This window comes from Vicia villosa, linkage group LG5 (assembly GCF_029867415.1).
Source record: "Vicia villosa cultivar HV-30 ecotype Madison, WI linkage group LG5, Vvil1.0, whole genome shotgun sequence".
Classification (NCBI taxonomy): Eukaryota; Viridiplantae; Streptophyta; class Magnoliopsida; order Fabales; family Fabaceae; genus Vicia; species Vicia villosa.
Genome location: NC_081184.1, coordinates 164,179,342 through 164,303,927, shown reverse-complemented (window position 1 = coordinate 164,303,927; position 124,586 = coordinate 164,179,342). Strand labels below are relative to the sequence as shown.

At 33.7% G+C, this 124,586-nt stretch overlaps 4 protein-coding genes across 7 annotated transcripts; 2 read left to right on the top strand and 2 right to left on the bottom strand.

Moving 5' to 3' along the window:
* The first annotated feature begins 8,197 nt into the window (after positions 1-8,197).
* LOC131603675 (serine/threonine-protein phosphatase PP1) lies at positions 8,198-12,574 on the top strand. The gene is made up of 4 exons (XM_058876087.1): positions 8,198-8,638; positions 10,087-10,646; positions 11,084-11,296; positions 12,199-12,574. Exons 1-4 carry the CDS (start codon positions 8,461-8,463, stop codon positions 12,211-12,213), a joined length of 966 nt encoding a protein of 321 aa, XP_058732070.1. The 5' UTR covers positions 8,198-8,460; the 3' UTR covers positions 12,214-12,574.
* Positions 12,575-27,408: 14,834 nt separating this feature from the next.
* Positions 27,409-38,360, top strand: LOC131603673 (uncharacterized). Of its 4 annotated transcripts, XM_058876086.1 has the most exons (9): positions 27,411-27,742; positions 27,967-30,576; positions 30,658-30,761; positions 31,541-31,610; positions 32,350-33,135; positions 33,616-33,818; positions 34,394-34,520; positions 36,452-36,658; positions 37,530-38,360. In XM_058876086.1, exons 1-9 carry the CDS (start codon positions 27,563-27,565, stop codon positions 37,671-37,673), a joined length of 4,431 nt encoding a protein of 1,476 aa, XP_058732069.1. In that variant the 5' UTR covers positions 27,411-27,562; the 3' UTR covers positions 37,674-38,360. The 4 variants fall into 4 exon arrangements, 1 of the variants encoding a protein (XP_058732069.1); XR_009284475.1 differs by lacking the exons at positions 36,452-36,658; positions 37,530-38,360 and having other exon boundaries at positions 27,409-27,742; positions 33,608-33,818; XR_009284476.1 differs by lacking the exons at positions 34,394-34,520; positions 36,452-36,658; positions 37,530-38,360 and having other exon boundaries at positions 27,409-27,742; positions 32,350-32,912; positions 33,017-33,135; positions 33,616-33,755.
* Positions 38,361-44,747: 6,387 nt separating this feature from the next.
* Positions 44,748-46,266, bottom strand: LOC131608072 (probable WRKY transcription factor 29). The gene is made up of 2 exons (XM_058880011.1): positions 45,836-46,266; positions 44,748-45,431 (listed from the first exon to the last, which is right to left on the bottom strand). Exons 1-2 carry the CDS (start codon positions 46,174-46,176, stop codon positions 44,942-44,944), a joined length of 831 nt encoding a protein of 276 aa, XP_058735994.1. The 5' UTR covers positions 46,177-46,266; the 3' UTR covers positions 44,748-44,941.
* Positions 46,267-67,405: 21,139 nt separating this feature from the next.
* Positions 67,406-72,736, bottom strand: LOC131603672 (G-patch domain-containing protein 1). The gene is made up of 11 exons (XM_058876085.1): positions 72,579-72,736; positions 72,407-72,491; positions 71,126-71,202; positions 70,929-70,953; positions 70,729-70,822; positions 70,574-70,640; positions 69,472-69,565; positions 68,585-68,766; positions 68,147-68,374; positions 67,957-68,070; positions 67,406-67,753 (listed from the first exon to the last, which is right to left on the bottom strand). The coding sequence occupies exons 1-11, from the start codon at positions 72,654-72,656 to the stop codon at positions 67,688-67,690; spliced, it is 1,110 nt and encodes a 369-aa protein (XP_058732068.1). The 5' UTR covers positions 72,657-72,736; the 3' UTR covers positions 67,406-67,687.
* Between the last annotated feature and the right edge of the window lie 51,850 nt (positions 72,737-124,586).

Sequence of the window (124,586 nt, the reverse complement as noted above, 5' to 3'; positions counted from 1 at the left end):
CTGAGTTCCAGATGTTGGACCATATGGCCCAACAACCTGCCAAGCATGTGTATCTCTATAATGGAAAGAACAGGAATTTTAACAGAAGATGTCATCATTGTAGAAGATATGGGCACATAAGGCCCTATTGTTTTAGATTGTATGGTTATCCTCAACCCTACAATTAACCAAGACCCAAAAGAAATGGTAAGCAAACTCAAGAAAAGAAAGTGTGGGATCCTAAGGTTGAAGTTAAAGGCCTCATAGTTTAAATATCAGTTGGAGTGTCTCTTAAGAATGATTGGCTTCTAGCTAGTGGGTGCTATAATCATATGACAGGTGAAAAGTCATTCATTGAAGAGGTTAAACCATTATCACAAGGATATGTAACATTTGGAGATGGAAGAGGGATTCTCATATTTAGGGGTGTCCTAGATAAAAATTTTATTGGATAGTGTTAGTAAGAGACATTGAACAACATAGGGCTTATTGTTCCTATACGACTAAATGTACTAAACTACTAATAGTGAATTTCCTTTCTTGGGTTAGAAGTCAACCCTCCAGACGTATGTGTTGTTGCATCGAATTGGGTTATCAATTATTGAGTTATTTATTGCTTTTTTGCTCCATCATCTTGTATAAGTAGACTGTGCTAATTATGGTGATTTTGGTTTAACTTATCGAACCAGTTATCCAAGACACCGCGTTCGACATTTATCCCCTAAGGAACAAAATTTCATACCTGTTAAAATATTTGATATTGATTAGGTAAAGTATGGATGCAACTTAGCAATATTGTTGTTGTTACATTCTTATTGTTGTTGTAGTTGTTATGAATATTAAAACTTAACAAAAACTACTACTACAACATTCATGCTTTCATAACATTAAATATTTTTTACAAGCATGTATTAAAGAAAAGAATTTTAACAATTACTAGATAAAAAATTATATATGTTTCAATATTGTTACGGTCCATAGAGAATGATTTGATAGTTATGATCTCGAAGGAGTTACAACCGAGGGGGGAAATGTGGATGTTTTAGCTTAGAATTCATCTTAGTAGGAAAACTAACCTAAGGGGAAAAGGGTGAAATTTTCATTACATCTTTCATTACCTCACCCATAAAACTGAATAAAAGTCATCTTTCAACTCAGGTAAAAAACATGTTTCGTAATAGTGTGTTTCTCATTTATCTTATGAATTAAATTTTAACATATTAATCTTTTATATTCTCTCTCTCTCTCTCTCTCTCTCTCTCTCTCTCTCTCTCTATATATATATATATATATATATATATATATATATATATATATATGAGTGATGTTATTCATTGTAGGGGTGTTTGCGGTGCGGTTTGATTCGGTTTTGAGCATAAAAGTCATCCTAACCGCGAGATAAAAATGCATGCGGTTCGGTTTGGTTCGGTTGATTTTTCAAAAGTCATCCAAAATAAACCAAACCAAACCAATGCGGTTAGAATCGGTTCGGTTGACTGCGGTTTACACAATAAAATAAAAATGTACTGAAATAAAAGGAAAAAGGAAAGTAATTCAATGTCAATATAATATATAATATTATACCATACAAAAGAAATTATATTACAAGAACAATAGAGAACTAAAAATACATTATAAATGAAATACATATATTAGACAGTGGAGAATTACATATATATGTAGCTCAATAAAATACAAAAACTAAGTGGATTATGCCAAAACATAAGTTAATAAATTAATTATTAAAATTCAAAATGTGAGATGTGGTTGCGTGCAATTGAATTTGGAAAGATAATAAATTAATTATTAAAATTCAAAACTTAAGTTAAATATGCGGTTTGGTTCAGTTTGGTTCGGTTTTGTGAAATAAAAACCGCAAACCAAACCGAACCGCGCGGTTCCGTCCAAAAATCATCCAAAATCATCTAAACCAAACGCGGTTTTTTACGGTTTCGGTTTGGATTGGTTCGATTTGCGGTTTTACTTTTGGATTGGTTCGGATACGATCACCCCTGATTCATTATGAATACATGTATCACGAATGCTTCACAAATTCATAGAAGTTGTTAGATTTGAAATTTATTAAAGGGTTAAATATACAACTCCCATCTGCAATGTTAGCGAGATATGTTTAGCCCAGATTCTAATTTCCAGTACAACTGAATTTTTATTTTATTTTTTATTAAATTTTTTAAAGCCACATGGAATTCCTAAATTTTTTTATTTAGTTTTTTTTACTTTTTTATATATATTATATTTTGTTTACTTTCTTATATCATTTTGTAAACTTTTTTCTATTAATTCTTTTTTAAGTTTTTTTAACTTTATCAACAAAGTGGAGCATCTAGTGGATCACATGCAGAGTTTGCTTAATAGATGAATATGAGAATATCATCTTCCATTCTTATGTCACTCCACCAATTCCAAAATATTATAATATGACATTTGAGTGATGATATCAAAAGATTCAAAACCACTTATTTGTTCACCATTACGGAGTACTGAAACTGCAACTCATGTGTTCTTGAGTGATGATTTCAAGGCGAGAGACAATGTGAGACTTATGTGATATCATATCATCATTTTTGACATGTGAGACAATGTGATATTATTGATCTATATGGTGGAGTCTGAATCTGTCAAGAAGAGAACACTGTGATACTGTTGATCAACAGGAAGAGATTATTGTTGTCAATCTCATGTAATTTATTTTTACTTCCTTTGTTATGATAAAAATATGATTCTTAAATTTTATTTTTAGTTATAAATCTAAATTAATGTCCATGTCTAAAGCTTTTATTTTCAATGACTTCATTTCCTAATGCATTTATCAGTAAGTTATCATTTGGCATAAATTCATGTGCTCTTTGTTATACTTGATTATCATTATTTTGTCTCGATCTGAAAGATGAATGACTATAAAATGAGAGTGAGTTATCATTTGGAGTTGAAGTTGAATCTTAAATTTTACTTTGCAAATTTGAAGTTGTGTTTGCTTTATATTAAATCACGTCTATGTGCATAGAACTGATATTCAATCACATAAGTGTTTGATCCAATTTAGAGCTACTTTTTGGTCTTGCATGCATCTATTCATTTTATGATGTATATTCCTCTCCTTCTTTTGTTCTATGCGTGTATGATTATGATGGAAGGTGGGGCTGAGATGAATCACTTTACTTTTCTACTTGCTTCAATTCTACTGCAAAGAATAAAGTGGAAAAAAGATGAATCAGTCCCACATCGGTTTGTTTGAAAAACATATTAGTGTTTATAAAATAAACACACATGTGAAACATTAAATTGTAAACAGGCTGAGGGTAAATGGGCCATAAGCCCAATATGTTTCAAAATAAATTTTTGTTCAATCAATTTCTAAAATTAAAAATAAAATGAAAAATGTTAATTAATACAAATTTTAAAAAAGGAAAATATAGTAATAGAATATAGCATATAATTAAAAAAGTAAAAAAATAATATTTAAAAAATCCACGTGGGTTTAAAAAAAAACACTACATGGACTGCCACGTAGACAGTTAGAGAGAATCTTCGCTGCAATGTGGCAGTCAGGGTTGTATCTGAGGAAATCTGGAAATTGCAATGGAGATTTTAAAAAAAAACTATTACATGGGATGCTGGAATAATAACTTTGAGAAGACACACGTCAGTTGGGGGATGGAGGGATGCTGAAGCTCAGGTTCGGCCCTGTGCAAAAGCAGCAGGCTCTACAACACAAATCCTTTGAACTATTTTGGTGTGTTATCTGTTGGATCCTCAATATCCTCCAAGTTAAGTTGTATTTGCCCACACATTGAGCTATATTAACTATGATTTAGTACTTTTCTGATAAAATATATTTTCTTTTTACCTTTAATTTTTTTTGGCTTAAATGGTTGAGATACGTGTCTAAAACCCTTTTTAATCATATCATTAAAAATAGTTTTGAAAAAGAGTATTTTGTGCAAATGTTTATTGGATAAACTTTCATCAACTTGGAATGATTACAAGGCAACATTTCTAAAGAAACTTTTCTACATAATTCAATCTTGATCATCACTCAATCCTCGTGCCATAAGGAAGTTTTCCCAATCGACATCCCGCTCCTCTAAAGCATCTGAATCAAAGTATACTACTTTCGTTGGAGCCTTCTTCTTGAGCTTCTTTTTCTTTGAAGCAAAAGTCCTTTTTGGCTTCAATGAAGATGATCCCTTCAGGGGACTTGAATCCTTCTTGTCCCTGTTGAAAATGTGTCATGAAAATCGTGGTTTCCTTAAACATGATGGTCTCTGATGAGATGCTCAGCTTGGTGTTCTAAGTTGTTGAGTTCATAATGTATAAGAGGGAGTTTGATGAAGATTTATGATTTTGCTTGGTTTTGGTTATTGCTTTTACAGCGCATCTTGACTACATAATACTCTTTTTAGAAGTTTAAACATGAATGACATTTAACGCGTGATTTGCGTTAGGATTCCTCGCTCTTAATTCCTACATTAACTTTTGTTGTTTCCGAAACAAAGTTGCTGAAAGGACATTGTTTGATCATCTCGAGAAGTGTAGAAGTTATCTCAACCTGTCTAGTAAATTTTTTTAAGGGATTGAAAAATATAAGAATTTGGTTTTTATTCAAAATTACTTAAATTCCATACATAGTTTTACTCTTTAGTCTTTTTTATATTCTTTTCTATTTTTTTGTTGATGACAAAAAGGGGAAAAGAAGGATAAGTAGTTCAGTATCTGAGCCTGATTGATTTAATTTTGTTTACGTTAAATTATGAAGAAGATGTGTTTTAATGTGCTTCGATAAAAAAATTTAATTAACCTGGCTATGACTTAGGGGAGCTTACAAACCTCATACTTATGACTTTCAGATTTAGGGGGAGCTTACAAACCTCTCTCTTAGGACTATCAGACTCAGTGAAAACTTACAAACTCCAGACCCTAAATTCATAATGTTAATTAAATCAACAACCAATTTCTTAAATACTTGTGTTTGTCATAATAAAAAAATGGGGATATTATTGGAACAAAATTTATTTTTTTACCATATCCCTTGGGTTTTGATGATGACAAAGTATTTGAAAAGCAATTGGGTTGACTTATGCACGTTCAAGTGTGCAAGTACAAAGATCAATATACTAATTTAAAGTCAGTTCTGAAATTGCACTGATCATTGAAAGATAAATTTTTAAGAGGCAAATTCTGAATATTAGACTATGAAGAATCAACTTCTGTTTAAGATGATCAAAACCCGATGTCTCCAGATTCTGAACAACTAGCCTTTGAAGAGTCAAAGTCTAACGGATCAGAAGCCAAAACTCATAAGGACTTGAACCTGAACTCATTCAAATATTAGAAACTGAGGAAGTTATGACACGTCACTATCAGACTTTGAGGTCAATTTTCACTATTCTAGTCACGTAATGACTCAACAAAAAATTGCAGAAGCATGAACATTTGTAACTGATAATTCCTCTTGTACCAAAGGAAGTTCAAATGAGCTTACAACGACATTATCGATTTGAGGAAACTTTACAACATATATGTTGATGCCTTTCTACAACGTCTCTCTTGTGCTTGAAGAACTTCCAAACGAATTTTTCATAGAACTCTACAAAAGGATCTGAAGATCTGGAGATAAGCACAATATTGTATCTTGACAAGAAAAAGAGAAGTTACTATGTCAAAACAAAGGGCACGGGCTAACTTAGAAATTATCACCATTGTATATTCTTTGAAGTTCTTAAGTCTTGTAGTTTTCTATGTTGTAATTTGCTTACACTCTAATTGTGTATCAAGTGTAACTATCACTCAATCACTATCACTTATGTGTTAGATAGATTGTTAGAAGTCTCTTGCTCGAGTGCTTAAGCAGTGAAGTCTCTTGCTTGTGTGCTTGAGCATTTGTAAAAGCCTACTGCTTGTGTGCTTGAGTATTTATAATATCTCTTGATTGCATGCTTGAGCAATCATAAGTCTTTCACTTGTGTGCTGGAGCATTGAAGTCCCTTACTCGTGCGTTTGGGCATTGGAAGTCTATTGCTTATGTGATTGAGCAACTTGTAATCAAATTTGACTATAGTGTATATCCTTGGAAGTGCAAGGGGATCAAACTATTCCTGATTTGTAAGAGGAATCAAGATAAATTGCTTGTGTTTTGTCTTGTTCTATTCTTTACTTGTGTTCAATTCTATTTCGTTGCTATCAATCAAACTCTGAATTAGATTTTGAACTAGAACCTGATAGCATATCTTAAGAATAAAAAGAAGAAAAAGTCCACACAATTCAACCCTCTTCTTGTGTTTTATTCACCTTCAATTAACATCAGAGCATGATCCACATTTAACAGAGGTACATAAAAGATCTCAAGAGAAAAACACCATGCCTAAATTTGGAGTTATTAACAATGCTGAAACCAATACGTCTAAGAAGAACAAATTTCTAAACCTCCAACATTCAATGAAAATTCTACTGAGCTTGAATGATGGAAAAGCAAAATGTATACTCACATTATAAGTCTCGATGATGAGTTATGGGATATTCTTGAAGATGGTGTTGATTTTGTCGTTGATAGAGTAAGAATGGTGGCTGATAGAAAGAGCCTCACACTTGATCATAAAAAGGTATATAGAAAGCCTCATAGAGTTAGAGGAATCTTGATAGATGCTCTACCTCACTCAGAGTATCTCAAGATTATGGACAAATGTACTGCCAAAACTATCTTCAAATCTCTGTGTGCTTCCTATGAAACGAATCAACAAGTTAAAGTAGCTAAAACAAATATTTTGGTTCAACAATATGAGCTATTCAAAATAAAGGAGGATGAAGACATTGAAACCATGTTCTATAGGTTTTAAGTTCTTGTATCCGATCTTCAAGTGTTGAGAAAAAGTTATACTGTTGTTGATCATATCAAGAAGATTCTTAGGAGTTTTTCTGCCAAGTATAGACCCAAGGGGACTTCCATTCAAGAAGCTAAAGACTTAAACAACATAAGTCTAGAAATCTCGATTATTAATCTCCATAGTCATGAGATGGAGCTGATTGGAGATGAACCTGTTCAAAAGTGAAAGTCTTTAGCTTTGAAGTCGGTTGATCATAATGTTAATCCTCAGGTTGAAGACGATCATTGTAGTTTTGATCTAAGCATCAACCTTTGGGTCGAAGACAGTTTATGTCATTACTTTTGGATCCGAGCATCAACTCTCGAGTTTAAGACGATATTATTATCCTTCAATTTCACTTGTTGATCATCCTATTAGCGAAGCAGTGGGAGTAGTTGATCATTCATATCCCTTGTAGAATATTCCCTGTTAATTCTCAGAGAATTTCTCAGTGGTTGACGATATAAAAGTTATCATTAAAGGCAAAACCCTAACCTATGGATGAGTGTTAATCCCTCATATCCCCAACGAAGTTGACCTTTCGTAAATTTTTAATACCTCATTTTTTCCTTTTGAAGAACAAAATTTGGACACTTCTTACTTAATTATCTTTCACAAAGATCATATAAAACACTTTAGGCTTTCATATCCTATAAATTAAAAATAATTAAGTTGTATGTAATAAACACCAATTTTCTCCAAAATTATAACATTGTGAGTCGTGTTTCTATCTGATAAAAAATTACCTTTAGCATAAGTCGATACAAATATCTAAAAGAAATTTAAGTTAATTAACCGAAATTTGCTGATAATAAAATAAAAATGTACTTAATATAAGAAAAAAATGACCCAAATCCTATTTACTTAATATAAAAAAAATGTTATAAGGAAATTATTGTCACATAGAAACTTCAATAAACCAAATTTTACTTTACCAACTTAATTAACCAAATAAAGCTTGTAAAAATGGACCAAATCCACCTATAAAAAGAAAAGTATAAAAGCAAATAAAACAAAAAACACTTTAAATAGAATAACAATCAATAAATAATCAACCCGTTTAAATTTGAATTTGAAAACGGTGAATGAAACCCTTCCCGGTTAATCATCATTCATCATTCATCATTTTATAGTGATTGTAAATTTTGTAATTTGTGACTATACAAAAAAGAGCACGTGAGATTCGAAAATTATATCAACTCATTGCACGTGCGAGGTGTAAGGGTCCCACACCATCTAGTATCTATCAACCCTTTAAATTTTAAATTTTCAGATAATTTATTTTCCGATAAAAAACTTGACCAGAAAAATCCTTTGATTAAGGAAAAAAGAAAAAAAAGGTATAATTTTAATTTAAAATTTCTGTATTTATTAAATTTCTACAAAAACGAAGATTGTAGTTCGATTGTGTTACAACTGGGCTAGGGTTCGTTCCTATCCTTCCCAGAAACGGTGCCTCCTCAAAACACAACCACTCTTCATTTCATTCTTCTATAAAACGCTGCGTTTTACAACCGGTAAACGGCGCTTAAAATCTCGTCGTTTACTCTCTTCCATTTCGCGTTTTGAATCGTAACCGTTTCTCTCTCTGTGGTTTGTGATGGACGATACGGTGCTTGACGATATCATACGGAAGCTTGTATCGGCGAAGAACGGGAGAACGACGAAGCAGGTGCATCTTACGGAGGCGGATATTCGGCAGCTTTGTACTTCCGCGAAGGAGATTTTTCTCAGTCAACCTAATCTTCTTGAGCTTGAAGCTCCTATCAAAATTTGTGGTATATTGTTTTTCTTGTTCGTTATTGTTGATTTCAGTTATGATATTTGCTGGTGATATTGATTGATTGTGATTTTTGATGTTGGAGCTGTATGATTGAATTGAATGAAGAAAATGGAACTGTGAAATGGTGTGTGGTTTTGTTGATTGATTGTTGTAGTTGTTTAGTGGATGATTAGGTTTTGATTATGTATGTTTTGGGAGTTGTTTTGTGATTTGAGTTGAATTCTGTTTGGGATTTTAGTTAGGGTTTGTTTGGTTTTCTTGGGATAGGGGGAAGTGTGATGATGAGGGTTAAACTGGTAGAGCTGAATTATTAACTCTTCATGTTTGTGTTATTATTCTGTGGCAAGTAAAGAGTCTGTATGAATATATGAAGTTCATATTATGAACTCTTTGGACGTGCTCTTGATAGCTGTAATAGTTTTTACTTTCTTTGAACTTAAACGAACATGTAACTAGTTCCATTGGATGCTTTCAAATTAGTTTCCTGTTTAACTATCTGTGCTTAATATTGCCATTGGGGTTAGTGCTTTATGGTATTTTAATGCAAGCTCCCCTATGTCAGAAAAACACTGTCTTATGGTGTTTTTTGTTTGTTTACGCTAGCTCGTTGGCATGTTGACATTTGAATGGTATTCGGTTTAAATCAGTGTTGTCAAATCCCCATGTCAGAAACATGTTTTTTGTTTGTTTACACCACTATTTTTCAGCAGTTTACTATATAGTACAAAGTGTTGTTAAATTACAGCCACAGTGGCGCCAAAGCAATGTAGCGACAGTAGCGTAGAGAAATTTGAACAAGCCACTGTTTTTACGTGAGTTGCGATTGACGACATTGGTTTAAATAGGCAATAATCATAAACATCTTAAAAGCCCACTTATTTATCTTGGTAACTAATAAATTTTATTCTTAGGGCTGCAGTGGTAGATTCCATATTTATTTTGTTTGTAATGTTTAGTGCATGTTTGATTTTATGTTTGCTAAGTCGCAAATCATGGTTTGAAGCTTAGGCTTTGAGCATATATGGTGGTTGCCGGTTTGGGAGTTCCAAATGCCAAACCAAACACACTCTTGGACTTCAGAACCTATTGTGAACTTATCGCCGTCCTTTCTCACCCAAAATCTTTTCTGTTTTATTAAAAATATGGATGTTATGCTTGAGACCTTGAATAGTTGGTTTGGAAAATATTAATGTTAAAATTGTTAAAACATTTCCCACTAATTTGATTGCCTTGTTTCATTCAGTTGTGTGGTTTTTCCTTCTGGTCTTCTGTTGCTTTTGACCACTGTTATCTGTTCGTGCTAAATAGTATACGACCACTGTTATCTGTTAGTGCTAAATAGTATATGACCACAGTTATCTGTTAGAGCTAAATAGTATATGACCACTGTTATCTGTTAGTGCTAAATAGTATATGACCACTGTTTAAACAATTCATTTGCAGGAGACGTCCATGGCCAGTTTTCAGACCTCTTAAGACTGTTTGAATATGGGGGATACCCACCTGAAGCCAATTATTTATTTCTTGGAGATTATGTTGATCGTGGTAAGCAGAGCATAGAGACAATATGCTTACTCCTCGCATACAAAATCAAATATAAGGAGAACTTCTTTCTTCTCAGGGGTAACCACGAATGTGCCTCCATCAATCGCATATATGGTTTCTATGATGAGTGCAAAAGGAGGTTCAATGTTCGCCTCTGGAAGACATTTACTGATTGCTTCAACTGTTTACCGGTTGCTGCTCTAGTTGATGAGAAGATCCTTTGTATGCATGGTGGTCTCTCTCCCGAACTTAAAAACTTAGATCAGATACGGAATATTGCTCGCCCTATTGATGTGCCAGATCATGGCCTTCTCTGTGACCTTCTGTGGGCTGATCCTGATAAAGATCTTGAGGGATGGGGAGAAAATGATCGAGGCGTGTCATTCACATTTGGGGCTGATAAGGTTGCTGAGTTTCTTGAGCACCATGATCTTGATCTGATTTGCAGAGCTCACCAGGTAATGAAACATGTAGTTTGGTTGATTTCGATGATTTAAAGTTTCTTATGCAGATGTTGGGCATACACAATAAGTTTTCAATTTACTGATTATTACTCAAACTGTTTTTAAAAAATAAGCCTATTCTTGAGAGTTTATGATGTTTAATGCATCTCAAACATGAATGCACAATATGGTTTTCTTGTGGCTTCTCATTTCCTCACTGCACTAATTTCAACACCTCTTGAGTCATGAACATGTGGTAATTCCTATATGTGTTTAATTGACGATCCTTTGTTTAACTGCCTTTTTTTGCAGACATGCTTTTATATTGTATTATATCTCTGTCTATACTGATGTATTGGGCTTTTGCTTGGCTTGGGGTCTAAATTCTTTTTGATTAATCAGTGAATCCGATCTGATGCTTTCCTTTTAAAATATTGGGTGCTGCATCTCAGGTTGTAGAAGATGGATATGAGTTTTTTGCCAAACGTAAGCTGGTGACAATATTCTCTGCACCAAATTACTGTGGGGAGTTTGATAACGCCGGTGCTATGATGAGTGTGGATGACACATTGACATGCTCTTTCCAGATACTCAAGTCTTCCGATAAGAAGGGGAAAGGTGGGTTCGGCAACAACCCATCAAGACCTGGAACTCCACCTCATAAGGTAAAAAAATAGGGATTGTTATGCATGCACTTTTTTATTAAAGCTCACATTTTTTCTATGTAAGCGTGTATGGGGTCTATGTATTGTATGTTTAAATGCAAGTAAGTCACAAACATGAATTATAATCAAAGAAGTCAAGTTTCATAACTTCAAATAGTATCAGTAAATATGATGTTTGATGCCACTTAAATTGGTTATTGCACTTATGATGATATGCCTGATTTTGTGTCATTTAAGTACAAAAACATAGCATTAGCCATCCAAAGTGCATTGCTCTAAAATAATATCTTGGGTGAGATCCTATGTTTCAAGTTAAGATCGTGTTGAAATCCATTTATGGCGTTCCCATTAAAGTTAAGTGTCCAAAGAGATGCAGAGTATCTTTTGACATGCTTTTTCCATGGTAAAAATCCACGTTAAGCCAAAAGCTACCAAATGTAGCTTTAACTGAACGTGCATCTAGTGAATACCCAACAGGTTTTCCAAGGACACTAGACCTCCTGGGGCTATATCCATGACCCAATTAACAATTATACCTGACTCAGAAACCAAATTTTAAATATCTAAGTTTAGAGCAGCAAGTTATAATGCAGTGCCCATGTTTTTCTAGAGATGCAAGAAAGAAATGTCTATGCGTTTTGTGGCAATGCTCTTTACGATGTTTCTGCTTGCTAATCTCCATTTGTCCCCCTTAAAGTTTACTTGCGGATAGAGTCTGAGAAGTCGCCTCTTATGCATAAGTGTTTGCTCAAATTTTTAGGACTTCATTTAGTCTGTATAATTAGGGTCTTATTTGGATTGATTTATTTGAATTTATCTTCTTACATATATGTAGTTCTGAGATTGCTACATTTTTGTTTTGAAATTTAATTAGTTATGGCATGTTACCTATTTTGTTGCAGGGTGGGAAGGCTTAATTAACAGTCTCGTGCAATGTAACTATAAAGTCAGTGAGCTGGATGATGGCTTTCATTCTCAACATAGATTAAAGGCTTATCTTTCTGCTGCCTGTCATGATTTGATGATTCAAGAGATATAATTGCATTTTGCCTGCTTTCTGTGGCAACGATAACTAAAGACAGTAGTATGGCAGGGACATGGCACATTTTATTGTGCAACTCCGATTGACCCCCTTCCTTTTGTTTCTTCTTTTTATAGTTTTTTTTCTTCTTATTCTTATTATTATTCATGTACAATGGAATTTCAAACTCCATAAGGAGTAATCTTCAATATCTTGTTATGGTGTTGCTGAAATTTTATATGATTGCATCAACTTCATATACTGTGACATGGTATACCGAGAAGGAAAAAAATTGACACTAGTGTTTTTAGGTTTAGTTTTGTAAAACCTTTTTTTAATTTTTGAAATATAAAGATAATAAAATTTATTTAATTTTATGAAACTACTTTTGAAAGCTATACTTTATTAATGATTTTTCAAAATTAAAAAATAAAATAGATTTTAGAGATTTTGGTTTAGTTTTTGAAAATGTAAAGGAAAAACTAGATAAATACTAGTAAAAGAGAATACTAGAAAAATAGATTATATAGATTTTGGTTTATTTTACTGTATGTTTGAAAAACTAGATTTTATTGTATGTTTGAAAAACTCTATTTTATTGTATTTTTCGAAAAATTTGATTTTAATATTTTCAAAAAACTTGATTTTACTATATTTTAAAAAATCCGATTTTACTGTATTTTCAAAAAACTAGAGTTTATTGTATTTAGAAAAATGATTTTATTGTATTTTTGAAAAAATAAGATTTTACTGAATATTTTTGAAAACCCTGATTTTATTGTATTTAAAAAAAAAACTAAATTTTACTGTATTTTCAAAAACCTCGATTTTATTGTCTTTTCTTTAAAAACCTCAATTTTATTGTTTAAAAAAAACTAGATTTTACTGTATTTAGAAAAAACGATTTTACTAGATTTTTAGAAAAATACGATTTTACTGTATTTTCTAAAAACTTGACTTTATTGTATTTTTTGAACAATTTGATTTTATTGTATTTTCGAAAAACCTAATTTTACTATATTTTCAAAAACCTCGATTTTAATGTATTTTGTTTTAAAAACCCAATTTTACGATAATTTCAAAAAACTAAATTTTACTGTATTTAGAAAAACGATTTTACTTTATTTTTGATAATTATATAATTTTACTGTATTTTTTAAAAAAATTTGATTTTACTGTATTTTCAAAAAACTTGATTTTACTGTATTTTAATAAAACTTGATTTCACTATATTATTTTTAAAACCTTGATTTTACTGTATTTTCAAAAAACTAGATTATATTGTTTTTAGAAAAATGATCTTACGATATTTTTAGAAAAACTAGATTTTACTGTATTTTTGGAAAAACCTGATCTTACTGTATTTATAGAAAATTTGATTTTATTGTATTTAAAAAAAAAAAATCTTTTACAGTATTTTCAAAAAACCCGATTTTATTAAACATTTAAAATCTTGATTTTACTGTATTTTAGGTAATACTCGATTTTACTGTATTTTCTAAAAACCTGGTTTTATTGTATTTTAAAAAAAAATCGATCTTACTGTACTTATTAAAAAAATAAAATTTACTGTATTTTCAGGAAAACCTGATTTTATTGTAATTTTCAGAAAATGTAATTTTACAATATTATAAAAAACTTGATTTTACATTTTTTAAAAAAACCTGATTTTACTGTGATTTGATTGTTTTTTGAATTAATAATATATCTCTTTGTTTTAAAAAAAATAGATTTTACTGTATTTTGAGATAACCAATTTTTAATGTATTTTGAAAAAACTTGAATTTACTGTATTTTATAAAAATAAATTAAAATCAAGTTTTGTCGGCAATTACGATAAAATCGTGCTTTCAAAATATACAGTAAAATCATGTCTTTTTTAAATTAAAGAAAAATTAGGTTTTTTGAAAATACAATAAAATCAGGCATTTTGAAAATACAGTATGATCGAGTTTTTTGAAAATACAGTAAAATTATTATTTTTTTCAAAATTACAATAAAATCAAGTTTTTCCAAAATCATAGTAAAATTACATTTTTTTCAAAATAAAGAAAAAAAATGACTTTTTTCATAAATACAGTAAAACCAAGTTCTTTGAAAATACATTAAAATCAGGTTTTTTTAATTATACAATAAAATTGAGTTTTTCAATTAAATACAGTAAAATCGAGTTTTTCGAAAATACAGTAAAATCAACTTTTTTGAAAATACAATAAAATTAAGTTTTTTGAAAATACAGTAAAATCGAGTTTTTCAAAAATTATTGTAAAATTAGGTTTTTTAAATATAGTAAAATCAAGTTTTTCCAAAATTACAATAAAATCAAGCTTTTCCAAAATTACAGTAAAATAAAGTTTTTTGAAAATACTGAAAAATTGAGTTTTTTCAAAATTATAGTAAAATCAAGTTTTTCTAAAATTACAGTAAAATCAAGTTTTTTTGAAAATAGTAAAATCATGTTTTTCCAAAATTATTGTAAAATCAAATTTTACCAAAATGACAGTAAAATTAAGTTTTTTGGAAATACAGTAAAATCGTTTTTTTTTAAATACAATAAAATTGAGTTTTTCTAAAAATACAGTAAAATCAAGTTTTTTGAAAATACAGTAAAATTGAGTTTTTTCATAAATACAGTAAAATCGAGTTTTTTGAAAATATAGTAAGATCGAGTTTTTCCAAATTTACAGCAAAATCAAATTTTTTGAAAATACAGTTAAATTGAGTTTTCTAAAAATATATTTAAATTAGTTTTTAGATGGATTGATAGCCATGATATCCACTAAAATGATCTAAATGGATGGATTGGATGAATTTTATTCTTAATGGATGGATTGGATTGGATATTTGTAAGAAAGTTTAAGTGGATTGTTAATGATCTAATGGATTATTTTGGTCCATCCATTAACAATCCAATTCATATCCATCCAATACATCCATTTTGCCACCTCTAATTTCACATCATATGTTCTAGGTAAACATATAGATTATAGTTCTGATGCTATTAACAATTTACTTTTACTAAATTTGCGTCCCTCGTGTCTATGTGGTATTCAAAATAGAAGGGACAATAATGACATGTCTAGTGAGCAAATGTATGAAGTATTGATGAAATCTCTCTACCAGAATCAGAATGGGTTATTGTGCAAGGCGTTCCATCAAGGATTCTCACAATACAAATGTGTCCAATTCCAAAAGCATGGGCATCGTTTTTGTGAAAACTCTAGAGGCAGATTCTAATCTACCAGAGTTCATTGTGACGAGAGTTATGGGTCTAATGTCTATGCTGAATAATGAGCCGATAAATGTTGGGCATTTGATGGCTAAAAATATTAAATACATGGCTGATGCATCACAACGAGCTTGTGGATATTTTTGTATAATTAATGCATTGGGCAAGTTAGCCGATGTCCAAACTCACCAAAATGATAAAATGATTGCTTCAATGCAATCGATAAGTCGAAGCTCCGTGAGAAGGATACCAACAATTCATGTTCATATGGGTACGGAAGAAGAAGCCCAAGATGAAGGCCATGATCACTTCTATCATCTAGAGATACAACTGCAACAAGAAGATCCCCTACAACAATAACAAACCCTTGATCGTATGCAAATGATTCAAGATCACGTACTTGGTATGGACAAGTGGTCCACTAAAATTTCACCTAACTTATAAGCCAAACCTCCCAGATTTGGATTTCACTTTCACGAATATTTTAATGAGCAGCAAAATCATATGCCTATCCATAATCTAAGAGACACTTTGCAAATACAGAAGATATGAATGCATACTTTAGAGAGCACAATCAAGCTTTATCCCTTAAAAGAGATTAGACGAGGACAACTTGGTCTAGACAAAACCAATCATTTCATGAAACCATGGAGGAAATGTGAAACTACTTCAACAACAACGTGTGATTTAGGAGTTTAAAAATTTTCCCAGTCTTTATTTTAGTTATTTCCATTCTTGTACTTCAATTTAATTAAGAGTGTTAGTTAGTATGATAAGTGCGATTCCCCGTATTACTTTGCTTTACTTAATAAATGAATCGGCGACCGTTGTTTCTTTTAATTAATGATCTGCTACCTTACCAATGACAATATGAAAGGAAAAATGAAACAAGTCCCTAAGAAATAATGAACAAAGATATTTGATCATTACAAAAGATTTATTTATGCAAATTCACATTTGATGGAGAAAAGGGATAGTCAATTGAATTGTACTCAATCTCCATATATCTAAGCTAAAAAGGTTTGAACCAAAAAATTTGTTGTTTAATTTTTCTTCTTATGAGAGTATCCGTACATTTGTTATTTTCTAGAATTTGCTTAATTTCTGACTTAGTCCATTGGTCTGATAAATTACACACTAAGGCACTTGTTTGTGAAAACTCTGAGCTTTTTAAAACCAACATGTACAAAATAAACATATCAATTGTATAACCACTTTGAGCCTCAACCCTTCTTACGATGACATAACAATCTATATACATTTGACTTGAAAGATTAAATCTTTCCACACTCTTTGGAGTTGGGTAGAAATTTTAGTTTCCTTGTATGATGCAAAATAATAAGTTTGAGGTTGCTCTTGAAAGTTAGAAATGTTTAAGTTTGGGGTTGGGTATTAGAGAAAAATGGTTAATATAAGAAGAAAAAATAGAATAGAGAAAATGGAGAAGTTAAAATGGCTTCTTCAAAAAAGTTATAAGAAATAAATGAGAAACACCAATAAATTGCCTTCTCTAGTTTGAGACTTTTAATCATTTATCCCTACATGTAAAGATCATAATGAAAAGAACATGGTAACATAAGGAAAACTAGGAACTAATAAGTGGTCTTTACATCAGTTTTATCAATAGTTTTACTTTGTTATTTTATCACTTTTATCTATTTTTCTTTCATTTTACCATGTTTTATGCTTTGGTATTGCATTTCCCTTGTTTCCAGGTCATAATAGGCGTTTCAAGCGAATGAAGGACAAAAACTGGACAAAAAATAGAAAAAGGAGAAGAAACGAAATTCTCCATACAAAAGCAGAGCCTGTTATGGCCACCAGTAATGCTTATTACTGGTTGTAACAGGCATGGCCCTTCGATCTTCTATAAAGAGGCTTCCAAGTCAAAATCTAGAGGCATGTTACAGGCACGCGTAATGGCTATTACAAGTCTGATTTGTTTCCTTTTCTGGCCCAATTTCATGTATTTTGAGACTTTTGATTGTTCTGATCTGATTGTAATTGCAATTGAACCAAGGATATATTTTCCATGTTTAGAATATGATATAAAAACTCATAGGTAGTCTTGGGTTTTTATCTAGTTTTCATTCTGTTTCAATTCACGTATTTTAGTTTTCCAAGTTTTGTACTCAAGTCTCCATTGGAGCAGCTGAATCAATTTATATTGAAGCTTTTCATTTATTTAGGTTTTATTTATCATTTTATTTTATTTTTATTATTAAGTATATTTTCATCTATAAGAATTACTTTGATTGAATTTTCCCTCACCATGATTGAGTAGTTTCTTAGGGACTAAGGGTCATGAACCCTATCAATGATTATCTGTACGAATCAACTTAAGCCAATTACGAGAATTCCATCCTTTTTATTTTTAATACTGAGTTTTTTATTCAAACCTCGCCACGAATAACACTTTTTTTAATCAGTTAAGTCAGAGTCACGAAAGTGATCGGATGAGATTGTGAAAGGTTCCATTTTTAGTAATTGTGCAAAAGTAACGATCATTGACAAACGCTTCTATGTGAGCGAAAGCCGACGAGCGTCCCATTTGTCGGAGATAGGACAATACGCTGGCAAAATTAGGTATTGTCCATAATAATCTATTTTTCTATAAATTGTGTTAGAATTCTCGTAATAGAAGTGCTTAAGTCGTGTGGAGACATCTAAGATAAAAGTCATGACCCTAAGTCCTGTTTGCCTTATTATAATTTCAATTAAGCTATTTTCCAAAAGTACTTTTTAAATAAGTTATTTTGACTCTAGTGCTTTTTCACTTAAGTTTTGATTGCTCTAGCTTTACACCGATAGGATAAAATTAGGTACTTAACCACTGGTCCTTGTGGTTTAATATCTTTTTACTACTCTGACATTTTTTCGTACACTTGCGGCGTATCAGGTACCAAACTCCAAAGGTATAAGTCTACTATCCCAAAATATCTTACCTTGATATAAACTCCATTACAACCTTGAAAAACCTCAAAATTGTGTGTTTAGATATGACTTTTGTTAAAAAAATTCAAATTTACGGTGAAATGATTTTGTGCATTGATTGTGTGATTACCATGTCAATTCGAGTGAACAAAAGTGAGATGAGAAACAGGTTAAGTACAATTGATATTGGTGGAACTTTTTGGAATTATTCAGATTAAAGTAGGGAACAGACGTGATGATCAGACATAATAGAATGGTAATGCTCATTGGTAAGGGTGAACATTTTATTTTTGTTAAAATTTTCAGTTTACATGCAAGTTACTTTAGGACAAGTAACAAAGTGAGTTTGGAGTTGTGATGACACTTTATCATTGCATAATATTTATGAGAATTTTTGATAGAATTGATGTAATTTTGATGTAATTAGTTTGATAAGAAAAAGAAAGAATATATTTAAATATGTTAATTAAATTAAAAGAGATGATATTGTTTTGATCATTGTGATTTTATTCATGCTAACACATAACAAATTCTATCCTGAGAATCATGGTCTAAATAAGTTTCTTAAACAATTAAAATCTTGCCTAAGAGACTAAAAAATTAAGTCTCGCCTGAGGGACTCAACTATAAAGTCTCTCCTAAGGAACTCGACTATAAAGTCATGCCTAAGAGACTCAACTTTCATGTCTTTTCTGAGGGTGTTTATGGTGGAAATTCGTAAACAAGTGCTAGTCCTCCAAAATATTTATATTCTGGTTGCTCGCATGATCGACTAGATTGATCCTGGGACAAGGTCTATGTTTCGAGATTTTGATGTTTGTGTTGTATACATTCTTTGATTGTTTGTGGTCAATTTGGAAGTAAAAAGGAAATGTTTTAAAAGGTATAAAGTAAATGCATAAGCGATAAAGGTTTAGATTTGAAAGGCAAAGAATGTAAAAAGACTTTAATAAAGATAAAGATAAACTGGTAAAAGACTTGTAATTTGATTAAAATAGTGGTATTTCGTACGTACATTTATCCGCACTCGTTTCTCGGTACACTTTGCTACTTTGAGTATGATTGATGGTTTGTACAAATTTGAACACCCTAAAATCTACCGCTAAGATTCTAATTTATACTAATTCAATCTTAACAGCCTTTTCCTAACGGAATGCCACGTTCTTCATTTGCATGCTCCTCAATCTCTAAGGCCTCCACGCATCCTTTTTGGATAAGACAGACCATTTGAATTTGAATCTTCTTCTGTTTGAGGCGCCAAACTTAGCCAACGTGACCGTCGAAGCTTATTCTCTAAAAAGCTCCAACATACTTTAATTCTTTATCTTCGTCTTCAAGGATACCTTCTTTGATAGCACAAGATAAAAACCTATTCAAATGCTTAATACTTCGAATAACCTTCAATGAGCTAGATTATACACCTCTCTTCGAAATAACTTCCCTTCAATAAATCTTCATCTTATTTTAGCTGTCAAAATTCCCAGCTAACAGAGGGACTCAACATTAAAGTGTTTCCTGAGAGACTCGACCATAAAGTTTAGCCTAAGAGACTCAACCATAAAGTCTCGCCTAAGAGAGTCGACTATAAAGTCTCGCCTAAGAGATTCTACAATTAAGTCTCGCATGAGGGATTCAACTATAAAGTCTTATTTTAGGGTTTAGGGTTTAGGGTTTAGGGTTTAGGGTTTAGGGGTAAGGTGCTCAGTAAAGTCACCGACCGACCGAATGGTAGCCAAGAAGCCACTCGAAAATGGCCCTGGGGTTATCTGGGGTGGGTTCTCACAGTCCACTCGCCCAATAAGTATGGGTGATGATGTGGACCTACAATGACTAACCAACGAAGGGTCAGTCAAAGGGAAAACCACTCTTTCCACAATCCAAGGAGACTAAGTCCTCCCATGACCATATTCATTGGTCATGATCTAGGGTAAAAACACTAATTGGGTCTCTAACCCAAGCCCAAAAGGCATTTATAAATATCTCTCATCTAATGGGAGAAAGAGGGGAAACTAATAAGTAATACTTCCTTACTCACATTTATTCAAACATAACTCAGAGAGTATTATGCTCCGAGTAACCCTAGCAACATCACTTCAACCGCCCGCCTGCAGCATAGCAGTGTCGAACCCACGTGAAAAGGGCTAATTGCCGTTGTGAGCTACCCTCATTCATTTCGTGTAATAAACCTACTAGTGCCTCTAAGTCTCCATGCCTTTGTAGGGGGAACACACACCTGTATTTTTTTAGACAGTAGATTCACACCCACCATAGGACCCGATAAAACTAACCTGGTTCACAAGTTTGATTCACACTATCACTAACGACAACACGATGATGCCATTGACAATGCTGATATATGTACATGGCAGTGTGTTGGTCGTCGAGAACAGTAAACTAGGAATAGAGGATCCTCATAAAAGTCTTAAGAATTCTTTGAGGTTAGCCCCTATTCAATTTTCAATTTTCTATAGTACTCATTATTCGTGAGAAAACAAATCGATATTTTACGTTGACTTTGATGCGACATTAGTGACCTTGTGGTTTGTTTTATGCTTTAATACTTATTATTATATTTTACCAATTGAATCTATGAGGGCATTTATTTCGTCCGCACAGAGTGAATTTATTGCTTTTTACTTTGTTGTGTTAAATATTTGTTAGTAAAAAGAAACTGCGATATTTTTTTTTAAGTGTGGCGCCCTATGAAGTATGAAGTGCACAAAAAAGGCTAATATTAATTGTGGGCGTCATAACTAACCGCAAAGGTGTTTTCTTTCTCGTATTGAAGCTATTTGAATTCATAGTGTTAGAATTAATTTAGAGTCATGCAGCTGCATTGTTACAGTTGCTTAAGTTACGTTACTGTGTAATTTGAATTAAATAAAGATTAATTCATGATAGCATTACTTAGGTCAGGCCCTGTGTCTGTGCAAACAATGCCACAACCCAGGGCCTCACAATTTTGGTGCCTCATAATTTAAATGATACCCTTTATCTGATTTATAAATTGTTCATGCAAAATAAAATTATATTGCTTTACATTATCCAGCGGTTCGGTATTTATCTTTCCAGAAATGGTTGTACGTTGGTTCTACCCCACCACCACTTAGTTATTTTTAATTTTTTTATTTAGAAGATTACTACTTTAATCCATGGTAAAAAAATATCTTATATTAATATTTTCAATTTTAAAATATTTTAAGTGAAATATGCACAAATATAAAAATAATTTTATTTAATGTATTGTTGAATTTTATTATAACATAATATATTAAACAGTAAATCAATTTATTTTTTAATTAAATAATTGTGATTAAATTGATAATGAATTAACAAATTAAATTATTAACAACTTGTTTTAGTCTAGTTTAATGTAATATTTATAATTTTTTTTATTGATTCAATTTTTTATGTCTAACTCTTAATTAAATAATTATGTGTTTATAAAAAATTTATATTAATATATTTTTTTTGTATAAAAATTTATATTTGTAAATTGTATATATCATTTCAGAGTTTTGTTTAAGTTGGTTAATCTAAATGCAATAGTTTCTTAGCACGATGTATCTAATTCTAATAATTTCATAAATATTAAAATATTTTTAAATTTTAAATTTGTAACTGTTTAAATTTTTGTATAAATATGAATTGAAACATAATTATAATTATTTATTGTATATGAAATCTAAAAAAACTCAATAAATAACAAAGTTATACAGACAAAAAAAACATAAATCTACAAAAATATTTTTAAATAAATTTTTATATCTAATTCAAATATATGATAATTTTTTTAAAATTATTTATTTATTAAAAATCTATTTACAAAATTAGAAAAGACCTCTAAGTTATTTGGGCCGGCCCTGACATTACTTCTTCTTTATGCATATGATGGAAAAGGAAAAGGCACTTCTCATATACATCATCTATGCTAAGACATGACACACATTTTATGAAGAATGTCACCCATTGTTAAATTACATTTTCAGTCTTTCATAGTATTTTGGAAAATAAGTCATGTTGGTATTTAATGAGGGAAAGACTTCTCTTGAAACAATTGTTGGGATTATTTGAGATGGAAGCCAACAAATGAAAGCCACCATCCAAAATACTGACACGGATCTTGCAAATTCCTAGGACAAGGTTCAATTCCATTATTAAAATGAAGTTAATAAAAATAATAATTAAAGGAAGAATTATAACTACGGATGTGTTTAATTTGTAAAATATGAAGTATCGGACAGAACAGTACTAGACAGTACACAACAGTGCAAAACAATTTTTTGTATTGTACTCTATTTGATGGTTAATACACTGGACAATTTTTTTCTCGATTTTATTTGATATAAAGATATTAATATTTATGAATCAAAATATTAAATAATAAGAAGAAAAGATAAATAATAAATAAAAATATTTTTCTCTATTGTGTTTGATATGTCGATGAATCGAACAAAATAATATCATTTTTATTAAAATATTTTTATTGATATATAAAATATTAATATTATATTTCTGATTTAAAATATTAAATAATGAGAAAGAGAGTAAAAAAAAAATGGTATTTTGATATTTTTTATAATTTTTGCTTTGGACAAAAAATTGTCCCGTGGTTTAGCGGGGGACAAGAATTTGTGATTTTGTTCAGTCCCTTGCTATATTTTTTGTCAAGTACCATGATTAGTTTCTGCATCAAACACGGTACAAAAAAAGTTATCCTGTCCAGTACCTCATTTTTTAGCAAATCAAACGCACCCAACATATCATGAATACTTCCCATGAAATTAAGTGGAGAAATCAAAGCAAAATAAATAACATGCAAAGCGATTACCCAATGGCCAAAGAAAAATATAACACTCCAAGTTATAGAGTTTACCACGAGCAGGGACGGATTCAGAAATCTCAATAAGTAGGGTTAAAATTAATTATTATAAATATTTATTAAAAAAAAATATTAATGATAAACTAAAATTTTATATATATATATATATATATATATATATATATATATATATATATATATATATATATATATATATATATATATATAAACAATTATGAAGACATTTTCAGATTTAAAATTATAATTATATTTGTAGTATTTTATATTTTAAAAGTGTTGAAATTTGTTTAAATAAATTAATATAAATTTTGTTTAAATAAATTAATATAAAACATGTTTAAATAAATTTATTTGAGCTTCTCTTATAGCATAATTAATTTTGTGAAATTGTTTAACAAAAAAATATTGAAAACAACTTAATTATAATATTTTCATAAGGTTTTCTTAATTTATTTGTATAAATTTACGATAATTTATATTATATATTGAAACAATTTAAATTTATTTTATCTTTTAACTATTTATATAAGTTTATAAGGAAACACTTACTTTAAAACATTTAATGCAAAAAAACTAAATCTCTTAACTTCAATTTATCACACAAATAAGAAAATTACTATATTTTAAAATACTCAATTTACTTACCATATAATCATAGTATATATTTGTGCTATATTCAACAAAATAACGTTTTCATTATACTGTAAAAATAAAGCATATAGAGACTTGTGTGTCTCATTGGTGATGTCATGTAAAATGTGGGGGCATGACTATATTTTTAATGGGGTCAAACATTAAATTATTTGATTAATAGTTAAAATGATTTTAGGAATGTGGGGTCAGCTGCCCCCATTTTATTGTATGTAGATCCGTCCTTGACCACGACTACAAATCAAACAAAGAGGGGAGAGAACAAAATTCCCACATGCATAAAAACTAAAAGGTTTAACGGCTCTTTCCGAGTCTCAACAAAGCTAACTTGGATATAAAGGATGAATATAATGCAAGAAGATCAGAAGACAATCCCAGAGGTTACAAAAATCAAGATCAAAAGAACATCACCCATGTCAATCACATTGAAAAACACTTGAACCCCAGGCTACTCTTAAACTTGAAGTGGAAGACACCAAAAACATGATAAATTAAAGGGAACTTAGATGTTATTCTCAAAACTGAGGGATATTGGGGCGTATGGGTGTTCATGGGTTGGGTAAACCCAATAAACCCAGTAAAACCCACTCAAACCGACCCAAAAAATGAGTTGGATCGGGTTATTGAGTGAATACGGTTTTAAAAAATGAAAACCTATTCAAAATAATTTGGTTATGGGTAAATCCACACCCACCCACAAAATCCATGGGTTATTGAGTGACTACATTTTTTTTTCTCTTTTTTGTAAACCTATTCAAAATAATTTGGTTATGACTTTAATGTTTTTAATTTTGCTTGCTTCAATTTCAACCTTTTGAACATCTTTTATTTAGTAAGTAATGATTTTAACTTATTTAGGATGCCACACTTTGATTATTTTGATGCTAATTCTAGTAAGTTGCAAGTATTTTATGCAATTCTAGGTTTTACTGTAATGTAACTTTAGTTTTGACAAATATATGTTTATGATAAATTTCATTGTACATTTAGACATTTGATGTTTTAAAAAATAGCAATAATATGTTAAACTATTTATTTTAAGAAAAAATGTGGCATATCATTAATAATTATATAAGGAAGGAAAATATTGGGTAACCCACTATCCAACCCACAAATTTATGGTTTTACCCAAACCAACCTAATGATATTGTGGGTGATTATTTTACCTCACCTAAACCAGTGTACCATGTACGGGTTGGGTTATGGTTTTGGCTAAATTCAATCCAAACCGACCCATGTACACCCCTATTGGGCGTACGAATCATATTCAGAGACAAAAAAGGAGAAAAATGGCTTCGTTGACGAAGAGCATGAAGCATAAATCCTCTTATAGATGAGACAATGACTTTAAAAAACAATGATTGAACTTGCCATTGATTACGATTTGAAAAAGTGGAATTTGAAACTGATGGTTAACTATTAGTTAAAATGATGAATAATAATTTGGAAAACCGCACCTAGAAATGTTTGATATGTCAAATCATGATGAAGAAGAAGATGAAAAATGGTTTCAACGCCGCTAGAGTTCCTTATACCAACCAAAATAATAATGTAGTTGCTCATGTTTTAATTATACAAACTAACAAATCAAGTTCAAAGTTTGGATATAAGAAAATAATCACAATAGGAGAAATACTTGCATAAAAGCGATCATAAGGCTCTGTTTGGTAAACATAACGGTTTGCTGATAAGCTAGCTGATAGCTTATGACTGATGCCTAATAACTGAGAGTTTATAGCTGATTGTTGATGACTTACAACTGATAAATTAATTGAAGTGTTTGATAAAACTAGCGGTTCAATTAATTGATAAGTTAAACTGACATAAAAGACATTTAATATATAATTATTTTATTTTAATTTAAAATAAATTATAAAGGATAGTAGTGGGTTTTAGTTAAAATAATAAGGGTAAGAATGAAAGAAAAAATGATTAGCTATAAACTATATGCTAAAACACTATTTAAAATAACGTCTAGAAAATAAGTTATTAGTAAAATAAGTTATAAGCTTGTGATGAAAAAACTGTTATCAAACAGGTCTTTTATTATCATACGAACTTATAAACTATAGGTTATAAGTCGAAAAATGTCTTGCCAAACATATGCTAAATTCATTTTCTTAAAACTCTATAATGTAAGAAAAGTTGTTGTTCTAGAAATTACAAAAATACTCTTTTATTATCATAGTCTAAATTAATAATTTGGGGGAAAAAATGTCCTTTGTTGGTTTTTTCCAACTCATTTTTCATTTTTCAACTCACTTTTTCACTTTTTCACTTTATCACTTTTTCACTTTTAACTTTTTATGACTTTATTATTATTATTATTATTATTATTATTATTATTATTATTTCTAATAAATTTTTAATCAAAATATTCCAATAAATAATTTTTTAATAAAAAAGATTATTATGATCATTTAAAATGATTGTTAATTTACATTTAAAATAGTATTTAATTTTTAAAAATTTACTTTAGTAATTAAATATTAATAACGAAGAAATATAATTTGAAATATTTTTTATTTTAAAATAAAATATTTTTTATGAAAATAATAATAATTTTAGTACAAAAAATTATTTTAATTAAAATGAATTTAAAAATATACTTGAAAAAGTGTGTTATTGGATAAAATACAAACATGCGTGTCACTTATCATTAACATTAATTTATATGATTCAAAATATTATTATATTAATATATGTCATTAATGAAGTTTATACAATTATAATAATGTTTGCACAGTTAAATATTAAAAAGATTATTTTTGTAAATGATACCTAAACAAAAATAATATTTATATACGAGAAAAAAAATCTATTATTGATCTAAATATTTTTATATACGAAAAATGGTATTTATGTCCAAAAAAATTTTATTCAAGAAAGGTATACGAGAAGAAAACTATTATTGATCTAAATATTTTTATGTAAACGATACCTAAACATAAATAATATTTATATCAAAAAAATTTTTATTCAACAAATATACGGGAGAAAAAACTATTATTGATCTAAATATATTTATATACGAAAAGTTACAATTGATTCAGATATTTTTGTAAACGATACCTAAACATAAATAATATTTGTATATTAATGATCAAAATATTTTTATATATGAAATTTGATTAAAAAATGGTATACGGAAAAAAATCTATTATTAATTTAAATATTTTTATATACGAAAAATTTACTATTGACCTAGATATTTTTCTAAACGATATCTAAACATAAATAATATTATGTAAACAAATGCGCGTACCAAACTAAAACCAATAGGTATGCACGGGTTTGTTACCAGTAACTATTAAAAGAGAGAAAAATTTAAATTTAGTTAAAATTTAAATTTATTTTAATTGGAAAATAACTATGATTTTCCATTTTTTATTTTTCTTTTTCATAATTATCAAAATAATCGTTTAGTCTTTTAGCAACAGTAATTAGTAACTCGTAGTGAAATTTGAATCGGAACCTGTCGTCGTAATCCACAAACCGAATCTCATGAATCGCAAATAACAACGAAATGAAATGCAGATTCAGTTATTGAGTTGAGAAACCGTAACCGAATTCGTAACTGATTCATCAATGAAGTGCAGATCCGTTGCGTGCATATGGTCAGGCACACCCTTCCCCTCCGCTCACAAACTAACCGCCGTCGCCGCCTTCACCCAACCACCATCTCCCGCCTTCTACACCGCCGGATCCGATGGCTCCATCATCTGGTGGTCCCTTTCCAATTCCAATTCCACTTCCACTTCCGCTCCGGTATTTCCCACTCTCTTCAATTTTTCAAAATCTAGAATATGATTTCTCATTTTCCGTTCAATTAATCACTGATACCTGTGATTATGTTTAATTTCATTTATTTTTTAAAATTATTATCTGTATGGAAGTGTCAGTGTTTCCGGTGTGTGCTTCATAGGTTCATATGCTTTATTATTAAATAATTATATGAAGCTCAAGTTACTTATGCTATTTTGAATTTTCAGGAAGTTAAATCGGTTGGAGTGTTGTGTGGTCACGCATCACCGGTCACTGATCTCGCTCTTTGTAGTCCGATATCAGCTGAAGAAAACGATAGCATTTCAAGTAGAACTAATTTTAGTGCATTGATAAGTGCTTGTTGTGATGGTTTCTTGTGTGTGTGGAGTAAAAGCAGTGGACATTGTCGTTGTAGAAGGAAATTACCACCTTGGGTTGGTACTCCTCTTGTGATTCGAACACTTCCTTCGACACCGAGATATGTATGTATAGCTTGTTCTTTTGTGGATTGTTATTCTGTTAATGATGAGTTAGGAGATAGAGAGAATCACCACAGGAAGAATTATAAATCTACTATCCTTATTGTGGATACGTATTTGCTTTCGATTACTCAAACGGTTTTTCATGGATATTTATCGATTGGTCGCATCAAGTTTATGTCACTAGTTTTATCGGATGATGATGAAAAAAGGAATTTAGTGTTTGTGGCTGATTCTTATGGGAAACAACAGATGGTTACAATATTAGATGATTCTCGTGATTGTGTGGAAAGCTTGGTGACTCCGCGTAGTGATAAGTCTCCATCGGGTACTTCTTTTCCGGCCGAGGGTTTCGGTGATGTGGATCAAGTTATTTCAGTTTTGACTTTTGAGAATATTGTTGGTTTTATATTGAAAGATAGATGTATTTTTAGGTTATTGTCTAGTGATACCGTGATTGGAGAAGTTTCGTTTGTTGATAACCTTTTTTCTGATGGACATTCCATTCAAGCACATGCTATTGGCGGCGTTGTTCTTGAAAGTGATGATGTGGGGAGTACACCTAATGCCTATGAATGTGGCGATTTGATTCCAGTACATTTTGTTGTGTGGAATAATAGAGGTTATGCAATTATCTATGAAATATCGTATCAGAATGATGTTTTTCAGTGCAAACCCTATTCTGAGATTCCTGCTGGTCATTATCAACCAGAGATAAGATTGTCTATTTTTTTCCTACAAATAAATCAAAATCTTGTGTGCATCAAGTCAGTTTGCTTTCATCACGAGGAACCTTTACTATGGAGACCACATATCACAATTTGGTCATTGCATCAATTTGATGATAAACCTGGAAGATTGTGCCGTCAATGCAAAATGATCAGTGATGGCGTATCTTCCACCAACTGGTTTGAGACGTCTACTCAGCCCCACCTATATGATGATCTAGATATTAAATCAACCTTTGGGGGTTCAAGTCCAGGTTCTGAGAACATACACAACATACATGAAGAGAGCTTAAGTAATTATTATCCTTACAAGGGGAAGATAGTTTCTTCTTCCATGATTATTGCTGAGAACCTTTATACACCATATGCTGTGGTATATGGATTTTTTAGTGGAGAAATAGAGGTTGTAAGATTTGATCAGTTTCCAGGGATTTTTCTGGATGATGCAAGTTCCAATCCTGATGAAAAGCCAACTTCTTGCAAACAGAATTTCATAGGACATACAGGTGCTGTACTTTGTTTGGCAGCACATCACATGACGTGTAGTTCAAAATGCTGCACCTTTAATCGAGTTTTGATTTCTGGCAGTATGGATTGCACAATTCGTGTATGGGATCTTGACACTGGCAGTCTTATTAAGGTAATGCATCATCATGTGGCCGCAGTGCGTCAAATTATTCTTCCCCCTTCTTTGACAGGACATCCTTGGAGTGACTGCTTTCTTTCAGTTGGAGAGGATGCATGTGTTGCCCTTGTTTCTCTTGATACTCTGCAGGTGGAAAGAATGCTTCCTGGACATATGAACTATCCTTCAAAAGTTTTATGGGATGGAGCAAGAGGTTATATTGCCTGTCTCTGTCAAACACATTATGGAACTTCTGATGGTGATGTATTATACATCTGGGATGTAAAGACAGGCTCCCGTGAGCGACTCATACGGGGGACAGCTGCACATTCTATGTTTGATCATTTTTGTAAAAGTATCTGTATGAATTCTATATGTGGCTCTGTGCTGAATGGAAATACATCAGTCTCTTCATTACTTCTTCCAATAGTTGATGATGCAAAGTTCTCTAACTCTCCCTTAAGTCATACAGGGAACTTGCTTCCTTCATCGAAGTCTTCGCCAAGTATTTCAAGTACAGCCGAGCTGAGTTCTTCCAAACCAAAGGCAGGTAAAGGAAATTCAGCAAAGCCAAATTCATCTTCTTTGCTTGGTCTTTTGAGTAACAACCTTCCTATCAAATGCTCTTGCCCATTCCCTGGTATTGTGTCTATGAGTTTTGATCTTGCTTCATTGATGTTCCCTTTTCAAAAGAGTGATTCCATGGAGAATGGTGACGGTAAGCTTGTGAATATCAACTTGAAGCATAAGGGTGTTCAAGAGCAAAATCCAGCCTTCCATAATCCTGAAACTTCAGAGGGGCACGATTGGGTTGGCTTTGAAGAATACCTACTGCGATACAGTTTGTCATTTTTACATTTGTGGAACGTAAACAGTGAGCTTGATAATTTGCTGATAAGTGATATGAAACTGAGGAGACCGGGAAATTTTATAGTAGCTTCGGGTCTGCAGGGAGATAAAGGATCATTGACATTGTCATTTCCTGGTCAGAGTGCTACTCTTGAGGTGATTTTAATTGTATTTTGAGATCTATTTTGTCTTGTCTCATTTCAATCGTCCCTAAGATATTAAGAAACCAATTTTCAGCTATGGAAATCATCATCCGAGTTTTCTGCAATGAGATCATTGACTATGGTATCCCTTGCCCAACGTTTGATTAGCTTGTCTCACTCAAGTTCAGCAGCCAGCAGGTATGGTGCCAATTATATTAATAGAAGGGGGGATGCACAAACAAGTAATTTGTATATTTCTACTCTTTTTTTTTTTAACAAGTATTTCTAAAATCTTGCTGTTAGTTTTTTCAATGGAAGAAACCCCCTTTTTTTACTAGACTTGTCTGTGAAAGATTCTTTAAAATGAGATAGTTTTGAAAAACTGCAAAGTTTCAGGTCCTATTTGAGATTCTTTACACATTGGAATAACCATATTCTTTTTTCTTATGTAGTTCCAGGTATTATGAATCTTGTGCTCTGTTTCTTTTATGTTTTGTTGGTGGATTTTGGTATTCTTCAAAACCTAGTTGAACCATGAAATTTTTGTTGCAAGAAATAAACATTCTTTCATAAATATAAATAAATGTAGAAAGATTACAAAATTAAAAGATAAAAAACACGCCCTACTTAGCTTGGTCACAGCCACATATTTTGGGTCCTGCATGCACCTATTTGTCCAACTGGTTGATGAATGAATAATTAAACGATTAAGTTAGAGAAAAGTGCAATCCAAAATATAGAGTAGTTTTTCACGTTTGGTTGATTGCCATGATGCTTCCAAAGATTCTTTTATCTTGTGAACTTTCCGCCTTACTAATTTGACTTTTATTGCTTGGCAAATGGCATTTCAATGTGGTTTCCCAATGTGTATTCACCCATTATTCTTTAATTCAGAAAATTTGAACTTATAAACCAATGTGTATTCTCTTTGACTTTTACTATGCGCTAATGATTAGTAGTATCTTTATCGTATGCAGTGCATTAGCAGCATTCTATACTCGGAATTTCTTGGAAAATTTTCAAGATCTGAAACCACCTTCATTACAGGTTAAAAATGCTTTTGTTTTGTAATTTTAATCTAAATTGATTTTACACATCCTATGTTATTTGTTATTCCTGAATCCTGATATATGTTCATTAATCTTGCCTTTTTTATTCTATTCGCATTTCTTGCAAGACAAGTTTTCTTGTGTAGTGCTACACAGGTCAGGGAATGTACATCATTTTATTTCATTTCTCAAAGAGGAAAAAAGAAACTAGTCCAAATGTCCTAAAACATTTATAAATTTTTGAAAGGAAAAATGCTATTTGGCCAAAATGAGTATGGTAGTTTAATGCCAACTGCTATGAGGCATGATTATTCCAAAAGTAATGTTATATATGTAAAACCTCATAGGAAAAGGATTCAGTTGTTGTCATATATGTACCTGGCATGAATCATGTACTGGTATAGTTTTGTAGTACTTTGGTGTATACATGGGTGCATATGTGTTTATACTTTTGGGGATTAAGATTATGATGCATGTCGAATAAAATCAATGGTCAACGTTATTCATTTCTTGCTTCGTGACAAACTTAACTTTAAAGTAGCTTTGTTTGTGCTTCCTGAGAGTTTGAAATAGCTTAAAATTTTGGCAGTCTAGTCCACATACTAATTGCTTCTGCATGACATCATTAAAACATTTTTTATTTTATTTATTATTCCATTCGATGATATTATTGTTATTGTTAAACCATTTTCCAGTTGCTTGATATCAAGTGCTGAAAGCTATCCCCTTTTTTACAGCTTTTGGTTGCTTTTTGGCAAGATGAAAGTGAACATGTACGTATGGCTGCCCGTTCTATATTTCACTGTGCTGCCTCTCATGCTATTCCTCTACCTCTATGCAATTCAAAACCTAATGAGTCAAATAATACAATCTCCCAATCTGGAGGTAGAGACGAACATCTGGGAGATGTGGTAGTAGAAAACATATCTCCTAAGGCCGAAAAACAAGAAATTTCCCAGGATGAAGAATCTAAGATACTTACTTGGCTAGAGTCATACGAAGTGCTAGATTGGATTTCTTGTGTTGGTGGAACAAGTCAAGATGCAATGACATCTCACATTATTGTTGCTGCTGCACTGGCTATTTGGTATCCCAGTCTTGTAAAACCTAAACTTTCAATGTTAGTTGTTCATCCATTACTGAAGTTGGCTATGGCCATGAATGAGAAATACAGCTCCACTGCTGCTGAACTTCTTGCGGAGGGCATGGAGAGCACATGGAAAGAATGCATGGTCTCTGAGATTCCTCGTCTAATTGGGGATATCTTTTTCCAAGTGGAGTTGAGTGGCCCATCTTCCAAGTCAGTGACTGAAATTCCAGCCACATCTTTTTCTATTAAACAGACTTTGGTTGAGGTTCTCCTTCCAAGTTTAGCTATGGCTGATATACCAGGTTTTTTGACAGTGATCGAAAGCCAAATTTGGTCAACTGCATCTGATTCACCCGTCCACATGGTTTCTTTATTGACTCTCATAAGGATTATGCGTGGTTCTCCAAGATATTTGGCTCAGTACCTTGACAAGGTTTGTAAAGTCACTAGGCTGATTTTTTCCACCAAACTTCATTGTTTTCTTCAATATATACTTCAAGATGCTTATACATACTTCTTTTTCGTCTTTTTTTTTTCTTCTTTTCAATTACCATTTCTTTTTACTTTCTTGTTCTAGAACTATTAGTATTTATATCTCGCATACTGAAAATTTTCTATATTTCTATCAGATTCATTTTGCATGAAAACATGTTTTTCGATGGGTTTGTGTACTTGTATAGAGAAGTTTTCAGACTTGGGTATCTTTTTTTACCGCTTATTGCTGTTAGATTCTGTTCTTGGTGATCAGGGACTGAGTGATTCTCTATTCTGAGTGTCTATGTTGTTTTTTCCCTCAATTGTAAGACATGTGGTTTGTTAATAGTTTTCTCACCTCTTAAGTTTCAAATTACGTACTACTAATTGCTTCCAAACATGAAACATGAATTTCTGTGACGGTGGGTCAGATGTGCAGGTTGTCAACTTCATTTTACAGACTATTGATCCTAGCAACTCAGTTATGCGTAAGGCATGCTTCCAGAGTTCAATGACAACTTTCAAAGAAGTTGTGCGTGTATATCCTATGGTAGCTGTCAATGAGTCTTGGACCAGACTAGCAGTTGGAGAAGTGATCGGAGAAGTTAACAATGCAAGCATTAGGGTCTATGATATGCAAAGGTATTAGGATTAGGAAAAAAAAGGCTGTCATTTTAAATTACGATTTAGGCTGACAATATGTAAATACCCTGTCAGTGTTACTTCTGTCACACATGTGCTTGAAAGAAGTGCACTTAGCTTGACCTTGCATAGTTTATGTCATATGCAGGGTGGAAAAGCAAAAAAATGGAATGGAACTGAAATGAAAATTTGAATGGGAAAAATAAAAAATTTCAATCATTGATGAAAAATTCATTATTGATTTCATAGGCATGAATATTTACTTTTTTATTCAACTCCAGACATTTGTAAATCAGAACTTAAATTCCAATTTTCAAATCGTAAGTGACTAAAAAAACACCATGGGTTGTCCTTTGGATGATATAGATCAATTTCATTTAGAACTTCATGGTTGGATGAGAATTATTCAGAACATAACATGATAATGGCATTTATAACTCGTTAAGCTCCCTTCTCTCAAACTAATTAATCTTATATAATGCTTCAATTTTTGAAACTAATGCCTATGTTTATTCCCTCTCTGATGACTAGAGATATCATAATTTCCTATCATTGAAGCCTTTGTTTTTATGCAGTGTGACAATGGTAAAGGTTTTGGATGCAAGTGGGCCACCGGGACTTCCAAGTTTGCTCACAGCTACGGCTTCAGGAACCTTGTCAACTACTGCGATCTCAGCGCTAAGCTTTTCACCAGATGGAGAGGTACTGAGAATTTGTTGATAATTATCTTAACTTGGTGTTGCTATGATTTAGAGGGGGTAAGTTCCACGATGGTCACCTATTAATTGTTATTTACATTAAATCCTAATGAGTTGGACAAAACAGAATGATTTGATTCTGCATTGATTCTTGGACACTCCCCATCAATCTAGGTGGAAGATGTCAATCATACCCAAATTGGATCTGATATTCTCCCATGCCTTCCTTAAAAGGGCTTTTGTTAGAATGGCTGCAGTTTGCTGGCATGATGGAATATGGTCAACACTTATAATTTTATGGTCAATTTTCTCTTTGATGAAGTGTCTGTGTATCTCCACATGCTTTGTTCTATCATGTTTAATTGGGTTCTTCGCAATGGTTATAGCAGCCTTGTTATCACATAATATCTTTATGGTGTTTAGTGCAAGTTCTAACCCCTTTTCTCATAGCAATAGGAATATCAATATTTGTTGTGTAGTGTTCATACTGACAAGTTCAGGGTTACAGAGAATATAGCCTGTGGAACTTCATTTCCTAGAGCCTGGTTAGACTCATGGCTTTGCATTGGACCAATGCCTACTCTACTTCCTTCCTCCTTCTCCTTTTATAAGTCTTCGAGTTACCTTCTTGTGTTTCTGGGCCACAGTTCTGTTGAGATGTGTAGTTGAGACTTTAATTGTATCCTGTTCAGTTTCAGTTTCTGTCACTGCTTCTGCTGTCCTTTCAGCTAGATTCGGTACTGGTTCACTTGGTTGAGTGTTAGTGGTTTGGTCTGGTAAAATTTGTGCAGGTTCCGTTAGTTCAAGAAACAGAAGTTGGTATTCTGAATTTTTAATAGGATGTAAGGTTGCTCCCCTGAATATCAGTTTTGGTGTAATAGGACTGATTTTCAAATTCTCACAATCATTGACAGTTCTAACTACCATGTTATAAAAATTTTCAAATATTCTCCCTACTTCTGATTTTCCCTTCATTAGAAACACCCACGTAACTCATGTGTGATCATCAATAGATCTCCCAGGAATGTTGTGAACTTGTGATAGTCTACATACATTACTATGAATTTAAGAAAAAAGGTTTGGATTGTTTATAGGGTTGGGGTGAGTAATGGTTTCAGCCTTTCAGGTATTGTTTAGACAATTGGCAAATTTCACTTATTATTTACATTCAATCCTAATGAGCTGTACAAAACAAATTATTTGATTCTTCGTTGATTCTTCCACAATCTGTTACTAATCAAGTGATTGAGATCATACGTTACTGATTACCGTATTGTTACAGACGATGATAACATGAGAAAAAGAGATAGTTTTGGGAAATACTTCAACAACTAATAGTGTTACCAAAGTAATATTGAAATCCTCACAAGTACAACATACTCTGTCAATCCTGATAGTTTTGTGGTTATTAGCCATTCTTTTTCGCCATATTTTGTATGATCTGACTTAAGCTTTCCATATTGGTTCATCATGCTTGATTGGAGCAATTTAAACCTGATGAAAAGCTTGATTTCCTATATAATTGATTTTCAAAAAATCTTTGAGTGCTACCCTTTTCTTTTTTCTTTTTCCAGAATTATCATGTGAACAAGACGGGCTCCTGTTTCCTGTATTGTATTTCTCATTCCAATAATATCATTTTGTAAAGAAATTAGTTCAGTTTGTTGTTTGGGAAAATCAACTACTATCTCCCTCCGTATGCTACTGTTTTTCTATTTAATATTTTGGTTATCGTTTTTATTTCTGGCTGCAACTAGTAGTAATTGCATCCCAACAGAACTCCCCCACACTTACAGTTCTGTGCACATCCCCATTATGTGCCAAATATTTTGTTTCTCTTTACCGTGTATTTTTTCTCTGGGATTTATTCTTCCTACAAGTATCTCAAACTGATAATTGATTCTCTCCTACACCTTTAAATATTCTTTTCTGTAGGGGCTGGTTGCTTTTTCGGAACACGGGCTCATGATTAGATGGTGGTCACTGGGATCTTTCTGGTGGGAGAAACTGAGCCGAAATTTTGTTCCTGTCCAGTGCACAAAACTAATATTTGTCCCTCCTTGGGAGGGATTTTCACCAAATTCGTCCCGGTCAAGCATTATGGCCAGCATTTTGGATACTGAAAAGCAGCCGAATTTGCAGGTAATTTTCTCTTGTTTTTTCTCGTCTTCTTTCAGATATAAAATTAATTTGTTGCGAGTGAAACTAGAACTTGGCCTTTCAGAAAACAATGTTGCCTTAGGGAAGATGCAATGAGTTGTATGAATTAGTATTTAGAAGGAAATGTCAATTGCTAAGTTGAAAACTTTTTTTCTTATTTAAATCGGTAGCAGCACATGATGAAAGCCTAATAGAAAGTTGATTGAAAGCATGCTAAAATACTTCGAATTGGTTGAAATGCATAAGAATAATTGATAAACATCGCGTAAACAACTATTTGGATACCTAAATATGTGAAGCGTTGTCACTATAGTATTTGGATGTATCAGAACTGCAAACACATCCAGAAGTGTCTATTTTATAGAGTAATTTTAGTCTTCAAATCAATTTTTAGGTAGTCAATTTAATCCTCAAATGTGTTTTCATTGGTCGATGTAGTCCATAAAATTAATAACAAAAGGGGCACCAGTGGTGATGTCATGTTAGCAATTTCTATACATTTAGAGACTACAGTGCCAGTGTGTTACATTCATGGATTAAAATGGGTGTTTTTATCGATGAAGATCTATTAGTATGGGTGACCTATCGGGAAGTCCTTGTATTGCACCTCTTTAGATATAAACATGGTCTTCGATAGAACACTGGCGTAATTTGATCCATATTGCCGACCCCATGAGATAAGGTTTGGTTGTTGTTGTTATCGATAAAGATCTATTGCCACATCATCTAAATAGCTTGAGATGAGTGATGTACTACTTTTATCACCTTTCATTTTGGTCATTAAGTCATCTTCTATTGTTTCCTTAGATCTATTTATCCTTTTCCATAATACCCTCAATACTTCCTTTTGTAGGATAATATGAAGGATTCAAATCATGGGGACAGCTTGAAACAATTGCTTCATAATCTGGATCTCTCTTACCGATTAGTATGGGTCGCTGATCGGAAAGTACTCCTGACAAGGCATGGTAATGAATTGGGCACTTTTCAGTTGTAGTGTTTATCTAAAATTCGTGCTGGAGATTTCAGGGGTTTCACAATTTTAGTCAAGGCTTTACGGTGAAATGACTCTTCAGCGTGTATAGCAGCCAGCTCAAACCCACAACAGAAGATTTTTTTAATAAGCTCATGCTAGAATACTGTTGGAGGAGATATTCATTGGAGCACTTACAATTCAACACCGCCTTTACGAGGATTATTGAGAACAACAAAGATGGATTCAATTCCACTTAGCTACGCTCCTCAGGAAATCCTTTTAAAAGGAACGTTTTGGGCGGAACCGAAATACATGCGGAGTAAATTTGGCGATTATTTTAAGAAAAATATTGATAAAACAAGAAAGGGACCCTTACAATTTTGCAACTGTTGGCAACTTATTCGTGGTTATGGACCAAATAGTTACGAAATTGTTCTAAAGGAGTCGCCACTGTGATTGTTTATTTGGTCAATACATATAAATAAGTTAAACAATTCTTCAAGTTTCCAAAGAATTTTGGTGAAATGTTAGTCATGGTAGATAGGGAGCAGAGAGGCTTGTGCAATGTGCAGTTTTTTCTTAGAGAAAATATATATTATCAGAGCAAATTAGGTTGATCTCTTGTGTATATTATATAGAAGAAGACAGAATTCATTTGTTTTATTCATTTTTCCTCAACATTTGTACAGGCGTTCTATTTTTCTTGAAGTTTTACCGAGTATAGTTTACTGATATTGATTGAAATAAGAAATCCAATAAGAGTATGGCAATTAAACAAGCAAAGGAGGTATCGCTACTTGCAGTTGTTGTGTAGAAGTAAGAAATCTATTCTTTCTTCACAATGCAAAGTTGAATTACTACAATGACAATTCTGCCTTGGTTTTACAAAGCTGCCAAGGAAGCCTTTTCTTCCTCAATGGACGTGTGTTTTGCCTCTAAATATGTCCATGGCTCAGACACTTGCGCAACCAAGGCAGAAGGCATGTCGTGGGCATCTGTTTCCTTCTATAGACTAGATAACTTATGCATTTCTTTCTGGAGCTCATGTAGCTTCTCCTGCAGCCGCGATCGGTCATGGGAGACTACATCATACATCTCTTTCCATATGTGTCTATCTTTAAAGGGATTATTTGGAGTCAGAACATTTCCTCGACCCGTGACCGCCATGGACATTAAGGAAGCATTACAAAACATATGGTAGGTAATATCCAAAATCACCTCCATCATTTCGGCATCATGGATATGTTGGATGTAAACAAGATTCCATTTAGGTACACATGTCCTATCCTCCTATAGAGTGTGTGGTATTGGAGATTGGAGGATATCAGGGAACTTGAAAAGAATGAGCGGAGTTCCTGTGGTGAGAATAGAGAGTCTTGCATGAAAGCATTAGAGGGCTTAAGCCTTTTACTTGGAATTTCCCCTAGGAAGAGGCTGAATCTTGACCACTTTTAGCATTAATAACAGAATTACAGAAACCAGAACTTGATCATCCGATTCTTGTTTGGCCTTATAGAGGAAATTTGGCCCTGACCAAGAGAGGTCGGAGAAGATTGAACCGCAAATGAACCCCCGACGTCTTCCAAAAGATTCTTCAACTGTTCCCTTATAGGAGTATTAGTGGAAAAAGTGAAAGGGGAGGAAGGAACCGCCAGACTCTCTGACGTGATTTTTGTCTACGGAAGAGATTTCTCACCTTAGCCATAATATCTACAAAAGGGGAAATCAAAAGAACTAGTATAAACTAGTTAAAGAATCTTATAAGTTGAAACATAATAGCGACAATTTTCTCTCCTCGTTGAAAAGCTCCCTTCTCTCATTAGCATCAACAACACCTATTATAAATCGGGTGTCAATAGACCACTTGTTCTACATCAAGGGACCAACTTCAGAAATGTCATCTCGTTATTCATAACCTAGGCTCTTCCAAAAAGCCCTTAAGTCTCCTTTCACTGATACCTCTTTCAGGGTCAGGGAGTCTAGAGGAACATCATAAGTGTGTGATTCCCGATCAAAGTGGTTATAGGTCAAACTTTTGTTAATCCGATCACCACAAATAATCATTCCTACTCGAGAAGTTCCGGTACTAAAGACTTACCCTCGAGGTCAAGGGATGAACTAGGAAAAACCAATCCTTGAAATCCGATCAAGTTTTGAAAAATTCAGTTAATGGCTAATCCTCTTGCTCTAGTAAAGGGAAGTTCGTCCAATTGTAAAAAGATGAAAGAAAAGGTTCAGGGACGGCTTCCAACCCTAATACTCACACCATAATTGGAACACCTTTATAAAAGACCAAGCATTTATATGCAAATGAGAAGGTGGGATTCTCAAATGCTTCACTACCCCCCACTTCAAATTCATTAAAGGGTAATATGAACTTTAATTGAGCAAACAAACACTCGTAGAAAGGGATGGAACATGCATTAGCAATGCTATAAATCCTCTTGTCTGAATCCATGGGGACGATTGGCCATTCAAGATGCGAACCTATCTCTATGAGAGCACTATCCACTTTGGTCGCGTTATAAAAAAAAGATAGTCCTAAGCAATCCCTAGTCCACCTAGTGATACCCTAGCCACATCAATTGTCTCTCAGAGTGAAGGACCAACCGAAGTCTCAATCGACAAGCGACACCAACCTTTTGCACTTGATACTTTAAGAAATTCCATTTGAACTTAGTCTCAGCTCTACTAGGATCACAACCTTGTGTAATCCTATATGTGTTAATAAAGCGTTGAAGTATCTTCTCGTCCTAGGCGGAAATCCAAGCAGAAGACCGAAGGATAACAGATAGGACGACGTCGCAAATGATCCACGGACAGACGGAAGTGACGTTGCAAAATCGAACCTCATCAGCAGACTTCCCAACACCGCTATCAGAAAAAAGCCGCCAGAAGACCCAGTGGAAGGATTTTCTCCAAAAATGGTTTTGTTAAAAACACCATCAGATTCATAACTTTTAGAAATAATCATTATGTTCGAATCAGGGCGAGATTGCGTTTGAGAATTATTATTCAAATTATTTAGGGCTTTTACCCTATCGACGAAGGAAGGTCACACTATCAAAAGAGTCAATCCCCAAGTTAGCAGGTGGATCACGTATGTCAGCCATAACAAAGATAAAAGAGTGGAAATTATGTATAAAAGTCAGGGTTAAATATGATACAGGAAGTATAGATGAGGGCAAACAAAGGGAATAAAAGTCAAAGATAACTCAACAAGAAATGTATTTCTATGGGGAGAAAGGAGGAGGCGTTGTAACCAAAGGTTGTTAAAAACGCATAAAAGAGCAAATAAGTTCTCAAAAACCATGCATGATTCAATCAATAATGAGAGCGAAAATCCACTTATGAAATCGTGTGATCCATAGATAGGAAAACTTTCTTGGACCGACCTAAAGTCCAAGAAGGGAGACCCATGTATTGCTTCAAAGAGAATCCAAGAATAAATTGAAACCAATGATATAAAATTTATACACTATTTTTCAGTATATAAAATATCATTTTTCAGTTTTACTATTTTCCAAGAATAAAAATAATAATATTTTTCAGTTTTATTATGTAAATATCATTTTATACACTATTTCAATATATCAAATAAAAGTGTAACGTCTATATGTGTGGTAAAATTTTAAATGACAATCATTTTAAAAATTATCATTTTGAAAACATAGAGTATTATATATTCCACACATATCATAATGACTGTTACATTAATAAAAAAATTATTTAGAAAAGAGACTATTAATTTTCAATGTAGTTTTAACTTCTGTTTTTTCACCAAATGTATTATCTAGTTAATTTAATATGCATCACACTCATATTATTATTCTTACTATTATTATTATTTAGGATATTTAAAATTAGAGGAGTGTTACACTCACTTTTTTATTGGTTGAATCATGTGTGAGTCTCTCACTTTGGAAATGAATCCCACATAAAGTAGTAGGATCCACACATATTTTAACCAATAAAAAAATGAGTGTTGGAGTGAGTCTCGAAAAGAAAGTGTTGCTAGCATTTCTCTTAAAATTATTAATATTTAATAAAATATCATTAATAATTTTTTTATTATTATGTTTAGTTTGTGTAAAATAATCATATTCAATCATATTTTATTGTTATGTTATTGTCTTATTTTTAAAATGAATGCATAAGTATCTACTACTACAATATGATTGGATTCAAATGAGTGTCCTCACACATCTTAACTGACAAACGTGGAAAAAAAATGTATAGATTTTTAGTCAAATGGCGTTTTCTTTTACAGTTGTCAGTTGGGAAGGGTTGGCAGCTGAGCTGGACAGTCAGTCGGTGAGTGGATGCCCCACTTGCATGTACAACTTTCTTACACGTTACTAAAAGATTAGAAAGAAAAAGAAAACTTTATATGAAGAATGCATTTTTTTTTGAAGTGATTTTCCAACATGCTCTGTGTGGAATTGACAAGATCCCGTTTGAACTAGCTACAACAATACTAGTATCTACATAGACTAGGCGTGAGACGAGAGGATAGAAACCTGTCATAGGCGTGAGAGACGATCATATTAACGAATATGTCCCCAAAAAAATAGGTATTTTCATGACAAAGACAAGTTTTAATGTTTCCAAATTCTTTTTTAACCGATAAAAATTGTTGATATATATATATATATATTTTTTTTTGAAATCGTTGATGTTGATATTGTTAGTTTGAACGTTAACATTAGAGTTTAATTTCTGGCTCTCACGATTCTATGTGTGAGTTGATCAAGATTATATCATCACTTTGTCTAAAGATAAAAAAAATCAATTAAATAAATATTTTTCATCATAAATTCAAACGAGAATAAATAATTAAATCTAAAATGTCCTCTAAATAATTTTGGTATTCTCGTCCCCTCCTATTCACGCCTCAAAATCAATTTTTTAAAATTGAACTAGTTCATTTTTTCAAACTTATAATATATCATGAACCTATCAAACATTAAAAATTAAATAATTTAAAAAACTTTCAAACAATATTTCTAAAAATGAAGTATAAATTAATTATATCAACATATAAATCAAACAACTAATATTATAAATGATCAAAATTAAATATTCTTAATTATTAAACGTAGCGTTTGAGAACGAATTTGAGGTAGATACTAGAAATTGCAAGAAATTGTCAAACAAATTATTTTTACATAAATACATTGTTGAGACATTTTGAGTCAGCATTTGAGAAGAAATGCAAGCTATCTGAATAACTATTTAAGATTTGAAAAACACCTCTAAATTTCAAGTATTGTTCTTAAGATTTTGAGATTATATATTGCGTGATTCATATATCGTGAAAGTAAGAGATTATATTTCAAGTTGGTTAGAAAATATAAAAATATTCTTAAGATTTTGAAAAGCTAGTTTCTTGTAATTAATTTAGAATTTTTTGTTAAAAACTTTTGATTGGTAGGTAGTGCATAAAAAAAAATTGTTCTCTCCTTAGAATATATCATTTTGGGTAAAATTGGATGAACAATTTAGTGTATGCTGATTTTCATAATTTATCTTGTTTTTACTATATTTTGGTTTTGTTTTGACATTAGTTGGTATACTAATTTGTTTGATACTCCCTCCGGCCTGAATTATAAGCAAATATTCTCTTTTTAGGTTCATTGAGTAATGAATGTATCTGGTCTACATAAAAGACCAGATACATTCATTATTCAATGAACCTAAAAAGAGAATATTTGCTTATAATTATGGCCAGAGGGAGTACCATTTAGCATTTTTTCAATTGTTATGTGTCTCTTATATCTTTTTTGGTGTGTTTTAATCTTCATCGTTTTGACAGTAATTGATGCCTACGGTGGCCTAAATGGTCAAAATTTATCAGTGCGCACCATAAATTCTCAATTCAACAAAAGTATACAAAAGTATAAGTATTAAAAGGTGAGACATTTAAACCAAGCGGTTGAGCTCCATTGGCAAGGAGCCCCGTCCAAGGACGTACTTGGGGAATACCGAGTTCGATTCCCAGGCGGAACAATTTTGCTTGGCCAGTGCGCATGCCTCTCCGCACAAGCCGGATTAGTGGCCCACCTGTGGTGGGTCGACACCGGTGCGAATAGCAAAAAAAAAAAAGGTGAGACATTTATGCTAGTAAATAGTAATCCTAACACAAACGAAAAAAGAACGAGATGATGAATAAATCTATGAATGTCATTATCTTGTGCCTTAAAGATAAAGTGTCGAAGGGAATTGCAAGGAAGAACTGCGGGATTAGTGGCCCACCTGTGGTGGGTCGACACCGGTGCGAATAGCAAAAAAAAAAAAAGGTGAGACATTTATGCTAGTAAATAGTAATCCTAACACAAACGAAAAAAGAACGAGATGATGAATAAATCTATGAATGTCATTATCTTGTGCCTTAAAGATAAAGTGTCGAAGGGAATTGCAAGGAAGAACTGCAACAAAGAACAAAGTCAAGCTTGAAATATTGTATATGATCAAGTGTTTGACTCATAGGTTATGTTTGAAACAACAACTCTATTCATTAGGGACATGGAGAGAAAATCTATTGTAGCACAATTGATGGAATTTCACAAAATAATTGATGATTGGCAAAACAATGAGGTAAAACTTGATGATGATTACAAACTTTACTCCTATGGAACTTATTACAAAGATCTTTTGAGCATTTAAAAATGTCCCTTTTTTATGGTAAGGATGATATTATCACTTTGAAAAAGGTCAAATTAACTATAAGAATCAAAGAATTAACCAAAAAGAAATAGTTGAAATTTGACAATAATGAGGACGTCTTAAATGTCTTTTAAGGAGGAGTGTGAGAACGGACCAAAAATAGAAGAAAACGAGGGTGATTTATATTTTTTTTAAGTATAATTGCTAATTTTTTTAATGTGTGGTATATGATCTTTAAATAATTGGGGGTTACATCTGGCTCTTCCTAAAAAGTCTATAATTTTTTTTGAATTTTTTTTCTTTAAAAATTAAGGTTAAATAATACAAGGTTTTGCTATGATTTGAAAAAAAAAAAGAAAGACAATGCTTAAAAATGATACTACATCATTAAAAAAAAATTGTACAAAGAAAAAACTAAATGACATTAAAAAAAAAAAAGTACATATGGAAATAACATTCAAATGTTATTCCAAACTTTTATATATACAAAACATCAAAATCTAATAATATATCTTAAACTATTTAATCTCATCATTTTCTCTTAGTCCAAGCATACATATTTTAAGGATCAAAGTGTCATCAAAACCATCCTGAAACTGCAGCTATAAATCTATATATGCATGTTATTGGTAGTTATCTAGTCCAATGAAATATTCATCTAACTCTTTCTTTGGAATCCAACCATCATCACATAATTGAGCACCCTCCAACCATTCAAGAAGATGCTGATCTTCCTCATCTTTCTCCATCATCTGCACACTTGTCATCACAGTTACCTCATCTTCAATCTTCACCATTGGTGCTGCTGTTGGAGAATGTGTAACTGATAGATTGTTCTTCCTAGTGCTTCCTGCCAATGAGTTTCTTCGAGTTGGTTGAGGATGATTGTGTTCTGCAGTGTATGTAACCAAGTAAACTCTTGGATCTAAGTGATTCTTTTCAACCTGTTTCTTTGCTGAACATCCCTTGGAACTGCTGCATCTGTAGTAGCTTCGTGGATATGGTGAACCCTTGATCGGTTTTTGTCCATATTTTCTCCATGCCCATGCATCACAAAGAGTTCCATCCATTGCTGTTACTTTCTTCACTATACTCTTGTTCTTGTTTTTCTTGCTGAAAAAATCATCATCAAGACCCATATGTTATTCACTTTGCAACCATAAAATTCTCTATGTAATATTTTCTATGAAGCGCGGACACTGAAAACATAACACATCGACAATAGTCTGTCTGGATTTTGGACACGAATACTGACACATTTTTTTTCCAGAGGTGTCCATATTACAAAGATTATCTTTTTTCACAAATCAAAATATCTACGAGATAAAGATTCCTTTCCTTTCATAGAAAAAATAGGTTTGATAACATGATAACTGCTAGTGCTACTAACAAACCCTAATTAACTTTTATATTTCTATTACACAGAAAAGACAAAGGAAAAACTTCAAAAAAATTTATAAATATAATTTTAAAAAATCAATGAAATAAAACTTTAAATTTTAATGAATTATATATACCTTTTTTTACATTTGGAAACTGTAGAAACTTGGAGATCTTGAGAAGCTGCTTTCTCATCTGATGCTTTAATTTCTTTGACTTCTTCATGCTGTTTAGGGATAATCATAGAGTTTGTAACAATAGTTTGAGATGAAAGAGGGTAGAAAGGTTTGCAAAGTTCTTGAAATTCATCAATAAGAACATTAGTGGCTTCTGAGAATTCTGGAAAATTTCCAAATAACAACTCATCATGTTGTAATTCAGAAAACAATTGAGAAAAATAAGTGTTGGTGTTGGTTGTTGTTGGAGTTTCATTGATAGCTTCCAAATCCCAATCCGTCAAGAATGCAAGCTCATCCATTAGCACAAGTGGTTAATTATTATCTAAGAAATAGAACTAAGATATTTTTGTGATGAGGGTTTTGATGAAAAATGTCAACTAAGTTTGGATATATATAATAATGAGAATTAATGGACAAAAAATTGTATATGGATTGCGTGGTGAATTAAATATATATAAATTTAGTTCAAGTTGTTCAAAGTTCAAAGTGACAAGCTAGCAAATAGTATTGTGTTGACTATGGATGTAAAGTCAATTTGGGGTGCAAGTGGGAGTGGGGAAATTGATACAATTTTCAGCAGCAATTCGGTGGTGACTTTATTAGTGTACATATATATTGTCTCTTTTGTTAGGGATTGTAGGCTAGTATAAGACAGGTAATATGAGAACATTGAATCAGTCATAAGGTTAGGCAAATACTGTGACTGCTTGGAGGGTTTCATACGTAAGGTGTGTGACATTAATAGAATAAAATTATATGCTTAGATAGAAATTAATCAAATTGTGTATATTATGAAAAGATAAATTTCAATAAAAAGAGTTTTGGTCTTCATGATAGCCAAAGAGATGCAACTTGCTCACCTCATTCTTATTAGTTTCTCTCTAGGCTGTCAATAATGCAAAACTGTTACACTAACATGTTTTTTGGGTATCATCAACAAATGTGGTATTTTTTTTAGATGTTATTCATCTTTGTGTTAATAAAATTACTTAATAAAGAAGACTTAAGGAAAGATTGTTCCTCGATCAAGTATGGATTTTTTGGTTCACACAATGGAAGTGGAATATGAACTGAACGCAAACTCTATTGAAGATTTTAATGACCTTTTGCTTTATAGTTTGGGGGAGATGGAGTACCTGCAAACACTACAAACGCTCATGTCAATGACAGACATAAATGCAAGGTTGTAGAGTTAGAAAATTGTGTACATGAGTATGAGAACTTTGTTATACTTTTATAGAAGGGCTATGGAGTTTGAGTCCCTTAGAAACTCATCTTCAATATACTTTTCTTAGAGGACACATGTTCATAGATTACGAGTCTTCCAAGACCCGGCGACCTTGTTTTCTCTATAAGGTGTTTGGGCTTTTCATTCTTTTGGGGTGTCCATCTGTTAGAACTTAGCTTATTGGTCGTCGGTCCAGTCTAAAACATTATTCCCCAAGCTTGGGTTTGCAAAATTGGGGTGTGGTTCGCCACTCAAAATTGTGTTAGACGAAGACAACTTATCTTGATGGAGGTAAATAGATCCTAAGTTAAAAATGAACTAGTAAAAATTTTGTTTTAAAGATTTGTGAGTTATTGCAAGTGGAAAACACACGGGTCAACTATCGTCTAATCCGAATCATTATAAAAAATCTCGATATGCCTTAAACCAATGTTATATGCAATGATAATGATAATCAATCGAAGGGTAGCTTCTGGTTCGAAAGAGATTGTGTCGAAGACTTACATACTGTAGTCGAAGTGTGTTCTAGTATGTGGGTGCTGAAATGTTAGGGTTGTTAGTATTTTGAATTGGGCCTGTTTTTTATGTCCAATTGTTTAAGTTAGTTTGTACCCTAAGTTGGCTTATAATGGGTATTTGTGAAAAACCCATTAGTTTAGTATGTTAGGTTTTATTATAAATAGCATACTAGTATCTCATCATTGCATGCTGCAAATCCTAGTTTGGGATGAGAGGGTTATTTGTTATTCTTGTAACTTGTAATCTTGTTTAAAAAGAAAGGAAAGAATAGCAATTATAATCAATCCTTGTTGTAGCTTCAACTTTTCACAAATTGACAACACCCTTAAAGTTTTATTATGAAAAATAGATTGGTTATGCACTTTCCAAATAATTCACACCAATGCACTCTAAATGACATGCAAAGCAAGACTACAATCTTTACTTGTTATTCCCAAAGCAACAAATTGATCATGATTATCTAAGCAATGACCCTGAAAAATCGAGCAAAATCTCAACCAACCAGATATAACCTGCCAAACATTACCATAATGCTTGCATCGAACAAAAATGTAATCTCTATTTTCGATATGGAGACATTCGTTACTACATGTCTGATTCTCGATTGATAATATATTACACCTTACCAAATTATCCTTCATCGGTAATCTATTACGATACAATCGCCACAGAAAAAGAATTACCTTATGAGGCACCACTTTAGACCACCACACATGGGAAGCACCATTCATCTGAGTATTCTCCGAGTTTATGAACGAGTAATAAACATTGCTAACATTATAACAACTTGAAGAATGAAGACGTCAAACCCAAGAATCATTCACTTCCTCTCGCAACACTACAAACTCTAATAGACAAATACATTCCCCCACCAACTCTTCCACCCATGCAAACAACCTCATCCGCTAACTCCAAGCATCAACTCTCACTCCCCACCCTAATTCACACAAATATTCTACCGACGCTTCCTTATACTTCGACAAATCATAAAGCCTCTGAAATCTATCCATCAAAAGCCCTCCTTCCAGCCACGGATCCCTCCAAAATAAGGAGTTTTCCCCATTACCAACAACTCATTCAACATTATTAAGCCAACACCATGTATCACCCACTCCCACCCCTTGACGAATTCTATTCACACTCTACCACCACGCAGACCCCCCTGTTGCCCCTGTAATCAACCGACTCCGCCTCTCCCCATACCGAAACGCTAGCACCCTTTACCACAAACTTCCCCTCTCCACCAACATCCGCCAATAGAGCTTCATTAAATTCCCTTAATTTTCTCACTCCCATCCCACGATTTTTCTTACTCAAACAAACAGTATCCCAATCTAACCATGTTATCTTCCTTTTCTCCTCTGCATCTCCCTACAAGAACGCATTAAATAAAGATTCAAGAGAAGAAATAATACATGCAAGAACTTTGAAGAAGGATAGGAAATAAATTGGAATAACAGACAGAACAGACTTCAACAAAATCAAATGACCACCCAATGGTAATTTTCGATATTTCCATTTCGATAACCTTTTTTTAATGATATTCAACACTGGTTTCCAAAAACATAATTTTTTAGGATTAACACCAATCTTAAAATTCAACACCACAAATTCCTCTTTCAACCACGGGATAGATATGTTAACTCCCACCAACATACTCTTATGGAAATTTACCTTTAACCTCAAGATGGATTCAAACAATAACAAAACTACTTTAAGGGCCCTCACATTAGCCCAACTCTTCACCCCGAGATGGAATACATATAAACCAAACAAGTTACCCCCCAATTGTACTTATGAATCTGCTCCAACTCAATGAAGTATTTAAGATAGACAACATTGACATAAATTTCACTTTTCCAAATGAAATTGCATGTGCCGATCAAAATAAAAAAGTATGTCTTCAATGCACATTGTATATGATAGGCAACTTGTGCATCATCACCCACAACATTTACAGTTGTATTCAAATGGTCAATATATTTTTACGTTTGGAATGAAAATCTGGAATGACACCCTATAGTATTTTCTATCTCCTTTTGAGTTTCACCGACATCAACTTATAATTGTATCACCATTAGGTCGAGAGCCTCAAATCTAAGAATTATAAAGTGATCCAACAATCTTCTTGTAATTAAAAAATGGAGGAGACATGATACATTGTCAAGGGTGATACTCATCACACCAATGGAAAGATAAAATGGTGGTGTATTTATGTGACATCTCTCAGCAAATGTGGACAAAAGACCTTGGTCAATATGACCAGATTTTTTTGTGCAATTTTTTTTCATTTCACATAGCGCAAATACATCCTGAAATCAAGGTACGTATGGCTAGGAAATTTTTATTATCTTCCTAGAATGGTTATACACTTTAGTGCGTTACCATACTGCAAAAATATATACATCAACGTCAGACAATACAATTTGTATAAAACAAATTTTTAAAAGAGTAATAAAACATTTATGATACCCCTCTTTCCCACACGTACCTAGTAATGACATGTTATCTCGAGTTCCAAGAAAACCACTCGTTGCGACAGCAATAAGTTCGGTCGCAGGATGTGGATCCTGCGCATGTGCAACAACATTAAGAGCATGAGCAGGAGAAATGGATGCTTCTTCATGAGCCGGAGATACATGACCATGGGAAGACGATGCCTAAGTAGCCTGGGATGATTCTTCAACAACTTGCAATGATTTGGTTCTCCCTATGTATTAGAGCATATTGAAATAGCTAACCATGTATGTACCTTGATTGTTTGTAAGTCATTTTTCTATACACAAAGACAAAGCATATCATTAGAAAACATAATTAACAAACAAAATGACAAATAGAATCACAAACATAAACAAATCATATTTTGTTATTCGTGTTAGGGTCCGAATTTTGAAATATGGATTTTCAAAGGTGTGAATCTGAATTTTGAATTTTGAATTTTCTCGCATCAATGACAAACACCAACACACACCCTACAACCCATATGCAAAAAGATTCAAACCAATGATGTTACCTAATATAGCTTAACTAGTTTATATAACCTAATGGTGCTTAAGGAATTGCATTGCATGAATTGATGCATCAAAAGCGGAAAAAGTAAGAATGAAAATCTTATCAAATGTGAGAAATAAATTTGTTTGACATGGTCTGAATGAATATGGGTATATATTCAGGGACGGATCCAGAAATCTTGGTCACCGGGGGCAAAAAATATACATATTATTATTATTATTATAATTTTTTGGGTTAAATAGTTTTTTTGCCCTTCTAAATATAGCGATTTTCAACTTTAGTCCCTCTAAATATTTCGTTCAAAAAATGGTCCTCCTAAAAACTTTAATTTTAACTTTTGGTCTCTCATGGCAAAATCGTAGCTAAAATAGTCTCTAATTCCATCGCTAAATTACACGAGAGACCAAAAGTTAAAATTAAAACTTTTAGGAGAACAATTCTTTGAAAGAAATATTTAGATGGACTAAAGTTGAAAACCGCTATATTTAGAGGGAGAAAAAACATATTTAACTCTAAATTTTTATATGAAAAATATCAATGTAAAAGTAATAAATTATTGTGTAAAAAACTTTAAAATATTTTGTTATGCTTTATCCAGTAAAATCAAAGATACTTAAATATATAAAAAAAATTCCAGGATCCTTATATTTTGAAATTATTGAATAATTTTTTCTTTTGTTTTTGTTTTTAATAGGTAACAAAACTACTGTGAGATATTGGATCGAACTCTAGTATTGTCGAAGGGTAGTTTCTTGGTTCGACAGTTCGACAGAGTTAAGCATGAAGTCGAAGGATTGTTCACATGTTGGTGTCGAAGTGTGCATGCTGTAGTCGAAGATGGGTCTAGCATGCAGATGTCGAAGATGCTAGGGTTGTTAGCATGTTAAATTAGGTTTTAGTGTTTAAACCCTAATTTGTTAAGTTAGCTTGTTTATTAAGTTGGCTTGTGTAATGGGCCTTGCTGAAAAAGCCCATTAGTTAGTATGTTAGGTTTTATTATAAATAGCATACTAGTCTCTCATCATTGCTAAGCTGCAAATCCTAATTTAGGGTGAGAGAGGTTATTTGTTATTCTTGTAAACTTGTAATCTTGTTTTAAGAGAAAGTGAAAGAATAGCAGTTATAACCAATTCTTGTGTTCCTCTTCTTCCTTGTCCTTTATTCTTCCTTGTTTTATACTTTGTTCTTGGCATTGAATTCACAACAAATTGGTGCGGTGAGCGTGGAGAAGATGCCTTCAACAAAGTATGAGATTGAAAAGTTCACCGGAGTGAATGATTTCGGTCTGTGGCGCTTGAAGATGAAAGCCCTACTGGTTCAGCAGGGTTGTTTGGAAGTGTTGAAGGGAGAGGCAGCCATGAATGCAGAATTGACGGCAGCGGAGAAGACGAATATGATCGAGAAAGCACACAACGCAATTTTGTTGAGCCTTGGTGATAAGGTTCTCCGGCAGGTATCAAAGGAGACGACGACATCAGGGTTATGGGTGAAACTTGAAAGTTTGTATATGACCAAATCGCTGGTAAATCGACTCTACCTGAAGCAAGCTTTGTATTCATTCAAGATGATTGAAGACAAAGTATTGGCTGAGCAGTTGGATATGTTCAACAAGCTGATTCTTGATCTTGAAAATATTGATGTGAAGATCGATGATGAAGATCAAGTGCTGTTACTATTGTGTTCTTTGCCTCGATCACATGCTCACTTCAAAGAAACTCTCTTGTATGGAAGGGAGTCCCTGACGTTTGAAGAAGTTCAATCAGCCTTGTACTCTAAGGACTTGAATGAACGAAAGGAGCATAAACCTTCGACTGTTGGCGAAGGTTTAACCGTTAAAGGAAAACTCTTACGAAAGGATGGTAAGTTCGACAAGAAGAAAGGCAAAAGCCAGTCGAAGACTTACAGTGGCGAAACATCTGGCATTCGATGCTACCATTGTAAAAAGGAGGGTCACACAAGAAAGGTGTGCCCTGAACGCTTGAAATATCATGGAGGTAAGGATAATGGCAACGCTGCCATTGTTCAAGATGATTTCGAATCATCTGATGTTCTTGTGGTTTCAAGCAGTGACTCTAAGAAGGAGTGGATTATGGATTCAGGTTGCACTTGGCACATGACTCCAAACAAAGACTTGTTCGAGGAATTATGTGATCAAGATGGTGGATCAGTATTGCTGGGAAACAACAAGGCTTGCAAGATTGCAGGTGTTGGATCTGTGAGATTCAAGATCCATGATGAGTCAATAAGGTTGTTGACTAAAGTCAGATATGTTCCTGATTTGAAGAGAAATCTGCTTTCTCTTGGTGAATTCGACAAGAAAGGATATGTTTTCCAAGGAGAGAAAAGTATCCTAAGAGTCATGAAGGGTTCGAAGGAAGTCTTGAGAGGCGTGAAGAAACAAGGCTTGTATACCCTTGAGGCTGAAGTTGTAAGTGGTTCGACAAATGTTGCATCCACGAAACCTTTGTCGAAAACAGAAATCTGGCACATGAGATTGGGCCATGTCAGTGAAAGGGGTCTGGTCGAATTAGGGAAACAAAATCTGCTTGGTGGAGACAAAGTCGAAAAGCTGAAGTTTTGTAAACCCTGTGTACTTGGAAAATCTTGCAGAGTGAAGTTCAACAAAGGCAAACAAAGAACACATGGATCCCTTGATTACATCCATGCTGATCTTTGGGGGCCTGCTAGGTGTCCATCACATTCAGGAGCAAGGTATTTTCTATCCATAGTAGATGATTATTCCAGAAAATTATGGGTATTCATCCAGAAGACTAAGGATGAAACTTTTGAGAATTTCAAAAGTTGGAAGACTCTGGTTGAAAATCAGACTGGCAGAAAGGTCAAGAGGTTGAGAACCGACAATGGCCTTGAATTTTGCAATGAGGCATTCGACAGTTTTTGTGCTACCTCTGGTATTGCAAGGCATAGAACTACTGCAGGTACTCCACAGCAAAATGGTTTGGCTGAAAGGTTTAATCGAACTATTTTGGAGAGAGTCAGATGCATGTTGACTAGTGCGGGGTTAACAAAGGTGTTCTGGGCTGAGGCTGTTTCGACAGCAACATATCTGATAAACAGATGTCCTTCGACAGCGTTAGATATGAAGACACCTGAAGAAGTTTGGTCGGGACATCAACCAGATCTCGACAAACTGAGAGTATTTGGCTGCGTAGCCTATGCTCACATTAGGCAAGACAAGGTCGAACCTAGAGCTCTGAAATGCATGTTCATGGGATACCATGAAGGAGTCAAAGCTTATAGGCTATGGTGCCTAGAGCCAGGTCACAGGAGGTGTATCACCAGTCGAGATGTAGTTTTCAATGAAGCTGAAATGGCTTTTAAGAAAACTGATGATGTTGGTCGAAGTACAGAAACATCTGACGAAGAGCTGGAACAGGTAGAGATTCCTGTTGAGGTGGAGCATGTTGATGCTGAATTGCATATCCCAGATGAAGTCGAAGAAGAAGCAGAAGATGCTGAAGCTGAGGAAACTGACGATGACTACCTATTGTCGAGAGATAGGTCGAGAAGAGTCATCAAGCCACCTCAGAGACTTGGATATGCAGATCTTATAGCTTATGCCTTAATCTCTGCAAGTGAGGTTCTAGACGAAGAACCTAGAGACTATAAGGAAGTTATAAGGAGTCGAAATAAGACTGAATGGCTGAAGGCCATGGATGATGAGATAAAATCTCTTCATGATAATCATACCTGGGAACTGATCAAGAAACCTGCTGGGGCAAGGTTAGTCAGCTGTAAATGGATTTTCAAAGTTAAGGAAGGAATTGAAGGAGTGACGTCAAAAAGATACAAGGCAAGGTTAGTTGCAAGGGGTTTCACTCAGAAAGAAGGTGTCGACTTCAATGATGTGTTTTCTCCTGTTGTGAAGCATAGGTCCATTCGAATGTTGCTTGCCATGGTGGCACAGTTCGATCTTGAACTAGAACAGATGGATGTGAAGACTGCGTTCTTGTATGGTGATTTAGATGAAACGATTCTGATGAGGCAACCTGAAGGGTATGTCGAAAAGGGGAAGGAAGATTATGTGTGCAAGTTAAAGAGATCTTTGTATGGGCTGAAACAATCTCCTCGACAGTGGAATAGGATATTCGACAAGTTCATGGCACGCATAAGTTTCATTAGAAGTCAGTTCGACCACTGCGTTTACTTCAGATTTCGATCTGGTAATTCATTTGTTATTTTGTTGCTTTATGTGGATGATATTCTCATAGCAAGCAACAATGTTGAAGATGTGACGAGGGTGAAGGCTGAACTCAATAAGGAGTTCGATATGAAGGATCTGGGAGCCGCTTCCAGGATTCTTGGAATTTACATTCGAAGAGATAGAAAGAAGTCGAAGTTATGCTTATCTCAAAAGGCATATCTACGGAAGATTCTTGAAAAGTTTGGTATGTCGAATTCGAAGCCAGTTGTGACTCCAACAAACCCTCAATTCAAGCTGAGTATTGATCAGTGTCCCAGTACTGATGTCGAAAGAGCCTATATGAATAGCATTCCGTATGCTAATATAGTTGGTTCTTTGATGTATGCTATGGTTTGTACTAGACCCGACATAGCTTACGCAGTCAGTCTTGTAAGCAGGTACATGGCGAATCCTGGAAAGGCTCACTGGCAAGCATTGAAGTGGATTTTAAGGTACATAAATGGGTCTCTGAATAGAGTCCTAATTTATGGTGGAGCCTTGGGTGAAGATAGTAAAGCAGTAATAGAAGGATATGTCGACTCTGATTATGCAGGTTGTATGGATTCCAGAAAATCTATTTCTGGATATGTTTTCACTATGTTTGGCACTGCAATTAGTTGGAAAGCAACACTTCAGAAGGTTGTTGCTCTATCAACCACTGAAGCGGAGTATATTGCCCTAACTGAAGCTGTGAAAGAAGCATTGTGGCTTGAAGGTTTTGCGAAGGAGCTGAAACTTCAAGGTCGAGGTATCACTGTTAAATGTGATAGTCAAAGTGCAATACACCTGTCGAAGAATTCAGCCTATCATGAGCGAACTAAGCACATTGATGTGAGGCTGCATTTCGTTAGAGGAGTAATCGAGCGTGGAGAAGTCCAAGTGCTGAAGGTTTCGACTGAAGACAATGCTGCTGATATGATCACCAAGACATTGCCGAGTTGCAAGTTTTTCAACTGTATGCAGCTGATAAAGCTGCATGAAGAAAGCTAGTTTGTTCCTTGACGTTGTAGAGTTAGGTCCAAGGTGGAGATTTGTGAGATATTGGATCGAACTCTAGTATTGTCGAAGGGTAGTTTCTTGGTTCGACAGTTCGACAGAGTTAAGCATGAAGTCGAAGGATTGTTCACATGCTGGTGTCGAAGTGTGCATGCTGTAGTCGAAGATGGGTCTAGCATGCAGATGTTGAAGATGCTAGGGTTGTTAGCATGTTAAATTAGGTTTTAGTGTTTAAACCCTAATTTGTTAAGTTAGCTTGTTTATTAAGTTGGCTTGTGTAATGGGCCTTGCTGAAAAAGCCCATTAGTTAGTATGTTAGGTTTTATTATAAATAGCATACTAGTCTCTCATCATTGCTAAGCTGCAAATCCTAATTTAGGGTGAGAGAGGTTATTTGTTATTCTTGTAAACTTGTAATCTTGTTTTAAGAGAAAGTGAAAGAATAGCAGTTATAACCAATTCTTGTGTTCCTCTTCTTCCTTGTCCTTTATTCTTCCTTGTTTTATACTTTGTTCTTGGCATTGAATTCACAACAACTACCATTCAATAATTTATGTATATTTAATACTTGAAGTATAAAAATACAACTTTTTTGTGTGGGGGCATTGCTTATGTGCTATTAGGTGAAAAACAAAATTTGTTAAATACTTTATAATCATTTAAGCAACTTAGTGGGGGCAGTTGCCTCCAATGCTATACATGTGGATCCGTCCATGTATATATTGAGAGAAAATGTTAAAAAATGTTGAAATCAAATTTGTGAAAGCTCTGATTGTGTCTTGAGAGAAGTTGTTTTTTATTTCAAATATAATGGTCTGATGTGGAAAGATTGTTCGTGCCACTTAAATAGTAACGTTTGAATTTTAATATGTATTAGTTGCATTCGAATTTTGTAATATGTATTCCTACATATTTTTACTTGCACTTTGCAAGGTTCTGAGATTGAGTTTGTAGTGTTGTAATGCATTTAAATTTTAAACTTTGAACGGTGCAAAAAATGTGTTTTTAAATTTTCACTAAAAAAACTGAATAAAGGTAAGGGTGTCATGAATAATTTCCTACAAAATATATAAGTGCAAACACATGTCCGACTCAAGGATACAGCTTATTTTGGACTTAAAAACATGTTTTCAAAAGAGTTTTAGAACTTCAAATAAATAAACTTTAGCATTTTTTAAATAGTTTATCAGCTCAACTAATAAAAGAATTATATCTTAGTAAAAAGTTCTGTGTTCGAATTATGTGAAGTTAACAAGCAAATTTATTTGTTATTCCTTTTATTAGATTTAATGGCTTTTTTTTATTCTTTTTGTTTTTTATAAAAAAATTGTTTTTTTTAATAAGAAAAAAATGCTTTGTAATTTGAATATATACAGCCGGAGAAGGGATCAGAGAATGAGTCGTCAAAGGAATAGGCGCAGAAGAAGAAGTCCTAGTATTCACCATAGCCTGAATACGTCGAGCATCAACAAGGCTGTAAAACATTGTTGGTTCTCTATATTTTAAGATTGGCGTTAATTTTAGAAACAAATATTGCAGCACTATGTTATATAGGATATATTATCTTGGTAAAAAGAACAGATTAATCAAGATGTCATATGGTACAAAGAAACATGTTAAGATGAATGTTTCATCATCTGGAGCAACATGTCAGACAAGATGTCCTTTGCTGGAGTTTTTTCGACATCGTGGCTGTTATAGATTGGGCTGATTGGATAGGTTCGAATTCTGACTTATACAGAATATTCTAGGAATATTGTGGAGATCTTCAGGCGCTGATTAGTATGATTGAAAGATTCAAGTCAGAATCAAGAAGAATAGTCACTTTCTACATATGGAGATAATTTAGGAAGATTTGATTGAAGACATATTTTTATGCAGAATCTTCTGCAGATTTTTAGCAGCTAATATGTTGTGATTTTGAAGCCCAAATTCAGTTGGGAAAAAGTTATAAATAGAAGCATTATAACATAGAAAAGGAACGAGTCCAAGATGTAGGCATACTAGGGCTTTGTCGTTTGTACCACTTTCTCGGATGGTTGGTTGTTTTGTAATCCACTCGACCTGGAGTTGGAATGTGTTCCTTGAGTTGTAAGGTTATATTATCTCTCTTAAGCTGTGAAGTATAGAGTTGATTATTGCTCATTCTAAATATTTTAAGCATAGAATGGTTATTGTTCTTGGAGGAAACTTTGAAGCAACTCTAAGTATTGTTCTTAGTCAAGAGTCTTGGCTAGGTATTATGTTGGAAGTGTGTCTTCCTATTGTTTTCTAATTTCTTAGAAGTATCCAATCATTGACTGTGATTGAAGGGGAGTTGATGAGGGCATCATGCCTAGGTGAGTCTTAGGTAGAAAGGTAAATGAGTCGTGACTAAGTGAGAAGTCAGTAAACCGGAGGTTGTTTACATGTGAACTAGAGGTTGTTTACATAGTACTTTGAATTAATACTACTTTAGTTGACTTTATCCCTAGCTTGGTAGCCCCTAGAGTATATGTTGTTGTAAATCAAATTGGGTAAACAATTATGTGTGTTGTTTACTTTTTCAATTTTGATATACCTTGCCTTTATGTTGTTCAGATCAGATGCCTTAACATGTCATAAGACATCTGCAACCTGGCTTACCAGAATTTCAAACATGTTCAACCTGCCCATTTTACCCATGTTATCTGTAAAATGAAATCACACGTGTCAAAAAATGCATGAAGGCTCCGCTCTAATAAAAAATATTCCTTCTCTCCTCAAAATTAACCGCACTCAAGATAACATTAGTATCAATTCGTCTTTTCCTCACATCGATAGAAGGCGCCTCAAAAAGTTGCCATAGTCAAGAGTAAAGTGTCGAAGCAATGGTTAACCAGATAGAAGTAAATGAGCCCTTGATTGCAAGCGCTATCCTCAGAAGTATGCCTCTGATGGAATAGATCAAAGAATAAATGAAGATATGGCGTTCAGGACTTGTGCTCGACACATATTTGGAAGACCATTGCCCATGACCCTGAATGAAGTTGAAAAAGGAGCATCTTTTAAATGTTTCAAGACGACTACCTCAAATTGTAAAAAAGGCAGTCGAAGTCCTATTCTTGTATACATGAACTCATATAATGGGACCATGAAATCATCAAAAGAATTGCATATCCTCTTCTTTCATAACACCTAAAAGACTAACCACTCAGAAGGATTGTCGACCATAATGCCAGTAACGCTTATGGTGGCCTCAGTGCCTAGAGTCGAAGAAGTTAATACTATTCTTGCACCTACCTAGTCATACTCTGACACAATCGGCAGCGTTGAAGAGTTAAGTGTTCTAACACCTCATCGTCTCTAGGCTCACGACCTTTCGTTTGCAGATGAACTTGAATGAAATCTTTTGTATGATCCCTCCTTTGCAAATTGGCTCATACCTCTTATTCTGACAAGATAAGAGAGAGCATAGAGGCCTCAACACGATTTACTCTTCCACCAACATTTGAAATAAGGGTGTCTAATGACCCATAAGAACAAGTTTCTTCCTCCATGTAATTATTATATACCCTTTTTAACTCAGAATTGTGAGACAAGATTATTATTTTCGGTTTTACATGATCACTACTAGAAGAAGGGTGAGGAGCATTAGGGGATGACCCAGATAAAGTTTCCACTTTAAAATCACTCACTAAATCAACATTATTATAACTCATCTTGGCCTAAAAACAAGAAATGTTGAAGGAAAAGCTTGAGTTAGAAGGATACCAGGTTATGGGAGATTGATGAAGTAGAAGGAGAGAAAAAGAATAAAATTTTAATAGAAGCTCTAAGTCGCTTCTAGTGATATTCTCAAAGAAGAAGAAGAAGAAGAAGAAGAAGAAGATGGATGTTTTCATGGAAAGTAACTGAAAGCTTGAAAACTCAAAGGTTGCAGAAAATTTTAAATACTCAACTTATTCTATTTATAAGCAAAGTCGGCTGAAGGATCAAGACCAACTATGAACAAGAATCACAAGATCAACGACTAGATTTTCACTGGATACATGTCAAATTGAACGCACTCAAGTACTCTGTCAATTGTGTCATACCTTAGTTTGTCACGTCATTGCACATGTTAGGAATGGATAACAAAAAAGTTTCATCGATGGAATCGCATTAAATGCACATGTTACCCATTAATTCTTCAAAAAATAGATCACAAGCGATCCGTCTCTATTCCACATCAGATCACGATATGAAGGTCGGTCAATGATACTTAAGGCTTCCCCATCACCTTTAGTGCCCGTTAAATCCTTGGGGGAAACTGGTCTGGACCGACCAAAGGCCAAATGACCAAGACCCGATCCATCTCAAGCCCAGCCTACTCAACCTAAAATATAAAAATAGTTCCTAAGCAAGGAACAGTGTACAATCTCTTTTCTCCAATTTCACTATACTCATCTTAAACTGACTTTGGTGATGGATTGCTAACCATGCATGTCCACCTCGCGCCACCATAAAAGAGATTGAAGCTACCTTTCAAGATCACCAGTTATCTAACTATCTTCATTTCTGGTTCCTACGCGGAGATAGAGCATTCACTTATGATTCTCGAACGGAACACTGAGTATGACATTTTACTGCTGCAAATTTACGTTGGTGCAAGTTTGAGTTAATGATATTATATTTGGCACTACTAATATTATGTGAGGATTTTTCTCATATGATGTTGAAAGAATTTTAAATGTCTATGATGGAAAAACTTCGATAGTTTCTGATATTGCAAAGAGCTATTAAAAAGATTCCACATGCATAAAGCAAAGTCAATCTCAATTCTAGAAGAAAAAATAGACGAAGATAGCAAATATCAAGATATATTTCCTTTTTATCTTATTTCATCTTCTTTTATATTATATTGGTTGTCTGATAGTGTACTCATTTTCAAACAAACCCAAAAGAATACATACAATATTTTAACTAGACATTTGACTTCGTAAAAACATTACATTACTAAATTGTTACATTACATTAAATTATTACTAAATTGTTACATTACATTAAATTGTGACATTATCAGTAATTTTTTTTAACAACATTGTTAATTTAATTTTTTTGAAGTTATCGATCTTAAAAAGTAAATTATTTACATTCTTGTAAAGTCATGATTAGGAATGGGAATAGGTCAGGCGGACTTACAGAAGCCTATGACCTAGCCTACACAGGTTAAGGCTAAGCCAAACCTTTTTTTTTAAATAGAAAAGGCCTAGACTTTTTCATAAGCCTATTTAGTTAAAAAGATAGGCCATAGACTATATAAAAAGTCTTTTAAATCTATCAGGCCGGCCTATTTAGATAAATATGAAGAATTTTTTTTATTATACTTTTAATTAAAACATAAAAATAAATTTTAATTATCTTCAAACAATTATGGGAATAAGATGAAAAAAATCTTATGAAAAATGTGATATGTTATTTTCATAAGTTTTCTCGAACAAATAGTATCACGAAACATATGCTACTAGGTATACTCGAATAAGTCAAAGCAAATAAATATATAGCTCATTGATATTTTATTTTTTATTCCATTTAAAAATTAATTAAATTACTTATTTACAAATGTTTAAATAAAATAGGCTTTTAAGTAAGCTTGTAGGTCAATCAGACATTCAAAAAGGTCAGGTTCGGGCCTAAAAGTAAGCTTATGAGAGGCTACAGATCAGACTTAGGCTTAAAGTATTTTAGCAGACCAGACTCAAGCTTGGTAAAGCCTGGCTCGGTCCAGCCTATTCCTACCTCTAGTCACGATTAAATAATGGGTCATAGCGATGTTATGATTTTTTTTTTATTGAATAATTCATGTGTAGTTATATCATGAATGATTTGTGAGACATCTTAATATCATGTTTTACTCGTTATCTAAGCACACACGTTTTTTATTCATTATCAAAGCACACCCGTTTTTTATTGTCAAATGAAAGCACGCATTTTAAACCTCACTATCTATTATAAATTTTAGGAATGCAAAAATATCATATCTTCTCCTTAAAACTTATCTTTATGTTATTGAAAAGTTGTTTCTTTAATTAATTTTTTTTTTAATTCTTAAATTATACTATTATTTCTTAAAAAAATATATGAGATATTTATCTTTCATTATCGAGTTATATAGTTACTTAATTTGTGAGAATATTTGTGATTTCATTTATTTTTTTTTTTACGGAATCTCATTTATCTTTCTAAAACCGTCAATGGTAGTATCATTAGTATAGGAATAAAACTCTTGATCTTGACTTCCTTATCACTTTTTTTTAAATTAATTTTTTATATTTACTCTGTAATTGCATAGTTTTATTGGCAATCCATCAAATAATGATAATCTACTCCATTTCAGTATCAATAATATATTTTTCACCATCACAATCGGTAAAATGAATAAATAAAATATGTCTAGTTTAAAAGAAGTATTTGTTTTTTAAAAAAATAATATTATTATTTAAAATAAAATGGAGGAATATAATGTTTTCTTTCTAAAACTTTTTCTATTGTGAGGTATTAACTAAGTCACTCACCTTCACCGTGAAGCATATTTATCTACCATTGAATTAGACAAGTTGATAGATCTTATGCATATTTATCTACTATTGAGTTAGACAAGTTCATAGATCTTATCATAAACGGTAACACTTTTCATCTAATTCCGTTTCTTTCTTTTTTTTTTTTTAATTCTCACACTTTTTATCTTTATGCATTATTTTTCACCCATCCCATAATTGAAAATGGTCACTCTAGTTGAAAATACCAAACAACTCCTTCATCTTCTTAATTCATCACTTACTCGATCTCAAATTAAACATCACCATAAAAACTTATAAAATTTCCCAAAGACTTTCACAATCACATTTTTAACTATCCAAAACAAAAGCTATGATAGCATTTTTGTTTACTTAACATGAAATATTTTCCGCCATTAACAAACTCATTCTTTCCATCAATTTTTCATATCTAAAATATTCAACTCTATGAAAAAAATAAAAGAAAGTGAAAGAAGAGAGAAATATAAGTATTATATATTAAATGAAAAAGAAAAAAAAGTAAAAGGAGAGAAAGATAAGTGTTATATGTTAAATGATACTTCTAGTTTATATGAAGAATTCGACAAAGAATTATGAGTCTTTGTTCAAGAATAGAGTTGGCCAATGAAAACAGATAGAAAATGGACCGAATAAAATAGATGTACCTCAGCTGAGTTGATTGTTGTGTAGTTCATAGCTAGGTAAGAATCTTAAATTACATAGGAGTGGAACCTGGTTTCAAGTATGTAGATTCCATATTATGCTTAAGTCAATAATATTTTAAAATATTAATTAATTTATTAGTAATTAATATTTGTCTCTTAAAATATTGAAATTTGAATAAAACTATCCACTAACTAAAATGTGGATTTTTTTACATTGATTAATGTTGTTGAGAAATTTAAGGACAAATATAAAAAAATTATAATAAGAAGTTATAAATGTTAGAACAATTATATATATGAGGCTATAGTTAACATTCAAAACTATAACAACATTAATACATTGATTGATTGATACAAACTCTTCTCTCATCCCACTACAAAATGTTTAAGTGTTTCTTAAAGGGATGCAAATCTCGCAAAGCCACTAATATTTCTACTTCAACTCAATCTCAACCTCAACCTCAACCCCAATCCCCTAACCAGCACACCTCCAAATGGAAGCCACCACTCCCAACTATTATGGAGGAGTCTCAATACTTGCATGAACATGAGAATAAAAACAAAAACATCCCTAAAAAATTAACTATAGCACCTTCCTCTCAATTGTCGAGGTAACAAACTTCTATTTAAAATTATTACTATTTTTTTTCAAGTTTGGTATCTAATATATATTTTTTTAATATTTTTCAGTGGCAATAATAGGACAGAAAATCTTACATTTATTATATCGTTTTCATCATTTGGTATATTTTGAGATCTCTTGATTATTTGTCATTCGCCATTTTTTGAGATTTGTCAACTCAATGATGAATTTATACCTATTGTGTTGGAATTATATTTATGTCTTTAGTTAATTGAAATATCCACTTCTTTTGACACATGCCAATGTCTTATATTTTGTGAAGTAATTTAGGTAATTTGAGAGGATTGAGACTTTTGATTTTTAAAACCAAATTATTCTGAAATTTAGTATCAAAAGGGTGTAAAAGTAAAATTAAATATTAATAGCAGGGGAAAAATTAAAAAATTCGGCTCAAAATTTTTTAGGAGTAACGCGAAATGCGTCATTGCTCCTTAATCTTTTTGCTAAGTAACCGGGTAATTTCATCACAAATGTTATTATTCGCCTCAAAAGGTGATTTGATTAGTAACCGAATAATTTCATCATAAATGTTATTATTCGCGTCAAAAGGTGATTTGATTGCTATAAACAATGAGTCGTGCATACAATAATAAAATTTTCCCTTAATAAGTAACGATAGCTTTGCACTCTTAAGATAAAAAGGGAAGGATTTGTAACGGAAATTTTAAAATAAAAAGTCAAAAAAACCTTTTTCTCTGCTTTAGATTTCCAAATAGGATATGAGGCATCACACACACTATGAATTAGTGGATTGATCATTTTATTAAAGATGAAAGTATTATCCAACCATAGTATGTTCCTCATGGTAAATTTTATATATAAATAATCTTATGAGAAAATTATATTTGTTTGTGTTTTAAATTTAAAAAAATTGCATTAATATTTTTAGTTCGGAGATGTTACCACACTTAAAAATATAAGTAATTTAATGTTTTTAAACTTGAATGTTGTTAACCTAAATTTGTTACAATTTTTTAATTTATGTTTTTAATTAATTTTATGAATTTCATGTTATTATTTGTGAAAATGTACTTTTTATCTTTAAAGGTGAAATATTTTTGTAAGTTAGTGCCTCAATTTAGTGTTCATTATCATGGAATAGAAAATGTTGGACTAGATGCTTTAGAATGTTGTAACACATGTATATTGAGCAAATGAAAGTCCAAACACCCATGTTATTTTTAGTGTTTACTATGCGTTGGGAACGTGTTAATTAAATTCAAATGGTTTTTGTGAGGGCATTAATATAGTTTCGTATTAATTGGTTTTTTTATTTGATATTTTTATTTGTGAAGAAATATTTAATATTTTTTTCTCTTACTTATTTTAATATTGTGATTTACCTTTATTTTTGTTCTAACTATCTATTTATATTATTTTTATCGGTGAAATATTCTTATTTGAACCATAATATATAGTTAGATATTATTAAAATTATATTATCGATTTATTAGTTAAGAGTTTTGTCTTCATGAGATGTTTTACTAATGCTCTAAATTCAATACCACAACTTTAGATATATAAGCTTAAATTATTATCGTTTAAGGTATGCATATTTTTAACTTTCAAAATCTCATTGTCAATACTAGTTTAAATGTTGAAGTCAGTGCAAGTATTTTTGCCGGTCCTCTTTTAAAATCAAACTTAAAATTACCATTTTTTAAGTACACATTTTTAATTCTAATTGTCAATACTTATTTTAATGTTGGAATATATGTAGTTACTTCTGCAGGTCCTCCTTCATAATCAAACTTAAAGTTACCATTTTTTTAGATACACACATTTGTAATTTTAAAAACTTGATAGTCAATACTAATTTGAGCGTCGGAGTGCTTGCATGTACTTTTGCAGATCCACGTCAAAAATCAATTTCAATCAAATCTTATTGAGTTGTCATCTAATGGTTCTCCGTCAAGATTGTGAGTCTAAATTCTTAAACAAAATACCGTTGTGATATGATATTTTTTATAAATCAATACTCAATACCACAACTTCAAAAATATATAAATTTAGTAATGCCAACACTCAAGGTACACTCTCTAAGTTCAAAATTCTCTAGCCATATACTAATTAGAGCGTTGGAGTGGTTGCAGATACTTTGCATGTCTTCTTCTAGAACTGATTTCAATCAAACACTACTTTTGAAGTCTCCTATTTTGGGGAAGTTATAATCACTCTAATATATACTTTAGGGAATAAATATTTTATTAATTTTTACTAAAATTTATCATAATTTAGTATGATAGTTTAAGGAAGTTATAATGAATCTAATACAAATTTATTAAATTTAATAAAATATTGTGAAAGTAAAATTAATTTATAAATTTTAGTATTTTTTAAATCAAATTAATTAGCTTAAAATAAAATAAAGGAACATTATCACGTATTATATTTCAATTTCAACAAATTTTATGGGATTAAATTTATTGCATTTAATAAAATAAATAAAAAAATTTGTGGAAGTAAAATTAATTTATATATTTTAATAAAATTCTAGTATTTTTTAATAAAATTAAATAACTTAAAATAAAATAAATGAACATTACGAAATATAATATTTCAAATTTCAACAAATTTTATGGGAAAGTGACAATTAATTTTATTAATTAACTGTGATAGTTACAATCCTAATTGTACATTACACGTGAAGAAATGATAACAAGAAGGAAAAATATTAGTCCTTCTCAATTTAAGTATTAATTTAATGAATAAATAAATAAATAAAAGTAATTTTGCCCTCATATTTTGACTCTAAAAGTTATTAAAAGAGTTAAATATATAAGAAAGTTATAAAACTACTTTCATGTTTTGGCTCCAAAAGTTATTAAAAGACTTAACAATTTTAATATATAAGATAATTATTTTAAATTTTTTCTATTTAAAATATATTAAAAAAATAAAATTTAACTAATTGATTAATAACCAATATTTATCTCAGGTACAAATGGTAGGTTCTAGCTACTTTTGTGGTTACTTATTTTTCAAAAAATAACATGAAAATTGAAGTATGAAAAAATATTAAACAATATATTATAATTGTTCTTATGCTTAAGTCAATAATATTTTAAAATATTAATTAATTTATTAGTAATTAATATTTGTCTCCTAAAATATTGAAATTTGAATAAATCTATCCACTAACTAAAATTATAACAAGAAGTTATAAATGTTGGAACAAATATATATATATATATATATATATATATATATATATATATATATATATATATATATATATATATATATATATATATGAGGCTATAGTTAACATTTATAAGTGTTTGCGAATCCCGCAAAGCCACTAATATTTCTACTTCAATCTCAACCTCAACCCCATAACCACCACACCTCCAAATGGAAATATATATATATATATATATATATATATATATATATATATATATATATATATATATATATATATATATATATATTAATTTAAAAATTTTGTACAAGTATAATTTTAATGAAAAAAATATATATAATTTTTTTAAAAAGCAAATATTACTATATATATTAAACATCAAATCCTAACGTGACAAACCATTGAGCGGTTTTTGTCTGATTCGGCGGTTTTTTAGCCGGTTCTTAGCAAAATGGTTTTCAAGCATCTTTGAACCGATAATGGTTGTGCTAATGTCTATTCGAGTCATAAACCGCGGTTCCTGGTTCACCATTATTATGACTCGAATACACATTAGCACAACCATTATTATGTTTGACTCGAATACACATCATACACATCAGCACAACAATTATTTCAATATCTAATCCAATGAATACACACACTTGGCACATTTTTAACTAACAATTAAAAATAATTATAAACTCAAATTAACAAAAAGCTATTAAAAATTTGTAACCATTAACCTATTATTACAACACTTCTTGCGGGAGAGATAAGCAATGAAATGAAATGTGCCTATACTCTAAGAACTCCAACCAATGCAATCTAGGAACACTTAACCCTTTTTTCTCCCCAGCATGAAAAGAATAAGAAAAGCCGCCAAAAATGTATCAAAATTTCAACTTCTCTTGGATGCCAATCTCAATGTTTTCCCTTCAATACAAAAGTTCTTACTGCCTGCCAGCTGAAATCAAGAACCAAACCATGTGAGAGTGTTGAAATAAAGCACCAAATATGAAATAACTTGAGTATAGTTGTGAAGTATAGTAACAACTACAGACTTCAAATAGTTTAGGGTTTAGATTTTAGTGTGGTTTATGCAATGCAAATTAAAAAGGAGATTCATTTCAATATCTATGGTGATATATGTAGATAAAGCCGTCATACCTTTTGCTTCAAGTAAGCAATAGCCTCTTTTTTAGAATAATCAGACAAAACTGAAGATGAATGTTGTTCAACAAGAACTTTCAGCTGTTTCAGCTTCAATGATTTTCCAGGAACCTTTACATAAAGTGAGAAATGAATCATGATTTCATTATCAAGGAGAAAAAATTGTGGCGCAAGAACAAGGTCTTACCTGTTTTAAAATTTGTTTACACAACTTCTTCAGCTTCAATTTGGGTTCAACAATCTTTTTCTTTTCTTCCTCATCATCATCTGTTTCGTTTTCCAGAGAATCTTCGTCCCCAGAATCTTCATCATCACTATTACCAAATGACGTCTTTTTACCCTCGAAATAGCATCCAGCTACTTTTTTGGGCCTGTCTTTGATGCCTAATCCTTGCTTTCCTGTTGTGGCTTTATCCTGACATAGCAACAATGGTTCCATTAATATTTACAACCTTCAAGTTTGAACATGAAATGAAAATCATAATATAGCCCTAGAATTCAAGATATTAGGAGAACATCACCCGCAGCCATCCTTCATATAATTGAATGTCGCACGCAAACATACTACAGTTATCATATGATAAAATAATTTAGAGCATGTATATCATGTTTGAGAGGAACATACTTGGACTAAGTTGTAGAGGTTTTCTTGATCTTGTTCAAAAAAAGGGGTTCTCGCCATCCCGGCTTTAGCACTTTCAGATGTAGAGGACTTTCTCTTCTTTGATGCTGCACCGAGTAATCCCCCAGAGACAAACCCAAACTTTAAGCCCCACCACTCTGGATGGATATCAGGACATTTGCTTTCTGTAACAATGCCATATAGACCGATTAAGGAAACTACAGTTATGTATACCTATCGCCGCTATCGGTGATCTGTATCTATAGTATACATCTATATAAAGGGGAATACCAAGTTGTTCTATATAAAGAGAAAACCAAGTTTTGGTGTAGCTTTTTTCTTCTAATTTTATACTTCATTTAAACACTACTATTTCAAATTTAATAATTCTTTACTTAATCAAATGGTTTAATTAAATCATATTTCAAATTTGAATCGAATCAAATTTGATCTAATCCTATTTTTTTATCATGATGAAGGCTGACTATGGTCTTCATTCAAGAAAAGTGGTATGTCTGTTGGCACGCTAGTACTAAATAATACATATGCAGGAACTCTTTTTCCTTACCGCATCTTACTAAGAGAATCTGATCAGAAATTCCATGTATAAATATATTTGTTCTAACAGTATCCCTCATATGCCCCTTTTCTTTTACAACGTAAAATTAACTGTGCGATTAAGCTAAACCAAGGGAAATTAGTTAGGTGAAAAAGAGTAAAAAAGATATAACAGCTACAATTCTCCAAAAATATATATCTTTCTTTGGGGATATTTCTTGGGGGCTGAGTGACCCTACAAATATGTCAATGAAATCCAACTATCATATGTAGGTATGTACGTTCACACAATACAAACAACATAAAAACTTCACTATAATTCTAGCCTATACCTTCAACTTCAAAATCTTGAGTTTCAGATGTCTTTGACGAATCCAAGTCATCCTCAGCATTGTCAATATTCTCAGATATGTCACCTTTTTTAACCTATCATCAACAATATAGAAGTAAACAATCAGGGTCAACGTTCTATTAAAGAGAATTGAAATATAAATATACATTTAAGAAGCTTGATCATTAAAAATGCTAATTGTATTGAGATTGATATTAGCCTGGCACTCTGATTCTGACAACAAATATCCGCTTGACATACTGATTCAGATATTCACATTTTCAGTAACAGCAACTTCTTTTCAAATAAAATAATCACAAGAAAAGTGAAGCTTTGGCACAACAACTAGACTTGGTAAAGTGAGAATAGAATAGAACTTTGAGACATTGAATGAGGATCTAGTAAATGTAGGGCAAGGTTGACTACAATGGTCCCAATATAGTTCCCTTTTTCAAGGACCACGCCATGGAGGGAACTTTATAACATGCGGTCCTTTTTTAAAGGAGCAGCGGATCTTCAAGCATTCTTTAACACAATGAAATTGGAGGATATTACAATCTATGGGTATATTTTCCGATTTAGTTTAACGAAACAACGGACAAAAGGTGTGCGTTTTCTAGTATTAGACTATTCCAGCTCATCCTTAAGAACTGCAACACACATATCCCAGTGTGCAGCTATTGCAAATGATAACAAAACTCATCAAATGTGAATTTGGCTTAAATGAAATAATGACCATGTATGAATTCTTGGATGTATTCCAGATTCAGTTATCAAAACACATAAGCATATTTACTGAATACGACTCTAATAATCACATATAGAATATGACTCAAATAACTGCATATAACCACAAATTAAGAGGGATTGATGAATAGAATTATAGAATCAGAAAATTTTAGTTTGAAATTTGGTCCAGGAAAACTGTCCAGTACCGAGAAACTGATTTCAGAGGTTAATAAAAAGTCGTTCCATTTATAAAACTACATCAATCACTAGATATGATATTTATCTCAAAACAAAACTCAACATCTTTACATAGCAACATAGCGGGCTACACAGCACCGCCTTTTATGTACAAATCATACAAAGTTAGAACTTACCAGAATTCCTTCAAGATCCTTTAAGGAATATTGAGAGACGCGCTTTCCTCTCTCTCTTTTCTGGTATCTGAAAATTAGGCAAACCAAAAATCACATGTATGGTTGGTTTGGTTGAATGAACATTGAACAACACCGTGAATCCAAATCTTACAAACCTTCCTTGTGGTCTAGTAGACCTTGATACGGAAACAGGAGGGTCAACTGCAACAGCCTGATCTAGCTCGGTTTCCACCTCAGCAGTGTTACTATCTACACAGGCAACAGAAAATAGAGTACAAACCCTCATTATAATATTCATTAACATATTTAAAGAATACAAGATTTTACAGGAAATGACGATGGAGAAATGTTATACCTGCGTCATTTGCAACCGGCGCTTGCTATCAATACAAAAAAAAAAAAAAAGATTTTAGTGAACAGAAAATGAATTGTATGTACGAATGAAACAGAATTGAGATAATCATAATTAACAGAAAATGAATTGTATTTACGAATGAAATAGAATTGAGATAATAATAATAATAAGGTAGGGAATGAAAAGAGAAAACATACCACTTTCAATCGCTTGAGTATATTATCAAATTGTGTAGTGTCAAATGCCCACGGGTTTGGCTTCTCTAATCCAATACCTATTTAAAATTGAACAAACAAACTAAGCTTGAGTTTAGTTCTGCAGTGAACAAAATTGAAAATTGATTGTGTAAAATTGATTCTAACTAAAAATGAGTTGAAGGTAAAGTGATTTATACTGGATAAATTTCTAAAAAATCAGTTGAATAGTATATTTCAATGTAAAAATCATGTTTTTACTCAAAAACTACAAATTATAGCTTCAAGTAGAATCAATTATAAAAAGCATAATCAATTCTATTTGAGAACAACCAAACATGTCAAAATAAATTCTACACATCTTGAATCAAGTCTAAGTGTTCTATACTTGAAACCAAACATACACCAAGTGTGTTTGGGTCGGTGGTGACGAGAATTTATTCTTAGTGAATTGATTTTGTTTAAAGTAAGTTAGATACAAAGTGATTTATGTCTGGATACAGTTATGCAAAAATGAGTTGAGTAGTAAAATTTCAATGTAAATCACTTTAAACTCAAAAGCTATAAATTTTGGGCCTGTTTGTTTCAGCTTTAAAAAAATGGATTTTTTCTTTGTATTTTTTAAAATAGATTTTTTAAAACCGTTTTTCAAAATATTACAAGATTTTTTATATTCGATTTTTCTAAAATGAAACACTAATTTTGACATCCTAGAACATAAACATAGATTATTGAAGACAAGAACTTAGTCAAAATCGCAATTTTTTTAAAAAGTTGTATTTCAAAAATGATTTTTATGAAAATCTATTTGAAATAGCTTCAAAATTAAGTGATTTTTTGAAATTTTGATATCCAATTTTTTTTCTCATAAATAGATGAAATACCTAAAATCTCATTTTAAGAATAACTATTCAAACAAAATTTTCATTTGAAGCTTCTATAAAAAGTTTCTTTGTAAAAATTTTTTTCACAAAATTTTATAACACTATAAAAATCATTTTTAAAAAAAACCAAAACAAACGGGCCCTCTATCTTCAAAGTAAAATAAATTTAGAAGGCAGAATCAATTCTACTTCAGAAGAACCAAACACTTCAAAATCATTACAAAATCAATTCTACACTTCTAAATTTGCTTTTGCCTCTTGCAAAAGCTAAACATAGCATAACATAACATAATAGAATACAAAAATTGCTCTAATTATTCTAATACACTTTGATTGATCTATAAACTAGGTATGCTGAATAAAGAGTAAATTGATCAAAAAAGAGAAAGAAAAACCAAACCAGTAGTGTCTTGCTTGTTGGTGACACGAACATGCCCTTTGATCCCTTGCTTATCTTTACCAAGACCTTCACCTTCTTCCCATCCCTTAAACAAATGAAATTCAGTTCAATATGCAAACAATAACAACAGAAAAATTAGGGTAAAAAGTAACGAGAAAGAGAGAAGTGTGACCATTTGCTTCATGAGATTGAAAGCGGCGGATCGTCTTGAGACACCCACGTAACACAGAGGAGTTTCGGGTGCCGCCATGGCTCCTCCGATTGATTGCACTGCCGCTGGATTTGCTCGCTTCGAGTGATTTGGTTACAAATGCTGGTGCTGTTAGGGCTTTCCTCCATGGAAGTAGCTTTTGAAAATGTAACTCGGTTGTGGTGCGGGTCGAGTTGGGTTGGGCCGGTGTTAAACCCTGTCCGGCCCAGTTATAATGGGCTAACTAATTCATTTGTTGAAATGGGTTCAAATCTTGGCAAAAAGAAATTCATTTGTTTTTTAAGAAAACTTTACTTCATACCCTTACATTTATCTAAAGTCTAGATTTTGCTACAACCAGGGTTTGAACCCTTGCAAGGGAAGTTATATAGCAGTTGTGTTTTTCTTGAAATTGTTTCAAATGTATTATATTATATATAATATATAGTAATTATAGTGTATAGTAATTATATAAAAAGAAATTGTGTTTTTTAAAGATAAAATTCAATCTGAGAGAAGAAAATAGTTGTCCAAAACATAAGTTGGTTTAAATATTAAAATACTATTTAAATGCACTTTTGATTTATATATTTTGATGTTTTTTTAATTTTAGTCCTTTTATTTTAAATTTTAGTTTTTTATCTCTCAACTTTACATCTTTGAAAATTTCGGTTAGTATTCCTCTAATTTTGCATATATGATATTGGTGATTAGGATAAAAAATAATTTTAATGACATGATAATAATGATTAGAATTAAAAAAATAATTTTAATTATATAATAATGATGATTAGAATAATTTATTATTTAATATTTTTATATAATTAATTAATAATTTTAATTAAGTTTTTTAAGAAATTAATTAAGTAAAACTTTGAAAAGTACTTTGGCCTCAAGTCCATCTTATTTTAGCACTAGCCCAATATCTAAGTTTGTAAGTTATAGTACTAATGAGCTATATAAGTATAGATACTAATCACATTTGTTAAAAAATAATTGTGTGACTTCAATTAGAATCAAAATCAATGTGTAATAAAGAGTCAATTGTTGTATATATGAGCTCCAATATCAACAACCATTTAGCTTCAATATTCCAAACCATATCAGCTCCAATATTCTAAAAATAATAACGATAATGGCAGTGAAAAAGCTGCCAAGTCCTATGTTGATGCTTTGTGGACTATAATTCAAAAAGAAAAATGCAAAAAATGAAAAATTGTTACGAGACCATATTCAATATGTTACAGATATGATTCCAAACTATATTAGCTCTAATATTCCAAACCACTTATATGAGTAGAAATTAGATATGAGTCGATCCATACATTATAAGTCTGATACGATAGTGTTGGTTATAGGACAAGACTCAAGTGCAGCAAGTTGTTCTATTTAGCATTCTATTGAACTAAAAGTAATTAGGATAAAGTCACATTCACTTACTTTATACTCTGATTGTGCTTCAGTTTGATCCAAGTGGAAGGCAATGCTTGACCATGGAACAATATAGAGAAATGAAGGCGAATGATTTATGGTCTTGCGACAAGAGACACATGATGGGCGTGTTTTTATTGTGGAGAGGTGGATATCATTTAACATATTCAGTATATATTGTTTACATGCAACACTTGAAGGTGTTCTCAACCTACCACTTCCTTTGTTACAAGATCATGCTGCCTATTATCAGTTGAGGTCTACATCATGGATGCAACTGGGTTGAGAATTTGCAATTGAAAGACAATAAAATGGAGACCAGTTGGTTGATGAATTCTCAATTTTACGTGTTTATGACTGGGCATGCAGCTGGAACTTCTTAAGCCCCGCAATGATTTCACAAGAAATAATACTAGCATAGCATTTATATAACTTACAACTATCCTACATGGATTGAAAATATGTTGAACTGACTTGGGTCTAGGGCCCATATATTTTAGCTTAAATTTCTGTTAATTAATTCTAGATAATTAATTTATTATGTAAAAAAGTCAATCAATTAATTATGTCAAAAAATTTAAATAATAAATTATTCTAGCTATCTATGTGGTTAAATTAATTTTTTGATTTTAATATTAAAGAGGTCCAACGAAATTTCAAGGATGTAAAGTTTAGACATAAAAATTGAATTTTAAAATAGGAGAATTAACAATTTTTAAAAAAAATCTAAATAGAAAGACTAAACATACATTTAAGCCTACAAATTTATAGCAAAAATATGAATTAAAAGTAACAAATACTTTCTCATTTTTAATTAGTCGATGAAAGAATAATAAAAATAGTGTTAGAAAAAACTGTGAGTACTATTTATTTATTTGAGTTGCGAAGTAGGGGTGGGAATAGGCCAGGCCAGCCTACAGGGGCCTACGGCCCAGCCTACATAGGCCTAGGCCAGGCCAGGCCTATTTAATAAATAGGTCAGGCTTAGGCTTTTTTAAAAGCCTATTTCATTAAATAGGTCAGGCTTAGGCTACTAAAAAAGCCTATGAAGCCTTATAGGCCGGCCTATATATATATATATATATATATATATATATATATATATATATATATATATATATATATATATATATATATATATATATATATATATATATATATATATATATATATATATATATATATATATATATATATTTAAAGATATGTTAAATAAGTTGGTCCATGTATGCATATATGTTAGAGAGAGAAAAAGCTAACTAGACTACCTTATATATATATATATAACAAATGCTAAATAGGCCCACTTATATATGTATATATAGGTCGACCTACAAGACTTCTTAAATTATATAAATTAATTAAAAACTTTAATGAGATACAGGCTTTTTAAATAGGCTTTCAGGCCAGGCCAGGCTTTTAAAAAGGCCAGGCCAGACCAAAAAACCGAGCCTATGATAGGCCTTAAGCCAGGCTTAGGCCTTCTAAATTTATCGTAGGCCAGGCTCAGGCCTTCTAAAGCCTAGCCTAGCCTAGCCTATTTCCACCCCTATAATGAGAAGTTACAAAAAATAGAAAAAGGAAATAATATTTGTTTTGAGTGTATCTATTGAACTTCTATAAAAACTATTTAAATGTGGACGATTTATAGTAAGAAATAATTATTATAATAGTAAAATATAAATAATAAAATAATATTTTATTAAACTTTATTAAAAATAAAAGGGTTCCGGGTCTATAATATACAATCCATATTATTATAAGAGTTAAAGTATGTTTTTTATTCCTATAAATATCTCAAATTTTATTTTTAATCGCTATTAAAAAAATAACATATTTTGGTCTCTATATTTATGTCATGCAAAATTGAGGAACCAAAACTATAATTTAACCAATAATCTATAAACTCGTAATGAAAATATATATATTTTTTTTTAATCAAAGTGAAAATTTTCATTAATTCAAAAACAATTACATAGCAAGCGATCTATACGATCCAGCTTAAGCAAAAAGGACTAGGTAATGCATATTACATACAAAAGCTCATAACATGATCTCAGCTATATGATTCCTAATATTCTTATCGATCCAACTCCTATGGATTATGCAATATATGATAGTCTGAAAAGTAGAGACAGAATCTTTTCCAAAAACTGAATTGTTGTGATATGACCATATCCCATAGACCGCCTCAGTAAAAGCAAGCTTTAGCATCCTGGCCCTCCATCCCTTCTTGTTTGAATTAGCAATAACCCATCTCAACTCATCAGTCCAATTCTGTGGGGGTATGAATAATACCAATCCTATCCAGTACAGCACACCATATACTTCTGGATACCCTGCAGTCAAAGAAAACATGCTCCTTAGTTTCAATATCACTTTTGCACATGCTACAAATAGTATCCTGAATAAACCCAAATCGACACATTCTATCTTTTGTAGGCAGTCTCCCATGACATTGCATCCAGAGGCAGAAAATGGCACGAGGTCTAGCCGGATTGAAACACACTAGTTGGCTCCAATTGACTCTTTCAGCATTCAGCAGCTGAGCATACACAGTTTTCATGGGGAAATTCAGATCATGAACCAGGTTAATCCACACATTCTGAGGGATGAAACCTCGCTGCTTCATGATATTTGTGAACATCCAGGACCAGCTAGAATTATGCAACAACTCCATTAATAGATTACCTTTCAGATAGTAAGCATGGATCCAATGAACCCATAAGTTATATGCCTTTCTTTGAATATTCCATAAACACTTCAACAGGGTGGCTTGGTTTCATACAGTGAGATTCATAATATTGAGGTCTCCACATTGCTTTGGTTGGCATACAGTTTTCCATGCTATAGGGCTCTTCCTACTATTCTCATACTTCCCTGACCATAGGAAACATCTACATATAGAATCAATTTTGTGTAAAACAAATTTAGGAATTGGGACACATTGTAACCAGTTTTGGGCTATGGCACATGAGACACTCTGGATAAGTTGAATCCTCCCAGCATAGCTGAGGAGTCTAGTGGTCCAATGCCTCACCCTTTCAAGAATTCTCTCTATCAAAGGCAAGTAGTGACTGATGCTCAACTTTTTGCTAGTCAGTGGCACTCCCAAGTATTTCATAGGTAATTGTCCAAGATCAAACCCTGTGATGTCTCTAATAGCATTTTTTGTTTCATCTTGAAGCCCCCCACAAAAAAGCTTACACTTTTGAGGGTTAACAATAAGACCAGTTGTGCTGGAAAATATTCTAAATGTTTGCATCATCAAGCTCACAGACTCAACATCACCCCTGCAGAACAATAATATATCATCAGCAAAAATTAGATTTGTTAGGCCAAGTTTCTTGCATTTTGAATGGAATTGGAATTTAGGATTGCTCTGCATTTTGACAAGTAGCCTATTGAGGTATTCCATCATTAAAACAAATAATAGTGGGGATAAGGGGTCCCCCTGTCTGATCCCTCTGCAGGCCTTCATGCTATTAGTCATATGCCCATTTATATTAAATACATAGGACACTGTTGACATGATCCAGTCAATGAACCTGTTAGGGAAACCCATCTCCATCATTATGCATTTGAGAGCCCTCCAGTCAACCATGTCACAGGCCTTCTGGAGGTCCAGTTGCATCATACACCTTGGAGTTATCATCGTAATGAAAATATTGTTATCAAATATAAGTTAAAAAATATGTTGTATCAAAATTTAATATTCAATGTCATTTATTAATGTATATAAATAAATAAGAAAATAAACTATCTTAGTAATAAAAAATAAGTTTTAAAATATGTACAATAAATAAATACAATTATTTATTTCCCCGTTTCTAATTAGTAGATTAAAGAATAATAAAAGTTGTGTTAAAAAATGTGAATACCATATATTTATTGAAATTGAGATGTTATAAAAATTACTAAAATATAACAATATATTATTATTTTATTTGTATGTCTGATATAAATCTCATAAAAATGATCTAAAGTGAACTGTTTTTGAAAAAAAAATTTAAATAACCAGGTTTAATAATAAAATTACAAAAAAAAACCATGTTTTCGGAGTATTTACCAAAATGTCTAGGTTTGGGACCGAATGTAAGTGAATGCGCCAAATGGTTTGGCGCATAGGTGTATATTTTAGGTGAATACGCCAAACCATTTGGCTAACCCTAAAAATGTGGGTGTATGCGCCAAATGGAATGGCGCATTAGGCTATGCATTTTGCCCTAATAGCCATACCATTTGGCGCCTAAGTGTGCTCCCCCTTTTTTTTTTTTTCAATTTTTTTTTAAGTAATGTTACTATATTTTTTTCTTTTAAATTTTTTTTTAAATTATTTAAGTTATTTTTTTCTTCTTTTTTTTCCAAATTTTATTTTGTAAAGTTTTGTTAAATACATAGGTTTTAACCTTGTTCTAAAACTAATTTTTTAGGGTTTATAGTTTTAAAATTGCATTTTTTATAGTTATGTTAAACATACCTATATATATATATATATATATATATATATATATATATATATATATATATATATCGATGATTAAATACTGTATTATTTGTAAAAATGTAGTGCACAAAATGTAAAATGAAATTTGATAATCGAAAACAAAACATTGGTTATAATAGATTAAAGAAAGGAAACATCGATTACGACTGATTAAATAAACGATACATTGACACAATTGATTGAAGAAAACACAACTAAATCCTCAATGGCGTCCATCACCAAGATAGCCATCCGTTCCGCACCCTGGTCTTGTTATCACACGTTTGCCGCGATCGTTCATCCCGCCGCGAAGATTGGCACCACCCCTTTCCCTAGCTCGACCCATCCCCTGCCCCTTTGTGCTTCTTGTTGGGTCTGTGTCACTGGGCCTGGAATTGGGATGTCTCGTGGGTCGCTGTCTATGAATTCGTCCACGCCCCCATAATTTTCCGGTAAACGGCTGTTGTAAAGTCGGTGACCCATCCCCTCAAAAGCGTTAAGTCGTGGTTCTGGAGTGGTTTGGGAAAAGATTTCAGGTGCGTAGCATCCAGCATCACTAGAACTACCTTGAACAAATCCGAATTGGTTCGATGGTGTTGCATATCCGGAGGGGGTGCCTCGGTGAGAGGAATCACCAAAAGGACCATCGTCGGGACTTAGATGTATGCTAGAAGAACCGGGCGTAAGGTTGTGGCCGAAAGGCCTTGAGGACCCTGCAAACGCTGTAAATCCTAATGGTTGTGAATGGGTCTCATATTGGCCCGAGGAATGATGGTGGTTTCCAGATTGTTGAAAAGGCTGGGATTGGGATTGGAACATATTTGGATGTCGGTAGTTGTGTGCGGAACGGGACGGAGTGTTGATAATATTTTGTTGTTGCTGCTGCAGTTGTTGTTGTTGTTGTTGTTGTTGTTGTAGTTGTTGGCGTTGTTGTAGGCGTTGTTGTTGCCGTTGTTGTTGCCGTAGTTGTTGTCGTAGTTGTTGTTGTTCTTCTTCTTCTTCTACTTCTTCTTCCTCCTCAGGTTGTTGTTGTGGTAAGATGTAATTGTGAGCACGTGGATCAATCAAATAGAACGGAGCTGCAAGAAACAGGTTAGGGGATGTAGCTGTACGATACCAACTCATGTACTCGGCGGTCGGTTTCATCTCATGGTCACTGACGGGGAAGTTGAGGACATATTGGCGACGGTCCTTCCACATCCGGCGGTGTTCGGGTGCAAAATCCTTCCAGTTTTGGTGTGTCCATTGATGATTGACTCGTTTGAGGTGCCACCGTCCCACGTCAATTGGAGGGTCTGGTATACGTTGGCGCATTCCGAACTGTAGCATAACACGGTCACTATGATGCATTTCAATGATGTTGTACCGGATTATGCAACACTTTGTGGTCCAAATTTCTGCATCCTGAGCTCTAGGCACATGCTCACATTCGAGATACGGTCTCCATATAAACTGCATGCATAAGAGTTATACATTATCTCGGGAAATTATTTATAAAAAATAAACATATAAAAGAGAAAAAGGTTAGAGATAATACTTGTTGAGGTCCTAGGTGATCAATCAGCGTGCGGTACATTGTTATATTTGACCGCGGATTTAGTTGGAAGTCCATACCTTTCACGCAAAATCTACAACATAAATGTAGTGGATTAGTTAGTCTGGAGTAGATCATAATCCACCAACTGTGTATTAAAATTTATGGTATACTAATAAGTTACCTCAACGCATACGGAAAGCCCCAATCGCCATTGTAACAAGGGCCAGTATGGGCATCCTCCACCACCCCCACACCTGCACCAACAGGGCGCATCCATAGAATGTGCAAGTATCAGCTTTGGAGGTCTTGCATAGGGATTGGTAGACCGTAGCCAACACTGCAGACCCCCAGCTATACAGACCAACTCTAGTAAAATCCATTAACAAACGAAGATACATAAAATTAACCGTGTTACCAGTGCTATCTGGGAACAAAACGTTTCCAATTAGCAGGAGTATGTAACACCTAGTTTTCTGAAGTATGGTCTCTTGGGGAGACGCATCATCCAAATGAAACCGATCATAATAAAGCTTTAACCTCTTAAGGTTAATGCCCTGTCCCCTTGCACCAACCTGTCCCTCTACCAAGTCTATGCCAAGAGCCTGAAAGCATAAGGAGTTAGCCTGCATAACACAGCCATTAATTGCCTTACCGTCAACTGGAAGGCCTAGTAACATGTGTACATCTTCCAGGGTTATGGTGCACTCCCCTGTTGGAAGGTGGAACGTGTGTGTCTCGGGCCTCCAGCGTTCTAGCAACGCAAGAACAAATTTGTGGTCAATAGATGACTCGGCTATGGTACTAATCGGTCCGAAACCCGCCACTTCCAAGTATGGTTTTATGCGGTCGTCCGGAGAGATAGTAGAGTGACTACGAGTCCGGAAACGTCCAACGTCCTGGAGATAATAATGTATGCAAAAAAAATCAGTTACATATTCTCAGGCAGATGCATGTTATCAATGTTATACTAAAATACTTACATAGGTAGCGATGTTCTCTGGTGTTCCTCGGTGTGTATCGCCCATTGTTAAAAGAGACATGGTTGAAGTATGAAATCTGGAAGTTGTAGGCAGAAGGTTTAGTGTGGGAGTAGATGAGTGAAAGTGGTGAGGAGTCTGTCTGCAGAGCTAAGTGGTTTATATACCCATCACACAAAAACGGTAACATTATGCATGTTGGACAACTCAACACTTCCATAGTTGATAGGTGTTGCGTGTGCAGAAAATGTTAGCATGCATGCTGACTAATATTTTCTAAGGCATACCAATATTATAAGGCATACCAATATTTTCTAAACATTACAGCCCACACCAACAATTTTACCCAATCTGACTTGAGCTTACAACACCCAAACACTTTCCCCGTCAAAATGACTTCATCAACCCAGTACCTTGTGCATGCCCATCTGAACGGGGAGACCTACTCTCATGAAATAGCCGGTTTTGTGATGAGAAACACTCAGGTTGTACCATTGTTGTTAAGCAAAAGAGCAACATTTTCGTACTTCATTCAGCGACTATACTCCAAGATTGCAATGGGTCCTATTGCAAGTGTTTTTTACCAATGTCCCCATTTCAATGAAGACAACACCGTCAAGTTTTACGAGATGGAGATTGCCACTAACGAAGACCTCCAAGATATGTTTACCACCCACGAATACTCTGGGTTGGAATCCATCGAGCTGTACGTTACTCTACAGGTTGAGACACAAGAAACTAATGTTGTCCAGTCACAAGTTATTGACCCACCAGTCAACGAGCAAGACGAGGTTGACGTCATAGACGAGGAAGAAGACGATCTGGAAACTGAATTTGACGACATGGTCAACGAGGAATCCGACGACGATCAGCAAACGTTGGTGCCTCCAGCTCATGCGTACGCACCTCCAGCACATATGAGTAACTTGAACCTGCAAGGTGACGAACCATCATCTGACATCTTCTTCACACCCTACATCCAAAATGACGAAGAATTAAAGGAAGGAGACAAGTTTCCTTCTAAGGAGGCTTGTCTGAGAAGAATAAAAAAATGGCACATGGCGAACAATGTTGATTTTGACGTAGATCGTTCAAACCTGGAACGGTATGTAATTACTTGTAAAAATCCAGAGTGTGGGTTTAGACTTTTGGCTTCTTATAGGAAGAGAAGTAATGCATGGAAAATAGGGTCGATTACGCAGAAACACACGTGTGTCAACCCTAACAATTCCCAGGATCATACAAAACTCAGTGCCGATCTCATATGTCAGGAGATCTTGCCTCTCATAAGCTCTGATCCGTCTCTGAAGGTTAAAAATATAATATCACACATTGTTACAACCTTCAACTACACTCCATCTTACAGAAAGGCGTGGGTTGCAAAAACAAAGGCAATTGAGACAGTCTACGGCAACTGGGAGGAGTCATACAAAATACTCCCCCGATACCTCAATGCGCTACATAGTTACGCACCTGGCACTGTTACTATTCTAGAGACATTGCCCGCGCATGCCCCGGATGGAAACCCTGTCCAAGGAAACGGAATATTCCATCGGCTTTTTTGGGCGTTCAAACCTTGTGTACGAGGGTTTGAACACTGTAAACCCATACTTCAAATTGATGGGACTTGGTTATACGGCAAATACAAAGGCACCATGCTCATGGAGGTTGCACAAGACGGGAACAGCAACATATTTCCAGTGGCGTTTGCAATCGTTGAAGGTGAAACTGCAGCGGCTTGGAGTTTCTTTCTAAGGAACCTCCGAGAACATGTTGCTCCTCAGCCTGACATATGTTTAATCTCTGATAGGCACGCTTCCATAGAGAGTGCTTATAATAATCCAGCAAACGGATGGCATGACCCCCCCTTCAAAACACGTCTATTGTATTCGCCACATCGCCCAGAACTTCATGCGGGAGATCAAGGACAGACATCTAAGAAAGGCCCTGGTCAATGCTGGTTATGCATTGACCCAACCCACATTCCAGCATTATCGGAGTGAGATTGTAATGACAAATCCAGAGGCAGGTAGTTGGGTAGATAATCTTTCCAGGGAGAAATGGACAAGGGCTTACGACAAAGGCGTGCGATGGGGCCATATGACAACCAATCTCGTGGAATCCATGAATGGCGTTTTCAAAGGCATTCGTAACCTTCCAATCACAGCACTGGTGGAGGCCACATACTTTAGGATGGCTTCACTGTTCTCAACAAGAGGCAGGAGATGGGGTGATGTTAGGCAATCTGGCCAACTTTTAAGTGATAGCTGCATGAAATTTATGCAACAACAATCGGCAAAAGCAAACACTCACCAAGTAACTTCTTTCGACCGATTCAGTCGCACGTTCAGTGTGCGCGAGACAATTGACCACAATGAGGGATTGCCAAGATGTAACACCCCCAATTCTATACTAAACAAATAAGGCATATATTTGCATAAATCAGAGTAAAGAAGCATGCATCTCACGAGGGCGTTACACACATTTCATAATAGAACAAATATTTTATCTTTAAACATGCAATGGTCATTTCCAAATAACACGGGATTTAAAACAACATGCAAAACGACAGCGGAATAATCATCTCATTGAATAAATGGTAAAATCGGATGATTCCCATACATCATCCACCATGTCTCAACATCTCGGCTCAAGGCCAATCATCAACAAAATAACGTATTCAAATACGAAATACAATATGAGTAAACAATTATCTCATAACAACGAGTTATAAAATATAAAACCCAACTCCCATGTGTTACATATGACCAGAGCACAAGTGACTACTTAGTCACGACATCCTACTAGAGATCTAAATCTCGACGCTAAGACTCCTTCGAAGCACCACTATCCACGAAACCTGCACGTTACCAACAAAGGATAACATTCAAACAGAAGGGTGAGAATTCAACTTCTAAATAGAAAACATGATATGGTAAATGTAGAACACAACAAGAATACATTTCAAGAATTCATCACTCTTCACATAAACATGCATCATATGCAGTTAATCAAGATTCACATATTCATGTCGTACAACTTAGCTCATTCAATTCCACATAATCAAACATGATTTCTAAAACAATGTATATAATCATGTTTCACCAACATGTAGATTCTAAGTACATATCCCTTTTCGACAACATTCACGAAGTAACAATTGTATTCAAACATAATCATATTCTAAATATACAAGTTATCATCACATAATCACATATACATGTTTTTCCAAATATATAGACATGTATAAGATTCACCGATGTATCACAAGTATGAACATATATTACCAAATGCACATATTCATTTCTATCCCATTTTACAAAACATTATAGAATATATTTACATCATTGGAATCATGTCATTAATATCACAAGTATACATGTAGTCACCTCTCTTACCCCATGTATCATCATTAATCAAACATGATTCACATATCCTCACATATATATACATATATCATTGGTACATATAAATTCACATCTACATCACATATGTTTCAACCACATATATCACATTCATAACATAACAATTATTCATATCAAATGAATCACAAATACACATATATGCATATCCACCAACATCATTCCACACAATTCATATCACATAAATTGCACCAACAACAATATTTCACACCGACATGTGCGACTCAAGTGTGACTCAATGCAAGATATGTGACGCTATGCATGTGGTACCGAATTGTGAACCCAAGGTTTCACCGCTTTCCGATTCAATATCTAGAATCCAAGCCACGCTTCCGATCCGGACAAGACCAAAGCCCACCAAACGTAAACATATAGTTTACCGCTTCTGATTCACTTTAGAATCTAAGCCTCGCTTTTGTTTCAAAGCAAACCACCTTTGTTTCAAGGCATCCATGATATGAATGTATGTACAATGTTAATCAAACCTATGCAATTAAGATCATCTCTACCATCTTAATATTTAGCATATCCCAATAATTCAACTCTATGAATTATCCACCAATTGTACACAACATTCACAACACACACATATAATTACATTTTATTCCCAATTATCATCATAATTAATCAAACAAACTTCAATCCATTCTATTCTATCATATGGAAAATTATTTAAGCTTCAATATGCTTCAAACGGCACCTAAAAAGGAGTTACGGATCAAAAGTTATGACATTTTAAAGTTTGGAAAATTCTGCCTACAGCAGGGTCCGCTCAGCGGCCAGAGTCCCCGCTTAGCGGCTGTGCGATTATGCAGAAAAACTCAGCAACATACAGAACTGCGAAATCACACACCCACCACTCCAAATCACTTCCAAACATCAATAAACATCAAATACAACCAGTATTCATCATTATTGAACAACATACATCATCAAAATCATGTTTAATAATGTAAATCCATAGAAATAGCATAGAAATTAGGGTTCATACATTTCTCATGAAATAGCAAAGAATAAAGAGATTCACACAACACAAACATTACCCAATTATAGATTCTACAAGAACTTGTATTCAAACCCTTACCTCTACTCTTAAATCCACCCTCTTCAAGAAATCTACAATTCCTCTTCTCTTGTTCTTTCTCCTCTCTTCTCTTCTCTTCTTTTCCCCAAATTGTGTTATCTCTAAAACCCTAGTTTTCCTCTTCTTACTATATTTTTCTTAATGGGCTTAGTTATGTTATTACCCACCCATCCAATTATTAATTAGGCCCAATACATAGTATACTACTAATATCCTAACTATATCCTAATTATATCATAAAACACAAGTATGCATATAATTAGATATTTCAATTAATTAGTAATTCCACATAATAATTAAATAAACAAATAATTAATAAAATACACAAATAAGCTAATAAATAAAATATCTAATAAAATCGGGCTGTTACACCAAGACAACAATATAGGGTTCTTCTTGACGAAGATTGGTGCGACTGTGGAAGGTTTCAAGCTTTTCGTATGCCTTGCTCGCACGTCATAGCTGCATGTGCGTATGCCCACCGCGACGCTATATCACTACTGTCTCCGATTTACAAGACTCAGACATTGCTTAGAGTTTACAGTGTTGCGTTTCCTGTGGTGGCCAAGGAGGATTACTGGCCTGACTATGAAGGAGAGGTAGTTTGGCACAACGACGCAATGCGGCGAAAGAAAAAAGGGCGTCCCAATAGTACACGGATTAGAACCGAAATGGACGTCCACGACAAAATGGAACGAAAATGCAGCATTTGTCGTCAGGTGGGGCACAATATAAAAAGATGCCCTAATCGTGGCTCGGGCTCGTCGCAAGTTTAGTATAATCTGTATTTTTTTTTAAAGCATTGTATCAGTTTCGCTTACCACCTCTTGTAACCTTGCCTCCGTCTTTCATCAATAAATTGTGCTTTAGTGAATAACCGAAATTGCCAAGGCAAACATTATTCAAACATATTCTTCTGTTTTTCCAAAATCGATTTATCAGACATTTTCCGGAATCGATTTATCAGACATATACCCGAACCGGTGCGCGAAAATACCCGAAACAGGTAAAATTTAAAAAAAAAATAGGCACAACACATAGGAGCCAAATGAAATGGCGCCTATGTGTTGTTTTTGGAGTGCATGCGCCAATTGGATTGGCTACTTCCCTTTGCCCTAATTTTTTTAGGGTTTACGCCAAATGGATTGGCTAGTTAGGTATATATGCGCCAAATGGTTTGGCGCATTCACTTCCAGTCGGTCCCAAACCTAGACAGTTTGGTAAATAACCCGAAAACATGGTTTTTCTTGTATATTTTTTATTAAACATGGTTATTTTAATTTTTTTTCACTGTTTTTAATAAAATAATGAATTTTATAATAACAAAAAATAAAGAATAAAATTTACTAAAATAGAAGGATCCATGGTTGGACCGAATACATAAAACGGTCTCTATTATTATAATATATAATATATTTAAATTAACCTTTGGCAAAAAAAAAAAAAGGGTTTTCATTTTCAAATTTGTAAATATAAATATAAAAAAATTGTTTATAGACTATATTATGTTTTTGAATAAAATTATAAATAAATATACTAATGTTAATTATATATATAAACCTTGTTGATAAATTATTTTGTCTTAATACATAAAGAAAGGATATTTAGTGCGTGTGAGTTTCATCACTAATTTCTTTAGAAAAAGAATAGTTTAAATATTATTTTATTTTATTTTGCATAAATTCTCTCCGAGTGCATCTCACAAAGGAAATTCAAATATTAGTTTGTGGTTTTATAAAAGTTTAATTCATTCCGTTAGACCAAACTTCGGTTGGTTAGTTTAATTTTTCTTGTATTAACAAGCGATTAGAAAGAATGAAAAAAACAGGTCGTCATTTGCTAACTTTGAATCTAAAGTAAAGTCTTCAATAAGCGAGGTTCAATATTAGTGTGTGATGCGATTCATGAAAAACAACCTACATGCATATAAATATACCCTAGCTAGATTTAAATAAACATTTGTTTGGATTGAATATCTTTATCTTACCCATTCAATTCTTGGATTTTATGTTGACTTTGAATCGCATTGCATTGCACTCGAGGAGAGGCTGTGACCACTTCCAAAAAGTTAAAGTGGTCAAATAATCTGACTAGTTTCAGAGAGTATAATTAACTTAAAATATACTGTTAATATATATACAATATAATTGAATTACCTACATTTAGAGAATACTTAAATTATTTCTTATAAATAGTTTAATTAAAAATAATTAAACTGTTATAAATATTAATTAATTATACTTGATAAACAAATTTAACCAGTTTTTTTTTTTCTTTTTAATTCATCATTGATTTAGAAGATCCAATAGCTATGGTAAGAGAGTATTCTGATCCACCGTGTTACTCGTAGAGCAGAGCAAGTATGTTATCTTGCTCTAAAGTGTAGGTTATCTAAATGCTAGATCCATCATAAGGATTTATGCATTCAACACCCAACCTAAAGATTAGCTAGTTGTTATAATTGCCATAGTATAAAAAAGTGAATTGTGTCATCATAAGGATTTATTCATTTATCTTGCTTGCATACTCCCTCCCTCCGTATCATATTATAAGTAAAAATTATTTTTTCAGATTTATTGAATAATTAATGTATTTGGACTATATAGTCCAGATACATTAATTATTCAATGAATATGAAAAGGTAATTTTTGCTTATAATATGGAATGCAAGGAGTATTGACTTGGACATTTGAGTGATAACCATGCAGATCTGCCCTGCGCCACAGTAAAGGAGGTCGAAACCATTATTCAAGATCAACAATTATCCAACTACCTTCATTTTTTGTTCCTAAGCGGACCTAGAGCATTCATTTCTGGTTACCGAACGGAACAATTGCACCGTTTGTAAGAATCAACTTTTGATTCATGCAATTTCCACGATTTTAGGTCTAGTCTCTGATTGGCAAGTTTGTAACATCCCCAGGTTACCGAATCAATGATAAATCTACTTCTGATTTCTATGTTTTCGCCAAATCCTCATTTGTTTTTCATTTTCATCGCTCATAACTCCCTTAGGTTTCAAAATCGAGAACATTCAAAGTGTACACGGAGATTTGTCCTAGTCAATTCGGTTAATCACCGTTTTTGCCTCAATCCCCCTCCATCTAGATCTCTGATTTCCTCGAAAACTCCGTAGATTAGTGTCATACCCCAATTTTTGACCTAAGATACCATCTCATATCATTTGCATATGCATCATTTGCATCTCTAACAAACTGCATAGCTTGTGTTTGTTACTTGTGACTCAGCAGGATTTGGTCAGGAAATCACTCATCAATACAAGTAATGATCAACTAGGGTTTTGTTCTCCCTTCATCTCAAAAGAATTATCTTCATCAACAACCAACATTTGGTCCCCAGAGATTCACTTCAACAAACTCAACAGCTTTGAATCGACTGAATTAGGGTTTTGACTGAAGATAGCATACTCTTGACTTTTGCTCAGAATTTGACCTAATGACTTGGGACGTGACCTCAAGACCCCAAGTGCATCATTTTGACCTAATCCATTGGCTCAGAACATCTCTTACACAAAGATTGATCAGACAAATCCTCAGATCAGGGTTTTTGAACTATCAGGGACTGAAATCAGGGATCACATTTGGGAAACCCTAAAAATCCCCAGGAAGTCAATCAAAGGTTTCAATCATCTTCAAATAATCCCTATGACAATATACAATGGAAATTGTACCTCAATTCAAGATCCACAGGCATCAATTTCATCAGGTCGACAATTAGGGTTTTTGACCTAATTCACTGAACAACTGACTTTTTAATCAGGACATGGTGCCATAACTCAAATCATGATTCAATATCCTCAAATGCCTCAATATGATCCATTCATACCATTCATTTGATGAGGACAGCCTGTTTCATTTGAAATCTCCAGAAACGCGATTCGTCTGAAAAAGTCAACTGTACAAGATCACCATTGACTTTTGGGGAATTTTGGTCAACCATGACTTTTGAAGTTTTGAATCATCAATATATGATATGAGAAGTCATTTGATCAAGAAAAATCAAGAAAATCAACCAAGAATCAAAAAGTCAAAAGTTTGACTTTCATACTTAGAAAATTTTCTAAGTGTTTTTCAATGGTTTTTTCCAAACTTTGGAAGGGAATTTCTCAAAATTTCACCTACAAACTGAAAAAAACTCCCAACATGAAAGTTGTAGATTTTGATCCAATAAACAACTTTGACACATATAAATTTTTTCCATAAGATCAACCATTTAAGAGATATGGTGCTTCAAAGTTGGTACATTTTGAAAACTTCACTTGAAACTTCATTTTCTTCAAAGTTCATGGACCTTTTTCACCCACTTCCTTAAAGATCTTGAAGAAACTTTCAACTAGGGTTTTGAAGTGTGTCATATGAGCTTTCCAAAATGTCCAAGAGCATGAAAAAATTTGAAGTGTAGCTATGGTTTTGAATTTTGCCATTAGTGAACTTTTCACTTGAAATTTCAAGCCATTTTCACTAAGTTATGAGCCAATTTGCCAAATGGACCAAGTAATGATGCATAGAGGCAATAATTGGAGATATTTTTCTGATTTGAGATCAGAATAGAAGAGGATAAGAAGCTTGAGTTTTAACCATGGTTTAGTCACTTTTAACCATTTGCATTTAATGTGAAAGATTCCATTTTATCTCTTAAGCCAAATCATCACTTCTTTGATCAACTTGAAAAGCTCTTCATTCAGAATCCTTGGCCTATAAATAGAGGTCATTTCCACTCTTCAATTCACACCAAAACCTCATAAACATAGGTTTTCTCTTCCTTTCTTAGAATGCAAGTTTCATGGTTTTTAAAGAGGTAGAAAACTCAACCTCTAAACCTTGCAAGTTCTGAACCAAATGATGCTTCCCACAACTCATAAACATCATATGGGATGTGTCTGATCCATCCATACACCCCAAAAACACATAAAACTCAGAATCACTACCTCACTTTCCAAATATGCATAACACTAGCCTTATCATGCCAAAATCAAATCCAGGCCATTTCTGTCCAAACTATCACTTCTAACACCTTCCATATACTTCATATGAATGATCCAAACACTCACATATGACCTGTAACATCTCCATCTTCAAATTCGATTCATACTTGAAGCAACTGCAGTTCAGGTTCCATAGCTTAGCTCAGGTGAATTCAAACTGTTCCAAGCATTCAAACATGTTCCATAAGGTCCATTGATGCTGTCCAGATCAAGAAACAACATCTGTAACACCTCCAGGCACGATTTCAATATCCAGTTTGGCCGTTTTTGAAGGTAAGCTACTTGAACTTCAAACTCTATCATTCATGCATCATAAATGAAAAACTGGTTTACCATCATGTTTCTGCATACATATGGAACATTAACCCTCAATCAATTGCATCATAACTTGCACATACACGATTTCAGATTGAATCATAGAATTAGGGTTCTTCACGATTTCCAGAAAATCAATGGCCTTAGAGTGAAAATAAATGAAATTAAATGGTACCATCATGATCCTTATGAAAAAACGAGTGAGTTAGACCCTTCACTTGATCAATTTGGTTCAGTTTTCAGAATTTTCAAATTCAATTGGGGATGGTGTTCTTGGCGCCATTTTCTGTTCAGAATTTTCAAATTGTTAGTTTTAAATATAATCAAATGAGTGTGTATCATTAACAAGCTGCGCGCGCAGCTCAGTTGGTTGTTGTTTTGGCTGGTAAGTATAAGGGCGTGGGTTCAAACCCTTGTGAAGACAAAACCCAATTTTTTACCACTTATTTTCTTCATTTTTTTAACAACTTCACTTAATTAATTAGCCATTCAAATTAATTTATTTTCCCTTCATTTTTTACACACCTCTTATTTAATATACATATTTTGACAATATCAAAAAAAATCACAAAAAAATATTTATTTAATGTGTTTTTAATTAGGTTTAAAATGATACATTTTTAAGTGTTTTTAAATACTTTAAATATTGTTTTTTCATTTAATTTTCAAACCTAATCACTTGTAAATACTTTTGTGATCAAACCCTAATCACTTAGGTCTTAATTAAGCATTAAAACTTGTTTTAAACTTAATTAAGTTGATTTCTTTCAAATTCAAATCGTTTAAAACAAGCGATCGCGATTCTTTTCAAAACGATAAACCATTTCTTTTTGAACTATTGATTAAACCTTTTTAATTGATCAATTGATTTTCAAAACGAAGTGGGGCCTCTCGAATATTAGAGAGTATAAGACCCACTCTTTTTTTCCTTTTACAATTTTTCTTTGTACAGAAAACTTTTTCAAAACAATACTTTTCAAACTGTTTTTAAAACAATAAATCTCACACTTTTTTTTCAAAAAAACCGTCTACCCTGTTTTATGAAAATAAAACAGGGGCCTCTCGAATATTAGAGAGTGTAAGTCCCATTTCTTTTCTCTTTTATACAGTCTTCAAAACAAATAAACTTTTCAAACAAATCTTCAAACAGTTTTTCAAAAGCGAAACCTCGCGTCTGTAAATAAACAGTCAACCATGTTTTGTAAATAAAACACGGGCCTCCACGTAGGTATAAGTCCCAAGCCCTTTTGTACATACCCATTCATGTACATGAAATTAGGTATTTCATTGTACACACACCGTTTTATACATATCTCAATCAGTTTGATTTTTTAACTTTGAATAACAAACCAAAAATGAAGGTTTCTTTAAATCTTCCCAAAAATATACCATGGGCCTCCATGTAGGTATAAGTCCCAAGCCCTTTTGTGAATACCTGTTTACATAGCTTTGAATAAACTCAAGCGGACCTCTTCCCGAGTGTAAGTCCCGAACCCCTGTGTATACAAATGGATCATGCTTACAGGTATATTTCCTTCATAAACTCCATTATATACACACACTTTGTCATATATATAATTGTTCATACCTGTTCATGTTTGTTCATACTTGTTCATGTTTGTTCATATGTGTGATATGTGTGCTTGTTTAACTTAGTACAACACTAGGTTCCCCATAGCCTCCTATTGGGCTTCGTGCAAAGAATCTCCACTAGTTTAGGTTAGGACATAGAGTATGGTTTCCCGGTGAAATCGCTCTAAGAGCTCAGACCAACTATACCATGCCTCCCCTTGGGCTTTGTACAAACGAGTGACCCTCCCATAGCCTCCTCTTGGGCTTACAATGCAAGGACCCTGGATTGTCCCTCCCATAGCCTCCTCTTGGGCTTACAATGCAAGGACCCTCGGATAGCCTCCTCTTGGGCTTCGTACAAGGACCCACGGGCTTCTTATAAGCATCCCCAATATCCAAATCAAATACCCTAGGAGATTAGACATTTATCATCTCTATGATAGGAGTATCTCTTCTATATCATCACAAACAATCAATCAATCAATCAAACTTTTTTGCCACAAGGCTGGCTAATCAATCAAACTTTTTGCCACAAGGCTGGCTAATCAATCAAACCGTTTTGCCACCGTACTGGCTGATTAATCAAAGTTTTTTGTCACAAGGCTGACTTCATTGAAACTTTTGCCACGAGGCTGGCTGATTAATTAAAACTTTTTGTCACAAGGCTGACTTCATTAAAAGTTTTTGCCACAAGGCTGGTTAAACAACAAAAACATCTTTATCATTCTAAGCACCCTAAGTGGCATGGCCCCGGGCTTATAATGAAAAGATTTTCAAACAAAATCAAACAGATGTATGTGATGATATAGATTAGATACATCGAACATTTAGATGACATTTGTCTCTTATCCTTTGCTTCCACTAGCATAAGTGGGAACTACGATTGCTCTGACTTTCTCAACATCCCTTTGAGAATACGTAGGCACAAGGTCGATCCTTGGCGAGCAAAATAAAACAAAAAAAAACCACTCAAACCTTAGCACCCGTAGACCCCGAGCTACAGATGCTCTGATTCCCTCTAAGGGATATGTATGCAGAGGATCGCGATGATCTTTGCGAGCATAATCAAACAAACACCTTAGGTCCCACCTATTTCACAAGAACCTCCACCCTAACAAGAATGGAATAAATAAAGCAAAGAAACCTATAGAGTACTATAGATACGTTGGGTGCTAATACCTTCCCTTCGTATAACCAACCCTCTTACCCAAGATCTCTCCCCCACTTTTAAGGTTATTGCAACTTTTTTCCTTTTCCTCTTTTGGAAACAATAAAAAGTTTGGTCCGTACAAAAGAAAAATCATTTTTTGAGCACTCGAGCCCAAAGAAGGCATCAGGTGTCTCATCCCGAAAAAAGACAACGATTTTTCCCCGCGACAGAAAAAATGGCGACTTCACTGGGGACCATCTTTTTATTGTTTCCAAAGAAAGGGTTATTTCTATTTGTTTTATTTTTATTATGTTCTTGTTTGGTTCTTTGGTTCTGTTACTTGTGTGGTTCTGTCACAAGAGATACATTATGGACAAATCCTAACCCGGATTAAGTACACATAAGAATTAGGTGGAGGGTATAGTCATGTGCAGGCGCACGTGAGAATCCTTCCGCTCAGTGGAGGTTCCTTGTTTGTAATATATGTTTAGCGAGTTAATTGCGAAGACATTATTGCTTTCATTGAACTGTAGAAGCTGAGTTGGCCGTAGAACCCCAACCCATCCTGGCCTTATTAGGTTGTGGTGCAGAAACTATTCAGGTGAAGACTTGGATTAGTTGTCATGCGGAGAACCACACTCAGACGAGTTTTTCTTGAGAATATTGCTGGCTCATGAGTTTAATTGTGGAAAGCCGGTAATATCCGAAAGAAAAATGTAGACTCTGACGTATCAGTAGAACATGTTTTGCAGGTGATTAACTAGAACTATCCCATGTTTGGTTCTCTGACCTCATGCTCGTGACGCTGGACCTTTGAACCTGTGTGTACCATGTTTGTGTTGCCATGTCTGTATTACCATGTATGTGTTACCATGTTTGAACTACCATGTTTGCTTTACCATGTTTGAATATGTGGCATCCATGCATCCATACATTCATTAGAAAACCCATCTTTTTCCATAAAAACATGATTTTTCCAAAAAATTAGAGAATTTTCTTTGCAAACATTATAGGGTTAAGTTATGGAAAAAAGGTATACCAAGAGATACGGTTTCAAAGAGCCTAATGTGGAAAGACTGAAAGAGTTAGCATCTTTTGTACAAGATCCCTCTGATTTTAGGAAAAGCCATGGAAAGCTTTTGCCTATTTTGAACACTCATGTTGATGAAGGACTTCTCAAAACTCTGGTTCAGTTTTATGATCCCGTCTACCGGTGTTTTACTTTTCCAGACTACCAGTTGGTACCGACCTTGGAAGAATATGCCAATCTTTTAGGTATTCCTGTGTCTGACAAGATACCCTTCAATGGTTTGGAAGCCATTCCTAAGTCACACGTCATTGCAGCAAGTATCCACATGAAAAAGTCTGAAATAGAGAGTAATTGGACTACCAAAGGAAACTTCCCGGGTTTAACTTCACACTTCCTGGTAAAGAAAGCCTTTGATTTCATCGAAACTGGTAGCATGATAGCTTTTGAAGCTGTACTAGCCTTGCTCATCTATGGGTTGGTTCTGTTTCCCAATATCGACGACTTTGTTGATATCAATGCCATAAAGGTCTTTTTGAATGGAAATCCCGTTCCGACTCTGCTTGGTGACATGTATTTCTCCGTCCATCATAGGAATCACCAAGGTGGTGGAATTATTGTATGTTGTGCACCTCTGTTGTTTAAATGGATTGTTTCACACTTACCTAAGTCTCCCATTTTCACAGAAAACCGGGAAGGTTTACGTTGGTCTCAAAGACTTATGTCTCTTACTAATAATGATATTCAGTGGTATACCTTGGCTCGCTGCGGTACAGAAACCATTGAAGGTTGTGGAGAATTCGCCAACGTACCCCTCATTGGTACACAAGGAGGAATTAACTACAATCCGGTCCTAGCCCGACGACAACTCGGGTATGCAAATTCAACTAAACCCATTGGCCCTACAGTGGAAAGTTACTTTTATCAGGAAGGAAATGATCCTCAGGGGTTGAAAACAAAAATGGTGAAAGCCTGGTACGACATCCGATGGAAAGAAAAAGGTGAGACAAAGAACTGTGTCGCTACGAACGCCTACACCTGTTGGGTAAAGAAAAGAGCAAGGGAGTTTCAAATGCCTTATGATTATGAAAAACCCATGTTCCCTGTGGTGCCTCAACGACCCAACATTCCCACTATGGAGGAATACCAAGACACTTTGACCAAGATGAGGATAGAGAAAGACGCTTGGAAAGAAAAGTTTCGAAGAACTGATGTGGAAAAATAGAAAGTTGAAGAAACAAGTGAAAGAACACGAAGAAACTCTCTATTATCAGGATGGATGGCTCATGAACAAAGATGAGAAGATCCGTCGGAAAGATGCCGCAATCAGAAGATACATCAAAGAAAGCAAGAAAAAGCTTGAAGGCTCGACAAGCAACGCTCCGATACCTGACAATTGGAAGAATGTGGTTGACAAGCTGAGAGCTGAAAAGGCCGAATTGAAAGCTCGCTATGGGAAAGAAATCATGAAGCTCAAGTTGCACAATGCATTTGGTTCTTCGTCTGATGAAGATGCTTAGGATTTATTTAAATTTTCATGTATCATTTGATTCTGTAAGGAGCTACGCTCCAATGTTGTAACATTTCCCATTATTTCAATAAAAGAATAGTTTGTGTTCAAATGTTTGCAAGGAAATAATCTTTAAAATGTTTGGAAAAAAATCATAAACCTCTTTTTGCATACATCATTCTGCATATCGAGTCTGTTGTATAGAGTCTTATCTTTTGGATCTTTCTCCAATAGATCTTCAAGCTGTCTCGTCTCAAAGTTTCTCGACCGCGCTCGCAATCAGAACACAGATACAATACTCGTTCAAACAGAAGAAGAGTAATGGAACACTCTGAACAAGAGAATATTGAGCTCCGTGGTACAGTGACCACCCTTCAGGAAAAGTTGGAAAGTCTCACTACTCTGGTTGACTCCTTAATGGCCGCACAAAATCAGCCGCCGCCACCCAACAGTCAAGAAACGGTAACATCTGAAGTCACTACTCCAGTTTCTACAGTTGCGTTCGGTATTCCATCTTTCTCCATGCCAGAAGGTTGGGGCACGCCTTTCAGCTTTGGTACAGGATTTCGCCATAATTTCTCTGGGGTTCAAACAGCTACAACTGAAGCGCCTGCTGCGCAAGGTTCAGCATTTACTCCAAATCAGGGGGTAACTTTTTCTCAAGTCACTATGGCACTTTCTCAGCCCACTATGACAGTTCCGACTCCTACGGTTCACACTGTTCCTTATGATGGCAATGAGATTTATCATGATCAAGGTGATAGCACAAATCAGCGTAATCTTGTGGGAGATCTCCAAGAGCAGTTCAACAAGATTCAGCTGGAAGTCAAAGCTATTCGCGGCAAAGATTTGTTTGGAAAGAATGCCCAAGAGCTATGTTTGGTTCCCAGTGTACAGATACCAGCCAAGTTCAAGGTCCCAGACTTTGAGAAATACAAAGGAAGTTCTTGTCCACAAAGCCATCTTGTGATGTATGCCCGGAAGATGTCTACTTATGCAGATAATCATCAGTTGCTTATCCATTACTTTCAAAACAGTTTGACTGGTGCCGCACTGAAGTGGTACACAGGCTTGGATAGCACTAATATTCGGACTTTCAATGACTTAGGCGAGGCCTTTGTCCGACAATACAAATACAACTCGGATATGGCTCCAGACAGAGATCAGCTTCGATCCATGGCTCAGAAAGACCATGAAACTTTCAAAGAATATGCCCAACGATGGAGAGAAACTGCTGCTCAGATTAATCCACCGTTAAAAGAGAAAGAGATGACAAAGATCTTCTTGAATACTCTCAGTCCGTTTTACTATGAACGCATGATAGCTAGCGCTCCAAGTGATTTCACCGAAATGGTAAACATGGGGATGCGTCTAGAAGAAGGAGTCCGAACCGGACGTCTAACTAAAGAAGGTGGATCTTCAAGCGGAACCAAAAAGTTTGGAAGTGGTTTCCCAAAGAAGAAAGAACAAAGTGTTGACATGGTATCCCAAGGAAAGCCAAGAGGAAATGTCAATCGTCAACGACAGGTAGCTGCTATCGCACCAGCCGTTAATACAACACCGAATCCGGGTTTTACCCCGCAGTTTCAACAACAACAGCCTCGACAACAGGCTCAACAGTTCAGCAATAATCAGAATCGTGTACAAAGAGCTCCACAGTTTGATCCGATTCCAATGACTTACACAGAATTATATCCTGCCTTGATTGAAAGAGGTCTAGTTCAAACTAAAGCACCACCACCCGTACCTGAGAAACTCCCATGGTGGTACAAAGCTGAGGTCTCATGCCCTTATCATCAAGGAGCACCTGGCCATGATCTCGAGCACTGCATAGCTTTGAAACATGAAGTTCAGAGGTTGGTTAGATCTAATCTCCTCTCTTTCAGAAATTTGAATCCAAATGTGCAAGCAAATCCGCTGCCCAATCATGGAGGGCATGTTGTAAACATGGTGTATGGATGTCCTGGTCCATACCGAGTCTATAATATCAATCACTCAAGAGCCGATTTGGTACAAATGCACGCTACTCTCTGTCGAGGGCAGAATTTTCGCCAGCATCACTACGGTTCCTGTAGCATATGTTGTGTAGATCCTCACGGATGTTCGATTGTGAGAAGAGATCTCCAAGTACTGTTGGATAATGGTACTATTCAGATCTACAGAAATAGGAATGAAAATGAAGTTAACATGATAGGATGCTATCCGCATGAGCTTTTAGTCTCAGATATCAACTCGGAAATGCCTACAGTTAACGTCATCGTTCCTCATTTCAACATGCCTGAGCGCATGGAAGTTACTTACAACAAGCCGAAGGTTCCTGTTGCTCCTTTGATCATTTGTCTACCTGGACCTGTTCCTTATGACTCTGACAAGGCAGTTCCATACAACTACAATGCAACAATGATAAAGAATGGACAAGAAGTTCCTTTACCTACTCTTTCATCTGTCGTGAATATCGCTGATGTGAGTCGAGTAACAAGAAGTGGACGTGTGTATACTCCACTACCTTCAAAGCAGCCTGTTGCTCCTGTTACCGGACAAAATCCTGTCAATTCTCCAGTAGGGAATCCTGTGGAAACTCCTGTCAGTAATACGAACACTGATGTTGGAACCAATGTGAATCCTGATTTTGATGAAATTTTGAAGCTTATCAAAAGAAGTGAATACAAGATTGTGGATCAGCTTATGCAGACTCCTTCAAAAATTTCAATACTTTCATTGCTGTTAAACTCTGAAGCACACAGGGAAGCCCTGATGAGAGTTTTGGATCAAGCTTTTGTGGATCATGATGTGACTGTTGATCACTTTGATGGGATAATAGCCAACATAACAGCTTGCAACAATTTAAGCTTCTGTGATGAAGAACTCCCCGAGGAGGGTAGAAATCACAATCTTGCTTTGCACATTTCTATGAACTGTCAGTCAGATTCTTTGTCCAATGTGTTGGTAGACACCGGATCTTCCTTGAATGTGATGCCAAAGACGACTCTTGCTCGCTTGTCTTACCAAGGAATGCCTATGAAGTTCAGTGGTGTAGTTGTCAAAGCATTTGATGGATCGCGAAAATCTGTTATCGGCGAAGTCAACCTTCCCATGACAATTGGTCCACATACATTCCAAATCACTTTCCAGGTCATGGATATTCAAGCTGCTTATAGCTGTCTATTAGGACGACCATGGATCCATGAAGCAGGGGCAGTAACTTCTACGCTCCACCAAAAGTTAAAATTTGTAACAAATGGAAAATTGGTAACGATAAGTGGAGAACAAGCCTTGATGGTGAGTCATTTGTCCAATTTCTCTTTTATCAGTGCCGATGATGTGGAAGGAACTCAGTTCCAAGGTCTCTCTTTAGAAGACGAATCTTCCAAAAAGAAAGCATCGATGTCTTCTTACAAAGAGGCGGTGAAAGTAGTGAAAGATGGAACTACCACTGGCTGGGGGCAAGTTGTGATCCCTACCAAGAATGAAACTAGAGCAGGTCTCGGATGTTCACCAACATTCTCAAACTGCACTAAGAAGAATGAAACCCTTCGTCCGATCAAAGAAACATTCATTAGTGGAGGATTCCTTAATCCAATTCCTCAAGAGGTTAATGTCCTTATCGAAGAATGTATCGAAGAAGGTCTACCCGATCCTGAAGAAGAATGGAAATGTTATCTCAATGACACGGGATACATATCTCAGGAAGAACCATATCCTCCTTCAGAGAAATCCAAAGGCAAAGAAACTGAGCCTATTCCTGCAGAGATCTGGGACACCTTGGGACAACCAAGTGGAAAATTTGATTATATGGTGAAATATACTGCACCTGAAAGTTACAAGATTGCGATTGAGGATATCCAACCAACTGGATGGGGAGATTCCTTTGAATATAATAGTCAACCAGAAGAGGTTTATCAGCCCTGTCAATTTTCTCAGCAACCTGAAATTACTGAAGATTTCGGATTCAACGCATCTGCCAAGATTGATAATCCTGAAGATGGTTATTATCACATAAATGCCATTTTTGAAGATGAAGGGGAAGATGATCCCGCAGTTGACTCAGAAAGTGTCGCTGACAATGAGTCTCTTCATCCTGAAGATTGGGAAATACATCCTGAAAATTCTGAAGATTGTGACTCGTCTTATGCTCTTCAAGAAGTAGAAGAAGACTGTTTCGACTCTACAAATAACAAGGGTGACAAACCAGGACCTTCAAATCCTGCTCGACCAGCAGACGATGTCAATACTGAAGATAATTCTGAGGAGAATTTTCCTGAATACATAATACACAGAGGAGTTCGTTGCTACTGGAAAGCTGTCGACGTTCCAAATGTTGTTCGCCGCTCAAAGTAATCACCTCGCTGTTATTTTGACCTCCTGCCTTGCCCAAAGCAGAGAGATGTTTTATAGGGCTTTGCTTTCAAATGTTCCGCCCAAATAACTTTGTGTATAGGGCTTTGTTTTAAAAGTTTCCCTCTTTGTCCTGCCCAAGACAAATGAGTTTGTGTTTAGGGCTTTGTTTCAAAAATGAATCATAAATAAAGTGTCATTTTGAATTCCCTACATTATATGTTTTATTTTTTGCCTTTTTTCTGGAAATGGTAATCCTAAAAAACCAAAATAAAGAAAAAAACTTTTTCAAAAAAAATCTGCATACACTCTTGCATTCATAAATTTTCTGAAATAAATATAAATCACATGTGCAGATTAACTATTGATAAACCCATTGAATGCAATAACCCTATGCCCTCTCCCAACTTTGAGTTTCCTGTGTTCGAAGCCGAAGAAGAGGAAGAAGAGGAGATCCCGGACGAGGTCTCTCGATTACTTAAGCACGAGGAAAGAACCATTCTGCCTCACAAAGAGCCTTTAGAAAAGATCAACTTGGGTTCTGAAGAAGACAAAAAAGAAGTGACCATTGGATCGCTGCTTGATGCTGATATCAAGAGTAAGTTGACAGACCTTCTCAAAGAATATGTTGACGTGTTTGCCTGGTCCTACCAAGACATGCCTGGGTTGGATACCAATATTGTTCAGCATTACTTGCCATTGAAGCCAGAATGTCCGCCGGTTAAGCAGAAATTGCGAAGGACTCACCCTGATATGGCTAACAAGATCAAAGTGGAAGTTCAAAAGCAACTCGACGCAGGTTTTCTTGTAACCTCTGAGTATCCTCAATGGTTGGCCAACATAGTGCCAGTTCCGAAGAAAGATGGCAAAGTCAGAATGTGTGTTGACTACCGTGACTTGAACAAGGCCAGTCCAAAAGATGATTTTCCATTACCACATATCGACATGCTGGTTGATAACACCGCTAAGTTCAACGTCTTTTCCTTCATGGACGGGTTCTCCGGTTATAATCAGATTAAGATGGCTCCTGAAGACATGGAGAAGACATCTTTCATCACCCCATGGGGTACCTTTTGCTACAAAGTGATGCCATTTGGATTAAAGAATGCAGGCGCCACTTACCAAAGGGCAATGACTACTCTTTTTCATGACATGATGCATAAAGAAATAGAAGTTTATGTGGACGACATGATAGCCAAGTCCAGCACAGAAGAAGAACATATTGAATACCTTTTGAAGTTGTTTCAACGACTAAGGAAATATCAGCTTCGCTTGAATCCTAACAAATGTACTTTTGGGGTTAGATCTGGAAAACTCTTAGGTTTCATTGTCAGCCAAAGAGGTATCGAAGTAGATCCCGACAAAGTCAGAGCTATTCAAGAGATGCCTGCACCAAAAACTGAAAAGCAAGTAAGAGGATTTCTCGGACGATTGAACTATATCTCCAGAATTATCTCTCAAATGACTGCTACTTGTGGGCCAATTTTCAAGCTTCTCCGCAAAGATCAAGGGGTTGTATGGACTGAAGATTGCCAGAAAGCGTTCGACAGTATCAAAGAGTACCTGTTAGAACCACCAATATTGATTCCTCCGGTTGAAGGAAGACCACTAATCATGTACCTTACCGTGTTGGAAGAATCCATGGGCTGTATGCTTGGACAACAAGATGAAACTGGTAAGAAGGAGCATGCCATCTATTACCTGAGTAAGAAATTCACAGATTGTGAGTCTCGTTACTCCATGCTCTGCTTTGGTTTGGGCTTCAAAACTTCTCCGCCAATACATGATCAACAATACTACTTGGTTAATCTCCAAAATGGATCCGATCAAGTATGTCTTTGAAAAGCCTGCCTTAACAGGAAGGATTGCCCGATGGCAAATGCTGTTATCTGAGTATGACATTGAGTACCGTGCTCAAAAAGCAGTTAAAGGAAGCATCCTTGCCGATCATTTGGCGCATCAACCAATTAATGAATATCAATCTCTCAAGTTTGACTTTCCTGATGAAGATGTCTTGTACTTGAAGATGAAAGATTGTGACGAACCGTTACCTGAAGAAGGTCCTGAGCCCGGATCAAGATGGAGCCTAATTTTTGATGGAGCAGTAAACGCCTTTGGCAATGGAATTGGGGCAATCATCATCACTCCCAAGGGTACTCATATCCCGTTCTCCGCCAGATTGCTATTTGAGTGCACCAACAACATCGCAGAATATGAAGCTTGTATCATGGGTCTCGAAGAAGCCATTGACTTAAGGATCAAGATCCTCGACATATATGGAGATTCAGCCCTCGTGATCAACCAAATCAAGGACAAGTGGGAAACTTACCACCCTGGCTTGATTCCTTACAGAGATTACGCAAGACGTCTGTTGACTTTCTTCAACAAGGTTGAATTGCATCATATACCTCGAGATCAGAATCGAATGGCAGACGCCTTGGCCACTTTATCTTCCATGTTCAAAGTCAATCATTGGAACGATATGCCTACAGTCAGAATTACGCGCCTTGAAAGGTCCGCCTATGTGTTTGCAACTGAAGCAGTCATCGATGATAAACCGTGGTTCCACGACATCAAACGCTTCCTTCAAACTCAAGAGTATCCACTTGGGGCATCAAACAAAGATAAGAAAACTCTAAGGAGACTTTCTGGCAGTTTTTTCCTGAACGGAGATGTGCTATACAAAAGAAATTTCGACATGGTTTTGCTCAGATGCGTGGACAGACACGAAGCAGACATGTTAATGCATGAAGTGCATGAAGGGTCCTTTGGAACTCATTCAAATGGGCATGCAATGTCCAAAAAGATCTTAAGAGCAGGATACTATTGGTTGACAATGGAATCAGATTGTTATAAACATGTGAAGAGATGTCACAAGTGCCAAATCTACGCAGATAAGATCCATGTGCCACCGACTCTACTCAACATTCTCTCATCTCCATGGCCTTTTTCCATGTGGGGTATTGACATGATTGGAATGATCGAACCAAAAGCTTCAAACGGTCATCGTTTCATCTTGGTAGCAATTGATTACTTCACCAAATGGGTCGAAGCAGCATCTTACGCCAATGTTACAAGACAAGTGGTTGTGAGGTTTATCAAGTATAACATCATTTGCCGATATGGTATTCCCAGCAAGATCATTACTGACAATGGTTCAAATTTGAACAACAAAATGATGAAAGAACTGTGTGAGGAATTCAAGATTGAGCATCATAACTCTTCTCCTTACAGACCAAAATTGAACGGCGCCGTTGAAGCCGCTAACAAGAACATTAAGAAGATCGTCCAGAAAATGGTCGTCACTTACAAAGATTGGCACGAAATGCTGCCATTTGCTTTACATGGGTACCGTACTTCAGTGCGTACTTCAACAGGGGCAACTCCCTTTTCTCTAGTATACGGCATGGAAGCTGTGCTCCCCGTAGAAGTTGAAATACCATCAATGAGAGTCCTCATGGAGACTAAGTTATCAGAGGCTGAATGGTGTCAAAGCAGATACGATCAGTTGAACTTAATTGAAGAAAAACGTATGACTGCTCTATGCCATGGACAGTTATACCAAGCAAGGATGAAACAAGCCTTCAACAAAAAGGTTCGACCTCGTGAATTTCGAGAAGGCGACCTCGTGCTTAAAAAGATCTTGTCTTTTCAACCAGATGCTAGGGGCAAATGGTCTCCTAATTACGAAGGCCCGTATGTTGTCAAAAGAACATTTTCTGGTGGCGCCATGACTCTTGCAACCATGGATGGTGATGAACTCCCACATCCTGTGAATGCTGATGCAGTCAAGAAATACTTTGTCTGAAAAGAACAAAAGAACAGCTCGGTAAGTTGAAAACCCGCAAAGGGCGACTTAGGCAAAAATGAGCGTCTCGGTGGACTGAAAACCCGAAAGGGCGGTCCAGGAAAAAGTTAGAGACAATAAACAGAAAAAATTCATCCTGGTAGATTGAAAACCTGAAAGGGCAATCTAGGCAAAAATTAGGGATTTATGACAAAGTAACTGCATCAGTCCATACTTCGTCACCTGAAGAGTCTTTTTCATCAAAGGATCTACGATCAAATCATCGCCAATCTGAAGGGACAAGCACAGTTGGAACTCAAAGTTATTAGAGGGAATAGTGGTTATTGCTTTCAATGTAGCCTTTTCCGCATAATTACCATTTCCAACTTTTGTAAATACTCCATGGAATCACGCCTTTAGCTGATTACCATCTTATTAAATAAATTTGAGCCTTGTGCCCATTTGTTTGCAATCTTTAATTTCTTTCAGCTTTCAAAATGACGCTTTAATTGTGTTATTCACTTTTGAAAAAAAGGAAAAAAATAAGTTTTAAATGAATTCACTTTTCTTTTTCAAAATAAAAGCGAAACTTTCCTTTGAGTTGTGAACAACGGAAGGAACGTCAGCAGTCGTCTCCATAGGATGAACAAAAAGGATTCTCCCTGAAAATTGTTGAGACAACGGTATTCTGGTCCCAGAAAAGAATTTTTGAAGCAATTACCCCTCGAGGTAAAGAAGCTCTTCTATCCCCAGTGAAGAAGGTCTTTTATCCCCAGTGACGAAGATCTTCCATCTCCAGTGAAAAGGTTCTTCCATCCCAGTAAAGATGCTTATCTTCCCCAGAGAAGTTTAAAGCACGCAACACCATTCATCACCTGTGTTATCTACACCATGTTGAAGAACATTTGCCAAGTATCTGGTTGTATTGCGACGTCGGTCCCTCTCCAGTATATACTCTTTTGTCTGTCAGACTCGTCAGCATGCATGCTACATTCATGACATTCATCATTCATACATATTTGCATCATTTATGCATTCTTGCATTTTTCAATGTTTGATTTAAAATCACTCGTTTAGGATATATCTATCCTCAAAAAGAAGAAAAAAAGAAAGAAAAAGAAAAAAAAGAGAAAAGAAACAAGTATGGGCGTGTCATCTCTCCAAGTAGGTTGTCACCCATAAGCAGAAAAAGAACATCTTCTTTTTCCAGTTCCCCACTGAGATCATCCCTCGTGGAAGAAGGTTGCTTTAGTTTCTCCTTTCAGAACAAAGGAGAAAATCCCCATTTGAGTTCATTCCTCATGGGTACAAAGTCTTGTTTGACTGTTTCTTTCCAATTCATTCTTGGTTAGAACTTTGTCTTTACCAAAGAATTCAAATTCCGATTCTCCAAATAGAGTCAAGAAAAATTGAACCATAAGCAATAGCCTCATCATCTGAGCAGCTTATGTCTCTTTCAAAAGCTTTTTCCTCTCTAGGAAATCAATCATGAAGACCATTTGACAAATCAGGGCCTTATTACTGTTCACAAGGCTGAATAACCGGTAATTTCCCTAACAAAGTCTCCAGGATCATTTTATCACTTGGCTGATAATTGATCATGTCTTCAGAACCACTATCACAAAGCTGGTAGTCGGTAACCTTTTGTTCTGGTTATATTATTCAACATGTCTATCACAATGCTGATAGTCGGTAATATTAACCGAACCTTTGAAACTCTTTTTACCTTGTCAAGTCTATCACCATGCTGATAGTCGGTAACACAGTTTCATACCTTTCACCTTCGTATTATTAAACAAGTCTATCCCTGTGTTGATAGTCGATAATGTCGATTGGTAAGTTTTTTACAAAGCTATCATTCCCCGGCGAAGCATACACTTGCTTTCCCAAAAGAAAAACAGATTCTCTTCCTAAAACGGATTGAGACATCCTTCCCAATCTCTTTTCCCCAGCGGAGTCAGTTTTTGATATTCCCTCGGTAAAGATATCCTTGCATCATTTGCAATTTTGGTATCTTAGGTCCAAAATTCGCGTCTTCTGATATTTAAGTCTCTTCCACCCTATCAAAACGAAGATTTTCAATCTTCATGTCTCAGGTTGAAGAAACTTAAATAGGGGCATCTGTCATACCCCAATTTTTTACCTAAGATACCATCTCATATCATTTGCATATGCATCATTTGCATCTCTAACAAACTGCATAGCTTGTGTTTGTTACTTGTGACTCAGCAGGATTTGGTCAGGAAATCACTCATCAGTACAAGTAATGATCAACTAGGGTTTTGTTCTCCCTTCATCTCAAAAGAATTATCTTCATCAACAACCAACATTTGGTCCCCAGAGATTCACTTCAACAAACTCAACAGCTTTGAATCGACTGAATTAGGGTTTTGACTGAAGATAGCATACTCTTGACTTTTGCTCAGAATTTGACCTAATGACTTGGGACGTGACCTCAAGACCCCAAGTGCATCATTTTGACCTAATCCATTGGCTCAGAACATCTCTAACACAAAGATTGATCAGACAAATCCTCAGATCAGGGTTTTTGAACTATCAGGGACTGAAATCAGGGATCACATTTGGGAAACCCTAAAAATCCCCAGGAAGTCAATCAAAGGTTTCAATCATCTTCAAATAATCCCTATGACAATATACAATGGAAATTGTACCTCAATTCAAGATCCACAGGCATCAATTTCATCAGGTCGACAATTAGGGTTTTTGACCTAATTCACTGAACAACTGACTTTTTAATCAGGACATGGTGCCATAACTCAAATCATGATTCAATATCCTCAAATGCCTCAATATGATCCATTCATACCATTCATTTGATGAGGATAGCCTGTTTCATTTGAAATCTCCAGAAACGCGATTCGTCTGAAAAAGTCAACTGTACAAGATCACCATTGACTTTTGGGGAATTTTGGTCAACCATGACTTTTGAAGTTTTGAATCATCAATATATGATATGAGAAGTCATTTGATCAAGAAAAATCAAGAAAATCAACCAAGAATCAAAAATTCAAAAGTTTGACTTTCATACTTAGAAAATTTTCTAAGTGTTTTTCAATGGTTTTTTCCAAACTTTGGAAGGGAATTTCTCAAAATTTCACCTACAAACTGAAAAAAACTCCCAACATGAAAGTTGTAGATTTTGATCCAATAAACAACTTTGACACATATAAATTTTTTCTATAAGATCAACCGTTTAAGAGATATGGTGCTTCAAAGTTGGTACATTTTGAAAACTTCACTTGAAACTTCATTTTCTTCAAAGTTCATGGACCTTTTTCACCCACTTCCTTAAAGATCTTGAAGAAACTTTCAACTAGGGTTTTGAAGTGTGTCATATGAGCTTTCCAAAATGTCCAAGAGCATGAAAAAATTTGAAGTGTAGCTATGGTTTTGAATTTTGCCATTAGTGAACTTTTCACTTGAAATTTCAAGCCATTTTCACTAAGTTATGAGCCAATTTGCCAAATGGACCAAGTAATGATGCATAGAGGCAATAATTGGAGATATTTTTCTGATTTGAGATCAGAATAGAAGAGGATAAGAAGCTTGAGTTTTAACCATGGTTTAGTCACTTTTAACATTTGCATTTAATGTGAAAGATTCCATTTTATCTCTTAAGCCAAATCATCACTTCTTTGATCAACTTGCAAAGCTCTTCATTCAGAATCCTTGGCCTATAAATAGAGGTCATTTCCACTCTTCAATTCACACCAAAACCTCATAAACATAGGTTTTCTCTTCCTTTCTTAGAATGCAAGTATCATGGTTTTTAAAGAGGTAGAAAACTCAACCTCTAAACCTTGCAAGTTCTGAACCAAATGATGCTTCCCACAACTCATAAACATCATATGGGATGTGTCTGATCCATCCATACACCCCAAAAACACATAAAACTCAGAATCACTACCTCACTTTCCAAATATGCATAACACTAGCCTTATCATGTCAAAATCAAATCCAGGCCATTTCTGTCCAAACTATCACTTCTAACACCTTCCATATACTTCATATGAATGATCCAAACACTCACATATGACCTGTAACATCTCCATCTTCAAATTCGATTCATACTTGAAGCAACTGCAGTTCAGGTTCCATAGCTTAGCTCAGGTGAATTCAAACTGTTCCAAGCATTCAAACATGTTCCATAAGGTCCATTGATGCTGTCCAGATCAAGAAACAACATCTGTAACACCTCCAGGCACGATTTCAATTTCCAGTTTGGCCGTTTTTGAAGGTAAGCTACTTGAACTTCAAACTCTATCATTCATGCATCATAAATGAAAAACTGGTTTACCATCATGTTTCTGCATACATATGGATCATTAACCCTCAATCAATTGCATCATAGAATTAGGGTTCTTCACGATTTCCAGAAAATCAATGGCCTTAGAGTGAAAATAAATGAAATTAAATGGTACCATCATGATCCTTATGAAAAAACGAGTGAGTTAGACCCTTCACTTGATCAATTTGGTTCAGTTTTCAGAATTTTCAAATTCAATTGGGGATGGTGTTCTTGGCGCCATTTTCTGTTCAGAATTTTCAAATTGTTAGTTTTAAATATAATCAAATGAGTGTGTATCATTAACAAGCTGCGCGCGCAGCTCAGTTGGTTGTTGTTTTGGCTGGTAAGTATAAGGGCGTGGGTTCAAACCCTTGTGAAGACAAAACCCAATTTTTTACCACTTATTTTCTTCATTTTTTTAACAACTTCACTTAATTAATTAGCCATTCAAATTAATTTATTTTCCCTTCATTTTTTACACACCTCTTATTTAATATACATATTTTGACAATATCAAAAAAAATCACAAAAAAATATTTATTTAATGTGTTTTTAATTAGGTTTAAAATGATACATTTTTAAGTGTTTTTAAATACTTTAAATATTGTTTTTTCATTTAATTTTCAAACCTAATCACTTGTAAATACTTTTGTGATCAAACCCTAATCACTTAGGTCTTAATTAAGCATTAAAACTTGTTTTAAACTTAATTAAGTTGATTTCTTTCAAATTCAAATCGTTTAAAACAAGCGATCGCGATTCTTTTCAAAACGATAAACCATTTCTTTTTGAACTATTGATTAAACCTTTTTAATTGATCAATTGATTTTCAAAACGAAGTGGGGCCTCTCGAATATTAGAGAGTATAAGACCCACTCTTTTTTTCCTTTTACAATTTTTCTTTGTACAGAAAACTTTTTCAAAACAATACTTTTCAAACTGTTTTTAAAACAATAAATCTCACACTTTTTTTTCAAAAAAACCGTCTACCCTGTTTTATGAAAATAAAACAGGGGCCTCTCGAATATTAGAGAGTGTAAGTCCCATTTCTTTTCTCTTTTATACAGTCTTCAAAACAAATAAACTTTTCAAACAAATCTTCAAACAGTTTTTCAAAAGCGAAACCTCGCGTCTGTAAATAAACAGTCAACCATGTTTTGTAAATAAAACACGGGCCTCCACGTAGGTATAAGTCCCAAGCCCTTTTGTACATACCCATTCATGTACATGAAATTAGGTATTTCATTGTACACACACCGTTTTATACATATCTCAATCAATTTGATTTTTTAACTTTGAATAACAAACCAAAAATGAAGGTTTCTTTAAATCTTCCCAAAAATATACCATGGGCCTCCATGTAGGTATAAGTCCCAAGCCCTTTTGTGAATACCTGTTTACATAGCTTTGAATAAACTCAAGCGGACCTCTTCCCGAGTGTAAGTCCCGAACCCCTGTGTATACAAATGGATCATGCTTACAGGTATATTTCCTTCATAAACTCCATTATATACACACACTTTGTCATATATATAATTGTTCATACCTGTTCATGTTTGTTCATACTTGTTCATGTTTGTTCATATGTGTGATATGTGTGCTTGTTTAACTTAGTACAACACTAGGTTCCCCATAGCCTCCTATTGGGCTTCGTGCAAAGAATCTCCACTAGTTTAGGTTAGGACATAGAGTATGGTTTCCCGGTGAAATCGCTCTAAGAGCTCAGACCAACTATACCATGCCTCCCCTTGGGCTTTGTACAAACGAGTGACCCTCCCATAGCCTCCTCTTGGGCTTACAATGCAAGGACCCTGGATTGTCCCTCCCATAGCCTCCTCTTGGGCTTACAATGCAAGGACCCTCGGATAGCCTCCTCTTGGGCTTCGTACAAGGACCCACGGGCTTCTTATAAGCATCCCCAATATCCAAATCAAATACCCTAGGAGATTAGACATTTATCATCTCTATGATAGGAGTATCTCTTCTATATCATCACAAACAATCAATCAATCAATCAAACTTTTTTGCCACAAGGCTGGCTAATCAATCAAACTTTTTGCCACAAGGCTGGCTAATCAATCAAACCGTTTTGCCACCGTACTGGCTGATTAATCAAAGTTTTTTGTCACAAGGCTGACTTCATTGAAACTTTTGCCACGAGGCTGGCTGATTAATTAAAACTTTTTGTCACAAGGCTGACTTCATTAAAAGTTTTTGCCACAAGGCTGGTTAAACAACAAAAACATCTTTATCATTCTAAGCACCCTAAGTGGCATGGCCCCGGGCTTATAATGAAAAGATTTTCAAACAAAATCAAACAGATGTATGTGATGATATAGATTAGATACATCGAACATTTAGATGACATTTGTCTCTTATCCTTTGCTTCCACTAGCATAAGTGGGAACTACGATTGCTCTGACTTTCTCAACATCCCTTTGAGAATACGTAGGCACAAGGTCGATCCTTGGCGAGCAAAATAAAACAAAAAAAAACCACTCAAACCTTAGCACCCGTAGACCCCGAGCTACAGATGCTCTGATTCCCTCTAAGGGATATGTATGCAGAGGATCGCGATGATCTTTGCGAGCATAATCAAACAAACACCTTAGGTCCCACCTATTTCACAAGAACCTCCACCCTAACAAGAATGGAATAAATAAAGCAAAGAAACCTATAGAGTACTATAGATACGTTGGGTGCTAATACCTTCCCTTCGTATAACCAACCCTCTTACCCAAGATCTCTCCCCCACTTTTAAGGTTATTGCAACTTTTTTCCTTTTCCTCTTTTGGAAACAATAAAAAGTTTGGTCCGTACAAAAGAAAAATCATTTTTTGAGCACTCGAGCCCAAAGAAGGCATCAGGTGTCTCATCCCGAAAAAAGACAACGATTTTTCCCCGCGACAATTAGCATAAGAAAGGATTTCAAATCTAGAGCATGGGTTACGATGGGGTCTAAATGTGATTTCCATGAAAGTCGAGCCAGAAACTCACAATTCATCTCCCAAACTAACATCGTCCTCGCATTTCCCTCCTGTCGGGGCTATAACTGATGCGGCGTCTTCAAGATATCATAAGATTGTATTAAATGACGCCCATATATTACAAGTTCGTAGTTAACATCGAGCGTCAATCCAATGTCGGGGTGCATCATGTGGGTACCACAAAATTTCCACTTGATGCACTAGGATCTCTTCGGAGCGGGTCAAAGAGCCAATGGTCAACCATATTTTAGTTTTTAACATCTTAATTTACATCTTTATAGTACACATTTTAGTTTTTTTACTACTATTTTGTGAATCAATTTTTAAAAAAAGTTTTGAAAAATAAAATAAAACATGTTTGATAATCCTATTCTTAAAAATAGTTGTAAGATTGTATAAATATTATAAATTTGTCATTAGTAAAAAAAATGTACCACTTTTGTTTGTTTTCTCTTTTTCTTAAATTCCAAAACTAAATACCAATAAGCAAAACCTATAAAAAAATTATTTTTTAATTTTTCTCAATTAAAGAATAGTTTTCAAAAAAAAGGAGATAACTTAGATATAATTCTTTAGTGTAGTTTTTACCATTTCACAATAAAAATATGATAAGTGTACTTAAATATCATATAAGGAGTGAAAATAGGAAAAAATTGCATGTGTAAGAAAAAATTATACATATCATATTTTTATTGAAAAATAGTAAAAATGACACCCCTAATAAATTGTATAAAAAATTTCTCCTTTTCTTTCAAAAATAGTTGTAAAATTAGATGACCAAACAAATTTTATTATTTTTAAAATTTAAAAATATTTACAAAACCAAATCAAATACATATTTTTTAGAGTATTTACAATCAATAATCAATAATAATATTAATATTTATTAATTTTTTATTTATATATCATAAAATATAATCAAGATGGTTGTCAAAAAATATTATAATATATAAACTTTCTCAAATAAAGGTAACTTATTTTTGTTATTCCTTTTAACTTTTAACATAATAGTTATAACTCTTATTTTTGCAATTATGTAGTGTAAGCTTCTTATAAGACATAGACACCCCCAAATAGCAGCTTGCCCAGGGTAAATCCACTAAGTTCCACGATTCTGCTACAGAGCCTTTCGATCACTCCACCGAAGTACATGTTACATTTGGTGGGGTGCGCAATTAAACATGTTGCCTCTAAAAATTGCCTAAATTCCTTCATTACCAATCTGATCGAAGTTTCATCACCATGAAAAACAAAACCAAATCATCGGCGAAACATATGTTGAATATCTGGAGCTTTTCGCATTGTGGATGAAATTTGAAGTTGTTATTATCCTTAAGTTTCCTCATGCATTTGTTGAGATATTCCATTGTTAACACAAAAAGCAAGCGGGAGATAGGGTCCCCATGCCTAAGACCGCGTCTCGCCTTCAACGGCTCTATAGTTCATCCATTTATGTTGTACCAGGTCGAAACATAATGGACACACAACAAAATCCAGCAAATAAATTGCTTAGGGAAATTCATTTCTCGCATGATATTCTCCAAAGCCGACCATTCCACCGTGTTGTAGGCTTTATGAATATCCATCTGGATAGCACATCTAGGGGATATATTCTTCTGACTATAGCCTCTCTCATTAGCTCTTGCGCCAGCATAATGTTGTCGTGAATTAATTTACTCGGGATAAAGGCATATTGGCTTTCGTCGATCACCACATGTATTATCCTGCTCAATCTCACAGTTAGGATTTTAGATATAACTCTGTAGATAGTGCTACAACAAGCTATAATGCGCATGCCCTTGATTCTTTTGGCTTCAGAATTCTTAGGGATTAATGTTACAAGAGCGCAATTAGCCGCTGCAAACTAACAATTACTCCCAAAGAAGTCTTGTACCGCAGCAATGACATCCCTCCGGTGATCCTCCAAGTACTTTTGAAAATTTTGGACGTGTAGTCATCCCTTCACGGAGCCTTCGTTTCTCCAATGCTCTCCAGCGCACTCTTGATTTTTGCAGTAACCAGCTTTGTAAGGCTTTCCATGTGTTCCTCATTCAATTGTGGGTCTTTCCTTAGTGCCACAATGTCAACATGTTGTAGTTCATGCCTGTCAGTCCCAACCATATTCTTATAATAATCCAACACTTCACATTATATGTCCTGAAACATACACAGTCTATTACCATTCACATCTTCCAGATTATTACGACTTTTGTGGTCGTGTTTTTCACAAGGCATCTTAGTTAAGAAGATTCATCTTCTTCTTCTTTTATTTCTGTTGAATATTATTATTTTTAAATCATCAAACACGATTGTTTATAATTTTCGTATATCTTTTAAAATAATTAATTATTTACATTTAATTTATAAATTAATATAATATATAAGATTACACTTAAATATGTCGACTTGATACACATAATAGATTTTTGTATAAGTCTTAGTCCGACTCATTTAAATTAATAATTTTTTAAAATGTCTGAACTTAACCTTTTTATTAAATAAGTTAGGCCGAGATAAATTTTAAATAGATCAGATAATAGATTTATTGTGGACGTCATGACTTATTTCGACCCTTACATAAGACAATTTGATTATGTCCAAATAGATTTGCATATAAGAGGTATAATATGAGATTATAAGGATATAAATGTAAATTTGTTTTAATATTTCTTTCACGAGCTACACTGTGTACTTAAAACAAAATCCATTCATTCTTCTCTTTTGAATCATGGCTAGTTTGTTTTAGTTTTTTTAAAATAATTTTTATAGTATTACATAATTTTATATAAAATAAATTTATAATTTTTTTTATAAAAATTTTAAATAAAATTTTAGTTTGAATAATTATTCTTAAAATGTTATTTTAGATATTTAATTTTTTATTAAAAATTTGTTTGGATATAAAAAATTTTAAAAAATCAAAATATTTTAAATAGATTTTCATAAAAATTATTTTTAAAATATCAATTTTTTTAAAAAATTGTGATTTTGACTATGGTTTGGTCTTCAATAATATTTGTTTATATTTTATGATGTCACAAATAATATTTTAATTTAAAGAAAATAAATATTAAAAAATGATATTTTTAAATTTATTTTTAAATTTTTTTAGAAAATTCAATTTTTTAAAGCTGAAACAAACGAAACCTCAATTGCATATTTAATTAAAATTTCTGACAACCCTTTTCTTATACATTCGAGTCCTTGAATAGAGTCAAACCCTTTCCTTATACATTCCAGTCCTTTATTGAACCAACCCTTTTCTTATACATTCGAGTCCTTTATTGAACCAACTAGAATAGAGTCAAACCCTTTCCTTATACATTCCAGTCCTTTATTGAACCAACTAGATTAGAGTCTAATAGGTCGTTATTTTTTTTAAATACAAATCACCGCCTCTAAAAATATGATGTTTCACCAAATTATCGAAATCAAGAAAATTAATAGTAAAATTAAATTTATTACTTTTTATAAATTTATCTTTAGAATAGAGAGTTTATTATTATTGTTGATGGTAAAAATGATGTAAAATAAATAGAGATATTTTGTATAAAAAAAAAAGTAAGTAATACAATTAAAATTTTAAAATATATTTATAAAAATAAGAAAAAAAAATCACAACAAATCGTATAGTTAAGAAAGAACGTAGTAGTTTTTACTTCATTTCTACAATCTTGTTAGTATGAGCAATTTAGTCACTCATTTAAATGTTGAGGAAGTAATAAATTCGATTTTTTTAGTGTTTGACTCTATATTTGACGTGGACTAACAAATTCAACTCAATCCTAGACTTTTAGACTCAAATGAAGGGTTGGTCATTATTACGCACGAATAGTGATGTTTGACCGAACATGTATATTTGGGCCACCCATGTGCAAATTAAATTAGACCAGAAGCATTTACAAAAAGACTACGTTTAAAATGAAAACATATTTTGGCTATTAGTAGTAAGAAATAATACCATACTGTAAAAAAAAAAATTATAATAACAATAAAAGATATCTCTAAATAATCATCGAACAAAAATAAAATTAAAAATGGATATAGAGTTGAAAAATCTATCAAATTACAATGGTCATTGTGATAGGGGTAATAAAACAGATGGAAGTCGTCGATCCGTTTATTTGGCGTAGGAGACCAATAATTTTGGTTCGATATCTTAAGTTAATTTGCCGCGCCCAATCTGCTTTAAAAATAAAGCAGAGTGAAATGGGTTGGATTTTGCCAGCATATCTTTTGTCAAAATTTTTATTAGAAGCGAAGACTCATTTTGGTCTCTCACAAAAATCACACAACCTAAATTAGTCTCTCACAAAAAAAAGGACTCGATTTAATCCTTTTATTTTTTATTTTCATTTTTTAAAATACTAAATTAATTTTTAAACAATTCTGATTTAATAATATCAAAAAGACAAAATTGTTTTTTATAAGGAATCGAACTTAATACTATTAAACAATATCTTAAATCTTTACCACTAGGCCAATATGCATTCATAAAAAATAATTTCCAAGATTTTTAATAATATTAAATAATTATGAATTTAAAACAAAAATTATAAAATTTATATCAATGGGGTTTCAAACCTCGTTGATTTACTAATTTCAAATAATACACCAATTTAAAAATAAAATTTATTAAATGTAAAACCTCAATATATTTAATCAATTAGAAATAAATTAAATTATATGTAATTGAAATTAAATAACACACAAATAAATATTTATTTATTTCAAATTAATTCATATTAAATAATAATTAATTAGTTTAATAGTAATTCAACTAATTATTAAAATATTGAATAAATTTAAATTAAATAATCAATTAATTTTTAAAATTATTTAGTTGATGCAAACTAAATAGTAATCAATTAGTTTAATAGTAATTCAATTAAATATTAATTAATTTATTTTTATTTGATTAATTTTATTTAGGATTTATATTTTATTAGTTTTATTTTTAAATTTTTGTATTATTTAAAATTAGTAAATATTTATTTTTTTTGTTATTTGAAATAAGTAAATAATTATTCTGAATTAATAACTTAAGTATTAATTATTAATAATATTAACAATATAAATTGACTTGTATAGTTATAAAGTGACTATTATGGATTTGAATTTGAGACCCAGTTGGTACAAATTTTAACTTTTTTGTTTTGTTTTAAATTCTACATTATTTAATATTTCTAAAAATTATAAGAATTATTTGTCAAGAATATACATTGGACTAGTGGTAAGGACTTAAGATATTGATTAAATGTCATAGGTTCAATTCCATATAAAATATTTTTTTTTAGCTTTTTTGATATTATTAATTCAGAATTGTTTAAAAATGAAATTATAATTAAAAATTAATTTAGTATTTTAAAAAATGAAAAATAAAAAATAAAAGCCAACGTGGCAGTCCAGTCACGGTTTAAAAGTATGAGAAAAACCGATTTGGTAAAAATATTAACATAAAGACTAATATGGTCCGGTTAAATTTTGTAAGGAATTAAATCGAGTCCTTTTTTTGTGAGGAACTAATTTGGGTTGTGTGATTTTTCTGAGGGAGCAAAATGAATCTTCACTCTTTTATTATTTTCATTTAGAATGAATATTAGATAGTGCATTGAAGAAGCCAATTCACTATTTTTTTTATTGAAAATTAAAATTTTAAATATTTATGTCTAACATCACCATGAGTTGGAAAGCAATGTCACAATGAATTGAAAATTTTATTTTTATGTTGTTTCATTTAGAATGAAGATTGGATAGTGCATCGAGGCATCGAGGGCTCGAGGCAGCCAATTCACTATTTTTTTATTGAAAATTGAAATTTTGAATATTTATGTCTAACGTCACCATGAATTGGAAAACAACGTCGCAATGAATTGAAAATTTTATTTTTATGTTGTTTCCTTTATAATGACAATGAATGCAAGTTACAACCATGAAAACTAGTAATTTAGTATATTGAAGTTAAAAAAGTTGAGAAGTAAAGAAATAATATATATTTTTTAAAATTATTGTTTGGTAAATACAACAACTTTTTTATATATTTTATCATTTAGTGACACTTAAAAGTGTGTATTATTATTTGGATGGTAATGACATATGAAATAAAAAATCAACCAAGATTAGAAGTTTATAAATAAAGTAATAAATCTAACTGTAAATAAAGTAATAAATTATTTTAAAATTGTAAATAAAATAAAAAATCAAACTCAAAAAAAATATTGGCGGCCCGATTTGTCAACCTGCCAACTCGTAAGTAAACGGGGCAGACTCGACTTTTAAGCGTGGACGTCTAAGTTAGCCCGTCCTATTTTTGGACGGGCTTAAACGGAGTGGGCCTAAATGTCTCGGACCGCCCGCTTTCCCCCTAATTGTGACTAATATTTGCTAGATGATTTGCACAACGATTAACTTTTTAATAAATATATTTGATCTGACACTTCTAATTTGTTCGATCCATGAGAGATAATGCCTCATAAAGGAGCGACACGAATGAAGGTTACGAGTCTTTTAAGAGATTATCATATTAATCGTAACAAGAGAATCCATCTCGACTATTAAGAAAACAAAATCCAAACTACTCTTCATTCTCTAAATATGGACTAGGTCAAAGAGTTCAGCCGAAATAAAAGTTAATCGATCAAGGTTACAAGAAAACCATTAACATATACATTTCATTAGAGTCCATAATGAGACTCTAACAATTTGAAAGCTCTATAATACTGAAGTAAAATTAATCGATATTGTGCTTTAAAAAATTAACTTGAGGATGCTTCCATTTCACATTAATTTGATTTCACAGTTCTTTAGCTCGAAATAATGGGTTGACGAAGGAAAAGATGATGATGATGAATGTTAAGAGTCACACATCAAACAATATATGGTTTGACCATGTGCTTATAAGTGGGTGCAACTTTTACCTTACAAGTCAGTTTTGTATGGTAGAGTTAGGCCTAAACCACATTTCCTAAGATGATATCAAAAGCCTCGTTTAAGATCATGTGGGCCACTTGCTATCAGGTTTATGCTATTGGATCATCCACTATTTATTTCTACACTCCAAATGTCCAGTCCTTAGCGCGATATAATGTGTTAAGAGTTCCACTTCAAACAACGTATGATCTAAACATATGATTATAAACGAAAATAACCTTTATCGTACAAATTAATTTTATAGAGATTAATTATGTCTAATCCAAATTTCTTAACGATGAGCATAATGGTATTTCTGAAGATTAAAAAAGTAAACTACTCTTGAGAAACTCATGAAAAATTCTACAAATCTACAAATGGATATTTTTGTCCCTACAAGTTGAAGTTTCTTGTGGGATATGCTGCAATTTAAATCAAATCAAATTTAAATGAAAGAAAATATTTGTTTTGTAAATAATAAACAAAATTTTAAAATCAAATATTTTATTAAATTAATATTTGATAGTTAATCAATTGAAAATAAATATATTATTTTTCTATTTAAAAATGTCTTAAATAAATAACTAATCTTTGAAGATAATATTTATTATTGCTTTTAATTGTTGAAAGCAACTTATAATTTTTAATTTTTTTCACATATTTCTTTTTATTTTTGGTGATTATATTGTTGTTTTTTCCGTATCCCAATCTTAACTTTAATCGTTATTTTCTTATCCTGAATTATTGAGTTTTCTGCAAAATTTCCATCAAATTTTATATTTTTTCCTATGAATTAGTTTCAAAAACTTTAAAAATAATTTTATAATTTTAATTTATTATATATATATATATATATATATATATATATATATATAAATTATGGATAAAAGATATCAATTTTTTTTGAAGATTTGGAGTTTTTTAGGAATTTTAATTTTTTTCTTACAGATTTTCAAAATTTTCATATTTTATTATGAATTTATTTCCAAAAATTATAAACAAATTTTAATTATTTTAAATTCTTAAATATAACGGTGGTTATTTTCTATGAAGAAATTTGCATATAAAAGATCTCGCATTTCTGGATTTGCTATAAATTTTAAAGTCTTATAATAGTTTAAAGTTTTTCACTTATAGTCAATAATGTTAAAGTTTCCTTTCTTGGATTAGGATAGATGTAGCTAAGTTAGGGATGACAAACAGACATGTCGGCCTGTTTAGGCTTGTCTTACAAAATCTTGCAATAAAAAAGGGAGGACAGGGCGGTCATAGTTGAGGTTGTGAGTCTAAAACATTGATCTGCATTGAAAAAATGAGGACAGTACGGGATAGACCCACATTCACTGCATTTTTTAAGTCTAAAAATGTAAAAAAATTATGTTAATGTCAGCTCCCGCAAAAGGTGACATGAAAAATGGGACGGGGCGGACATATTAGAGGGTGCGAGCCTAAACCCTCGATCCACCCCACACTAAAGTGCGAACAAAACGGACAAGACTAATGGGTCGAGTCTGTTTTGCCATCCTTAAGCTGAATTTACTCTAGGGTATTTAGATATTATCAATATGAGGATATCTTATATTATAAAAGTTTGTGGTTCGTTAGATTAAGATTTTAATAACTATTTCAATAAAAAAAATTAAGGTTTCAGTTTATTTTAAAACAAATTTATAATAAGTTTTTATTTATAAATCAATTTTATATTTTGAACTCTTTTAAAACTATTTTTTCCATGTCAAATCTAATAAGATAATCGAAGAAGATAAACAAAGTGAAGAGAAGAAACAAACGGTTCCAACAATTTTTTTTGCTGCAAATGTGATGATAAATGTCTGCAACATACCCCAAAGTCTACTACCAGTTCCTTGTATGAAAAGAAAAAGATTTGTAATCACTATTTTAGAAGATGAATATAATCTCGGCCTTGAGGCTTGTAGACATAACCTCCATGGAATAATTATTTGGCCTAAATGATATTCCCCTATAATAGTTGTGACCATAAGGCAAAAGGTAGCTTATCAATGGTCATCCAATGCAAAATGGTGAGTAACATCTCTTGAATAAGGATTTTGTGAGTTCATTTTCTTGAATCTGGAAGATGTGCAGAGAGTAAGATCTACCAGCTCTTGGAACTTGAATCCAGGTATTCTTAAACTTTTTTCTTATACTAAAGACTTTGTTCCTATAAATGTTAACCAAACATCTGCTTGGGTATGGATCAAATTTCACGGCTTGTCCCAACAATATTGGCAACATAAAATCTTTTTTATAATAGCAAGTAGCTTAGGAACTCATATATGCATAGAGTCAACTTCAAGTAAACCTTCTTTTTATAGATGCTTCACGCATCATGTTTAGGACTGGATCCTTGGTTTCGATGGTAGCCAATGACCAGGACGATGTATTAGGCTCTGATGAACTTTCTAGGAAGCATGATAAGCTGAAGGAGAAGTGTGAGACCCTTGAGTGGGGTAATTTCAAGGCTCAGAAAGAATTGGATGAGCTGTGGACAACGATCAAGCTTGTTGACTCTTTGTAGGAAGAGGTGAAGCGATATAGTTCTCCGTTATCTTTGGCTACTCAAATAACGAAGTTGAACGCTTTTATTGCCGAGGGAGAGAAACGTTGGAATAAGACTTCTAAAGACACGACAGATGCATGTTGCAAGTTCAAAGTGGACCAGAAAGCTCTTCAGCATAAGAAGGATGACCGAGCTAAAATTTTGAAATGCCTTGAGGAAGACCTGGTTGCTGCATAATAGAAATATCGGGAGTCCCTTCAGCGGACTATGGAGTCAGTGTACTGGGTTCGAGATCAAACATTGGAGCAGGCATGAGGATTTTTCCCCGACCTTTCTGTCACTGCCGACCAACTCGATCCATTTCGAGCCATTAATGTAGAGGATGTTAGGGGAGGTCCAGGTGTATTGAATATGGGAGTTGATGTTTAAGGGTCTTTTTACCCCCTTTTTCTTTTATATTTACTTTGTTCCTGTAAGGTTTGTTAGGATTTCAGGCCTCGGCTTGTAAGTAGTATTTATATTTATTTATATTAGTACCTTGGGCATGCTTTCACTTTTGGTTTCACATTGTGCTCCTGTTAATTGTAATTCTCAACCAGTTGAGAGTTGAGGAGCATCAGGTTTACTTTTGAGTCCTGCAGTTTGTACAGTTCATCTGCTACAAAGAGCAGTAAATAATATTTGCTTAAAGTATAAATAACCTTAATCTCTTTCTGAGGTCATGTTTGGCTGCTTTATTCTTCAGCATGTCGCGTTAAAATGTATGCATTGTCTTGGTTAGATGTCAGGCCAGTCGGACGTGGCTGTAATTGAAATGTGCTTGCATAGGTTACACATTGGTTCAACTCGACATCTATACATTGAATTCATAACGGTGAAACATGAGCTCAGCCATTGACGTTTACAATTTGAACCGCACATGTAATGATTTCTCATGGAACCGAATAAATGAGGCTATACTTTGAATCATATTCATAGGAATAAGGCATGAGTCATGTTAAATCCAACTATGTTTTGAATTATACTTACTCGTGAGGTGCACGAAACCTGCTAGATAGGAGTATGTAACCTTCCTTTTGAACTGCACTATGTGTCACAGAGGATCATTCTCTGGCCAAAGGTAGAGGATCTTTGTTCCTCTCCCTAAGGTAAAGCTCATATCGAGGTGGAGGTCTCCAGGATCCACCAGTCATGTCCCTTGGATTGGATAGATCCGGGGGGTTCCAGCTATGCAGGAATGTTGTAGTCAGACATGCAAAACATCTCCAACAACTCCCCTAAAATCTTTAGGCGTGCTTGGCACTGTGGAGATTTGATTGTTGTAGTCGAAAGTGAAAAGCGAGAACCCTTGAAATATTTAGGAACACTCTATGTTGTGTGGATTTTATTGTTGTAGTCTGACGTGCAAAGCATCTTCGACAACACCCTTGAAATCTTTAGGCGCACTCAGCGTTGTGCAAATTTTATTGTTGTAGTCGGACGTGCAAAGTGTCTCTGACAGCAACCCTGAATTCTTTAGGCGTGCTTGGCACTGAGGGAAATTGATTTTGTAGTTGAAAGTTCAAAGTGTTTCTGAAAGCACCCCAGAAGTCTTTACTTCGGGTATCAGGTGCGTTGGTTATACCCCGATTCGCTGTTACATGTATTCACACTTTAGTTCTCTAAAGAGGGGACAAGACACAAAGCAGGACGATAAGAAGATAATAGCAATACATATATGTATATAATTTTGCATTTAATAATTATATCAGTAATTTCAACTAGGCAATAAATTTAAAAATACATTAATTAAACAATGTGGTCGACCACACGTATATACCGATCACTCGTCCTCAGATATGTTGTTCAGGTAGCTTGAGTATCAGCTGATCTGGGTAGATGGAGTCCCTGGATTGGGAGACGGTCAACCTCTAATGGTTGTTCCGATTTCTACTTCTCAAGGTCGAGATGGACCGACATCTCTGGACTCGGATCTCTCTTCAGGATATCCAGATTGCTTGGTCAAAGGAAGTCTTCACCCCTTTGCTGCTCCAGAAATCTTCACCGATCATTCTAATTAGAGATCTCGCGGTTTCAGTGTTGTTCTACCAGGAATCGATCAAGGTGTTTGGCTTTGTGTTGTTTCACATATTTGGAAGTTTATTCTCTGATTGTATGTTGTGCCTTTCCTTTGGAGCGAAGCCGACTTGTTGCCTGCATGTCCTGAAGCTTGGAGCTTCTATCTATTCCACCGGGTTCCATACCAAAAATGTGATTTGGTTCCCTAAGTTGCCTATCTCCATGTACCATCCAATGGTCAATTCCATAACTTCATTCTACGCGACGATGATATAGCCGACAAGAGATATTTACGATGATGAGACATCTGGTCAGGATCAGCCAAGATAATATTTGTGCGGCAGTTTTTCTCAGACACGATTTCTGCTATTATCACCCAGATTTGAGTTGGACTTAAATATGGATCCATAGAGATTCATCTGTAAGCTTCATTCGAAGTGAGAGATCAAGATTTAGGGTTGTCCTAAGCTCAAATTGAGCCTGACCGGTCGGAACTCCGTAGTTATGGGTCAAGATCTAAAGATATTTGTTGGTGTCTTTCCACGATGGTTCGAGATTGATACTAATGATTAACCAGAGTTGAATTGGAATTTGATGGATTCAAACGCCGTAGATATGCGATATTGACCCCGTGGAACCTCGATTTCTTCGCCTGAGATGCTTTCGGATTTTAGATCTGTGAAACAAACTTGACCTTGTGGAATTCGCTGGAATTAGAAGTTGATTCCCACAAACCGCGCCACTATTCTATTGTTGAACCAGATATGGAGAAAATTGCAGAAACTACGATGGAACGAAGCTTCCTAGGCGATTCAGTGACGAGACATCTAGAACGAGGGTTGCGATCATGATGCCTCTTGAATTAGAGGTGTTGATCTTGAACCGACGTTGCTAATCTCCGGTACGGTGGACCAAAGAGGAGGAATGCCTACATGGTTAGTACTCCAACACCTAAGTCAATTTAGAATTCAAGATAATCGTAACGAGAGTGAAGATTAAAGACTGTATACCTAAAAATCTCTTATTAATATATTTATACATCGGGTTCAACGAAATGGGCAAGGTAAATAGACATGGTCGACCTGGAATAAGTTCCATTTTAACTTATAAATCATTTAAAAAATGTCAAAAAAAAGGATTCAAATTAGTGGATAATTTAAAAACGATTAAAACGAAATAGTAACATGCATGACTCATTCAAACCTTTGTTGCTGGAAATGAACACGATCGTTTTCATCTAGATGCATATATAGTGAGATGACAAAAGAGAAAAAAGAAAACTAAACGTTGGGGATTATAGTGCAAATCATCACGTGTACATAGTCTCTTAAGATTCTTTTCTGGTTAATATTGTTTGAAGTCCACAAAACCATGTTTGATTATTTGTTTTCAACTAGCTTTTTCTTCTTCTTAACTACTCGTATTTAAGTTTTTTAAAAAAGTCTAAATGCACTTAAAGCATTCATAAAAAACAGATTCTTTTTAATTTAACCCTACTTTTCTCAAACAATCTGTTACTATTATTTATTTTGCTTTTTTAAGAGGTTAATCACTTATTTGAGTAGAAT

Bases quoted from the DNA above. Each gene is read 5' to 3' on its own strand.
- LOC131603675 (XM_058876087.1), top strand. From the start codon at position 8,461: ATGGACGATACGGTGCTTGACGATATCATACGGAAGCTTGTATCGGCG. The intron at 8,639-10,086 runs GTATATTGTTTT...ATTCATTTGCAG, and splicing joins AGCTCCTATCAAAATTTGTG to GAGACGTCCATGGCCAGTTT. The intron at 10,647-11,083 runs GTAATGAAACAT...GCTGCATCTCAG, and splicing joins TGATTTGCAGAGCTCACCAG to GTTGTAGAAGATGGATATGA.
- LOC131603673 (XM_058876086.1), top strand. From the start codon at position 27,563: ATGAAGTGCAGATCCGTTGCGTGCATATGGTCAGGCACACCCTTCCCC. The intron at 27,743-27,966 runs GTATTTCCCACT...TTGAATTTTCAG, and splicing joins CCACTTCCACTTCCGCTCCG to GAAGTTAAATCGGTTGGAGT. The intron at 34,521-36,451 runs GTACTGAGAATT...TCTTTTCTGTAG, and splicing joins GCTTTTCACCAGATGGAGAG to GGGCTGGTTGCTTTTTCGGA.
- LOC131608072 (XM_058880011.1), bottom strand. From the start codon at position 46,176: ATGGATGAGCTTGCATTCTTGACGGATTGGGATTTGGAAGCTATCAAT. The intron at 45,432-45,835 runs GTATATATAATT...TGATTTTTTCAG, and splicing joins GTTTCCAAATGTAAAAAAAG to CAAGAAAAACAAGAACAAGA.
- LOC131603672 (XM_058876085.1), bottom strand. From the start codon at position 72,656: ATGGCGGCACCCGAAACTCCTCTGTGTTACGTGGGTGTCTCAAGACGA. The intron at 70,641-70,728 runs GTTTGTAAGATT...CCTAATTTTCAG, and splicing joins TCTACTAGACCACAAGGAAG to ATACCAGAAAAGAGAGAGAG. The intron at 68,375-68,584 runs GTATGTTCCTCT...TTGCTATGTCAG, and splicing joins ACCTCTACAACTTAGTCCAA to GATAAAGCCACAACAGGAAA.